The sequence below is a fragment of the Coffea arabica genome, chromosome 5e (genome assembly GCF_036785885.1).
Source record: "Coffea arabica cultivar ET-39 chromosome 5e, Coffea Arabica ET-39 HiFi, whole genome shotgun sequence".
Lineage (NCBI taxonomy): Eukaryota > Viridiplantae > Streptophyta > Magnoliopsida > Gentianales > Rubiaceae > Coffea > Coffea arabica.
In genome coordinates, this window is record NC_092318.1 from 27,689,717 (window position 1) to 27,833,895 (window position 144,179).

Here is a 144,179-nt window from a genome sequence, read left to right on the forward strand (position 1 = left end):
CCCTCAACTATTTCCCAAGTACTTTTGAAAATGTTTCTTGCATTATTTACTCGACTGCATATCATGCGTGCTTGCATGTGAGTTCATGACATGATTTGGCTTTAATGAATTCTTGGGGAGTCTTGTGCTGAACACCAACGTCTCCACCCTGTTTATTGTTCATGACATGATCTGGAGCACCAACGTTGCTCCCCTTTATTGTTTAACGTTAAGTGATCTATTTGAGCGTTGGGTGTTTCAGTGCAATGATTTCACTGGCTCACGAGAGCAAAAATAGGTACATTTGATCTTGGAATCATGACATCATCGAAATGCATTATTGTGAAATATATTTGATTACTGATTTTATTGGTTACTCACTGAGCTTCTATCTCACCCCAAAAATATTTTATTCCCTTCCACAGGGCTCGTGGCGAAGGAAGGCTTGTAGTACTTATTCACGTGACTGGATGGCATATATCTTGTACAGTTTGGATTTGGAATCATTTCATGTATAGTTTGGGGAATTGTTTTCGCTTCGCTTATGACATGTAATTATTGGAGAATTTGATGTATATTTGAGATTTATATTGTAATTTAGTTGAGGACTGCAGTAAGTGAGTGAGTCCCGGCGAGAGCTGGGCAGGCGGCCCCCCGAACCCTTTGGTTCGCCTTAGGGGTAGGTGGGGCCGTCACAGGTGGTATCAGAGCTTAAGTTTCAGATCTCTGTAGTGTATCCTAGGCATGAAGTTTAGGATGCCGGACTGTGGGTTTAATTTGAAATATCAGTGCTTCTTGTATGACTGAAAGGCGGACATGTAGGTGTTATTTGACTCTTAGTGTTTGCTTGGAATGCTTGAGTGATTCTTGCGGGATGTCTTGATTTGATTGGTACAAGATGGAATGTCGAGGATGACATTCTTTTAAGGAGGGGAGTTTGTGACGCCCCGAAAGAATGAGTGGGAGAATCCGAAAATTTTTATATATTTTCTAGACATTATTTTGTTTCCTTGTTTATAATTTTGTACCTTTCTTCTAGATATTAATTTTCTATACATTTTTATAAAGGAATGTAATTTTCAAATCATTTCCTTGGTACGAGTTAATTCACGTTAAGTTTGAAGTGTATTATGGACGTGGGACTCGCTAGTGCGGTAAATGCAATATATTTTTGACAACTTGTTGGAGGTTTGTATTAAGTGATATTATTTTACAAGGTGCTAAGAGATTTGTATTAGAGAGACAGAACGATAAGCTTTAAGCTAAAAGGTGACAAGTGTCACCATTCAATTCACCCTTGGACTTTTGACCAGGATATTTTTACCATCTTAAAGCTAATTTTGGCCATTTTATTTCTTCATTTGAAGCTCTCTTGGCCGAACTCCTTAGGGAGAGAAAAGAAAGAAACCTCCAACTTTTTTCTTCAATTTCTTGCCTTGATCTCACAAACCAACCGCTAAAACTTTGATTTGCTCCATAAAAACCTTTCTCTTGGTAGGATTAAGGTGAGTGGTGAAGTGGTTTGAGAAACAAAGGTGCTAAGTTGCTTGTTGTCTTGAGGTTACAAGGTGAGTTGTTAAGAATCTTTCCCTTTAGCTTTGCTAATGTTCAATTGGTGGCTTTAGTGATTTAATATGATGACATATGGTGGGATTATGGTTTGTTTATGGTTGGAAGTGAAGGTTTGATGAATTTTGATTTATTCTTGTTATTTTTCTGTTTTGTATGAGGATAATGGTTTGATATGGTATAAAATGAAGCTTGTATATGTTAGTTGAAGTTGGTTGTGGAAAATTTCTGGTTTGATACGAAATTCCAGGTTTAGGGTTTGAATTTTCCCTGTTCTGACCGGATTCATTTGGGCATGCTAGAGGCCGAATCAGTCTTAGTTTAAAACATGAAAGTTTTAGAAAATGGTGTAATCTAGCTGTCTACAAAATTTCAGCTCAATCGGAGCAACGTAGCCTATGAAAAGATGAAAATACCCTTGACTGCCCATGAACCCTATTTCGCGCCCAGATTTTTGTTTTCGTGGAGTTTTCCATTTTTGACCATGAAAATGTATGATTTGGCTTTTGAGGTCTTCATAAAAATGTAGGTTTATGTCTTGTCTTCGAAACACCGTAAGATTCGTTTCAATCCGATAAGGGTAGCTTCAGTTATGGATATTGTGCCGAAAGGTGTTAAACGAAACTTTTATACGTTAATTGTGATCGTTGCGGAAAATTTACGCTCGAGGGAATGAATTCCGGTTTCTAGGGTTTAATTGGGGGTTTTTCTAATGGTGGCTCTTAAGCTTCTAATTAGCTTTGATTGAGGGATATTGTGGCCTAATTGGATGCATTTTATTGCTTATTAAGCGTACGTGTGATTGGTGATATATTGTAGGTTGGAAATGAAGCATTTATGGGGAAATGCTGTCCGAACTTTGAGAATGTGTGATTGCTTTGAGTTTGTGATTTAGCGCTTGGACTCGGGCAAGGTAATGGTATATGATGGATGGTTTCTGAGCCGTGGAGGTGAGTGACCCTCAACTATTTCCCAAGTACTTTAGAAAATGTTTCTTGCATTATTTACTCGACTGCATATCATGCGTGCTTGCATGTGAGTTCATGACATGATTTGGCTTTAATGAATTCTTGGGGAGTCTTGTGCTGAACACCAACGTCTCCACCCTGTTTATTGTTCATGACATGATCTGGAGCACCAACGTTGCTCCCCTTTATTGTTTAACGTTAAGTGATCTATTTGAGCGTTGGGTGTTTCAGTGCAATGATTTCACTGGCTCACGAGAGCAAAAATAGGTACATTTGATCTTGGAATCATGACATCATCGAAATGCATTATTGTGAAATATATTTGATTACTGATTTTATTGGTTACTCACTGAGCTTCTATCTCACCCCAAAAATATTTTATTCCCCTCCACAGGGCTCGTGGCGAAGGAAGGCTTGTAGTACTTATTCACGTGACTGGATGGCATATATCTTGTACAGTTTGGATTTGGAATCATTTCATGTATAGTTTGGGGAATTGTTTTCGCTTCGCTTATGACATGTAATTATTGGAGAATTTGATGTATATTTGAGATTTATATTGTAATTTAGTTGAGGACTGCAGTAAGTGAGTGAGTCCCGGCGAGAGCTGGGCAGGCGGCCCTCCGAACCCTTTGGTTCGCCTTAGGGGTAGGTGGGGCCGTCACAGGTGGTATCAGAGCTTAAGTTTCAGATCTCTGTAGTGTATCCTAGGCTTGAAGTTTAGGATGCCGGACTGTGGGTTTAATTTGAAATATCAGTGCTTCTTGTATGACTGAAAGGCGGACATTTAGGTGTTATTTGACTCTTAGTGTTTGCTTGGAATGCTTGAGTGATTCTTGCGGGATGTCTTGATTTGATTGGTACAAGATGGAATGTCGAGGATGACATTCTTTTAAGGAGGGGAGTTTGTGATGCCCCGAAAGAATGAGTGTGAGAATCCGAAAATTTTTATATATTTTCTAGACATTATTTTGTTTCCTTGTTTATAATTTTGTACCTTTCTTCTAGATATTAATTTTCTATACATCTTTATAAAGGAATATAATTTTCAAATCATTTCCTTGATACGAGTTAATTCACGTTAAGTTTGAAGTGTATTATGGACGTGGGACTCGCTAGTGCGGTAAATGCAATATATTTTTGACAACTTGTTGGAGGTTTGTATTAAGTGATATTATTTTACACGGTGCTAAGAGATTTGTATTAGAGAGACAGAACGATAAGCTTTAAGCTAAAAGGTGACAAGTGTCACCATTCAATTCACCCTTGGACTTTTGACCAGGATATTTTTACCATCTTAAAGCTAATTTTGGCCATTTTATTTCTTCATTTGAAGCTCTCTTGGCCGAACTCCTTAGGGAGAGAAAAGAAAGAAACCTCCAACTTTTTTCTTCAATTTCTTGCCTTGATCTCACAAACCAACCGCTAAAACTTTGATTTGCTCCATAAAAACCTTTCTCTTGGTAGGATTAAGGTGAGTGGTGAAGTGGTTTGAGAAACAAAGGTGCTAAGTTGCTTGTTGTCTTGAGGTTACAAGGTGAGTTGTTAAGAATCTTTCCCTTTAGCTTTGCTAATGTTCAATTGGTGGCTTTAGTGGTTTAATATGATGACATATGGTGGGATTATGGTTTGTTTATGGTTGGAAGTGAAGGTTTGATGAATTTTGATTTATTCTTGTTATTTTTCTGTTTTGTATGAGGATAATGGTTTGATATGGTGTAAAATGAAGCTTGTATATGTTAGTTGAAGTTGGTTGCGGAAAATTTCTGGTTTGATACGAAATTCCAGGTTTAGGGTTTGAATTTTCCCTGTTCTGACCGTATTCATTTGGGCATGTTAGAGGCCGAATCAGGCTTTGGTTAAAACATGAAAGTTTTAGAAAATGGTGTAATCTAGCTGTCTACAAAATTTCAGCTCAATCGGAGCAACGTAGCCTGTGAAAAGATGAAAATACCCTTGACTGCCCATGAACCCTATTTCGCGCCCAGATTTTTGTTTTCGTGGAGTTTTCCATTTTTGACCATGAAAATGTATGATTTGGCTTTTGAGGTCTTCATAAAAATGTAGGTTTATGTCTTGGCTTCGAAACACCGTAAGATTCGTTTCAATCCGATAAGGGTAGCTTCAGTTATGGATATTGTGCCGAAAGGTGTTAAACGAAACTTTTATACGTTAATTGCGATCGTTGCGGAAAATTTACGCTCGAGGGAATGAATTCCGGTTTCTAGGGTTTAATTGGGGGTTTTTCTAATGGTGGCTCTTAAGCTTCTAATTAGCTTTGATTGAGGGATATTGTGGCCTAATTGGATGCATTTTATTGCTTATTAACCGTACGTGTGATTGGTGATATATTGTAGGATGGAAATGAAGCATTTATGGGGAAATGCTGTCCGAACTTTGAGAATGTGTGATTGCTTTGAGTTTGTGATTTAGCGCTTGGACTCGGGCAAGGTAATGGTATATGATGGATGGTTTCTGAGCCGTGGAGGTGAGTGACCCTCAACTATTTCCCAAGTACTTTTGAAAATATTTCTTGCATTATTTACTCGACTGCATATCATGCGTGCTTGCATGTGAGTTCATGACATGATTTGGCTTTAATGAATTCTTGGGGAGTCTTGTGCTGAACACCAACGTCTCCACCCTGTTTATTGTTCATGACATGATCTGGAGCACCAACGTTGCTCCCCTTTATTGTTTAACGTTAAGTGATCTATTTGAACGTTGGGTGTTTCAGTGCAATGATTTCACTGGCTCACGAGAGCAAAAATAGGTACATTTGATCTTGGAATCATGACATCATCGAAATGCATTATTGTGAAATATATTTGATTACTGATTTTATTGGTTACTCACTGAGCTTCTATCTCACCCCAAAAATATTTTATTCCCCTCCACAGGGCTCGTGGCGAAGGAAGGCTTGTAGTACTTATTCACGTGACTGGATGGCATATATCTTGTACAGTTTGGATTTGGAATCATTTCATGTATAGTTTGGGGAATTGTTTTCGCTTCGCTTATGACATGTAATTATTGGAGAATTTGATGTATATTTGAGATTTATATTGTAATTTAGTTGAGGACTGCAGTAAGTGAGTGAGTCCCGGCGAGAGCTGGGCAGGCGGCCCCCCGAACCCTTTGGTTCGCCTTAGGGGTAGGTGGGGCCGTCACAGGTGGTATCAGAGCTTAAGTTTCAGATCTCTGTAGTGTATCCTAGGCTTGAAGTTTAGGATGCCGGACTGTGGGTTTAATTTGAAATATCAGTGCTTCTTGTATGACTGAAAGGCGGACATGTAGGTGTTATTTGACTCTTAGTGTTTGCTTGGAATGCTTGAGTGAATCTTGCGGGATGTCTTGATTTGATTGGTACAAGATGGAATGTCGAGGATGACATTCTTTTAAGGAGAGGAGTTTGTGACGCCCCGAAAGAATTTTTTTTTTTTTTTTTTTTAAATTAAAGTGGAGAACCCCCCAAATTTTATTCAACAGCAACAAAATCATACGACGAAGGAAGCAAACCCTCCCTTCAATACATGCCAGAAAAATAAGAAAATACCTAACAACTAACGTTTCGAATATATGGATAGCCCATTGCATCCAAGTTAATCAACGACCGAGCCCTACTTGGAAGCAAATGATGAGATTGGAAAGTAACAAATGGACTCTCCAAAGATAAAGCCGCTAGGCTGTCTGCCACAGCATTCGCCTCACGATAGATATGCATAATGGTCCCCTGCACCTTACCTAACAACAACCGAATCTGGCTTAAAATGCTACACAACGGCCACTTACCAATCGATTGACTAGTAACCAGCCGGGCCAACACTAGAGAATCTACTTCTACTAAAATATCTGACAACCCTGTCCCAACACACCACTGTAGACCAGTTAACAACGCTAACCCTTCCGCATGTACCACCTCACATTCCCCAAACTCCTTATAAAAAGCACCAAGCATCTTCCCTTCAAAATCCCGTACCACTCCTCCGCCTTTCGCCAACCCATTTGACACACTTGCGTCGGTGTTCAGCTTGACTGCCCCTCGAGGAGGCTTCCTCCAAGATATAGCTTGCGGACAGAAAGATTTATGTGGTTTGAGCTGAAAATACCGTGCAAAGTAGGTATCCGTATCCCCCTCCAACTGAGACCTTTTCAACATACGCGCAGCCCCCAGAGCAACCAACCACCCATTGATGTCTGAAATAACTTTAAAGCAAGCCGAGGGAACATTACCAAACCGAGCGTCATTTCTACTATGCCACAGAAACCATAACACTACAACAGGTATAACACACCGAACATGATCCAAACGCCCACTCCCAGAAGATTGAAACCACACCACTAGCAACGAAGAAACGCATGAGAATGAAGTCCACGGGATACCGCAAGCGCGGAAGAAATGCTTCCAGACAGCACTTGCCAAGTTGCCCTGCACAAAAATATGATGCAAAGACTCCTGTGAATCACCACAACAATCACACTTGGAAGCCAATGAAAACCCTCTAGAACGGAGCTTGTCATCCAACGGCAGAAAACCAGCCAAAATCCTCCAAACAAGGTAAGACATCTTTAACGGCAGCAATGGACACCAAATTCCGCGCCACACCAAAGACAGGTTACGCCGCTGTCTAATTAAATCCCATGCAGACGACACAGTGAACCTACCATCCGTTGAAGGAGCCCAAACCAATTCATCCTTAAGAGCTGGATCAACACTTGTCTGCAAAATACTATTAACGACCGATCGAGGAAGAACCTGGAGCAAACGTTCAATATTCCACCCTGTAGAGCTATAGAACTCAGCTACCAAACAATGAGGAGGCTCCCCATCACACTGGCTACTAAGCGGTTCGTCAAAAAGCCAACGATCGTACCAGAAATCGACAAACCCCTCACCAACACGCCAACGAAAATTGGCTTCAGCAACAGTCCGAACTGAGCAGACCCGCTTCCATATTGCTGACCCAACACCAACCTCTGTCGAGGACGGATGTTGGTCACCAATGTACTTTCGATGCATGAACCTTGCCCACGTAGAATTCTTTTGACGTATTCTCCACCATAATTTCATTGCAAACGCCTTCTCTACATCCAGCAGTGATCTGAAACCCAAACCCCCTTCTGCGACTGGAAAACATAATTTCTCCCAGGAAGACCAAGCCCCGAAAGAATGAGTGTGAGAATCCGAAAATTTTTATATATAATTTTTCTACATTATTTTGTTTCCTTGTTTATAATTTTGTACCTTTCTTCTAGATATTAATTTTCTATACATTTTTATAAAGGAATATAATTTTCAAATCATTTCCTTGATACGAGTTAATTCACGTTAAGTTTGAAGTGTATTATGGACGTGGGACTCGCTAGTGCGGTAAATGCAATATATTTTTGACAACTTGTTGGAGGTTTGTATTAAGTGATATTATTTTACAAGGTGCTAAGAGATTTGTATTAGAGAGACAAAACGATAAGCTTTAAGCTAAAAGGTGACAAGTGTCACCATTCAATTCACCCTTGGACTTTTGACCAGGATATTTTTACCATCTTAAAGCTAATTTTGGCCATTTTATTTCTTCATTTGAAGCTCTCTTGGCCGAAATCCTTAGGGAGAGAAAAGAAAGAAACCTCCAACTTTTTTCTTCAATTTCTTGCCTTGATCTCACAAACCAACCTCAAAAACTTTGATTTGCTCCATAAAAACCTTTCTCTTGGTAGGATTAAGGTGAGTGGTGAAGTGGTTTGAGAAACAAAGGTGCTAAGTTGCTTGTTGTCTTGAGGTTACAAGGTGAGTTGTTAAGAATCTTTCCCTTTAGCTTTGCTAATGTTCAATTGGTGGCTTTAGTGATTTAATATGATGACATATGGTGGGATTATGGTTTGTTTATGGTTGGAAGTGAAGGTTTGATGAATTTTGATTTATTCTTGTTATTTTTCTGTTTTGTATGAGGATAATGGTTTGATATGGTGTAAAATGAAGCTTGTATATGTTAGTTGAAGTTGGTTGTGGAAAATTTCTGGTTTGATACGAAATTCCAGGTTTAGGGTTTGAATTTTCCCTGTTCTGACCGGATTCATTTGGGCATGCTAGAGGCCGAATCAGGCTTAGGTTAAAACATGAAAGTTTTAGAAAATGGTGTAATCTAGCTGTCTACAAAATTTCAACTCAATCGGAGCAACGTAGACTGTGAAAAGATGAAAATACCCTTGACTGCCCATGAACCCTATTTCGCGCCCAGATTTTTGTTTTCGTGGAGTTTTCCATTTTTGACCATGAAAATGTATGATTTGGCTTTTGAGGTCTTCATAAAAATGTAGGTTTATGTCTTGGCTTCGAAACACCGTAAGATTCGTTTCAATCCGATAAGGGTAGCTTCAGTTATGGATATTGTGCCGAAAGGTGTTAAACGAAACTTTTATACGTTAATTGCGATCGTTGCGGAAAATTTACGCTCGAGGGAATGAATTCCGGTTTCTTGGGTTTAATTGGGGGTTTTTCTAATGGTGGCTCTTAAGCTTCTAATTAGCTTTGATTGAGGGATATTGTGGCCTAATTGGATGCATTTTATTGCTTATTAACCGTACGTGTGATTGGTGATATATTGTAGGTTGGAAATGAAGCATTTATGGGGAAATGCTGTCCGAACTTTGAGAATGTGTGATTGCTTTGAGTTTGTGATTTAGCGCTTGGACTCGGGCAAGGTAATGGTATATGATGGATGGTTTCTGAGCCGTGGAGGTGAGTGACCCTCAACTATTTCCCAAGTACTTTTGAAAATGTTTCTTGCATTATTTACTCGACTGCATATCATGCGTGCTTGCATGTGAGTTCATGACATGATTTGGCTTTAATGAATTCTTGGGGAGTCTTGTGCTGAACACCAACGTCTCCACCCTGTTTATTGTTCATGACATGATCTGGAGCACCAACGTTGCTCCCCTTTATTGTTTAACGTTAAGTGATCTATTTGAGCGTTGGGTGTTTCAGTGCAATGATTTCACTGGCTCACGAGAGCAAAAATAGGTACATTTGATCTTGGAATCATGACATCATCGAAATGCATTATTGTGAAATATATTTGATTACTGATTTTATTGGTTACTCACTGAGCTTCTATCTCACCCCAAAAATATTTTATTCCCTTCCACAGGGCTCGTGGCGAAGGAAGGCTTGTAGTACTTATTCACGTGACTGGATGGCATATATCTTGTACAGTTTGGATTTGGAATCATTTCATGTATAGTTTGGGGAATTGTTTTCGCTTCGCTTATGACATGTAATTATTGGAGAATTTGATGTATATTTGAGATTTATATTGTAATTTAGTTGAGGACTGCAGTAAGTGAGTGAGTCCCGGCGAGAGCTGGGCAGGCGGCCCCCCGAACCCTTTGGTTCGCCTTAGGGGTAGGTGGGGCCGTCACAGGTGGTATCAGAGCTTAAGTTTCAGATCTCTGTAGTGTATCCTAGGCTTGAAGTTTAGGATGCCGGACTGTGGGTTTAATTTGAAATATCAGTGCTTCTTGTATGACTGAAAGGCGGACATGTAGGTGTTATTTGACTCTTAGTGTTTGCTTGGAATGCTTGAGTGATTCTTGCGGGATGTCTTGATTTGATTGGTACAAGATGGAATGTCGAGGATGACATTCTTTTAAGGAGGGGAGTTTGTGACGCCCCGAAAGAATGAGTGGGAGAATCCGAAAATTTTTATATATTTTCTAGACATTATTTTGTTTCCTTGTTTATAATTTTGTACCTTTCTTCTAGATATTAATTTTCTATACATTTTTATAAAGGAATGTAATTTTCAAATCATTTCCTTGATACGAGTTAATTCACGTTAAGTTTGAAGTGTATTATGGACGTGGGACTCGCTAGTGCGGTAAATGCAATATATTTTTGACAACTTGTTGGAGGTTTGTATTAAGTGATATTATTTTACAAGGTGCTAAGAGATTTGTATTAGAGAGACAGAACGATAAGCTTTAAGCTAAAAGGTGACAAGTGTCACCATTCAATTCACCCTTGGACTTTTGACCAGGATATTTTTACCATCTTAAAGCTAATTTTGGCCATTTTATTTCTTCATTTGAAGCTCTCTTGGCCGAACTCCTTAGGGAGAGAAAAGAAAGAAACCTCCAACTTTTTTCTTCAATTTCTTGCCTTGATCTCACAAACCAACCGCTAAAACTTTGATTTGCTCCATAAAAACCTTTCTCTTGGTAGGATTAAGGTGAGTGGTGAAGTGGTTTGAGAAACAAAGGTGCTAAGTTGCTTGTTGTCTTGAGGTTACAAGGTGAGTTGTTAAGAATCTTTCCCTTTAGCTTTGCTAATGTTCAATTGGTGGCTTTAGTGATTTAATATGATGACATATGGTGGGATTATGGTTTGTTTATGGTTGGAAGTGAAGGTTTGATGAATTTTGATTTATTCTTGTTATTTTTCTGTTTTGTATGAGGATAATGGTTTGATATGGTGTAAAATGAAGCTTGTATATGTTAGTTGAAGTTGGTTGTGGAAAATTTCTGGTTTGATACGAAATTCCAGGTTTAGGGTTTGAATTTTCCCTGTTCTGACCGGATTCATTTGGGCATGCTAGAGGCCGAATCAGTCTTAGTTTAAAACATGAAAGTTTTAGAAAATGGTGTAATCTAGCTGTCTACAAAATTTCAGCTCAATCGGAGCAACGTAGCCTATGAAAAGATGAAAATACCCTTGACTGCCCATGAACCCTATTTCGCGCCCAGATTTTTGTTTTCGTGGAGTTTTCCATTTTTGACCATGAAAATGTATGATTTGGCTTTTGAGGTCTTCATAAAAATGTAGGTTTATGTCTTGTCTTCGAAACACCGTAAGATTCGTTTCAATCCGATAAGGGTAGCTTCAGTTATGGATATTGTGCCGAAAGGTGTTAAACGAAACTTTTATACGTTAGTTGGGATCGTTGCGGAAAATTTACGCTCGAGGGAATGAATTCCGGTTTCTAGGGTTTAATTGGGGGTTTTTCTAATGGTGGCTCTTAAGCTTCTAATTAGCTTTGATTGAGGGATATTGTGGCCTAATTGGATGCATTTTATTGCTTATTAAGCGTACGTGTGATTGGTGATATATTGTAGGTTGGAAATGATTTTTTTGTGGGGAAATGCTGTCCGAACTTTGAGAATGTGTGATTGCTTTGAGTTTGTGATTTAGCGCTTGGACTCGGGCAAGGTAATGGTATATGATGGATGGTTTCTGAGCCGTGGAGGTGAGTGACCCTCAACTATTTCCCAAGTACTTTAGAAAATGTTTCTTGCATTATTTACTCGACTGCATATCATGCGTGCTTGCATGTGAGTTCATGACATGATTTGGCTTTAATGAATTCTTGGGGAGTCTTGTGCTGAACACCAACGTCTCCACCCTGTTTATTGTTCATGACATGATCTGGAGCACCAACGTTGCTCCCCTTTATTGTTTAACGTTAAGTGATCTATTTGAGCGTTGGGTGTTTCAGTGCAATGATTTCACTGGCTCACGAGAGCAAAAATAGGTACATTTGATCTTGGAATCATGACATCATCGAAATGCATTATTGTGAAATATATTTGATTACTGATTTTATTGGTTACTCACTGAGCTTCTATCTCACCCCAAAAATATTTTATTCCCCTCCACAGGGCTCGTGGCGAAGGAAGGCTTGTAGTACTTATTCACGTGACTGGATGGCATATATCTTGTACAGTTTGGATTTGGAATCATTTCATGTATAGTTTGGGGAATTGTTTTCGCTTCGCTTATGACATGTAATTATTGGAGAATTTGATGTATATTTGAGATTTATATTGTAATTTAGTTGAGGACTGCAGTAAGTGAGTGAGTCCCGGCGAGAGCTGGGCAGGCGGCCCTCCGAACCCTTTGGTTCGCCTTAGGGGTAGGTGGGGCCGTCACAGGTGGTATCAGAGCTTAAGTTTCAGATCTCTGTAGTGTATCCTAGGCTTGAAGTTTAGGATGCCGGACTGTGGGTTTAATTTGAAATATCAGTGCTTCTTGTATGACTGAAAGGCGGACATTTAGGTGTTATTTGACTCTTAGTGTTTGCTTGGAATGCTTGAGTGATTCTTGCGGGATGTCTTGATTTGATTGGTACAAGATGGAATGTCGAGGATGACATTCTTTTAAGGAGGGGAGTTTGTGATGCCCCGAAAGAATGAGTGTGAGAATCCGAAAATTTTTATATATTTTCTAGACATTATTTTGTTTCCTTGTTTATAATTTTGTACCTTTCTTCTAGATATTAATTTTCTATACATCTTTATAAAGGAATATAATTTTCAAATCATTTCCTTGATACGAGTTAATTCACGTTAAGTTTGAAGTGTATTATGGACGTGGGACTTGCTAGTGCGGTAAATGCAATATATTTTTGACAACTTGTTGGAGGTTTGTATTAAGTGATATTATTTTACACGGTGCTAAGAGATTTGTATTAGAGAGACAGAACGATAAGCTTTAAGCTAAAAGGTGACAAGTGTCACCATTCAATTCACCCTTGGACTTTTGACCAGGATATTTTTACCATCTTAAAGCTAATTTTGGCCATTTTATTTCTTCATTTGAAGCTCTCTTGGCCGAACTCCTTAGGGAGAGAAAAGAAAGAAACCTCCAACTTTTTTCTTCAATTTCTTGCCTTGATCTCACAAACCAACCGCTAAAACTTTGATTTGCTCCATAAAAACCTTTCTCTTGGTAGGATTAAGGTGAGTGGTGAAGTGGTTTGAGAAACAAATGTGCTAAGTTGCTTGTTGTCTTGAGGTTACAAGGTGAGTTGTTAAGAATCTTTCCCTTTAGCTTTGCTAATGTTCAATTGGTGGCTTTAGTGGTTTAATATGATGACATATGGTGGGATTATGGTTTGTTTATGGTTGGAAGTGAAGGTTTGATGAATTTTGATTTATTCTTGTTATTTTTCTGTTTTGTGTCAGGATAATGGTTTGATATGGTGTAAAATGAAGCTTGTACATGTTAGTTGAAGTTGGTTGCGGAAAATTTCTGGTTTGATACGAAATTCCAGGTTTGGGGTTTGAATTTTCCCTGTTCTGACCGGATTTATTTGGGCATGTTAGAGGCCGAATCAGGCTTAGGTTAAAACATGAAAGTTTTAGAAAATGGTTTAATCTAGCTGTCTACAAAATTTCAGCTCAATTGGAGCAACGTAGCCTGTGAAAAGGTGAAAATACCCTTGACTGCCCATGAACCCTATTTCGCGCCCAGATTTTTGTTTTCGTGGAGTTTTCCATTTTTGACCATGAAAATGTATGATTTGGATTTTGAGGTCTTCATAAAAATTTAGGTTTATGTCTTGGCTTCGAAACACCGTAAGATTCGTTTCAATCCGATAAGGGTAGCTTCAGTTATGGATATTGTGCCGAAAGGTGTTAAACGAAACTTTTATACGTTAATTGCGATCGTTGCGGAAAATTTACGCTCGAGGGAATGAATTCCGGTTTCTAGGGTTTAATTGGGGGTTTTTCTAATGGTGGCTCTTAAGCTTCTAATTAGCTTTGATTGAGGGATATTGTGGCCTAATTGGATGCATTTTATTGCTTATTAACCGTACGTGTGATTGGTGATATATTGTAGGTTGGAAACGAAGCATTTATGGGGAAATGCTGTCCGAACTTTGAGAATGTGTGATTGCTTTGAGTTTGTGATTTAGCGCTTGGACTCGGGCAAGGTAATGGTATATGATGGATGGTTTCTGAGCCGTGGAGGTGAGTGACCCTCAACTATTTCCCAAGTACTTTTGAAAATGTTTCTTGCATTATTTACTCGACTGCATATCATGCGTGCTTGCATGTGAGTTCATGACATGATTTGGCTTTAATGAATTCTTGGGGAGTCTTGTGCTGAACACCAACGTCTCCACCCTGTTTATTGTTCATGACATGATCTGGAGCACCAACGTTGCTCCCCTTTATTGTTTAACGTTAAGTGATCTATTTGAGCGTTGGGTGTTTCAGTGCAATGATTTCACTGGCTCACGAGAGCAAAAATAGGTACATTTGATCTTGGAATCATGACATCATCGAAATGCATTATTGTGAAATATATTTGATTACTGATTTTATTGGTTACTCACTGAGCTTCTATCTCACCCCAAAAATATTTTATTCCCCTCCACAGGGCTCGTGGCGAAGGAAGGCTTGTAGTACTTATTCACGTGACTGGATGGCACATATCTTGTACAGTTTGGATTTGGAATCATTTTATGTATAGTTTGGGGAATTGTTTGCGCTTCGCTTATGACATGTAATTATTGGAGAATTTGATGTATATTTGAGATTTATATTGTAATTTAGTTGAGGACTGCAGTAAGTGAGTGAGTCCCGGCGAGAGCTGGGCAGGCGGCCCCCCGAACCCTTTGGTTCGCCTTAGGGGTAGGTGGGGCCGTCACAGGTGGTATCAGAGCTTAAGTTTCAGATCTCTGTAGTGTATCCTAGGCTTGAAGTTTAGGATGCCGGACTGTGGGTTTAATTTGAAATATCAGTGCTTCTTGTATGACTGAAAGGCGGACATGTAGGTGTTATTTGACTCTTAGTGTTTGCTTGGAATGCTTGAGTGATTCTTGCGGGATGTCTTGATTTGATTGGTACAAGATGGAATGTCGAGGATGACATTCTTTTAAGGAGGGGAGTTTGTGACGCCCCGAAAGAATGAGTGTGAGAATCCGAAAATTTTTATATATTTTCTAGACATTATTTTGTTTCCTTGTTTATAATTTTGTACCTTTCTTCTAGATATTAATTTTCTATACATTTTTATAAAGGAATATAATTTTCAAATCATTTCCTTGATACGAGTTAATTCACGTTAAGTTTGAAGTGTATTATGGACGTGGGACTCGTTAGTGCGGTAAATGCAATATATTTTTGACAACTTGTTGGAGGTTTGTATTAAGTGATATTATTTTACAAGGTGCTAAGAGATTTGTATTAGAGAGACAAAACGATAAGCTTTAAGCTAAAAGGTGACAAGTGTCACCATTCAATTCACCCTTGGACTTTTGACCAGGATATTTTTACCATCTTAAAGCTAATTTTGGCCATTTTATTTCTTCATTTGAAGCTCTCTTGGCCGAAATCCTTAGGGAGAGAAAAGAAAGAAACCTCCAACTTTTTTCTTCAATTTCTTGCCTTGATCTCACAAACCAACCGCAAAAACTTTGATTTGCTCCATAAAAACCTTTCTCTTGGTAGGATTAAGGTGAGTGGTGAAGTGGTTTGAGAAACAAAGGTGCTAAGTTGCTTGTTGTCTTGAGGTTACAAGGTGAGTTGTTAAGAATCTTTCCCTTTAGCTTTGCTAATGTTCAATTGGTGGCTTTAGTGGTTTAATATGATGACATATGGTGGGATTATGGTTTGTTTATGGTTGGAAGTGAAGGTTTGATGAATTTTGATTTATTCTTGTTATTTTGCTGTTTTGTATGAGGATAATGGTTAGATATGGTGTAAAATGAAGCTTGTATATGTTAGTTGAAGTTGGTTGCGGAAAATTTCTGGTTTGATACGAAAGTCCAGGTTTAGGGTTTGAATTTTCCGTCTTCTGACCGGATTTATTTGGGCATGTTAGAGGCCGAATCAGGCTTAGGTTATAACATGAAAGTTTTAGAAAATGGTGTAATCTAGCTTTCTACCAAATTTCAGCTCAATCAGAGCAACGTAGCCTGTGAAAAGATGAAAATACCCTTGACTGCCCATGAACCCTATTTCGCGCCCAGATTTTTGTTTTCGTGGAGTTTTCCATTTTTGACCATGAAAATGTATGATTTGGCTTTTGAGGTCTTCATAAAAATGTAGGTTTATGTCTTGGCTTTGAAACACCGTAAGATTCGTTTCAATCCGATAAGGGTTGCTTCAGTTAAGGATATTGTGCCGAAAGGTGTTAAACGAAACTTTTATACGTTAATTGCGATCGTTGCGGAAAATTTACGCTTGAGGGAATGAATTCCGGTTTCTAGGGTTTAATTGGGGGTTTTTCTAATGGTGGCTCTTAAGCTTCTAATTAGCTTTGATTGAGGGATATTGTGGCCTAATTGGATGCATTTTATTGCTTATTAACCGTACGTGTGATTGGTGATATATTGTAGGTTGGAAATGAAGCATTTATGGGGAAATGCTGTCCGAACTTTGAGAATGTGTGATTGCTTTGAGTTTGTGATTTAGCGATTGTACTCGGGCAAGGTAATGGTATATGATGGATGGTTTCTGAGCCGTGGAGGTGAGTGACCCTCAACTATTTCCCAAGTACTTTTGAAAATGTTTCTTGCATTATTTACTCGACTGCATATCATGCGTGCTTGCATGTGAGTTCATGACATGATTTTGCTTTAATGAATTCTTGGGGAGTCTTGTGCTGAACACCAACGTCTCCACCCTGTTTATTGTTCATGACATGATCTGGAGCACCAACGTTGCTCCCCTTTATTGTTTAACGTTAAGTGATCTATTTGAGCGTTGGGTGTTTCAGTGCAATGATTTCACTGGCTCACGAGAGCAAAAATAGGTACATTTGATCTTGGAATCATGACATCATCGAAATGCATTATTGTGAAATATATTTGATTACTGATTTTATTGGTTACTCACTGAGCTTCTATCTCACCCCAAAAATATTTTATTCCCCTCCACAGGGCTCGTGGCGAAGGAAGGCTTGTAGTACTTATTCACGTGACTGGATGGCATATATCTTGTACAGTTTGGATTTGGAATCATTTCATGTATAGTTTGGGGAATTGTTTTCGCTTCGCTTATGACATGTAATTATTGGAGAATTTGATGTATATTTGAGATTTATATTGTAATTTAGTTGAGGACTGCAGTAAGTGAGTGAGTCCCGGCGAGAGCTGGGCAGGCGGCCCCCCGAACCCTTTGGTTCGCCTTAGGGGTAGGTGGGGCCGTCACAGGTGGTATCAGAGCTTAAGTTTCAGATCTCTGTAGTGTATCCTAGGCTTGAAGTTTAGGATGCCGGACTGTGGGTTTAATTTGAAATATCAGTGCTTCTTGTATGACTGAAAGGCGGACATGTAGGTGTTATTTGACTCTTAGTGTTTGCTTGGAATGCTTGAGTGATTCTTGCGGGATGTCTTGATTTGATTGGTACAAGATGGAATGTCGAGGATGACATTCTTTTAAGGAGGGGAGTTTGTGACGCCCCGAAAGAATGAGTGTGAGAATCCGAAAATTTTTATATATTTTCTAGACATTATTTTGTTTCCTTGTTTATAATTTTGTACCTTTCTTCTAGATATTAATTTTCTATACATTTTTATAAAGGAATGTAATTTTCAAATCATTTCCTTGATACGAGTTAATTCACGTTAAGTTTGAAGTGTATTATGGACGTGGGACTCGCTAGTGCGGTAAATGCAATATATTTTTGACAACTTGTTGGAGGTTTGTATTAAGTGATATTATTTTACAAGGTGCTAAGAGATTTGTATTAGAGAGACAGAACGATAAGCTTTAAGCTAAAAGGTGACAAGTGTCACCATTCAATTCACCCTTGGACTTTTGACCAGGATATTTTTACCATCTTAAAGCTAATTTTGGCCATTTTATTTCTTCATTTGAAGCTCTCTTGGCCGAACTCCTTAGGGAGAGAAAAGAAAGAAACCTCCAACTTTTTTCTTCAATTTCTTGCCTTGATCTCACAAACCAACCGCTAAAACTTTGATTTGCTCCATAAAAACCTTTCTCTTGGTAGGATTAAGGTGAGTGGTGAAGTGGTTTGAGAAACAAAGGTGCTAAGTTGCTTGTTGTCTTGAGGTTACAAGGTGAGTTGTTAAGAATCTTTCCCTTTAGCTTTGCTAATGTTCAATTGGTGGCTTTAGTGATTTAATATGATGACATATGGTGGGATTATGGTTTGTTTATGGTTGGAAGTGAAGGTTTGATGAATTTTGATTTATTCTTGTTATTTTTCTGTTTTGTATGAGGATAATGGTTTGATATGGTGTAAAATGAAGCTTGTATATGTTAGTTGAAGTTGGTTGTGGAAAATTTCTGGTTTGATACGAAATTCCAGGTTTAGGGTTTGAATTTTCCCTGTTCTGACCGGATTCATTTGGGCATGCTAGAGGCCGAATCAGTCTTAGTTTAAAACATGAAAGTTTTAGAAAATGGTGTAATCTAGCTGTCTACAAAATTTCAGCTCAATCGGAGCAACGTAGCCTATGAAAAGATGAAAATACCCTTGACTGCCCATGAACCCTATTTCGCGCCCAGATTTTTGTTTTCGTGGAGTTTTCCATTTTTGACCATGAAAATGTATGATTTGGCTTTTGAGGTCTTCATAAAAATGTAGGTTTATGTCTTGTCTTCGAAACACCGTAAGATTCGTTTCAATCCGATAAGGGTAGCTTCAGTTATGGATATTGTGCCGAAAGGTGTTAAACGAAACTTTTATACGTTAATTGTGATCGTTGCGGAAAATTTACGCTCGAGGGAATGAATTCCGGTTTCTAGGGTTTAATTGGGGGTTTTTCTAATGGTGGCTCTTAAGCTTCTAATTAGCTTTGATTGAGGGATATTGTGGCCTAATTGGATGCATTTTATTGCTTATTAAGCGTACGTGTGATTGGTGATATATTGTAGGTTGGAAATGAAGCATTTATGGGGAAATGCTGTCCGAACTTTGAGAATGTGTGATTGCTTTGAGTTTGTGATTTAGCGCTTGGACTCGGGCAAGGTAATGGTATATGATGGATGGTTTCTGAGCCGTGGAGGTGAGTGACCCTCAACTATTTCCCAAGTACTTTAGAAAATGTTTCTTGCATTATTTACTCGACTGCATATCATGCGTGCTTGCATGTGAGTTCATGACATGATTTGGCTTTAATGAATTCTTGGGGAGTCTTGTGCTGAACACCAACGTCTCCACCCTGTTTATTGTTCATGACATGATCTGGAGCACCAACGTTGCTCCCCTTTATTGTTTAACGTTAAGTGATCTATTTGAGCGTTGGGTGTTTCAGTGCAATGATTTCACTGGCTCACGAGAGCAAAAATAGGTACATTTGATCTTGGAATCATGACATCATCGAAATGCATTATTGTGAAATATATTTGATTACTGATTTTATTGGTTACTCACTGAGCTTCTATCTCACCCCAAAAATATTTTATTCCCCTCCACAGGGCTCGTGGCGAAGGAAGGCTTGTAGTACTTATTCACGTGACTGGATGGCATATATCTTGTACAGTTTGGATTTGGAATCATTTCATGTATAGTTTGGGGAATTGTTTTCGCTTCGCTTATGACATGTAATTATTGGAGAATTTGATGTATATTTGAGATTTATATTGTAATTTAGTTGAGGACTGCAGTAAGTGAGTGAGTCCCGGCGAGAGCTGGGCAGGCGGCCCTCCGAACCCTTTGGTTCGCCTTAGGGGTAGGTGGGGCCGTCACAGGTGGTATCAGAGCTTAAGTTTCAGATCTCTGTAGTGTATCCTAGGCTTGAAGTTTAGGATGCCGGACTGTGGGTTTAATTTGAAATATCAGTGCTTCTTGTATGACTGAAAGGCGGACATTTAGGTGTTATTTGACTCTTAGTGTTTGCTTGGAATGCTTGAGTGATTCTTGCGGGATGTCTTGATTTGATTGGTACAAGATGGAATGTCGAGGATGACATTCTTTTAAGGAGGGGAGTTTGTGATGCCCCGAAAGAATGAGTGTGAGAATCCGAAAATTTTTATATATTTTCTAGACATTATTTTGTTTCCTTGTTTATAATTTTGTACCTTTCTTCTAGATATTAATTTTCTATACATCTTTATAAAGGAATATAATTTTCAAATCATTTCCTTGATACGAGTTAATTCACGTTAAGTTTGAAGTGTATTATGGACGTGGGACTCGCTAGTGCGGTAAATGCAATATATTTTTGACAACTTGTTGGAGGTTTGTATTAAGTGATATTATTTTACACGGTGCTAAGAGATTTGTATTAGAGAGACAGAACGATAAGCTTTAAGCTAAAAGGTGACAAGTGTCACCATTCAATTCACCCTTGGACTTTTGACCAGGATATTTTTACCATCTTAAAGCTAATTTTGGCCATTTTATTTCTTCATTTGAAGCTCTCTTGGCCGAACTCCTTAGGGAGAGAAAAGAAAGAAACCTCCAACTTTTTTCTTCAATTTCTTGCCTTGATCTCACAAACCAACCGCTAAAACTTTGATTTGCTCCATAAAAACCTTTCTCTTGGTAGGATTAAGGTGAGTGGTGAAGTGGTTTGAGAAACAAAGGTGCTAAGTTGCTTGTTGTCTTGAGGTTACAAGGTGAGTTGTTAAGAATCTTTCCCTTTAGCTTTGCTAATGTTCAATTGGTGGCTTTAGTGGTTTAATATGATGACATATGGTGGGATTATGGTTTGTTTATGGTTGGAAGTGAAGGTTTGATGAATTTTGATTTATTCTTGTTATTTTTCTGTTTTGTATGAGGATAATGGTTTGATATGGTGTAAAATGAAGCTTGTATATGTTAGTTGAAGTTGGTTGCGGAAAATTTCTGGTTTGATACGAAATTCCAGGTTTAGGGTTTGAATTTTCCCTGTTCTGACCGTATTCATTTGGGCATGTTAGAGGCCGAATCAGGCTTTGGTTAAAACATGAAAGTTTTAGAAAATGGTGTAATCTAGCTGTCTACAAAATTTCAGCTCAATCGGAGCAACGTAGCCTGTGAAAAGATGAAAATACCCTTGACTGCCCATGAACCCTATTTCGCGCCCAGATTTTTGTTTTCGTGGAGTTTTCCATTTTTGACCATGAAAATGTATGATTTGGCTTTTGAGGTCTTCATAAAAATGTAGGTTTATGTCTTGGCTTCGAAACACCGTAAGATTCGTTTCAATCCGATAAGGGTAGCTTCAGTTATGGATATTGTGCCGAAAGGTGTTAAACGAAACTTTTATACGTTAATTGCGATCGTTGCGGAAAATTTACGCTCGAGGGAATGAATTCCGGTTTCTAGGGTTTAATTGGGGGTTTTTCTAATGGTGGCTCTTAAGCTTCTAATTAGCTTTGATTGAGGGATATTGTGGCCTAATTGGATGCATTTTATTGCTTATTAACCGTACGTGTGATTGGTGATATATTGTAGGATGGAAATGAAGCATTTATGGGGAAATGCTGTCCGAACTTTGAGAATGTGTGATTGCTTTGAGTTTGTGATTTAGCGCTTGGACTCGGGCAAGGTAATGGTATATGATGGATGGTTTCTGAGCCGTGGAGGTGAGTGACCCTCAACTATTTCCCAAGTACTTTTGAAAATATTTCTTGCATTATTTACTCGACTGCATATCATGCGTGCTTGCATGTGAGTTCATGACATGATTTGGCTTTAATGAATTCTTGGGGAGTCTTGTGCTGAACACCAACGTCTCCACCCTGTTTATTGTTCATGACATGATCTGGAGCACCAACGTTGCTCCCCTTTATTGTTTAACGTTAAGTGATCTATTTGAACGTTGGGTGTTTCAGTGCAATGATTTCACTGGCTCACGAGAGCAAAAATAGGTACATTTGATCTTGGAATCATGACATCATCGAAATGCATTATTGTGAAATATATTTGATTACTGATTTTATTGGTTACTCACTGAGCTTCTATCTCACCCCAAAAATATTTTATTCCCCTCCACAGGGCTCGTGGCGAAGGAAGGCTTGTAGTACTTATTCACGTGACTGGATGGCATATATCTTGTACAGTTTGGATTTGGAATCATTTCATGTATAGTTTGGGGAATTGTTTTCGCTTCGCTTATGACATGTAATTATTGGAGAATTTGATGTATATTTGAGATTTATATTGTAATTTAGTTGAGGACTGCAGTAAGTGAGTGAGTCCCGGCGAGAGCTGGGCAGGCGGCCCCCCGAACCCTTTGGTTCGCCTTAGGGGTAGGTGGGGCCGTCACAGGTGGTATCAGAGCTTAAGTTTCAGATCTCTGTAGTGTATCCTAGGCTTGAAGTTTAGGATGCCGGACTGTGGGTTTAATTTGAAATATCAGTGCTTCTTGTATGACTGAAAGGCGGACATGTAGGTGTTATTTGACTCTTAGTGTTTGCTTGGAATGCTTGAGTGAATCTTGCGGGATGTCTTGATTTGATTGGTACAAGATGGAATGTCGAGGATGACATTCTTTTAAGGAGAGGAGTTTGTGACGCCCCGAAAGAATTTTTTTTTTTTTTTTTTTTAAATTAAAGTGGAGAACCCCCCAAATTTTATTCAACAGCAACAAAATCATACGACGAAGGAAGCAAACCCTCCCTTCAATACATGCCAGAAAAATAAGAAAATACCTAACAACTAACGTTTCGAATATATGGATAGCCCATTGCATCCAAGTTAATCAACGACCGAGCCCTACTTGGAAGCAAATGATGAGATTGGAAAGTAACAAATGGACTCTCCAAAGATAAAGCCGCTAGGCTGTCTGCCACAGCATTCGCCTCACGATAGATATGCATAATGGTCCCCTGCACCTTACCTAACAACAACCGAATCTGGCTTAAAATGCTACACAACGGCCACTTACCAATCGATTGACTAGTAACCAGCCGGGCCAACACTAGAGAATCTACTTCTACTAAAATATCTGACAACCCTGTCCCAACACACCACTGTAGACCAGTTAACAACGCTAACCCTTCCGCATGTACCACCTCACATTCCCCAAACTCCTTATAAAAAGCACCAAGCATCTTCCCTTCAAAATCCCGTACCACTCCTCCGCCTTTCGCCAACCCATTTGACACACTTGCGTCGGTGTTCAGCTTGACTGCCCCTCGAGGAGGCTTCCTCCAAGATATAGCTTGCGGACAGAAAGATTTATGTGGTTTGAGCTGAAAATACCGTGCAAAGTAGGTATCCGTATCCCCCTCCAACTGAGACCTTTTCAACATACGCGCAGCCCCCAGAGCAACCAACCACCCATTGATGTCTGAAATAACTTTAAAGCAAGCCGAGGGAACATTACCAAACCGAGCGTCATTTCTACTATGCCACAGAAACCATAACACTACAACAGGTATAACACACCGAACATGATCCAAACGCCCACTCCCAGAAGATTGAAACCACACCACTAGCAACGAAGAAACGCATGAGAATGAAGTCCACGGGATACCGCAAGCGCGGAAGAAATGCTTCCAGACAGCACTTGCCAAGTTGCCCTGCACAAAAATATGATGCAAAGACTCCTGTGAATCACCACAACAATCACACTTGGAAGCCAATGAAAACCCTCTAGAACGGAGCTTGTCATCCAACGGCAGAAAACCAGCCAAAATCCTCCAAACAAGGTAAGACATCTTTAACGGCAGCAATGGACACCAAATTCCGCGCCACACCAAAGACAGGTTACGCCGCTGTCTAATTAAATCCCATGCAGACGACACAGTGAACCTACCATCCGTTGAAGGAGCCCAAACCAATTCATCCTTAAGAGCTGGATCAACACTTGTCTGCAAAATACTATTAACGACCGATCGAGGAAGAACCTGGAGCAAACGTTCAATATTCCACCCTGTAGAGCTATAGAACTCAGCTACCAAACAATGAGGAGGCTCCCCATCACACTGGCTACTAAGCGGTTCGTCAAAAAGCCAACGATCGTACCAGAAATCGACAAACCCCTCACCAACACGCCAACGAAAATTGGCTTCAGCAACAGTCCGAACTGAGCAGACCCGCTTCCATATTGCTGACCCAACACCAACCTCTGTCGAGGACGGATGTTGGTCACCAATGTACTTTCGATGCATGAACCTTGCCCACGTAGAATTCTTTTGACGTATTCTCCACCATAATTTCATTGCAAACGCCTTCTCTACATCCAGCAGTGATCTGAAACCCAAACCCCCTTCTGCGACTGGAAAACATAATTTCTCCCAGGAAGACCAAGCCCCGAAAGAATGAGTGTGAGAATCCGAAAATTTTTATATATAATTTTTCTACATTATTTTGTTTCCTTGTTTATAATTTTGTACCTTTCTTCTAGATATTAATTTTCTATACATTTTTATAAAGGAATATAATTTTCAAATCATTTCCTTGATACGAGTTAATTCACGTTAAGTTTGAAGTGTATTATGGACGTGGGACTCGCTAGTGCGGTAAATGCAATATATTTTTGACAACTTGTTGGAGGTTTGTATTAAGTGATATTATTTTACAAGGTGCTAAGAGATTTGTATTAGAGAGACAAAACGATAAGCTTTAAGCTAAAAGGTGACAAGTGTCACCATTCAATTCACCCTTGGACTTTTGACCAGGATATTTTTACCATCTTAAAGCTAATTTTGGCCATTTTATTTCTTCATTTGAAGCTCTCTTGGCCGAAATCCTTAGGGAGAGAAAAGAAAGAAACCTCCAACTTTTTTCTTCAATTTCTTGCCTTGATCTCACAAACCAACCTCAAAAACTTTGATTTGCTCCATAAAAACCTTTCTCTTGGTAGGATTAAGGTGAGTGGTGAAGTGGTTTGAGAAACAAAGGTGCTAAGTTGCTTGTTGTCTTGAGGTTACAAGGTGAGTTGTTAAGAATCTTTCCCTTTAGCTTTGCTAATGTTCAATTGGTGGCTTTAGTGATTTAATATGATGACATATGGTGGGATTATGGTTTGTTTATGGTTGGAAGTGAAGGTTTGATGAATTTTGATTTATTCTTGTTATTTTTCTGTTTTGTATGAGGATAATGGTTTGATATGGTGTAAAATGAAGCTTGTATATGTTAGTTGAAGTTGGTTGTGGAAAATTTCTGGTTTGATACGAAATTCCAGGTTTAGGGTTTGAATTTTCCCTGTTCTGACCGGATTCATTTGGGCATGCTAGAGGCCGAATCAGGCTTAGGTTAAAACATGAAAGTTTTAGAAAATGGTGTAATCTAGCTGTCTACAAAATTTCAACTCAATCGGAGCAACGTAGACTGTGAAAAGATGAAAATACCCTTGACTGCCCATGAACCCTATTTCGCGCCCAGATTTTTGTTTTCGTGGAGTTTTCCATTTTTGACCATGAAAATGTATGATTTGGCTTTTGAGGTCTTCATAAAAATGTAGGTTTATGTCTTGGCTTCGAAACACCGTAAGATTCGTTTCAATCCGATAAGGGTAGCTTCAGTTATGGATATTGTGCCGAAAGGTGTTAAACGAAACTTTTATACGTTAATTGCGATCGTTGCGGAAAATTTACGCTCGAGGGAATGAATTCCGGTTTCTTGGGTTTAATTGGGGGTTTTTCTAATGGTGGCTCTTAAGCTTCTAATTAGCTTTGATTGAGGGATATTGTGGCCTAATTGGATGCATTTTATTGCTTATTAACCGTACGTGTGATTGGTGATATATTGTAGGTTGGAAATGAAGCATTTATGGGGAAATGCTGTCCGAACTTTGAGAATGTGTGATTGCTTTGAGTTTGTGATTTAGCGCTTGGACTCGGGCAAGGTAATGGTATATGATGGATGGTTTCTGAGCCGTGGAGGTGAGTGACCCTCAACTATTTCCCAAGTACTTTTGAAAATGTTTCTTGCATTATTTACTCGACTGCATATCATGCGTGCTTGCATGTGAGTTCATGACATGATTTGGCTTTAATGAATTCTTGGGGAGTCTTGTGCTGAACACCAACGTCTCCACCCTGTTTATTGTTCATGACATGATCTGGAGCACCAACGTTGCTCCCCTTTATTGTTTAACGTTAAGTGATCTATTTGAGCGTTGGGTGTTTCAGTGCAATGATTTCACTGGCTCACGAGAGCAAAAATAGGTACATTTGATCTTGGAATCATGACATCATCGAAATGCATTATTGTGAAATATATTTGATTACTGATTTTATTGGTTACTCACTGAGCTTCTATCTCACCCCAAAAATATTTTATTCCCTTCCACAGGGCTCGTGGCGAAGGAAGGCTTGTAGTACTTATTCACGTGACTGGATGGCATATATCTTGTACAGTTTGGATTTGGAATCATTTCATGTATAGTTTGGGGAATTGTTTTCGCTTCGCTTATGACATGTAATTATTGGAGAATTTGATGTATATTTGAGATTTATATTGTAATTTAGTTGAGGACTGCAGTAAGTGAGTGAGTCCCGGCGAGAGCTGGGCAGGCGGCCCCCCGAACCCTTTGGTTCGCCTTAGGGGTAGGTGGGGCCGTCACAGGTGGTATCAGAGCTTAAGTTTCAGATCTCTGTAGTGTATCCTAGGCTTGAAGTTTAGGATGCCGGACTGTGGGTTTAATTTGAAATATCAGTGCTTCTTGTATGACTGAAAGGCGGACATGTAGGTGTTATTTGACTCTTAGTGTTTGCTTGGAATGCTTGAGTGATTCTTGCGGGATGTCTTGATTTGATTGGTACAAGATGGAATGTCGAGGATGACATTCTTTTAAGGAGGGGAGTTTGTGACGCCCCGAAAGAATGAGTGGGAGAATCCGAAAATTTTTATATATTTTCTAGACATTATTTTGTTTCCTTGTTTATAATTTTGTACCTTTCTTCTAGATATTAATTTTCTATACATTTTTATAAAGGAATGTAATTTTCAAATCATTTCCTTGATACGAGTTAATTCACGTTAAGTTTGAAGTGTATTATGGACGTGGGACTCGCTAGTGCGGTAAATGCAATATATTTTTGACAACTTGTTGGAGGTTTGTATTAAGTGATATTATTTTACAAGGTGCTAAGAGATTTGTATTAGAGAGACAGAACGATAAGCTTTAAGCTAAAAGGTGACAAGTGTCACCATTCAATTCACCCTTGGACTTTTGACCAGGATATTTTTACCATCTTAAAGCTAATTTTGGCCATTTTATTTCTTCATTTGAAGCTCTCTTGGCCGAACTCCTTAGGGAGAGAAAAGAAAGAAACCTCCAACTTTTTTCTTCAATTTCTTGCCTTGATCTCACAAACCAACCGCTAAAACTTTGATTTGCTCCATAAAAACCTTTCTCTTGGTAGGATTAAGGTGAGTGGTGAAGTGGTTTGAGAAACAAAGGTGCTAAGTTGCTTGTTGTCTTGAGGTTACAAGGTGAGTTGTTAAGAATCTTTCCCTTTAGCTTTGCTAATGTTCAATTGGTGGCTTTAGTGATTTAATATGATGACATATGGTGGGATTATGGTTTGTTTATGGTTGGAAGTGAAGGTTTGATGAATTTTGATTTATTCTTGTTATTTTTCTGTTTTGTATGAGGATAATGGTTTGATATGGTGTAAAATGAAGCTTGTATATGTTAGTTGAAGTTGGTTGTGGAAAATTTCTGGTTTGATACGAAATTCCAGGTTTAGGGTTTGAATTTTCCCTGTTCTGACCGGATTCATTTGGGCATGCTAGAGGCCGAATCAGTCTTAGTTTAAAACATGAAAGTTTTAGAAAATGGTGTAATCTAGCTGTCTACAAAATTTCAGCTCAATCGGAGCAACGTAGCCTATGAAAAGATGAAAATACCCTTGACTGCCCATGAACCCTATTTCGCGCCCAGATTTTTGTTTTCGTGGAGTTTTCCATTTTTGACCATGAAAATGTATGATTTGGCTTTTGAGGTCTTCATAAAAATGTAGGTTTATGTCTTGTCTTCGAAACACCGTAAGATTCGTTTCAATCCGATAAGGGTAGCTTCAGTTATGGATATTGTGCCGAAAGGTGTTAAACGAAACTTTTATACGTTAGTTGGGATCGTTGCGGAAAATTTACGCTCGAGGGAATGAATTCCGGTTTCTAGGGTTTAATTGGGGGTTTTTCTAATGGTGGCTCTTAAGCTTCTAATTAGCTTTGATTGAGGGATATTGTGGCCTAATTGGATGCATTTTATTGCTTATTAAGCGTACGTGTGATTGGTGATATATTGTAGGTTGGAAATGATTTTTTTGTGGGGAAATGCTGTCCGAACTTTGAGAATGTGTGATTGCTTTGAGTTTGTGATTTAGCGCTTGGACTCGGGCAAGGTAATGGTATATGATGGATGGTTTCTGAGCCGTGGAGGTGAGTGACCCTCAACTATTTCCCAAGTACTTTAGAAAATGTTTCTTGCATTATTTACTCGACTGCATATCATGCGTGCTTGCATGTGAGTTCATGACATGATTTGGCTTTAATGAATTCTTGGGGAGTCTTGTGCTGAACACCAACGTCTCCACCCTGTTTATTGTTCATGACATGATCTGGAGCACCAACGTTGCTCCCCTTTATTGTTTAACGTTAAGTGATCTATTTGAGCGTTGGGTGTTTCAGTGCAATGATTTCACTGGCTCACGAGAGCAAAAATAGGTACATTTGATCTTGGAATCATGACATCATCGAAATGCATTATTGTGAAATATATTTGATTACTGATTTTATTGGTTACTCACTGAGCTTCTATCTCACCCCAAAAATATTTTATTCCCCTCCACAGGGCTCGTGGCGAAGGAAGGCTTGTAGTACTTATTCACGTGACTGGATGGCATATATCTTGTACAGTTTGGATTTGGAATCATTTCATGTATAGTTTGGGGAATTGTTTTCGCTTCGCTTATGACATGTAATTATTGGAGAATTTGATGTATATTTGAGATTTATATTGTAATTTAGTTGAGGACTGCAGTAAGTGAGTGAGTCCCGGCGAGAGCTGGGCAGGCGGCCCTCCGAACCCTTTGGTTCGCCTTAGGGGTAGGTGGGGCCGTCACAGGTGGTATCAGAGCTTAAGTTTCAGATCTCTGTAGTGTATCCTAGGCTTGAAGTTTAGGATGCCGGACTGTGGGTTTAATTTGAAATATCAGTGCTTCTTGTATGACTGAAAGGCGGACATTTAGGTGTTATTTGACTCTTAGTGTTTGCTTGGAATGCTTGAGTGATTCTTGCGGGATGTCTTGATTTGATTGGTACAAGATGGAATGTCGAGGATGACATTCTTTTAAGGAGGGGAGTTTGTGATGCCCCGAAAGAATGAGTGTGAGAATCCGAAAATTTTTATATATTTTCTAGACATTATTTTGTTTCCTTGTTTATAATTTTGTACCTTTCTTCTAGATATTAATTTTCTATACATCTTTATAAAGGAATATAATTTTCAAATCATTTCCTTGATACGAGTTAATTCACGTTAAGTTTGAAGTGTATTATGGACGTGGGACTTGCTAGTGCGGTAAATGCAATATATTTTTGACAACTTGTTGGAGGTTTGTATTAAGTGATATTATTTTACACGGTGCTAAGAGATTTGTATTAGAGAGACAGAACGATAAGCTTTAAGCTAAAAGGTGACAAGTGTCACCATTCAATTCACCCTTGGACTTTTGACCAGGATATTTTTACCATCTTAAAGCTAATTTTGGCCATTTTATTTCTTCATTTGAAGCTCTCTTGGCCGAACTCCTTAGGGAGAGAAAAGAAAGAAACCTCCAACTTTTTTCTTCAATTTCTTGCCTTGATCTCACAAACCAACCGCTAAAACTTTGATTTGCTCCATAAAAACCTTTCTCTTGGTAGGATTAAGGTGAGTGGTGAAGTGGTTTGAGAAACAAATGTGCTAAGTTGCTTGTTGTCTTGAGGTTACAAGGTGAGTTGTTAAGAATCTTTCCCTTTAGCTTTGCTAATGTTCAATTGGTGGCTTTAGTGGTTTAATATGATGACATATGGTGGGATTATGGTTTGTTTATGGTTGGAAGTGAAGGTTTGATGAATTTTGATTTATTCTTGTTATTTTTCTGTTTTGTGTCAGGATAATGGTTTGATATGGTGTAAAATGAAGCTTGTACATGTTAGTTGAAGTTGGTTGCGGAAAATTTCTGGTTTGATACGAAATTCCAGGTTTGGGGTTTGAATTTTCCCTGTTCTGACCGGATTTATTTGGGCATGTTAGAGGCCGAATCAGGCTTAGGTTAAAACATGAAAGTTTTAGAAAATGGTTTAATCTAGCTGTCTACAAAATTTCAGCTCAATTGGAGCAACGTAGCCTGTGAAAAGGTGAAAATACCCTTGACTGCCCATGAACCCTATTTCGCGCCCAGATTTTTGTTTTCGTGGAGTTTTCCATTTTTGACCATGAAAATGTATGATTTGGATTTTGAGGTCTTCATAAAAATTTAGGTTTATGTCTTGGCTTCGAAACACCGTAAGATTCGTTTCAATCCGATAAGGGTAGCTTCAGTTATGGATATTGTGCCGAAAGGTGTTAAACGAAACTTTTATACGTTAATTGCGATCGTTGCGGAAAATTTACGCTCGAGGGAATGAATTCCGGTTTCTAGGGTTTAATTGGGGGTTTTTCTAATGGTGGCTCTTAAGCTTCTAATTAGCTTTGATTGAGGGATATTGTGGCCTAATTGGATGCATTTTATTGCTTATTAACCGTACGTGTGATTGGTGATATATTGTAGGTTGGAAACGAAGCATTTATGGGGAAATGCTGTCCGAACTTTGAGAATGTGTGATTGCTTTGAGTTTGTGATTTAGCGCTTGGACTCGGGCAAGGTAATGGTATATGATGGATGGTTTCTGAGCCGTGGAGGTGAGTGACCCTCAACTATTTCCCAAGTACTTTTGAAAATGTTTCTTGCATTATTTACTCGACTGCATATCATGCGTGCTTGCATGTGAGTTCATGACATGATTTGGCTTTAATGAATTCTTGGGGAGTCTTGTGCTGAACACCAACGTCTCCACCCTGTTTATTGTTCATGACATGATCTGGAGCACCAACGTTGCTCCCCTTTATTGTTTAACGTTAAGTGATCTATTTGAGCGTTGGGTGTTTCAGTGCAATGATTTCACTGGCTCACGAGAGCAAAAATAGGTACATTTGATCTTGGAATCATGACATCATCGAAATGCATTATTGTGAAATATATTTGATTACTGATTTTATTGGTTACTCACTGAGCTTCTATCTCACCCCAAAAATATTTTATTCCCCTCCACAGGGCTCGTGGCGAAGGAAGGCTTGTAGTACTTATTCACGTGACTGGATGGCACATATCTTGTACAGTTTGGATTTGGAATCATTTTATGTATAGTTTGGGGAATTGTTTGCGCTTCGCTTATGACATGTAATTATTGGAGAATTTGATGTATATTTGAGATTTATATTGTAATTTAGTTGAGGACTGCAGTAAGTGAGTGAGTCCCGGCGAGAGCTGGGCAGGCGGCCCCCCGAACCCTTTGGTTCGCCTTAGGGGTAGGTGGGGCCGTCACAGGTGGTATCAGAGCTTAAGTTTCAGATCTCTGTAGTGTATCCTAGGCTTGAAGTTTAGGATGCCGGACTGTGGGTTTAATTTGAAATATCAGTGCTTCTTGTATGACTGAAAGGCGGACATGTAGGTGTTATTTGACTCTTAGTGTTTGCTTGGAATGCTTGAGTGATTCTTGCGGGATGTCTTGATTTGATTGGTACAAGATGGAATGTCGAGGATGACATTCTTTTAAGGAGGGGAGTTTGTGACGCCCCGAAAGAATGAGTGTGAGAATCCGAAAATTTTTATATATTTTCTAGACATTATTTTGTTTCCTTGTTTATAATTTTGTACCTTTCTTCTAGATATTAATTTTCTATACATTTTTATAAAGGAATATAATTTTCAAATCATTTCCTTGATACGAGTTAATTCACGTTAAGTTTGAAGTGTATTATGGACGTGGGACTCGTTAGTGCGGTAAATGCAATATATTTTTGACAACTTGTTGGAGGTTTGTATTAAGTGATATTATTTTACAAGGTGCTAAGAGATTTGTATTAGAGAGACAAAACGATAAGCTTTAAGCTAAAAGGTGACAAGTGTCACCATTCAATTCACCCTTGGACTTTTGACCAGGATATTTTTACCATCTTAAAGCTAATTTTGGCCATTTTATTTCTTCATTTGAAGCTCTCTTGGCCGAAATCCTTAGGGAGAGAAAAGAAAGAAACCTCCAACTTTTTTCTTCAATTTCTTGCCTTGATCTCACAAACCAACCGCAAAAACTTTGATTTGCTCCATAAAAACCTTTCTCTTGGTAGGATTAAGGTGAGTGGTGAAGTGGTTTGAGAAACAAAGGTGCTAAGTTGCTTGTTGTCTTGAGGTTACAAGGTGAGTTGTTAAGAATCTTTCCCTTTAGCTTTGCTAATGTTCAATTGGTGGCTTTAGTGGTTTAATATGATGACATATGGTGGGATTATGGTTTGTTTATGGTTGGAAGTGAAGGTTTGATGAATTTTGATTTATTCTTGTTATTTTGCTGTTTTGTATGAGGATAATGGTTAGATATGGTGTAAAATGAAGCTTGTATATGTTAGTTGAAGTTGGTTGCGGAAAATTTCTGGTTTGATACGAAAGTCCAGGTTTAGGGTTTGAATTTTCCGTCTTCTGACCGGATTTATTTGGGCATGTTAGAGGCCGAATCAGGCTTAGGTTATAACATGAAAGTTTTAGAAAATGGTGTAATCTAGCTTTCTACCAAATTTCAGCTCAATCAGAGCAACGTAGCCTGTGAAAAGATGAAAATACCCTTGACTGCCCATGAACCCTATTTCGCGCCCAGATTTTTGTTTTCGTGGAGTTTTCCATTTTTGACCATGAAAATGTATGATTTGGCTTTTGAGGTCTTCATAAAAATGTAGGTTTATGTCTTGGCTTTGAAACACCGTAAGATTCGTTTCAATCCGATAAGGGTTGCTTCAGTTAAGGATATTGTGCCGAAAGGTGTTAAACGAAACTTTTATACGTTAATTGCGATCGTTGCGGAAAATTTACGCTTGAGGGAATGAATTCCGGTTTCTAGGGTTTAATTGGGGGTTTTTCTAATGGTGGCTCTTAAGCTTCTAATTAGCTTTGATTGAGGGATATTGTGGCCTAATTGGATGCATTTTATTGCTTATTAACCGTACGTGTGATTGGTGATATATTGTAGGTTGGAAATGAAGCATTTATGGGGAAATGCTGTCCGAACTTTGAGAATGTGTGATTGCTTTGAGTTTGTGATTTAGCGATTGTACTCGGGCAAGGTAATGGTATATGATGGATGGTTTCTGAGCCGTGGAGGTGAGTGACCCTCAACTATTTCCCAAGTACTTTTGAAAATGTTTCTTGCATTATTTACTCGACTGCATATCATGCGTGCTTGCATGTGAGTTCATGACATGATTTTGCTTTAATGAATTCTTGGGGAGTCTTGTGCTGAACACCAACGTCTCCACCCTGTTTATTGTTCATGACATGATCTGGAGCACCAACGTTGCTCCCCTTTATTGTTTAACGTTAAGTGATCTATTTGAGCGTTGGGTGTTTCAGTGCAATGATTTCACTGGCTCACGAGAGCAAAAATAGGTACATTTGATCTTGGAATCATGACATCATCGAAATGCATTATTGTGAAATATATTTGATTACTGATTTTATTGGTTACTCACTGAGCTTCTATCTCACCCCAAAAATATTTTATTCCCCTCCACAGGGCTCGTGGCGAAGGAAGGCTTGTAGTACTTATTCACGTGACTGGATGGCACATATCTTGTACAGTTTGGATTTGGAATCATTTTATGTATAGTTTGGGGAATTGTTTGCGCTTCGCTTATGACATGTAATTATTGGAGAATTTGATGTATATTTGAGATTTATATTGTAATTTAGTTGAGGACTGCAGTAAGTGAGTGAGTCCCGGCGAGAGCTGGGCAGGCGGCCCCCCGAACCCTTTGGTTCGCCTTAGGGGTAGGTGGGGCCGTCACAGGTGGTATCAGAGCTTAAGTTTCAGATCTCTGTAGTGTATCCTAGGCTTGAAGTTTAGGATGCCGGACTGTGGGTTTAATTTGAAATATCAGTGCTTCTTGTATGACTGAAAGGCGGACATGTAGGTGTTATTTGACTCTTAGTGTTTGCTTGGAATGCTTGAGTGATTCTTGCGGGATGTCTTGATTTGATTGGTACAAGATGGAATGTCGAGGATGACATTCTTTTAAGGAGGGGAGTTTGTGACGCCCCGAAAGAATGAGTGTGAGAATCCGAAAATTTTTATATATTTTCTAGACATTATTTTGTTTCCTTGTTTATAATTTTGTACCTTTCTTCTAGATATTAATTTTCTATACATTTTTATAAAGGAATATAATTTTCAAATCATTTCCTTGATACGAGTTAATTCACGTTAAGTTTGAAGTGTATTATGGACGTGGGACTCGTTAGTGCGGTAAATGCAATATATTTTTGACAACTTGTTGGAGGTTTGTATTAAGTGATATTATTTTACAAGGTGCTAAGAGATTTGTATTAGAGAGACAAAACGATAAGCTTTAAGCTAAAAGGTGACAAGTGTCACCATTCAATTCACCCTTGGACTTTTGACCAGGATATTTTTACCATCTTAAAGCTAATTTTGGCCATTTTATTTCTTCATTTGAAGCTCTCTTGGCCGAAATCCTTAGGGAGAGAAAAGAAAGAAACCTCCAACTTTTTTCTTCAATTTCTTGCCTTGATCTCACAAACCAACCGCAAAAACTTTGATTTGCTCCATAAAAACCTTTCTCTTGGTAGGATTAAGGTGAGTGGTGAAGTGGTTTGAGAAACAAAGGTGCTAAGTTGCTTGTTGTCTTGAGGTTACAAGGTGAGTTGTTAAGAATCTTTCCCTTTAGCTTTGCTAATGTTCAATTGGTGGCTTTAGTGGTTTAATATGATGACATATGGTGGGATTATGGTTTGTTTATGGTTGGAAGTGAAGGTTTGATGAATTTTGATTTATTCTTGTTATTTTGCTGTTTTGTATGAGGATAATGGTTAGATATGGTGTAAAATGAAGCTTGTATATGTTAGTTGAAGTTGGTTGCGGAAAATTTCTGGTTTGATACGAAAGTCCAGGTTTAGGGTTTGAATTTTCCGTCTTCTGACCGGATTTATTTGGGCATGTTAGAGGCCGAATCAGGCTTAGGTTATAACATGAAAGTTTTAGAAAATGGTGTAATCTAGCTTTCTACCAAATTTCAGCTCAATCAGAGCAACGTAGCCTGTGAAAAGATGAAAATACCCTTGACTGCCCATGAACCCTATTTCGCGCCCAGATTTTTGTTTTCGTGGAGTTTTCCATTTTTGACCATGAAAATGTATGATTTGGCTTTTGAGGTCTTCATAAAAATGTAGGTTTATGTCTTGGCTTTGAAACACCGTAAGATTCGTTTCAATCCGATAAGGGTTGCTTCAGTTAAGGATATTGTGCCGAAAGGTGTTAAACGAAACTTTTATACGTTAATTGCGATCGTTGCGGAAAATTTACGCTTGAGGGAATGAATTCCGGTTTCTAGGGTTTAATTGGGGGTTTTTCTAATGGTGGCTCTTAAGCTTCTAATTAGCTTTGATTGAGGGATATTGTGGCCTAATTGGATGCATTTTATTGCTTATTAACCGTACGTGTGATTGGTGATATATTGTAGGTTGGAAATGAAGCATTTATGGGGAAATGCTGTCCGAACTTTGAGAATGTGTGATTGCTTTGAGTTTGTGATTTAGCGATTGTACTCGGGCAAGGTAATGGTATATGATGGATGGTTTCTGAGCCGTGGAGGTGAGTGACCCTCAACTATTTCCCAAGTACTTTTGAAAATGTTTCTTGCATTATTTACTCGACTGCATATCATGCGTGCTTGCATGTGAGTTCATGACATGATTTTGCTTTAATGAATTCTTGGGGAGTCTTGTGCTGAACACCAACGTCTCCACCCTGTTTATTGTTCATGACATGATCTGGAGCACCAACGTTGCTCCCCTTTATTGTTTAACGTTAAGTGATCTATTTGAGCGTTGGGTGTTTCAGTGCAATGATTTCACTGGCTCACGAGAGCAAAAATAGGTACATTTGATCTTGGAATCATGACATCATCGAAATGCATTATTGTGAAATATATTTGATTACTGATTTTATTGGTTACTCACTGAGCTTCTATCTCACCCCAAAAATATTTTATTCCCCTCCACAGGGCTCGTGGCGAAGGAAGGCTTGTAGTACTTATTCACGTGACTGGATGGCACATATCTTGTACAGTTTGGATTTGGAATCATTTTATGTATAGTTTGGGGAATTGTTTGCGCTTCGCTTATGACATGTAATTATTGGAGAATTTGATGTATATTTGAGATTTATATTGTAATTTAGTTGAGGACTGCAGTAAGTGAGTGAGTCCCGGCGAGAGCTGGGCAGGCGGCCCCCCGAACCCTTTGGTTCGCCTTAGGGGTAGGTGGGGCCGTCACAGGTGGTATCAGAGCTTAAGTTTCAGATCTCTGTAGTGTATCCTAGGCTTGAAGTTTAGGATGCCGGACTGTGGGTTTAATTTGAAATATCAGTGCTTCTTGTATGACTGAAAGGCGGACATGTAGGTGTTATTTGACTCTTAGTGTTTGCTTGGAATGCTTGAGTGATTCTTGCGGGATGTCTTGATTTGATTGGTACAAGATGGAATGTCGAGGATGACATTCTTTTAAGGAGGGGAGTTTGTGACGCCCCGAAAGAATGAGTGTGAGAATCCGAAAATTTTTATATATTTTCTAGACATTATTTTGTTTCCTTGTTTATAATTTTGTACCTTTCTTCTAGATATTAATTTTCTATACATTTTTATAAAGGAATATAATTTTCAAATCATTTCCTTGATACGAGTTAATTCACGTTAAGTTTGAAGTGTATTATGGACGTGGGACTCGTTAGTGCGGTAAATGCAATATATTTTTGACAACTTGTTGGAGGTTTGTATTAAGTGATATTATTTTACAAGGTGCTAAGAGATTTGTATTAGAGAGACAAAACGATAAGCTTTAAGCTAAAAGGTGACAAGTGTCACCATTCAATTCACCCTTGGACTTTTGACCAGGATATTTTTACCATCTTAAAGCTAATTTTGGCCATTTTATTTCTTCATTTGAAGCTCTCTTGGCCGAAATCCTTAGGGAGAGAAAAGAAAGAAACCTCCAACTTTTTTCTTCAATTTCTTGCCTTGATCTCACAAACCAACCGCAAAAACTTTGATTTGCTCCATAAAAACCTTTCTCTTGGTAGGATTAAGGTGAGTGGTGAAGTGGTTTGAGAAACAAAGGTGCTAAGTTGCTTGTTGTCTTGAGGTTACAAGGTGAGTTGTTAAGAATCTTTCCCTTTAGCTTTGCTAATGTTCAATTGGTGGCTTTAGTGGTTTAATATGATGACATATGGTGGGATTATGGTTTGTTTATGGTTGGAAGTGAAGGTTTGATGAATTTTGATTTATTCTTGTTATTTTGCTGTTTTGTATGAGGATAATGGTTAGATATGGTGTAAAATGAAGCTTGTATATGTTAGTTGAAGTTGGTTGCGGAAAATTTCTGGTTTGATACGAAAGTCCAGGTTTAGGGTTTGAATTTTCCGTCTTCTGACCGGATTTATTTGGGCATGTTAGAGGCCGAATCAGGCTTAGGTTATAACATGAAAGTTTTAGAAAATGGTGTAATCTAGCTTTCTACCAAATTTCAGCTCAATCAGAGCAACGTAGCCTGTGAAAAGATGAAAATACCCTTGACTGCCCATGAACCCTATTTCGCGCCCAGATTTTTGTTTTCGTGGAGTTTTCCATTTTTGACCATGAAAATGTATGATTTGGCTTTTGAGGTCTTCATAAAAATGTAGGTTTATGTCTTGGCTTTGAAACACCGTAAGATTCGTTTCAATCCGATAAGGGTTGCTTCAGTTAAGGATATTGTGCCGAAAGGTGTTAAACGAAACTTTTATACGTTAATTGCGATCGTTGCGGAAAATTTACGCTTGAGGGAATGAATTCCGGTTTCTAGGGTTTAATTGGGGGTTTTTCTAATGGTGGCTCTTAAGCTTCTAATTAGCTTTGATTGAGGGATATTGTGGCCTAATTGGATGCATTTTATTGCTTATTAACCGTACGTGTGATTGGTGATATATTGTAGGTTGGAAATGAAGCATTTATGGGGAAATGCTGTCCGAACTTTGAGAATGTGTGATTGCTTTGAGTTTGTGATTTAGCGATTGTACTCGGGCAAGGTAATGATATATGATGGATGGTTTCTGAGCCGTGGAGGTGAGTGACCCTCAACTATTTCCCAAGTACTTTTGAAAATGTTTCTTGCATTATTTACTCGACTGCATATCATGCGTGCTTGCATGTGAGTTCATGACATGATTTTGCTTTAATGAATTCTTGGGGAGTCTTGTGCTGAACACCAATGTCTCCACCCTGTTTATTGTTCATGACATGATCTGGAGCACCAACGTTGCTCCCCTTTATTGTTTAACGTTAAGTGATCTATTTGAGCGTTGGGTGTTTCAATGCAATGATTTCACTGGCTCACGAGAGCAAAAATAGGTACATTTGATCTTGGAATCATGACATCATCGAAATGCATTATTGTGAAATATATTTGATTACTGATTTTATTGGTTACTCACTGAGCTTCTATCTCACCCCAAAAATATTTTATTCCCCTCCACAGGGCTCGTGGCGAAGGAAGGCTTGTAGTACTTATTCACGTGACTGGATGGCATATATCTTGTACAGTTTGGATTTGGAATCATTTCATGTATAGTTTGGGGAATTGTTTTCGCTTCGCTTATGACATGTAATTATTGGAGAATTTGATGTATATTTGAGATTTATATTGTAATTTAGTTGAGGACTGCAGTAAGTGAGTGAGTCCCGGCGAGAGCTGGGCAGGCGGCCCCCCGAACCCTTTGGTTCGCCTTAGGGGTAGGTGGGGCCGTCACAGGTGGTATCAGAGCTTAAGTTTCAGATCTCTGTAGTGTATCCTAGGCTTGAAGTTTAGGATGCCGGACTGTGGGTTTAATTTGAAATATCAGTGCTTCTTGTATGACTGAAAGGCGGACATGTAGGTGTTATTTGACTCTTAGTGTTTGCTTGGAATGCTTTAGTGATTCTTGCGGGATGTCTTGATTTGATTGGTACAAGATGGAATGTCGAGGATGACATTCTTTTAAGGAGGGGAGTTTGTGACGCCCCGAAAGAATGAGTGTGAGAATCCAAAAATTTTTATATATTTTCTAGACATTATTTTGTTTCCTTGTTTATAATTTTGTACCTTTCTTCTGGATATTAATTTTCTATACATTTTTATAAAGGAATATAATTTTCAAATCATTTCCTTGATACGAGTTAATCCACGTTAAGTTTGAAGTGTATTATGGACGTGGGACTCGCTAGTGCGGTAAATGCAATATATTTTTGACAACTTGTTGGAGGTTTGTATTAAGTGATATTATTTTACAAGGTGCTAAGAGATTTGTATTAGAGAGACAGAACGATAAGCTTTAAGCTAAAAGGTGACAAGTGTCACCATTCAATTCACCCTTGGACTTTTGACCAGGATATTTTTACCATCTTAAAGCTAATTTTGGCCATTTTATTTCTTCATTTGAAGCTCTCTTGGCCGAACTCCTTAGGGAGAGAAAAGAAAGAAACCTCCAACTTTTTTCTTCAATTTCTTGCCTTGATCTCACAAACCAACCGCTAAAACTTTGATTTGCTCCATAAAAACCTTTCTCTTGGTAGGATTAAGGTGAGTGGTGAAGTGGTTTGAGAAACAAAGGTGCTAAGTTGCTTGTTGTCTTGAGGTTACAAGGTGAGTTGTTAAGAATCTTTCCCTTTAGCTTTGCTAATGTTCAATTGGTGGCTTTAGTGGTTTAATATGATGACATATGGTGGGATTATGGTTTGTTTATGGTTGGAAGTGAAGGTTTGATGAATTTTGATTTATTCTTGTTATTTTTCTGTTTTGTATGAGGATAATGGTTTGATATGGTGTAAAATGAAGCTTGTACATGTTAGTTGAAGTTGGTTGCGGAAAATTTCTGGTTTGATACGAAATTCCAGGTTTGGGGTTTGAATTTTCCCTGTTCTGACCGGATTTATTTGGGCATGTTAGAGGCCGAATCAGGCTTAGGTTAAAACATAAAAGTTTTATAAAATGGTGGAATCTAGCTGTCTACAAAATTTCAACTAAATCGGAGCAACGTAGCCTGTGAAAAGATGAAAATACCCTTGACTGCCCATGAACCCTATTTCGCGCCCAGATTTTTGTTTTCGTGGAGTTTTCCATTTTTGACCATGAAAATGTATGATTTGGCTTTTGAGGTCTTCATAAAAATGTAGGTTTATGTCTTGGCTTCGAAACACCGTAAGATTCGTTTCAATCCGATATGGGTAGCTTCAGTTATGGATATTGTGCCGAAAGGTGTTAAACGAAACTTTTATACGTTAATTGCGATCGTTGCGGAAAATTTACGCTTGAGGGAATGAATTCCAGTTTCTAGGGTTTAATTGGGGGTTTTTCTAATGGTGGCTCTTAAGCTTCTAATTAGCTTTGATTGAGGGATATTGTGGCCTAATTGGATGCATTTTATTGCTTATTAACCGTACGTGTGATTGGTGATATATTGTAGGTTGGAAATGAAGCATTTATGGGGAAATTGTCACGACCCCACCTCCCCCTAAGGCGAACCAGAGGGTTCGGCGGGCCGCCTGCCCGGCTCTCGCCGGGACTCAGTCGTTCACTACAAACCTCAATTGAATTTCAAGATATATATATCAAATATACATCAAAGGTTCCCAAACTTTACATATCAAAAGCGAAGCGTCCACGCTTCCGCAGCGCCACTCTGATCCTTGATACCAACTATTCTACAGGAGGAAGTCCAAAACTAGACTATTACACATCCAATCAATTCTAAACGTTCAATACAATCCCAATATGAACCAGTACACAAAAGGAAATCCAAGTTCAATCCATACATGAGATAATCCACGAATAAACACTACAAGCCCTTCCTTCGCCTTGAGCCCTGTGGAGGGGAATAAAATAGTTTGGGGTGAGCTAGAAGCTCAGCGAGTAACCAGTAAAATCAGAAATCAAATATATTTCACAATAATGCATTTCGATCATTTCGATGATGTCATTTCAATATGGATTATCAATAATTCAAGAAACATTTACAATGGAAAGCGATAGTAACATTCATGAAAAGGATACGTTCGTTCTCCTGTCATTTCATTGCATTTGATTTCATTCGTTCATTCATTCACCCCGTCCCTGGCTTTTGGCCAGGCTCCACCAACCTACAAGGTAATACTCGAGTATACCGAAACGTTCACCCAAGTTCCTAGTCGCCCGACCGAGTCCGCTTCTGGCTCGAGACGACCGGTAACAAGGGGCAATGGCCAGTTCAGCCCAAAAGGCTTACATTCATGCGCAAGTAACATTTCAATCATTCAATCATTGAAAATGTCATATTTATTTAGGTCGAGTGCGATAAAGTACACACTCGCCTAAAAAACTCGTTTTAACAATCATTGAAAGCAAAATCAATAATAACAAGACACTGATATGCAAGCACGCATGATATGTAAGAAACAGTTCCAAAAGTAACTTTGAAAACGGTTCAAAAGTAGATAATGCAGTAAAGCGGTTCAAAAGTAAATTTGGAAACAGTTTGAGGTCACTCACCTCAATGGCTCAGCAATCATCCATCATACACTCAATGCAATCAAGTCCTTTCAAAGTTCGGACAGCACTTCCCTTGAATTTGCTTACTTTTCCAGCCATCATGGCTTCATTATTTCCTCATTCCATCCCAAAGGTACACACACAACAACAAGTTCATCCAACAGCCATGCAGCAAGCTCCAAGTAGTACCAGTCAAGCTAGGGAAAAGTCCGGAAATGAAAGTTAAACGCAAAACCAGAAAAACAGTTTTGACGTCATTTTGCGGTAATGGTGCCAAAAGCACTACGATGGTCGGATGAAGATACAAGACCCACCGTTTCGAAGCTAAGAGACAGGGCTACAACAATGTAGAAGGCCACTCAGTCCAAATCCCAGCACAACTAAGTCCAATATGCCAAAAAACAAACCAGAACCGTAATTGCAGGTTTACAAATTACACTATGCTGTAATCAGTCCAACTCAGTCTATACAGGTCCAAATGCATTGATTTCAAAGGAATATGATAGCTAAGACATCAAGCTACATTTCATCAGAAGACACCAACATCCAAATCCAAAACAATTCCAGTCAAAACAGACGATTACAAGCGCAGTTCGCACATTCTGATCACCCAGAACAGCAACAGTAAAATCGACATATCTCATTCTACACTACTCCAATTGCCCAGAAATTTTACAGGAATCTCAAACACATCAATACCTACAACTTTCATGTTTTAAGCAAAGGCCAATTCAGCCTCTAACCATATGATCCAAAACCGGACAGAAAAGGGGGTTATGAAACCCTAACTTTTCACATTTCAATCCAAACCCAAAATTGGTTGCAATTTCCTATCATACACACCTACTAGAGTCATAACCCCTCATTAACAACCATCATAAATAACCACAACACCATGATCACATTAAACCAGAAAATTCCTCAAAAAAATAAAAACTTCACCAAATCATTCCAAACCAAGAAATAAACCACAATTTCCAACACTATAGCCACCATTAGGCATCAATTAAACATCATTAGATGTAAGAGGATAGGCAATCACTACTTACCAAGTAAACAAGAGAGAGGAAGTTGTAGAACACCTTAGCTTCTCCAAAAAACTTCACCAAAACACTCACTAGCACCAAATGGAAGGCTTTTATGGAGTAGAAACTAGTTAATGCAATTGGTTTGGAAGATTGAGCTAAATGGAAGCTTGAAATTGAAGCAATTTTCTTCCTTCTTGAGCTCTCAAGAGTCGGCCAACATGGAGTGCAAAATGGTGATTTTTAGTCAATTTTTTGAGATATTTAACTTAAGGGGAAAAAAGTCAAAAGATGAATAGTGTCCACCCAAAGAGATAGTGACAATTGTCACTCTCTTAAATGCATTTCTATCCTTTAAGTCTCTCTCACATCAATCAAATCACCTCCTCTTCTTATCTCTTAACACTCGATAAATTTCACTCAGTATCCGGAACTTAATCTTATTGACCGAATTTTTCTGAACTTTTCGCACTAGTGGGTCCCACGTCCTTTCTATATCCTTAATTTTTCATAAACTACCCAATGCTAGAAAAATCATTTTAAAACTATTTTTTCTTATAAACTTTATCTGGGTAATTTTTCTAATCAAGAAAATGTAGAAAAGGCGGGCGTTAAAAAAATAAACCCTAGAAAATTAGAAAATTTTCCGGGTTCTCAAACTCATTTTTTTTCATGGCGTCACAGAAATGCTGTCCGAACTTTGAGAATGTGTGATTGCTTTGAGTTTGTGATTTAGCGCTTGGACTCGGGCAAGGTAATGGTATATGATGGATGGTTTCTGAGCCGTGGAGATGAGTGACCCTCAACTATTTCCCAAGTACTTTTGAAAATGTTTCTTGCATTATTTACTCGACTGCATATCATGCGTGCTTGCATGTGAGTTCATGACATGATTTGGCTTTAATGAATTCTTGGGGAGTCTTGTGCTGAACACCAACGTCTCCACCCTGTTTATTGTTCATGACATGATCTGGAGCACCAACGTTGCTCCCCTTTATTGTTTAACGTTAAGTGATCTATTTGAGCGTTGGGTGTTTCAGTGCAATGATTTCACTGGCTCACGAGAGCAAAAATAGGTACATTTGATCTTGGAATCATGACATCATCGAAATGCATTATTGTGAAATATATTTGATTACTGATTTTATTGGTTACTCACTGAGCTTCTATCTCACCCCAAAAATATTTTATTCCCCTCCACAGGGCTCGTGGCGAAGGAAGGCTTGTAGTACTTATTCACGTGACTGGATGGCATATATCTTGTACAGTTTGGATTTGGAATCATTTTATGTATAGTTTGCGGAATTGTTTTCGCTTCGCTTATGACATGTAATTATTGGAGAATTTGATGTATATTGGAGAATTTGATGTATATTTGAGATTTATATTGTAATTTAGTTGAGGACTGCAGTAAGTGAGTGAGTCCCGGCGAGAGCTGGGCAGGCGGCCCCCCGAACCCTTTGGTTCGCCTTAGGGGTAGGTGGGGCCGTCACAGGTGGTATCAGAGCTTAAGTTTCAGATCTCTGTAGTGTATCCTAGGCTTGAAGTTTAGGATGCCGGACTGTGGGTGTAATTTGAAATATCAGTGCTTCTTGTATGACTGAAAGGCGGACATGTAGGTGTTATTTGACTCTTAGTGTTTGCTTGGAATGCTTGAGTGATTCTTGCGGGATGTCTTGATTTGATTGGTACAAGATGGAATGTCGAGGATGACATTCTTTTAAGGAGGGGAGTTTGTGACGCCCCGAAAGAATGAGTGTGAGAATCCGAAAATTTTTATATATTTTCTAGACATTATTTTGTTTTCTTGTTTATAATTTTGTACCTTTCTTCTAGATATTAATTTTCTATACATTTTTATAAAGGAATATAATTTTCAAATCATTTCCTTGATACGAGTTAATCCACGTTAAGTTTGAAGTGTATTATGGACGTGGGACTCGCTAGTGCGGTAAATGCAATATATTTTTGACAACTTGTTGGAGGTTTGTATTAAGTGATATTATTTTACAAGGTGCTAAGAGATTTGTATTAGAGAGACAGAACGATAAGCTTTAAGCTAAAAGGTGACAAGTGTCACCATTCAATTCACCCTTGGACTTTTGACCAGGATATTTTTACCATCTTAAAGCTAATTTTGGCCATTTTATTTCTTCATTTGAAGCTCTCTTGGCCGAACTCCTTAGGGAGAGAAAAGAAAGAAACCTCCAACTTTTTTCTTCAATTTCTTGCCTTGATCTCACAAACCAACCGCTAAAACTTTGATTTGCTCCATAAAAACCTTTCTCTTGGTAGGATTAAGGTGAGTGGTGAAGTGGTTTGAGAAACAAAGGTGCTAAGTTGCTTGTTGTCTTGAGGTTACAAGGTGAGTTGTTAAGAATCTTTCCCTTTAGCTTTGCTAATGTTCAATTGGTGGCTTTAGTGGTTTAATATGATGACATATGGTGGGATTATGGTTTGTTTATGGTTGGAAGTGAAGGTTTGATGAATTTTGATTTATTCTTGTTATTTTTCTGTTTTGTATGAGGATAATGGTTTGATATGGTGTAAAATGAAGCTTGTACATGTTAGTTGAAGTTGGTTGCGGAAAATTTCTGGTTTGATACGAAATTCCAGGTTTGGGGTTTGAATTTTCCCTGTTCTGACCGGATTTATTTGGGCATGTTAGAAGCCGAATCAGGCTTAGGTTAAAACATGAAAGTTTTAGAAAATGGTGTAATCTAGCTGTCTACAAAATTTCAGCTCAATCGGAGCAACGTAGCCTGTGAAAAGATGAAAATACCCTTTACTGCCCATGAACCCTATTTCGCGCCCAGATTCTTGTTTTCGTGGAGTTTTCCATTTTTGACCATGAAAATGTATGATTTGGCTTTTGAGGTCATCATAAAAATGTAGGTTTATGTCTTGGCTTCGAAACACCGTAAGATTCGTTTCAATCCGATAAGGGTAGCTTCAGTTATGGATATTGTGTCGAAAGGTGTTAAACGAAACTTTTATACGTTAATTGCGATCGTTACGGAAAATTTACGCTCGAGGGAATGAATTCCGGTTTCTAGGGTTTAATTGGGGGTTTTTCTAATGGTGGCTCTTAAGCTTCTAATTAGCTTTGATTGAGGGATATTGTGGCCTAATTGGATGCATTTTATTGCTTATTAACCGTACGTGTGATTGGTGATATATTGTAGGTTGGAAATGAAGCATTTATGGGGAAATACTGTCCGAACTTTGAGAATGTGTGATTGCTTTGAGTTTGTGATTTAGCGCTTGGACTCGGGCAAGGTAATGGTATATGATGGATGGTTTCTGAGCCGTGGAGATGAGTGACCCTCAACTATTTCCCAAGTACTTTTGAAAATGTTTCTTGCATTATTTACGCGACTGCATATCATGCGTGCTTGCATGTGAGTTCATGACATGATTTGGCTTTAATGAATTCTTGGGGAGTCTTGTGCTGAACACCAACGTCTCCACCCTGTTTATTGTTCATGACATGATCTGGAGCACCAACGTTGCTCCCCTTTATTGTTTAACGTTAAGTGATCTATTTGAGCGTTGGGTGTTTCAGTGCAATGATTTCACTGGCTCACGAGAGCAAAAATAGGTACATTTGATCTTGGAATCATGACATCATCGAAATGCATTATTGTGAAATATATTTGATAACTGATTTTATTGGTTACTCACTGAGCTTCTATCTCACCCCAAAAATATTTTATTCCCCTCCACAGGGCTCGTGGCGAAGGAAGGCTTGTAGTACTTATTCACGTGACTGGATGGCATATATCTTGTACAGTTTGGATTTGGAATCATTTTATGTATAGTTTGTGGAATTGTTTTCGCTTCGCTTATGACATGTAATTATTGGAGAATTTGATGTATATTTGAGATTTATATTGTAATTTAGTTGAGGACTGCAGTAAGTGAGTGAGTCCCGGCGAGAGCTGGGCAGGCGGCCCCCCGAACCCTTTGGTTCGCCTTAGGGGTAGGTGGGGCCGTCACAGGTGGTATCAGAGCTTAAGTTTCAGATCTCTGTAGTGTATCCTAGGCTTGAAGTTTAGGATGCCGGACTGTGGGTTTAATTTGAAATATCAGTGCTTCTTGTATGACTGAAAGGCGGACATGTAGGTGTTATTTGACTCTTAGTGTTTGCTTGGAATGCTTGAGTGATTCTTGCGGGATGTCTTGATTTGATTGGTACAAGATGGAATGTCGAGGATGACATTCTTTTAAGGAGGGGAGTTTGTGACGCCCCGAAAGAATGAGTGTGAGAATCCGAAAATTTTTATATATTTTCTAGACATTATTTTGTTTTCTTGTTTATAATTTTGTACCTTTCTTCTAGATATTAATTTTCTATACATTTTTATAAAGGAATATAATTTTCAAATCATTTCCTTGATACGAGTTAATCCACGTTAAGTTTGAAGTGTATTATGGACGTGGGACTCGCTAGTGCGGTAAATGCAATATATTTTTGACAACTTGTTGGAGGTTTGTATTAAGTGATATTATTTTACAAGGTGCTAAGAGATTTGTATTAGAGAGACAGAACGATAAGCTTTAAGCTAAAAGGTGACAAGTGTCACCATTCAATTCACCCTTGGACTTTTGACCAGGATATTTTTACCATCTTAAAGCTAATTTTGGCCATTTTATTTCTTCATTTGAAGCTCTCTTGGCCGAACTCCTTAGGGAGAGAAAAGAAAGAAACCTCCAACTTTTTTCTTCAATTTCTTGCCTTGATCTCACAAACCAACCGCTAAAACTTTGATTTGCTCCATAAAAACCTTTCTCTTGGTAGGATTAAGGTGAGTGGTGAAGTGGTTTGAGAAACAAAGGTGCTAAGTTGCTTGTTGTCTTGAGGTTACAAGGTGAGTTGTTAAGAATCTTTCCCTTTAGCTTTGCTAATGTTCAATTGGTGGCTTTAGTGGTTTAATATGATGACATATGGTGGGATTATGGTTTGTTTATGGTTGGAAGTGAAGGTTTGATGAATTTTGATTTATTCTTGTTATTTTTCTGTTTTGTATGAGGATAATGGTTTGATATGGTGTAAAATGAAGTGTGACGACCCCACCTCCCCCTAAGGCGTACCAAAGGGTTCGGCGGACCGCCTGCCCAGCTCTCGCCAGGACTCACTCACTATCTCAATCGAGTCATGTACACACATCCATGAACCATAAATAACATTCACAATTCAAGCTTATAATTTACATTGATAGAAATCGAGGTACAAAGTCTCAATACACCAAACTAGTTCAAAACGTATACAATCCAAGTACAACATGTTCCATTCGAGGAATAGCGCGAGTACAAGACCAAAAGTCAAAAGTCAAAACAAAAGGCTACGCTAGTCTTTTACAAGTCTCACGCGTCACTCGTACCCCCTGTAAGGAAAACAAATAGCGTAGTATGAGCTAAAAGCCCAGTGAGGTTCCAAATAGCAAATTGACCATTATTTATAAGTACAAGTTTTCGATATAGGAAAGTAACGAGCATGAAGAATTCATAAAAGTGAGCAATCTCAAAATGAGCGAGTGTAAAAGTTTTCAGAAGACACTATAATCCAATAAACAATAATCATTCCAAAGCATAAGGATACGGATGGCTCTCAGGAGCCAACTTCCATTCATCATCAGGAGCTGGATCACATAGTAGTTGACACTCCGTCAACTTTCAAGTAAAGGAACCAATCCAGTAGAACACCACTTACACTACTCTCCGTCCACCATTCACACCCCCTACTGGGCCCAAAATCCTCAATAAACACGGGTGGTAATACTCAAGTATACCGATTAGTCGAGGAGATATCACTCCACTCGACAAAGCAAGAGACCCAGGGCTCGTTACCCAATCGACCAAGCCCCTGCCGGCCCGACTAGAGTAACTCGCCACAGGGTGTCTGGAATTCCAGGAAGTGCGCGCATCATAACAAGTATGTCAAGTCAATTGCAACAATAAACAAGTGTATATCATGTAAGGGCAAGTGCGATAAAGTACACTCTTGCCCTAACAATTCACGCATGTGACATGTAATCATATTGGCACGTATCAAGTACAAGTATCAAGTTCAATTCAGTATTTGAAAGCACTCACCAAAAGATATAGTGCTTTTACTGGTCACTTTCAGGTTATACTCCGAGTTCGGAGTCCAAATCTGCGATAAAACTCAATTTGAGAACTTTGAAACATGACTAGAGTTCGAAACTTAGACGTTTCGTTCAATAAGAATCAAGAAATTGAAATTCACTCGGACAGTAGTCATGAAACACTTGCTCGCTTTTTAAACGATAAAGCTTTGTAACATTTATACTTGAAATTGTCATGTGAGTCGAGAGTACAAGGAAAACGTAATTCGAGCAATCATTATTTCATTTCCCAAGGGTACAAGTTTAGTCAAGTCCTAACATTTAACACTCAAGAAACATAATAGCCAAAGTCCTCGCTAGTTCAAGTGTTAAGTACTTAACCTTCACCCAAGTCGAAAATATAGCATTCTAGCCCTCGAGTAAAAATTCGGGCAGCATGCCCTTTGTGTTTACCTAATTTCCAGCCATTTAGGCTTCATTATTTTTCTCAAACACAACCCAACATCATACATATCAGCAATTTATGTCAAGAGCCGTTCCATAGGCTCACAATATCATAATAACAAGAATTACAATGATAACAAATGCAGAAATTCAACTTAGCACAAGACAGATTTGACGTACGAATGCGGAAATAACTTATCCGAGGCTACGATTATCGGATTAAGACGTAACCTATGCCGTTTCGAAGCTAAGACTTAGGGCTACAATGTTCATGAAGGTCACTTATTCCAGTTTCTAATGTAACTTGGTCAAATTCTCGAATTACTAAACCAGAAACCAATTCGTCGGCTGCTTAAACGCAGAACACTGTAATGGTCATAACTCAGTGTACAAAAATCCAATTCAGGTGTTCTTAGAGGCATTTTAAAGATACTTCAGAACACTACAACTTTCATGTTTTGGCCCAGAGCTAAATCAGAATGGATCCTGGTCAAAAATCGTGATACACTGGACCTAACTGCTGAAACGGACTGCTGGGAAATACTTAAAACAGTAGGGGTATTTTGGACTTTTCACGTTCTGCGTTGCTCCGATTGAGCTGTAATTTTGTAGACACCTATAAAATACCATTCTCTACAACTTTCCTTCTTTGACCCAAGGCCAATTCGGCCTCTAACACACAGATACAAATTCGGACAGAATGTAAGCTAGAATTTCCAGAAATCTGAAATTTGTAGTTTCTAGTGCAACTTTCCCCAAATTCTCACTTCTCACACTACCAAAACATCTTATACAACATTAATTGTAACATACAAGCATCATACAACAAGTTGGGCAGAATTTCCCAAACCCTAGTTCATCATATAAAGAGGGAAAAAAACTTCCAATCATGCTAGCATCCACGATTCCACTACTACTCAAGTTACTAGACTTAATTTCACCAAGATTGAAAGAAAAATTTAGAGAGATATCATTCTCCTTACCTTGATTTGAGTTCTCCAAGTGTAGTCCAAGCTTTCTCTCTCCAAAATTTCACCACCAATCACTAGCTAATCACCCAAGGAGAAGTTTAATCGGTTTAGTTCTTTGGATTTCTCACTTTGTAGCTTGAATCAAGAAGAAATGAAGAAATTTCTCCCTTGTTCTTCTTCTCTCTCTCTCTCGGCTCCCTTGGCAGAAAATGAAGAGAAATGGAGCTAAGTTTGTCTTATGATAAAGCCAAAAGGATTAGAACTAATGGTGTCCACAAGTTGCCCAACACTTGGCCTAATCTTGGCCACTAATTTTTCTCTTTCTTTCCCTTGCTTTCTAGCCACTAATTTCGGTCCCCTTAGCTGTAATATAAGAAGATATTTTGCTCAATTGTCAATGAGCTTGTAGGGTAAGAAAGTGGTGGTCAAGTGGTGCGTTCAATCGGTAGTGCGCGGGACCCGCCGGTTCGCGCCGTTTTTCTTAAAAACTCACGTACTAGTGTTTTTACTTCCCATTCACTAACCGTATATCATTGCCACTAGTCACATATTATTTCGCACTTAAAAGTCACTTTTAATCCCCAAATTTAATCCTTACTCTGTACCGAAAATTCATCCGGCGAAAAATCGCGAAAACCCTAATTTTGCTCAAATCTTGAAACCGAAGTGTAAAACCCTATTTCCAGGTTCATCTGCACTTATTGTTGAACAATTGGGTAGTAGGGCCTTAATAAATAATAATTTTCAAATAAAAGGAAATTTTTAAGAAAACGTGAGGAATTTTCCAATTCCAGTAATTAAAATTAGGGTTTCAATTAAAATAGGAGAGATTTAGGAAAACCGGTTAGTCACAAGTAAACTAGGGTTTTGACTAAAATATTAGGGTTTCTAGTCTTTTAAAACAAAATAAGGTTTTAAATCAAACCCCAAAGAAATACACTTTAATATTTTCTTCACAAACAACCTCCTAATATTCGGGATGTTACATGAAGCTTGTACATGTTAGTTGAAGTTGGTTGCGGAAAATTTCTGGTTTGATACGAAATTCCAGGTTTGGGGTTTGAATTTTCCCTGTTCTGACCGGATTTATTTGGGCATGTTAGAAGCCGAATCAGGCTTAGGTTAAAACATGAAAGTTTTAGAAAATGGTGTAATCTAGCTGTCTACAAAATTTCAGCTCAATCGGAGCAACGTAGCCTGTGAAAAGATGAAAATACCCTTGACTGCCCATGAACCCTATTTCGCGCCCAGATTCTTGTTTTCGTGGAGTTTTCCATTTTTGACCATGAAAATGTATGATTTGGCTTTTGAGGTCTTCATAAAAATGTAGGTTTATGTCTTGGCTTCGAAACACCGTAAGATTCGTTTCAATCCGATAAGGGTAGCTTCAGTTATGGATATTGTGCCGAAAGGTGTTAAACGAAACTTTTATACGTTAATTGCGATCGTTGCGGAAAATTTACGCTCGAGGGAATGAATTCCGGTTTCTAGGGTTTAATTGGGGGTTTTTCTAATGGTGGCTCTTAAGCTTCTAATTAGCTTTGATTGAGGGATATTGTGGCCTAATTGGATGCATTTTATTGCTTATTAACCGTACGTGTGATTGGTGATATATTGTAGGTTGGAAATGAAGCATTTATGGGGAAATGCTGTCCGAACTTTGAGAATGTATGATTGCTTTGAGTTTGTGATTTAGCGCTTGGACTCGGGCAAGGTAATGGTATATGATGGATGGTTTCTGAGCCGTGGAGGTGAGTGACCCTCAACTATTTCACAAGTACTTTTGAAAATGTTTCTTGCATTATTTACTCGACTGCATATCATGCGTGCTTGCATGTGAGTTCATGACATGATTTGGCTTTAATGAATTCTTGGGGAGTCTTGTGCTGAACACCAACGTCTCCACCCTGTTTATTGTTCATGACATGATCTGGAGCACCAACATTGCTCCCCTTTATTGTTTAACGTTAAGTGATCTATTTGAGCGTTGGGTGTTTCAGTGCAATGATTTCACTGGCTCACGAGAGCAAAAATAGGTACATTTGATCTTGGAATCATGACATCATCGAAATGCATTATTGTGAAATATATTTGATAACTGATTTTATTGGTTACTCACTGAGCTTCTATCTCACCCCAAAAATATTTTATTCCCCTCCACAGGGCTCGTGGCGAAGGAAGGCTTGTAGTACTTATTCACGTGACTGGATGGCATATATCTTGTACAGTTTGGATTTGGAATCATTTTATGTATAGTTTGGGGATTGTTTTCGCTTCGCTTATGACATGTAATTATTGGAGAATTTGATGTATATTTGAGATTTATATTGTAATTTAGTTGAGGACTGCAGTAAGTGAGTGAGTCCCGGCGAGAGCTGGGCAGGCGGCCCCCCGAACCCTTTGGTTCGCCTTAGGGGTAGGTGGGGCCGTCACAGGTGGTATCAGAGCTTAAGTTTCAGATCTCTGTAGTGTATCCTAGGCTTGAAGTTTAGGATGCCGGACTGTGGGTGTAATTTGAAATATCAGTGCTTCTTGTATGACTGAAAGGCGGACATGTAGGTGTTATTTGACTCTTAGTGTTTGCTTGGAATGCTTGAGTGATTCTTGCGGGATGTCTTGATTTGATTGGTACAAGATGGAATGTCGAGGATGACATTCTTTTAAGGAGGGGAGTTTGTGACGCCCCGAAAGAATGAGTGTGAGAATCCGAAAATTTTTATATATTTTCTAGACATTATTTTGTTTCCTTGTTTATAATTTTGTACCTTTCTTCTAGATATTAATTTTCTATACATTTTTATAAAGGAATATAATTTTCAAATCATTTCCTTGATACGAGTTAATCCACGTTAAGTTTGAAGTGTATTATGGACGTGGGACTCGCTAGTGCGGTAAATGCAATATATTTTTGACAACTTGTTGGAGGTTTGTATTAAGTGATATTATTTTACAAGGTGCTAAGAGATTTGTATTAGAGAGACAGAACGATAAGCTTTAAGCTAAAAGGTGACAAGTGTCACCATTCAATTCACCCTTGGACTTTTGACCAGGATATTTTTACCATCTTAAAGCTAATTTTGGCCATTTTATTTCTTCATTTGAAGCTCTCTTGGCCGAACTCCTTAGGGAGAGAAAAGAAAGAAACCTCCAACTTTTTTCTTCAATTTCTTGCCTTGATCTCACAAACCAACCGCTAAAACTTTGATTTGCTCCATAAAAACCTTTCTCTTGGTAGGATTAAGGTGAGTGGTGAAGTGGTTTGAGAAACAAAGGTGCTAAGTTGCTTGTTGTCTTGAGGTTACAAGGTGAGTTGTTAAGAATCTTTCCCTTTAGCTTTGCTAATGTTCAATTGGTGGCTTTAGTGGTTTAATATGATGACATATGGTGGGATTATGGTTTGTTTATGGTTGGAAGTGAAGGTTTGATGAATTTTGATTTATTCTTGTTATTTTTCTGTTTTGTTTGAGGATAATGGTTTGATATGGTGCAAAATGAAGCTTGTACATGTTAGTTGAAGTTGGTTGCGGAAAATTTCTGGTTTGATACGAAATTCCAGGTTTGGGGTTTGAATTTTCCCTGTTCTGACCGGATTTATTTGGGCATGTTAGAGGCCGAATCAGGCTTAGGTTAAAACATGAAAGTTTTAGAAAATGGTGTAATCTAGCTGTCTACAAAATTTCAGCTCAATCGGAGCAACGTAGCCTGTGAAAAGATGAAAATACCCTTGACTGCCCATGAACCCTATTTCGCGCCCAGATTCTTGTTTTCGTGGAGTTTTCCATTTTTGACCATGAAAATGTATGATTTGGCTTTTGAGGTCTTCATAAAAATGTAGGTTTATGTCTTGGCTTCGAAACACCGTAAGATTCGTTTCAATCCGATAAGGGTAGCTTCAGTTATGGATATTGTGCCGAAAGGTGTTAAACGAAACTTTTATACGTTAATTGCGATCGTTGCGGAAAATTTACGCTCGAGGGAATGAATTCCGGTTTCTAGGGTTTAATTGGGGGTTTTTCTAATGGTGGCTCTTAAGCTTCTAATTAGCTTTGATTGAGGGATATTGTGGCCTAATTGGATGCATTTTATTGCTTATTAACCGTACGTGTGATTGGTGATATATTGTAGGTTGGAAATGAAGCATTTATGGGGAAATGCTGTCCGAACTTTGAGAATGTATGATTGCTTTGAGTTTGTGATTTAGCGCTTGGACTCGGGCAAGGTAATGGTATATGATGGATGGTTTCTGAGCCGTGGAGGTGAGTGACCCTCAACTATTTCACAAGTACTTTTGAAAATGTTTCTTGCATTATTTACTCGACTGCATATCATGCGTGCTTGCATGTGAGTTCATGACATGATTTGGCTTTAATGAATTCTTGGGGAGTCTTGTGCTGAACACCAACGTCTCCACCCTGTTTATTGTTCATGACATGATCTGGAGCACCAACATTGCTCCCCTTTATTGTTTAACGTTAAGTGATCTATTTGAGCGTTGGGTGTTTCAGTGCAATGATTTCACTGGCTCACGAGAGCAAAAATAGGTACATTTGATCTTGGAATCATGACATCATCGAAATGCATTATTGTGAAATATATTTGATAACTGATTTTATTGGTTACTCACTGAGCTTCTATCTCACCCCAAAAATATTTTATTCCCCTCCACAGGGCTCGTGGCGAAGGAAGGCTTGTAGTACTTATTCACGTGACTGGATGGCATATATCTTGTACAGTTTGGATTTGGAATCATTTTATGTATAGTTTGGGGATTGTTTTCGCTTCGCTTATGACATGTAATTATTGGAGAATTTGATGTATATTTGAGATTTATATTGTAATTTAGTTGAGGACTGCAGTAAGTGAGTGAGTCCCGGCGAGAGCTGGGCAGGCGGCCCCCCGAACCCTTTGGTTCGCCTTAGGGGTAGGTGGGGCCGTCACAGGTGGTATCAGAGCTTAAGTTTCAGATCTCTGTAGTGTATCCTAGGCTTGAAGTTTAGGATGCCGGACTGTGGGTGTAATTTGAAATATCAGTGCTTCTTGTATGACTGAAAGGCGGACATGTAGGTGTTATTTGACTCTTAGTGTTTGCTTGGAATGCTTGAGTGATTCTTGCGGGATGTCTTGATTTGATTGGTACAAGATGGAATGTCGAGGATGACATTCTTTTAAGGAGGGGAGTTTGTGACGCCCCGAAAGAATGAGTGTGAGAATCCGAAAATTTTTATATATTTTCTAGACATTATTTTGTTTCCTTGTTTATAATTTTGTACCTTTCTTCTAGATATTAATTTTCTATACATTTTTATAAAGGAATATAATTTTCAAATCATTTCCTTGATACGAGTTAATCCACGTTAAGTTTGAAGTGTATTATGGACGTGGGACTCGCTAGTGCGGTAAATGCAATATATTTTTGACAACTTGTTGGAGGTTTGTATTAAGTGATATTATTTTACAAGGTGCTAAGAGATTTGTATTAGAGAGACAGAACGATAAGCTTTAAGCTAAAAGGTGACAAGTGTCACCATTCAATTCACCCTTGGACTTTTGACCAGGATATTTTTACCATCTTAAAGCTAATTTTGGCCATTTTATTTCTTCATTTGAAGCTCTCTTGGCCGAACTCCTTAGGGAGAGAAAAGAAAGAAACCTCCAACTTTTTTCTTCAATTTCTTGCCTTGATCTCACAAACCAACCGCTAAAACTTTGATTTGCTCCATAAAAACCTTTCTCTTGGTAGGATTAAGGTGAGTGGTGAAGTGGTTTGAGAAACAAAGGTGCTAAGTTGCTTGTTGTCTTGAGGTTACAAGGTGAGTTGTTAAGAATCTTTCCCTTTAGCTTTGCTAATGTTCAATTGGTGGCTTTAGTGGTTTAATATCATGACATATGGTGGGATTATGGTTTGTTTATGGTTGGAAGTGAAGGTTTGATGAATTTTGATTTATTCTTGTTATTTTTCTGTTTTGTATGAGGATAATGGTTTGATATGGTGTAAAATGAAGCTTGTACATGTTAGTTGAAGTTGGTTGCGGAAAATTTCTGGTTTGATACGAAATTCCACGTTTGGGGTTTGAATTTTCCCTGTTATGACCGGATTTAGTTGGGCATGTTAGTGGCCGAATCAGGCTTAGGTTAAAACATGAAAGTTTTAGAAAATGGTGTAATATAGCTGTCTACAAAATTTCAGCTCAATCGGAGCAACGTAGCCTGTGAAAAGATGAAAATACCCTTGACTGCCCATGAACCATATTTCGCGCCCAGATTCTTGTTTTCGTGGAGTTTTCCATTTTTGACCATGAAAATGTATGATTTGGCTTTTGAGGTCTTCATAAAAATGTAGGTTTATGTCTTGGCTTCGAAACACCGTAAGATTCGTTTCAATCCGATAAGGGTAGCTTCAGTTATGGATATTGTGCCGAAAGGTGTTAAACGAAACTTTTATACGTTAATTGCGATCGTTGCGGAAAATTTACGCTCGAGGGAATGAATTCCGGTTTCTAGGGTTTAATTGGGGGTTTTTCTAATGGTGGCTCTTAAGCTTCTAATTAGCTTTGATTGAGGGATATTGTGGCCTAATTGGATGCATTTTATTGCTTATTAACCGTACGTGTGATTGGTGATATATTGTAGGTTGGAAATGAAGCATTTATGGGGAAATGCTGTCCGAACTTTGAGAATGTATGATTGCTTTGAGTTTGTGATTTAGCGCTTGGACTCGGGCAAGGTAATGGTATATGATGGATGGTTTCTGAGCCGTGGAGGTGAGTGACCCTCAACTATTTCACAAGTACTTTTGAAAATGTTTCTTGCATTATTTACTCGACTGCATATCATGCGTGCTTGCATGTGAGTTCATGACATGATTTGGCTTTAATGAATTCTTGGGGAGTCTTGTGCTGAACACCAACGTCTCCACCCTGTTTATTGTTCATGACATGATCTGGAGCACCAACATTGCTCCCCTTTATTGTTTAACGTTAAGTGATCTATTTGAGCGTTGGGTGTTTCAGTGCAATGATTTCACTGGCTCACGAGAGCAAAAATAGGTACATTTGATCTTGGAATCATGACATCATCGAAATGCATTATTGTGAAATATATTTGATAACTGATTTTATTGGTTACTCACTGAGCTTCTATCTCACCCCAAAAATATTTTATTCCCCTCCACAGGGCTCGTGGCGAAGGAAGGCTTGTAGTACTTATTCACGTGACTGGATGGCATATATCTTGTACAGTTTGGATTTGGAATCATTTTATGTATAGTTTGGGGATTGTTTTCGCTTCGCTTATGACATGTAATTATTGGAGAATTTGATGTATATTTGAGATTTATATTGTAATTTAGTTGAGGACTGCAGTAAGTGAGTGAGTCCCGGCGAGAGCTGGGCAGGCGGCCCCCCGAACCCTTTGGTTCGCCTTAGGGGTAGGTGGGGCCGTCACAGGTGGTATCAGAGCTTAAGTTTCAGATCTCTGTAGTGTATCCTAGGCTTGAAGTTTAGGATGCCGGACTGTGGGTGTAATTTGAAATATCAGTGCTTCTTGTATGACTGAAAGGCGGACATGTAGGTGTTATTTGACTCTTAGTGTTTGCTTGGAATGCTTGAGTGATTCTTGCGGGATGTCTTGATTTGATTGGTACAAGATGGAATGTCGAGGATGACATTCTTTTAAGGAGGGGAGTTTGTGACGCCCCGAAAGAATGAGTGTGAGAATCCGAAAATTTTTATATATTTTCTAGACATTATTTTGTTTCCTTGTTTATAATTTTGTACCTTTCTTCTAGATATTAATTTTCTATACATTTTTATAAAGGAATATAATTTTCAAATCATTTCCTTGATACGAGTTAATCCACGTTAAGTTTGAAGTGTATTATGGACGTGGGACTCGCTAGTGCGGTAAATGCAATATATTTTTGACAACTTGTTGGAGGTTTGTATTAAGTGATATTATTTTACAAGGTGCTAAGAGATTTGTATTAGAGAGACAGAACGATAAGCTTTAAGCTAAAAGGTGACAAGTGTCACCATTCAATTCACCCTTGGACTTTTGACCAGGATATTTTTACCATCTTAAAGCTAATTTTGGCCATTTTATTTCTTCATTTGAAGCTCTCTTGGCCGAACTCCTTAGGGAGAGAAAAGAAAGAAACCTCCAACTTTTTTCTTCAATTTCTTGCCTTGATCTCACAAACCAACCGCTAAAACTTTGATTTGCTCCATAAAAACCTTTCTCTTGGTAGGATTAAGGTGAGTGGTGAAGTGGTTTGAGAAACAAAGGTGCTAAGTTGCTTGTTGTCTTGAGGTTACAAGGTGAGTTGTTAAGAATCTTTCCCTTTAGCTTTGCTAATGTTCAATTGGTGGCTTTAGTGGTTTAATATCATGACATATGGTGGGATTATGGTTTGTTTATGGTTGGAAGTGAAGGTTTGATGAATTTTGATTTATTCTTGTTATTTTTCTGTTTTGTATGAGGATAATGGTTTGATATGGTGTAAAATGAAGCTTGTACATGTTAGTTGAAGTTGGTTGCGGAAAATTTCTGGTTTGATACGAAATTCCACGTTTGGGGTTTGAATTTTCCCTGTTATGACCGGATTTAGTTGGGCATGTTAGTGGCCGAATCAGGCTTAGGTTAAAACATGAAAGTTTTAGAAAATGGTGTAATATAGCTGTCTACAAAATTTCAGCTCAATCGGAGCAACGTAGCCTGTGAAAAGATGAAAATACCCTTGACTGCCCATGAACCATATTTCGCGCCCAGATTCTTGTTTTCGTGGAGTTTTCCATTTTTGACCATGAAAATGTATGATTTGGCTTTTGAGGTCTTCATAAAAATGTAGGTTTATGTCTTGGCTTCGAAACACCGTAAGATTCGTTTCAATCCGATAAGGGTAGCTTCAGTTATGGATATTGTGCCGAAAGGTGTTAAACGAAACTTTTATACGTTAATTGCGATCGTTGCGGAAAATTTACGCTCGAGGGAATGAATTCCGGTTTCTAGGGTTTAATTGGGGGTTTTTCTAATGGTGGCTCTTAAGCTTCTAATTAGCTTTGATTGAGGGATATTGTGGCCTAATTGGATGCATTTTATTGCTTATTAACCGTACGTGTGATTGGTGATATATTGTAGGTTGGAAATGAAGCATTTATGGGGAAATGCTGTCCGAACTTTGAGAATGTATGATTGCTTTGAGTTTGTGATTTAGCGCTTGGACTCGGGCAAGGTAATGGTATATGATGGATGGTTTCTGAGCCGTGGAGGTGAGTGACCCTCAACTATTTCACAAGTACTTTTGAAAATGTTTCTTGCATTATTTACTCGACTGCATATCATGCGTGCTTGCATGTGAGTTCATGACATGATTTGGCTTTAATGAATTCTTGGGGAGTCTTGTGCTGAACACCAACGTCTCCACCCTGTTTATTGTTCATGACATGATCTGGAGCACCAACATTGCTCCCCTTTATTGTTTAACGTTAAGTGATCTATTTGAGCGTTGGGTGTTTCAGTGCAATGATTTCACTGGCTCACGAGAGCAAAAATAGGTACATTTGATCTTGGAATCATGACATCATCGAAATGCATTATTGTGAAATATATTTGATAACTGATTTTATTGGTTACTCACTGAGCTTCTATCTCACCCCAAAAATATTTTATTCCCCTCCACAGGGCTCGTGGCGAAGGAAGGCTTGTAGTACTTATTCACGTGACTGGATGGCATATATCTTGTACAGTTTGGATTTGGAATCATTTTATGTATAGTTTGGGGATTGTTTTCGCTTCGCTTATGACATGTAATTATTGGAGAATTTGATGTATATTTGAGATTTATATTGTAATTTAGTTGAGGACTGCAGTAAGTGAGTGAGTCCCGGCGAGAGCTGGGCAGGCGGCCCCCCGAACCCTTTGGTTCGCCTTAGGGGTAGGTGGGGCCGTCACAGGTGGTATCAGAGCTTAAGTTTCAGATCTCTGTAGTGTATCCTAGGCTTGAAGTTTAGGATGCCGGACTGTGGGTGTAATTTGAAATATCAGTGCTTCTTGTATGACTGAAAGGCGGACATGTAGGTGTTATTTGACTCTTAGTGTTTGCTTGGAATGCTTGAGTGATTCTTGCGGGATGTCTTGATTTGATTGGTACAAGATGGAATGTCGAGGATGACATTCTTTTAAGGAGGGGAGTTTGTGACGCCCCGAAAGAATGAGTGTGAGAATCCGAAAATTTTTATATATTTTCTAGACATTATTTTGTTTCCTTGTTTATAATTTTGTACCTTTCTTCTAGATATTAATTTTCTATACATTTTTATAAAGGAATATAATTTTCAAATCATTTCCTTGATACGAGTTAATCCACGTTAAGTTTGAAGTGTATTATGGACGTGGGACTCGCTAGTGCGGTAAATGCAATATATTTTTGACAACTTGTTGGAGGTTTGTATTAAGTGATATTATTTTACAAGGTGCTAAGAGATTTGTATTAGAGAGACAGAACGATAAGCTTTAAGCTAAAAGGTGACAAGTGTCACCATTCAATTCACCCTTGGACTTTTGACCAGGATATTTTTACCATCTTAAAGCTAATTTTGGCCATTTTATTTCTTCATTTGAAGCTCTCTTGGCCGAACTCCTTAGGGAGAGAAAAGAAAGAAACCTCCAACTTTTTTCTTCAATTTCTTGCCTTGATCTCACAAACCAACCGCTAAAACTTTGATTTGCTCCATAAAAACCTTTCTCTTGGTAGGATTAAGGTGAGTGGTGAAGTGGTTTGAGAAACAAAGGTGCTAAGTTGCTTGTTGTCTTGAGGTTACAAGGTGAGTTGTTAAGAATCTTTCCCTTTAGCTTTGCTAATGTTCAATTGGTGGCTTTAGTGGTTTAATATGATGACATATGGTGGGATTATGGTTTGTTTATGGTTGGAAGTGAAGGTTTGATGAATTTTGATTTATTCTTGTTATTTTTCTGTTTTGTTTGAGGATAATGGTTTGATATGGTGCAAAATGAAGCTTGTACATGTTAGTTGAAGTTGGTTGCGGAAAATTTCTGGTTTGATACGAAATTCCAGGTTTGGGGTTTGAATTTTCCCTGTTCTGACCGGATTTATTTGGGCATGTTAGAGGCCGAATCAGGCTTAGGTTAAAACATGAAAGTTTTAGAAAATGGTGTAATCTAGCTGTCTACAAAATTTCATCTCAATCGGAGCAACGTAGCCTGTGAAAAGATGAAAATACCCTTGACTGCCCATGAACCCTATTTCGCGCCCAGATTCTTGTTTTCGTGGAGTTTTCCATTTTTGACCATGAAAATGTATGATTTAGCTTTCGAGGTCTTCATAAAAATTTAGGTTTATGTCTTGGCTTCGAAACACCGTAAGATTAGTTTCAATCCGATAAGGGTAGCTTCAGTTATGGATATTGTGCCGAAAGGTGTTAAACGAAACTTTTATACGTTAATTGCGATCGTTGCGGAAAATTTACGCTTGAGGGAATGAATTCCGGTTTCTAGGGTTTAATTGGGGGTTTTTCTAATGGTGGCTCTTAAGCTTCTAATTAGCTTTGATTGAGGGATATTGTGGCCTAATTGGATGCATTTTATTGCTTATTAACCGTACGTGTGATTGGTGATATATTGTAGGTTGGAAATGAAGCATTTATGGGGAAATGCTGTCCGAACTTTGAGAATGTGTGATTGCTTTGAGTTTGTGATTTAGCGCTTGGACTCGGGCAAGGTAATGGTATATGATGGATGGTTTCTGAGCCGTGGAGATGAGTGACCCTCAACTATTTCCCAAGTACTTTTGAAAATGTTTCTTGCATTATTTACTCGACTGCATATCATGCGTGCTTGCATGTGAGTTCATGACATGATTTGGCTTTAATGAATTCTTGGGGAGTCTTGTGCTGAACACCAACGTCTCCACCCTGTTTATTGTTCATGACATGATCTGGAGCACCAACGTTGCTCCCCTTTATTGTTTAACGTTAAGTGATCTATTTGAGCGTTGGGTGTTTCAGTGCAATGATTTCACTGGCTCACGAGAGCAAAAATAGGTACATTTGATCTTGGAATCATGACATCATCGAAATGCATTATTGTGAAATATATTTGATTACTGATTTTATTGGTTACTCACTGAGCTTCTATCTCACCCCAAAAATATTTTATTCCCCTCCACAGGGCTTCGTGGCGAAGGAAGGCTTGTAGTATTTATTCACGTGACTGGATGGCATATATCTTGTACAGTTTGGATATGGAATCATTTTATGTATAGTTTGGGGAATTGTTTTCGCTTCTCTTATGACATGTAATTATTGGAGAATTTGATGTATATTTGAGATTTATATTGTAATTTAGTTGAGGACTGCAGTAAGTGAGTGAGTCCCGGCGAGAGCTGGGCAGGCGGCCCCCCGAACCCTTTGGTTCGCCTTAGGGGTAGGTGGGGCCGTCACAGGTGGTATCAGAGCTTAAGTTTCAGATCTCTGTAGTGTATCCTAGGCTTGAAGTTTAGGATGCCGGACTGTGGGTTTAATTTGAAATATCAGTGCTTCTTGTATGACTGAAAGGCGGACATGTAGGTGTTATTTGACTCTTAGTGTTTGCTTGGAATGCTTGAGTGATTCTTGCGGGATGTCTTGATTTGATTGGTACAAGATGGAATGTCGAGGATGACATTCTTTTAAGGAGGGGAGTTTGTGACGCCCCGAAAGAATGAGTGTGAGAATCCGAAAATTTTTATATATTTTCGAGACATTATTTTGTTTCCTTGTTTATAATTTTGTACCTTTCTTCTAGATATTAATTTTCTATACATTTTTATAAAGGAATATAATTTTCAAATCATTTCCTTGATACGAGTTAATGCACGTTAAGTTTGAAGTGTATTATGGACGTGGGACTCGCTAGTGCGGTAAATGCAATATATTTTTGACAACTTGTTGGAGGTTTGTATTAAGTGATATTATTTTACAAGGTGCTAAGAGATTTGTATTAGAGAGACAGAACGATAAGCTTTAAGCTAAAAGGTGACAAGTGTCACCATTCAATTCACCCTTGGACTTTTGACCAGGATATTTTTACCATCTTAAAGCTAATTTTGGCCATTTTATTTCTTCATTTGAAGCTCTCTTGGCCGAACTCCTTAGGGAGAGAAAAGAAAGAAACCTCCAACTTTTTTCTTCAATTTCTTGCCTTGATCTCACAAACCAACCGCTAAAACTTTGATTTGCTCCATAAAAACCTTTCTCTTGGTAGGATTAAGGTGAGTGGTGAAGTGGTTTGAGAAACAAAGGTGCTAAGTTGCTTGTTGTCTTGAGGTTACAAGGTGAGTTGTTAAGAATCTTTCCCTTTAGCTTTGCTAATGTTCAATTGGTGGCTTTAGTGGTTTAATATGATGACATATGGTGGGATTATGGTTTGTTTATGGTTGGAAGTGAAGGTTTGATGAATTTTGATTTATTCTTGTTATTTTTCTGTTTTGTATGAGGATAATGGTTTGATATGGTGTAAAATGAAGCTTGTACATGTTAGTTGAAGTTGGTTGCGGAAAATTTCTGGTTTGATACGAAATTCCACGTTTGGGGTTTGAATTTTCCCTGTTCTGACCGGATTCATTTGGGCATGTTAGATGCCGAATCAGGCTTAGGTTAAAACATGAAAGTTTTAGAAAATGGTGTAATCTAGCTGTCTACAAAATTTCAACTCAATCGGAGCAACGTAGCCTGTGAAAAGATGAAAATACCCTTGACTGCCCATGAACCCTATTTCGCGCCCAGATTTTTGTTTTCGTGGAGTTTTCCATTTTTGACCATGAAAATGTATGATTTGGCTTTTGAGGTCTTCATAAAAATGTAGGTTTATGTCTTGGCTTCGAAACACCGTAAGATTCGTTTCAATCCGATAAGGGTAGCTTCAGTTATGGATATTGTGCCGAAAGGTGTTAAACGAAACTTTTATACGTTAATTGCGATCGTTGCGGAAAATTTACGCTTGAGGGAATGAATTCCGGTTTCTAGGGTTTAATTGGGGGTTTTTCTAATGGTGGCTCTTAAGCTTCTAATTAGCTTTGATTGAGGGATATTGTGGCCTAATTGGATGCATTTTATTGCTTATTAACCGTACGTGTGATTGGTGATATATTGTAGGTTGGAAATGAAGCATTTATGGGGAAATGCTGTCCTAACTTTGAGAATGTGTGATTGCTTTGAGTTTGTGATTGAGCGCTTGGACTCGGGCAAGGTAATGGTATATGATGGATGGTTTCTGAGCCGTGGAGGTGAGTGACCCTCAACTATTTCCCAAGTACTTTTGAAAATGTTTCTTGCATTATTTACTCGACTGCATATCATGCGTGCTTGCATGTGAGTTCATGACATGATTTGGCTTTAATGAATTCTTGGGGAGTCTTGTGCTGAACACCAACGTCTCCACCCTGTTTATTGTTCATGACATGATCTGGAGCACCAACGTTGCTCCCCTTTATTGTTTAACGTTAAGTGATCTATTTGAGCGTTGGGTGTTTCAGTGCAATGATTTCACTGGCTCACGAGAGCAAAAATAGGTACATTTGATCTTGGAATCATGACATCATCGAAATGCATTATTGTGAAATATATTTGATTACTGATTTTATTGGTTACTCACTGAGCTTCTATCTCACCCCAAAAATATTTTATTCCCCTCCACAGGGCTCGTGGCGAAGGAAGGCTTATAGTACTTATTCACGTGACTGGATGGCATATATCTTGTACAGTTTGGATTTGGAATCATTTTATGTATAGTTTGGGGAATTGTTTTCGCTTCGCTTATGACATGTAATTATTGGAGAATTTGATGTATATTTGAGATTTATATTGTAATTTAGTTGAGGACTGCAGTAAGTGAGTGAGTCCCGGCGAGAGCTGGGCAGGCGGCCCCCCGAACCCTTTGGTTCGCCTTAGGGGTAGATGGGGCCGTCACAGGTGGTATCAGAGCTTAAGTTTCAGATCTCTGTAGTGTATCCCAGGCTTGAAGTTTAGGATGCCGGACTGTGGGTTTAATTTGAAATATCAGTGCTTCTTGTATGACTGAAAGGCGGACATGTAGGTGTTATTTGACTCTTAGTGTTTGCTTGGAATGCTTGAGTGATTCTTGCGGGATGTCTTGATTTGATTGGTACAAGATGGAATGTCGAGGATGACATTCTTTTAAGGAGGGGAGTTTGTGACGCCCCGAAAGAATGAGTGTGAGAATCCGAAAATTTTTATATATTTTCTAGACATTATTTTGTTTCCTTGTTTATAATTTTGTACCTTTCTTCTAGATATTAATTTTCTATACATTTTTATAAAGGAATATAATTTTCAAATCATTTCCTTGAAACGAGTTAATGCACGTTAAGTTTGAAGTGTATTATGGACGTGGGACTCGCTAGTGCGGTAAATGCAATATATTTTTGACAACTTGTTGGAGGTTTGTATTAAGTGATATTATTTTACAAGGTGCTAAGAGATTTGTATTAGAGAGACAGAACGATAAGCTTTAAGCTAAAAGGTGACAAGTGTCACCATTCAATTCACCCTTGGACTTTTGACCAGGATATTTTTACCATCTTAAAGCTAATTTTGGCCATTTTATTTCTTCATTTGAAGCTCTCTTGGCCGAACTCCTTAGGGAGAGAAAAGAAAGAAACCTCCAACTTTTTTCTTCAATTTCTTGCCTTGATCTCACAAACCAACCGCTAAAAATCCATCGGACGTCTGATAAAGAGTGACCAAAGAGAGACTTAGAGAATTTTTCTGAAACGCCCAGTTTTGTTCTCAGATACACAAATTGATCCAGTGGAAGGGCTTTGGTGAGGATATCAGCAATTTGATCTTTAGAACAAACATATTGAACACAAATTTCACCCTTGTGGACAAGATCGCGAATGAAGTGATGCTCAATGTCTATGTGCTTGGTCCGAGAATGTTGAATAGGATTTTTTATCAAATTGATGGCACTAGTGTTGTCACAAAACATAGGCACACAATTATACACTAAACCAAAATCATTCAATGTGTTTTTCATCCATAGCAATTGAGCGCAGCAAGCACCAGCAGCAACATATTCTGCTTCGGTTGTAGATAATGAAATAGCATTTTGTTTCTTGCTGAACCAGGATACTAAGCAATTTCCAAGAAAGTTACATATACCAGTTGTACTTTTTCTATCCACTCTACAGCCACCAAAATCAGTATCAGAGAATCCACACAAGGGAAGTTCATGACACTTAGGATACCAAAGACCAAAATTCAAAGTTTCTTTTAAATATCTAAAGATTCTTTTTACCGCATTTAAATGTGATTCCTTTGGACAAGACTGAAAATGGGCACACAAGCACACAGCAAACATGATATCATGCCTACTAGCTGTTAAGTAAAGTAAACTGCCAATCATACCTCTATATTTCTTTTCATCAACTCTTATACCTTCTTCATCTTTGTCAAGCTTGGTAGATGTGCACATGGGTGTTCCAACTTGCTTTGAGTCCTCCATTCCAAATCTTTTTAGTAGTTCCTTGGTGTATTTGGTTTGATTGATGAATGTTCCATCTTGGGTTTGTGTCACTTGGAGTCCAAGGAAGAAATTTAATTCTCCCATTATGCTCATTTCAAACTCTTTTTGCATGATTTTGGAAAATTCCTTGCACAATCTCTCATTAATAGCACCAAATATAATATCATCTACATATATTTGTACTGTGAGAACCCGTAAAACCCTAATTATTATCCTAGGGTTTATTTCCCCTGAATTGCATGTTTTCTGCATTTTCTGGTTTAGAAATATTTTCTTAGTGGATTTTATGAGCAATTATAGTTTTAAGATGATTTTTCTAGCATTGGAGAATTTTTAGAAAATTAAGAGTAAATAGTGGACGTGGGACCCACTAGTGCGAAAAGTTCGGAAAAATTCGGCCAATAAGGTTAAGTTTCGGATACTGTTTAAAATTTATCGGGTGTTAAGTGATAAGTAGAATGTGTGAAGTGATTGATGTGAGAGAGGAAAGAAAGATAAGAATGCATTTATGGAGGTGACACTTGTCACCTCCTCATTGGAAGTTTTTTAAGAATTACTATTCCCAATTTTGACTTTTTTGACCAAAGGATTATATATCAAAAAAATGCACAAAAATCACCATTTTTCTTCTCTTGTTGGCCGGCCACCTTGAGCAAGGAAGGAAGAAACTTTCTTCACCATTCAAGCTTCTACTTGTTGCAAATCAACCAAAAACATTGGTTACATCCAATTCCATTCCATACAATCTTACCTTCTAGTGCTAGTAAGTTGTTTATTGAAGCTTGGTTGAAGGTTTAAGGTGTTCAACAACCTCTTCTCTCTTGTTTCTTGGTAAGTGAAGCTTGAACACCCTCTTACACCCTATGAAGCTTAAATTATGCTTAGTAGTGCTTGAAGTGCTGAAATTTCTGGTTTTATCTTGGTTGGAATTGATTTGGTGAAGTTTTCCATTTTATGATGATTTTTCTGGTTTAATTGGATTATGATGGTGTGGTTGTTTGTGATGATTGGCAATGGACTATAATGGCTCTAGTGGATGTGAAATGTGGATAAATGCAACCAATTTTGGATTTGGTGTGAAAATTGAAAAGTTAGGGTTCTTAATTCCCCAATTCTGTCCGGTTTTTGATCATAGGGTTAGAGGCCGAATTTGACTTTTCTCAAAACATGAAAGTTGTAGGTATTGGTGAGTTTGATGTGCCTACAAAATTTCAGGTTATTTGGATTAGTGTGGAGTGAGATATGACGAAATTACTGTAGCTGTTCTGCTTTGGACAGAATGCGAAAACTGCGATAGTAATTGGCTATTTTGACTGGAATTGGTTTGGATTTTGGAGTTTGTGTCTTCTGATGAAATGTAGCTGAATGTCTTAGTTAACTTATGCCTTTGGAATTTCGGCAATTGGACTTGTATGGACAGAGATATACTGATTACAGTTTTTGGTGATTTGCAAACCTGTTTTGGTAATTCTGGTATAGTATTTGGCACTTTCGACCTAGTTAAGCTAGGAACTGGATTGAGTGACCTTCTACATTGTTGTAGCCCTGTTTCATAGCTTCGAAATGGTGGGTCTTACACCCCCAACCGATAATTGTAGTGAGAGTTGTGCCATTACCGCATTATAAGATCAAACACGGTTTTTCTATTAAGGCTTAAGTTAAGGTCATATATTAATTGCTGGTTTGCTATCATGCCTACTTATGCATATGAAACCCTATTGGGGTTATGAATTAGTGTTGTTTATGGCTCGGTATCGAGTCTCATTGCATTTGTTATGTGATTCTAGGGCGTGACGGTAGCTCACGACGTCTTGGTGATCACGGTGTATGAAACACCATTTTCTCACTTGGTGAGTATACCACTCACTAAATTGTTACTATGTGGCTTTGTTAAATGTTATGTGATGCCTTGATGGCTTACTTGGATATTGAAATTGATTAAGGTGAGGGTGTACTTGACCGCCCTCACCTCTTTTGATATTGTCACTGATTGGCTACCGTTTTACTGCATTACTGAACTTGATATATTGGTTGGTGAATTCCATTTTATGGAAACTGATTTGGTGTTGTTTGGACGATGTCCAACGACCTTATTGTATTACTGAGCTCAACCCCGTATGGTAGTCAATTGGATCGAGCCGGCGAGGGCTTGGTCGTGAAGATTGAATTGCCACGGGGACTGTACTGGGGAACCTTGTGGTAATGAGACCCTTGGTTCCGGTAAACTCGAGTATTACCAAAAACTACTGAATTGGAGTGCGGGCCCGGCTGGGGTATGTTGGGTGGAAGGAATGGGAGTATAGTGAAGTCTACGGTTTGGTACTCTTAACATTGACGGAGGGTCAATGAGATTGGATCAAGATGGCAAGCGTGGAATTGGGCTCTTGAGAGCCGACCGTATCCTTTTACCGTTTTGCTTCATTGCTTATTTACGCACTTTAAATGAAGGTTCATTCTTATATGACTTTGATTGCTTATTGGGTGGTATACCACTGGGCTTTGGCTCATTCCGTGTTATTTGTTTTCCTTACAGGAATATAATTGCTTTTGAAAATGGACTGGATAGTCAATTGCCATACTGAGCTTGTAAATGTCTTTTGTATAGCTCTTGAAGTGAAACCCTAATGTATCACGGGATTCATTTCCTTTTGATAGGCAAATCGAATGTGTACTTCCTTAGTGAATGGTTTTGGCTTGCCGTTGTGGCTTGTAAATGGCTAATGTTATGTTGTATATGTTTTTCGATGCTTGGTTGGGTTTCGGACGGGTCGGTTACTATTCATGGCCGACTCTGGAGTTCGTTTCTTTTATTTTGGGATATTTTGCCCTTTTGCCTTGTTGCGCGCGTTATAAGTTTCAAACGTGATAGATCGCTTTATACTGCACCGTTAGTCCTGGCGAGAGCTGGGCAGGCAGTCCGCTAACCTCTTTGGTTCGCCTTAGGGGAAGGTGGGGCTGTCACAGGTGGTATCAGAGCCTAGGTTTGAATTAGCCTGGGTGTTATAGGACTGTTTGACTTGAGGATTGGTGTTTTTGGCCTTTAAGCTTATATTTATGATTACATGTTCTTGTAATGTAGGATGGCCGGACAGGGTGACCCTAGTGCTAGTCCTTCGGGGGCTAGACCTCGCAAAGTACTCCCCGTGATTCCCTATCAGATACGGTCGGGAGGGGCCGTCATTCGTTGGAGCCCGTCTAACAGTCTTCGACGGTGCCCGTGTAAGGAGAGATATGCTTACCCGAACACTCTAGTGTTTGCGCTGGATAAAGAGCGCAAGGTATTGGCTAGAGAGAATGCTCGCCTTGAGGTCGATGCGATTCAGGATAGGGCGACGAAAGATAAGCAAGCTGCGCGTATAAAGGAGCTAGAATACGATGTCCTTGAGGCTGAAGATAGGGTTGACGACCTTTGCGCCCAACTGAGGGAGGCACGAGAGCGAGAGCTTAAGCGAGCGCGCAAGGTCAGGGGTCGCGCTGAGGCGATCCTTAATCTGTGTGACGATGGCCTTGAGGAATGTAGCGACGAGGCGTCGTGTGCGGAGGCCGACCCTGGGGAGGAGTCTACCCCATCGCCTGGATCCCAGACCCCGGCGACTGACTAGGCCTTGATCTTTAGGCATCTTTTGGATAGTGGTGGTTTTTGTATGTACATAGGGATAGGGATAGAGCCTTAGCTAATCGTTTAGGGTCGTGAGATTAGCTACGTGTAAATCTCTTTTGATAGGCCTATCCTCCGGTGGATCGTTTGTGTACGTACGTGCTTTGGCCGTACTTGACTGACTGATTGTATATATGTGTTTGGCTTGTATATATGTGTGGTTGTGCTTATGCTTGGATTGTATAAATGTGTTATTGTGCAAGTTTACGTGTTACTTATATGGCTTGTTATTACTGTGGTTTAGTATTTTTGCCTAGACCGAGTGAACTCATGGAAGGTACTCGGAGTGGTCGGGGGCGTGGGCGCGGTATTAGACAACCCACACCGGTTAGAGAAACTGGGGAAGCTTCTACTGGCCCAATTCCTGAACCCCAAATAGACCCCAATGCTCAAATAGCTGCTGCTATACAGCAAATGACCAACCTACTTGCACAAGTAGTGCAACAACAGGGCCAGAACCCAAACCCTAACCCTGGAAACCCCGGAAACCCTGGCCATCATAATGAGAGCGAAGATAGAGCTCTAGAACGTTTCCAAAAGTTTTCCCCGCCAAAGTTTATTGGGGGACCCGACCCTGACGTCGCCGAGAAGTGGCTTGAGAAAATGGTTGATATCTTCGTGGCCCTACACTACCCAGAGGAACGGCAGGTGACATTTGCCGTGTTTCAACTTGAGGGAGCTGCCCGTTCCTGGTGGAACGTCATTAGGCAGAAATGGGAGCGGGAACAGACACAGAGGACTTGGGTGAACTTCATCCGAGAATTTAATGCTAAGTTTTTCCCTCCTCTAGTCCAGGAGAGGAAGGAGGACGAGTTTATCCGGCTCCGGCAAGGGGCTCAGACTGTGGCGGAGTACGAGAGTCAGTTTACCCGCCTGTCCAAATTCGCGCCTGAATTAATTATGACCGAGCAACGACGCGTGAGGCGCTTCATTCAGGGTTTGAACGTTGAGATCCAGAAAGACCTCGCGGCGGCTCAAATCACTACTTTTAGCGAGGCAATGGAAAAAACCCAGCGAGTGGAGAGTGCACGGCTTCAGGTCCGAAACTTCCAGGCTAAGAAGCGTGGTTTTCCTGGGAGTACATCTGGACAAGGTGAGAAGAGTACTCCCTCGAAGTTTGGACGAGGATCGGGTGGTGGTCGACAATCTGGATCAGGCAGAGGGACTCCGTTCAGGGGTGGCCAAGCTGGGCGAGGACAGAGGGGAAATGCTCAGAGTAGCGCGGCTTTGGCACCTCGCGGTCCCTGTGGGCACTGTGGGAAGACAAACCACACCGAGGATAATTGCTGGAGGAAACTGGGGAAATGCCTGCGGTGTGGAAGTGCGGACCATCAGCTGGCTACATGTCCGGTTCTGAAACAAGACGGAAAGGGGAGCCAACTACCGTCGAGGACCAATACTGGATTGGCCAAGGGAGACGGATCCAAACCAAAAGTTCCGGCTAGGGTATATTCCTTAGAGCCCCACCAGATCCCAGAGTCTTCCGAGGTGGTGGAAGGTACGATCCCTATTTTCCACCGCTTTGCTAAAGTGTTAATTGATCCTGGTGCCACTCATTCGTTTGTTAACCCTGATTTCATGTGTGGCATCGATATAAAACCTGCTAGCTTACCATATGACTTAGAGGTGAGTACACCTACGGGGAATCAACGTTTGGTGACTAGTATGGTCTATAGGGATTGCGACGTATGGGTAGGTGAAAGGAGGTTTTTAGGGGACTTGATTAGCTTATCCATTACGGGGTACGATGTGATTTTAGGTATGGACTGGCTAGCCAAATATAACGCCCAACTGGATTGTAAAACGAAGATAGTGGAATTTCGCATTCCTGGTGAGGCAACCTTAAGGTTGGATATAAGGGGTAGGTTAGCCTCATCTGCTCTCATTTCGGGCATTCGAGCTAGGAAACTGATAAGTAAAGGGGCGCAAGGATTTTTGGCCTTCTTAATTAACACCCCTACGGATAAGTTAAAAGTAGAAGACGTGGCCATAGTGAGGGAATTTCCGGATGTATTTCCTGATGAGTTAGTAGCCTTACCTCCGGAAAGAGAGATAGAATTCCGCATAGACTTGTTGCCTGGAACTGCACCTATCTCAAAAACCCCTTACCGAATGGCGCCTGCAGAACTTAAGGAGCTTAAGTTGCAGTTGCAAGATCTGTTGGAGCGGGGATTCATTCACGAGAGTGAGTCTCCTTGGGGAGCTCCGATCCTATTTGTGAAGAAAAAGGACGGAACGTTGAGGATGTGTATTGATTATAGGGGATTGAACAACGTTACGATCAAGAACAAGTATCCACTGCCCCACATCGACGAGTTGTTTGACCAGCTGCAAGGAGCAGTGGTCTTCTCCAAGTTGGACCTCCGGCAGGGATACTATCAATTGTTGATTAAGAAGGAGGATATTCCGAAAACTGCCTTTAATTCGAGATACGGGCATTACGAGTTTGCCGTTATGCCCTTTGGACTGACCAATGCTCCCGCCGCCTTCATGGACTTAATGCATAGGGTTTTTAAACCCTACCTGGACCGATTTGTTGTGGTGTTTATTGACGATATTTTGGTCTACTCTAAGTCACGCGAGGAGCATGAGGAGCATCTGAGAGTGGTGTTGCAGACGTTGAGGGAGCATCAGCTGTATGCCAAGTTTAGTAAATGCGAGTTCTGGTTGGAGAGAGTAGCGTTTCTAGGGCACGTGATCTCCCGCGAAGGTATTTCGGTGGACCCGGCGAAGGTTGAGGCCGTGACGAATTGGAAGAGGCCAGAAACCCCCACAGAAATTCGTAGCTTTCTAGGGCTAGCTGGGTACTACCGACGGTTTATTAAAGATTTTTCCAAACTGGCAGGACCTTTAACTGACTTGACAAAGAAGCATGGCCAGTTTATCTGGAACGGCCGATGCGAAACAAGTTTTCAAGAATTAAAAAAAAGATTGACCATGGCTCCAGTACTGGTCTTGCCAAATGGAGTGGACGGGTTTGTAGTATATGCGGATGCGTCGCGAGAAGGACTGGGGTGCGTTTTGATGCAGAATCGGAATGTGATTGCTTTCGCCTCTAGAAAATTGAAGCTGCACGAGCAGAATTACCCGACTCATGATCTAAAATTAGCCGCAGTGGTGTTTGCTCTGAAAAAGTGGAGGCATTACCTATACGGAGTGACCTTCGAAGTGTTTTCGGATCACAAGAGTCTTAGGTACCTCTTCTCCCAGAAGGAACTGAATATGAGACAACGACAATGGATGGAATTCTTGGAAGATTACGACTGTACGATCAATTACCATCCGGGAAAGGCAAATGTGGTAGCAGATGCCTTGAGTCGTAAGGTGCAAATAGCAGGGCTAATGATTAAAGAGTGGGGTTTGCTAGAATCCATGTGCGAGTGGAAACCCTGTCTAGGGAGCCATAAGGTGATCTTTGGTAATGTTAGGGTTACCTCCACTCTACTGGAACGTATTAAAGAGGCACAAAAAGAAGATTTGATGGTACAGAAATGGAAAGAGAAAGTGGATAAGGGAGAAACAACGGACTTCAATTTGAGTCCTGAGGGTATTGTAAAATATCGGAACCGAATAGTGGTACCAAAGGATGAGGCATTGAAAGCAGAAATTCTGGAGGAAGCTCATAGATCTAAGTACACAATCCATCCGGGTAGCAGCAAGATGTATCAAGACCTAAAAGGAACCTATTGGTGGGACAATATGAAGAAGGAAATTGCTCAATACGTACAGAAATGTCTCATTTGCCAGCAAGTGAAGGCAGAGCATCAAAAACCGTCAGGTCTGTTACAACCCTTGGAGATACCCGAGTGGAAGTGGGAAAACATCACCATGGACTTCGTTTCAGGTTTACCGAGGACGCAAAGAGGACACGATGCCGTTTGGGTGATCGTTGATCGATTAACCAAGTCGGCCCATTTCTTGCCGGTGAACATGAAGTACTCAATGGACAAATTGACTCGACTGTACATGGATGAGGTTGTAAGACTACACGGTGTTCCTGTGAGCATCGTTTCCGATCGGGATCCACGGTTTGTATCACGATTTTGGCAGAAGTTCCAAGAAACCCTGGGGACGAAACTCAATTTAAGCACTACCTATCACCCTCAGACGGATGGCCAGTCAGAACGGACGATTCAGACTCTCGAGGACATGCTACGAACGTGCATTCTGGACTTTGGAGGCAATTGGGGTCAGCACATGACCTTGGTAGAATTTGCGTACAACAATAGCTTCCATTCGTCAATTCAAATGGCTCCGTACGAAGCTCTCTACGGACGCAAGTGCCGCTCACCGATCTACTGGGACGAGGTTGGCGAAAAGAAAGCACTGGACCCGACAACTATTCCATGGATGGAAGAGGCACACGAGAAGGTCAAGTTGATACGGCAACGAATCCAAACTGCCCAAAGTCGCCAAAAGAGCTACGCGGATAACCGAAGAAAAGACTTGGAGTTTGAAGTTGGGGACTACGTATTTCTCAAGATCACACCCTTACGAAGTCTTACAACGGGTAAAGGAAAGAAGCTTCAACCACGGTACGTCAGACCCTACAAGATCCTTCAGAGGGTTGGAGTGGTCGCGTATCGATTGGAGCTACCGTCCAGTCTTTCTCGAATCCATGATGTATTCCACGTCTCGATGCTAAAGAAGTACCATCCTGACCCATCTCATGTTTTACAACCGGAGGATATCGAAGTAGATGAATCACTGGCCTATGAAGAGAAACCAGTCCAAGTACTCGATCAAAAAGTCAAAGAGCTCCGAAACAAGCGGATTCCTCTAGTGAAGGTGCTATGGAGAAACCACGGAGTTGAGGAAGCTACCTGGGAAATGGAAGGGGAAATGCGAAAGAAATACCCAAACCTTTTCGAGAATTAAGGTGAGAAATTTCGAGGACGAAATTCTTTTAAGGGGGGGAGAGTGTGAGAACCCGTAAAACCCTAATTATTATCCTAGGGTTTATTTCCCCTGAATTGCATGTTTTCTGCATTTTCTGGTTTAGAAATATTTTCTTAGTGGATTTTATGAGCAATTATAGTTTTAAGATGATTTTTCTAGCATTGGAGAATTTTTAGAAAATTAAGAGTAAATAGTGGACGTGGGACCCACTAGTGCGAAAAGTTCGGAAAAATTCGGCCAATAAGGTTAAGTTTCGGATACTGTTTAAAATTTATCGGGTGTTAAGTGATAAGTAGAATGTGTGAAGTGATTGATGTGAGAGAGGAAAGAAAGATAAGAATGCATTTATGGAGGTGACACTTGTCACCTCCTCATTGGAAGTTTTTTAAGAATTACTATTCCCAATTTTGACTTTTTTGACCAAAGGATTATATATCAAAAAAATGCACAAAAATCACCATTTTTCTTCTCTTGTTGGCCGGCCACCTTGAGCAAGGAAGGAAGAAACTTTCTTCACCATTCAAGCTTCTACTTGTTGCAAATCAACCAAAAACATTGGTTACATCCAATTCCATTCCATACAATCTTACCTTCTAGTGCTAGTAAGTTGTTTATTGAAGCTTGGTTGAAGGTTTAAGGTGTTCAACAACCTCTTCTCTCTTGTTTCTTGGTAAGTGAAGCTTGAACACCCTCTTACACCCTATGAAGCTTAAATTATGCTTAGTAGTGCTTGAAGTGCTGAAATTTCTGGTTTTATCTTGGTTGGAATTGATTTGGTGAAGTTTTCCATTTTATGATGATTTTTCTGGTTTAATTGGATTATGATGGTGTGGTTGTTTGTGATGATTGGAAATGGACTATAATGGCTCTAGTGGATGTGAAATGTGGATAAATGCAACCAATTTTGGATTTGGTGTGAAAATTGAAAAGTTAGGGTTCTTAATTCCCCAATTCTGTCCGGTTTTTGATCATAGGGTTAGAGGCCGAATTTGACTTTTCTCAAAACATGAAAGTTGTAGGTATTGGTGAGTTTGATGTGCCTGCAAAATTTCAGGTTATTTGGATTAGTGTGGAGTGAGATATGACGAAATTACTGTAGCTGTTCTGCTTTGGACAGAATGCGAAAACTGCGATAGTAATTGGCTATTTTGACTGGAATTGGTTTGGATTTTGGAGTTTGTGTCTTCTGATGAAATGTAGCTGAATGTCTTAGTTAACTTATGCCTTTGTAATTTCGGCAATTGGACTTGTATGGACAGAGATATACTGATTACAGTTTTTGGTGATTTGCAAACCTGTTTTGGTAATTCTGGTATAGTATTTGGCACTTTCGACCTAGTTAAGCTAGGAACTGGATTGAGTGACCTTCTACATTGTTGTAGCCCTGTTTCATAGCTTCGAAATGGTGGGTCTTACACCCCCAACCGATAATTGTAGTGAGAGTTGTGCCATTACCGCATTATAAGATCAAACACGGTTTTTCTATTAAGGCTTAAGTTAAGGTCATATATTAATTGCTGGTTTGCTATCATGCCTACTTATGCATATGAAACCCTATTGGGGTTATGAATTAGTGTTGTTTATGGCTCGGTATCGAGTCTCATTGCATTTGTTATGTGATTCTAGGGCGTGACGGTAGCTCACGACGTCTTGGTGATCACGGTGTATGAAACACCATTTTCTCACTTGGTGAGTATACCACTCACTAAATTGTTACTATGTGGCTTTGTTAAATGTTATGTGATGCCTTGATGGCTTACTTGGATATTGAAATTGATTAACGTGAGGGTGTACTTGACCGCCCTCACCTCTTTTGATATTGTCACTGATTGGCTACCGTTTTACTGCATTACTGAACTTGATATATTGGTTGGTTAATTCCATTTTATGAAAACTGATTTGGTGTTGTTTGGACGATGTCCAACGACCTTATTGTATTACTGAGCTCAACCCCGTATGGTAGTCAATTGGATCGAGCCGGCGAGGGCTTGGTCGTGAAGATTGAATTGCCACGGGGACTGTACTGGGGAACCTTGTGGTAATGAGACCCTTGGTTCCGGTAAACTCGAGTATTACCAAAAACTATTGAATTGGAGTGCGGGCCCGGCTGGGGTATGTTGGGTGGAAGGAATGGGAGTATAGTGAAGTCTACGGTTTGGTACTCTTAACATTGACGGAGGGTCAATGAGATTGGATCAAGATGGCAAGCGTGGAATTGGGCTCTTGAGAGCCGACCGTATCCTTTTACCGTTTTGCTTCATTGCTTATTTACGCACTTTAAATGAAGGTTCATTCTTATATGACTTTGATTGCTTATTGGGTGGTATACCACTGGGCTTTGGCTCATTCCGTGTTATTTGTTTTCCTTACAGGAATATAATTGCTTTTGAAAATGGACTGGATAGTCAATTGCCATACTGAGCTTGTAAATGTCTTTTGTATAGCTCTTGAAGTGAAACCCTAATGTATCACGGGATTCATTTCCTTTTGATAGGCAAATCGAATGTGTACTTCCTTAGTGAATGGTTTTGGCTTGCCGTTGTGGCTTGTAAATGGCTAATGTTATGTTGTATATGTTTTTCGATGCTTGGTTGGGTTTCGGACGGGTCGGTTACTATTCATGGCCGACTCTGGAGTTCGTTTCTTTTATTTTGGGATATTTTGCCCTTTTGCCTTGTTGCGCGCGTTATAAGTTTCAAACGTGATAGATCGCTTTATACTGCACCGTTAGTCCTGGCGAGAGCTGGGCAGGCAGTCCGCTAACCTCTTTGGTTCGCCTTAGGGGAAGGTGGGGCTGTCACATGTACAATTAGAAGATCACGTGAACTTTGTTTAGTGAACCTCTTTTAAAGCCATTTTCAATCAAAAAACCACTCAAACGTTCATACCATGCTCTTGGAGCTTGTTTTAATCCATATAAAGCTTTTGAGAGTTTAAAAATATGATTTGGATAAATTTCATTTTCAAAACCAGGAGGTTGATCAACATAAACTTCTTGGTCTATCAAACCATTTAAGAAAGTACTTTTGACATCCATTTGAAATAACTTAAAATTCTTGAAACATGCAAAAGCCAAAAATATTCTAATGGATTCTAACCTAGCTACGGGTGCAAATGATTCATCAAAATCTATTTCTTCTTCTTGAGTATATCCCTTAACTACCAATCTGGCCTTATTTCTAACTATCTCACCTTTGTCATTCATTTTGTTTCTAAATACCCACTTAGTGCCAATTATAGGATGATCTTGTGGTCTAACTACTAATGTCCAAATCTTGTTTCCTTCAAATTGATTTAACTCCTCTTCCATGGCTAAAATCCAGTTCTCATCTTTCAATGCATCAACAACATTTTTGGGCTCAATATGTGAGACCAATGCAAAATTATCTATTAGTTGTCTAGAAGAGGAACGTGTTCTGACCTTTTCGGATGGATCACCAATGATAAGTTCCTTAGGATGGTTTTGGAGAAATTTCCAGACTCTTGGAAGATCATTAGGAATGGTAGTGTCTCTGTCATTGTCTTCCCTAGCTGGACTGTCTTGATTTTCACCTTCCTTTGAATCATTTTCTGATGAAGCTGTGCCTTGGTTACTGATTGTCAGCTTCTTTAGTTCTTCTTGAACACATACATCATCATCTTCACCACAACTTATGGAAATGTCACTATTAGATTCATCGAAAGTGATATATATAGCTTCCTCTATAACCAGAGTTCTACGATTATAAACTCTAAAACCTCTCTTATTTTCACAGTATCCCAAAAAGATCCCCTCATCAGATTTTTTATCAAACTTACCAAGATGCTCCTTGATGTTTAGAATGAAGCATTTGCAACCAAAGATTTTAAAATAACCAACAACAAGCTTTTTATCAAACAATAGCTCATACGAAGTTTTGTTCAAGATTGGTCTTAAAAGAACTCTGTTCATGGTATAGCAAGCAGTGTTTATAGTTTCAGCCCAAAAGTACTTTGGTAAATTGCATTCACTAAGCATGGTTCTAGCAGCCTCTTGAAGAGTTCTATTTTTCCTTTTAACCACTCCATTTTGCTGGGGAACTAGCAATAGAAAACTCATGTGTAATGCCATTTGTGTCATAAAATTCTGGAAAGCCACAAAAATGAAATTCTGTACCGTTGTCACTTCAAATTTTTATGATTTTCAAACCAATCAGATTCTGAACCTTAGCAAACAGTGAAACAAAGTTTTTGAAAGCATCATCTTTATGTGCAAGAAACATCACCCAAGTGTATCTAGAATAGTCATCAACAACAACAAAGCAAAATCTTTTGCCACCTAGGCTTGTGGTTTGAGTAGGACCAAAAAGATCAAGATGTAAGAGTTCTAAGGGTTTTGTAGTAGAAACACATTTTTTGGGTTTGAAAGATACCTTGACTTGTTTTCCAAATTGGCACGCATCACAGATACGGTCTTTACTAAAGTTGAGTTTTGGAAGCCCTCTAACCAGATCCTTTTTGAAAATCTCTTTTAGCAAATCCATATTAAAATGAGAAAGCTTTCTGTGCCACAACCAGGGATCCTCATTTGCTACTTTGAGATAACTAAGGCTTGAAGAATAAACTTTTCCAAGAATAACTACATAATGTCATTAACTCTTTTTCCTTTGAAAATAATGTTGAATTTTGAGTCAAGAACAAGGCATTCATGTTTTTTAAATAACACAAACAGGTTCCTATCACATAATTGGCTAACACTTAGCAAGTTATAGCTCAGGTTGTCAATTAAAAGGACATTATGAACAAAAGTTTAACCATTCTTACCAACATCACCAATTCCAATAGTTTTGGCTTTATTATCATCTCCAAAAGTTACCTTTCCATTTGCTTTTGGCTTAAGCTTGATGAACTGTGATGCATCACCGGTCATATGTCTTGAGCATTCACTATCTATAAACCATTTTGATTCTTTAACAATGTTTACCAAGTTCACCTACACAAAAATCCACAAGATAATATTTGGTACCCATTACTTTTTGAGTCCTTGAGAGTTAGCATTATGTCTAACCATCCACATGCATCTCATACCATTTTTCATGTTTTTCTTAACATGACAGTTGCTATTCATGTGACCAAACTGACAACAAAAACTGCACATAGTTGATGGATCATTCAAATGAACTGGTTTAACAAAACTGACTTCACATCTCCTATAGATGGTAAAATCATTTGCATGATAATTTAACTTATTCTGATGAGTGCTAGAGTAAGATTTTTTAACATTCTTTTGAAAGTAATTCTGTTTCTAATATTGCAGCCACTGGCCAAGCTCATTCATTCTTCTTTTCAAACAATTTTGTTCATTTTTGAGTATGTCACAGACATTTGTTTTTCTGTCGAGTTTAGCATGCAAGTGTCTAATTCAATCCTTTTCAGATTATCATTTTCATTTTTCAAGTGTTTGTTTTGTCGATATAGATTTGCATTGTCTTGGATTAAAAAGTTGATCTTTTGTTTTAGTTCCTTGTTTCTAACATTGGATTCTTTCAAACTGTTATGCATTTTTTTTAAAAATGAATTAACATCATCATTAGATTCACTAGCACTATCCGTTAGAGAGTTACACGTAGTTACCTCTTCATTACCAATGGCTATGAAGGCCACTTGGGCAGATTCCTCTTCTTCTTCGACTTCACCTTCTGAATTGCAGTCATTCCAGGTGATCTGAAAATTGTTGAACCTTGGTTTTCGTTCAACCTTGCTCTCCTTCTTCCTTTTTATTGGACACTCATTTACATAGTGTTCAGGTTGCCCGCATTCAAAGCATTTATCTGTTTGCTTTTTGTTAAACTCTAGTTTCCCCTTATTTCTCAAGTTGTTGGACTGATTTGGGAAGGAATTGCTCGGACCACATTTTCTGAATCTCCTCTTGTTGAGTATTCTTTTGAATCCTCTTGTGATGAGTGCAATGTCACTGTCATCACCGTCAATGTCTTCTCCATCCAGGTAGGCTGTATCATCTTCATCTTGTGAAGCTTTAAAGCAATACTCCTCCTCACCTTTGTGTCTTCTTCTTCCTGCACCTTGGATTTGAGTTTTAACTCATAAGAGGTTAGAAAGTTAATAAGAGATTCAATAGATAGGGTATTTAGATCTTTAGCTTCCTCTATGGCAGTCACTTTACTCTCCCAATCCTTTGATAAGGCATTCAGAATTTTTCTATTTTTCTCATCTAGAGAGTAGTTCTTCTCAAGCACTTCTAAATCCTTGATAAGATCATTGAATCTGCAGTACATCTTGTCAATATTTTCATGAGATTCCATCATAAAGGATTCATACTTAGTGATCAGGATGGATTTCTTTTGTTCTCTCACATTCTCGCTTCCTTCATAGATTTCTCTGAGTTTATCCCAAATTTCTTTTGCAGATCTGCAACCTTTGACTCTAATGGACTCATTTGAATCTAGAGCACTATATAATACATTCATAGCCTTGGCATTTAGAGTAAGATGAGTTCTATCTTCAGCAGTCAACTCACTTCTTGTTTTTGGTCTCGGCCTATGAGTATTATCATCAATAATAGAAGCATCATATGGACCCTCATTAACAATAAACCATAACTCAATATCAATAGATTGTAAGAAAATGGTCATCCTCTCCTTCCAACTCATATAGTTTGACCCATTGAACATTGGAGGTCTAGTGACAGATTGTCCCTCAAAGAACATGGCATTGTTGGTTGTCATTTTTACTCCCAAGCCGATTGAACTTAATCTCTAGGAGATCAAGCTCTATACCAATTGTAAGGATCGAAGACAACCTAAGAGGGGGGTGAATTAGGTTCTTTAAAAACTAGCCGAGATATGAGACACTTTTTCTAGAGCTTGCTTTCTTTTTCTGAAGGTCCTCACAAAGAAACAATTAATGGACTAGCACAAGTGATTGTGAGTAGAAGAAATAAGCAATATATATTGCAAAACAGTAAGTAAAGGGATAGAAAGGCAAACCAAGTTTCAAACTTGACTTAAGTTTGATTATCACTTTATATACCAAGCTTCTTCAAGTTGATCAACTTACAACCAATCTCTTGTGTACAAAGGAAGGATCACTTCCTCCTTGCCTCAAGTCTCATTTGATCAAGCAAGGAAGTTTTACAATCACTCGGATAACCCTCACAAGGCTACACTATTGAAGAAACTGAATCACACTTGAAAAACTAAATGAAGATTACACAACTAAGAGTACAAATCTTCTTTTTGGAGTATTCTAGCACTAGAATCACTCAAGATCTGATGTAAACTTAAAGTGTAAACGTTAATCTTGAAGTAGTTGACTATTCTCTATTTATAGGAGACAGAGAATTCTTCAATTAATGCTGTCAACGGATAGAGGGCAGCTGAAGAGTCAACTAGCCATTGGGTGGTGTCGGACATCCGGTACTCTGATTTTCTGCGTCCGAACGAAGACAGTGAGTTCAAGAAATTTTCTTGAGATTCTTAGGACGTCCGGTCCTTCCATAATACACGTCCGAAGGTAAGATGTATATTTGCAAATCCTTATTCATTTCTTTCGGACGTCCGGTGCTCTCAGTGTATTGCGTCCGAAGCACCGCAACGTTTGTCGGACGTCCGGTACAGAGGTATTGTGTGCCCGATCGAGGTCAGTGATCATAGAAGACTTGGCTTATTATCTTCGGACGTCCGAGTGTGAGTTCTTCATGCGTCCGAAGTGACTCAATGGATGTCGGCCATTCGATATGGTTCTTTTGTGCGTCCGATAGCTATTTCAACAATTTATCAATCTTTGATCCTGTTTTGGCTTCAAGTTTTTGACCTTGTTTTTGTTCCAATTCCTGAAACAATTTTTTCAAAGAATATTAGTAACATCCAATTGTTTTGTAATCATCAAAAGTTACGGACTGAGATATACAGAAACCCTAAAGACTAAACTAGGAGCAGGGGTCGGCCATCCTTGGGTTTCAAGTGGGCCGAGATTACATCTTCAACTAACACCAATAACGATACTTAACGCTAAAGACTAAGGCCTAGTCGGCCATCCCCTCATGTGTGGCCACTTGACTCTTCATGGGCTTGGATCATCGTGTAGACAACTTGGTTATCACTTTTCAAGTCTTCAATGTTCCTATGGACTCCTTGTTGGTCTTGAACATTTCGCACAAGAGCTTGAAGAGACTCCTTGAAGCGCTTGGCCCGGTTACGCGCAATGGAACTTGTACTGGATCATTACTTGGGCTAAGGTCCGTGCACACATCATATGTCTTGCATACATGGGTACAACATCACATAGAATCTCATCTTCATAGCGACCTATCTTGAAGAATACCAATACTTGCTTAGCTACACGAAGCTCCCCACTGTTGTTAAGCCATTGAAGCTTATAGGGTCGGGGGTGCTCCGTAGTTGGCAAGTCCAACTTCTCCACCATAGTAGCACTGGCAACATTCGTACAACTACCGCCATCGATAATAAGGCTGTATAACTTCTCCTTGACTAGGCAGCGTGTATAGAAGATGTTCTCACGTTGTATATCATCCTCTTGAGGTCGTGCGGTTAAGGCTCGACGTGCAATAAGATCGAACCCAACTTCATCCTCAATTGCACATTCTTCTCCCTCATCCGATTCATCTGTATCTTCAACTAATGGTGGCATGTCTATGTACTCGGCTTCATCATCTGTAACAATCTCTCCATTAGGCAAAACTAGCATGACCCGTTGGTTAGGGCAGTGCTTTGCAATATGACCACGCCCTTGACATTTGAAGCATCGGTCATCTTTTCCTCCCGTTTTGGCTTGGTTGGTCACCATTTTTCCCTTGTTATCACCCTTAGGTGGCTCGATTTTTGCCTTAGTGGAAAAATCAGGTTTGGTTCGATTGAAGCTTTCTCAATCATCGCTCCTTCTTTCACTCCTTGAAGTGAATTGTCTGGAGTTTAGGGTAGAGTAGGAATAGCTAGTCCGTGTGTTATCCCTCCTCTTGAGACGGTGTGCCACCTTTTCAGCCTTTGCTACCAACTCATGAAGCTCTAAATAATGCTCCAATTCAACCTTCTCGGTGATTTCGGGTCGTAGTCCATTTAAGAATCTCGCCATGGTCGCTTCTGATGTGTGCACGGACCTTAGCCCAAGTAATGATCCAATTCGAGTTCCATTGGGCCCAGTCACACGAGCACGGACCAAGCGCTTCAAAGAGTCCCTTCAAGCTCTCGTGCAAAAATGTTCAAGACCAACAAGGAATCCATCGGGATATTGAAGGCTTGGAAGGTGATAATCAAATTGTCTACACAATGATTCAAGCCCACAAAGAGAGCCCGTGAAGAGTCGAGTGGACCCCCATATGGGGATGGTCGACTAGACCCCAGGCCTTAGTGTTAGGTTCAATTGTTTAGAGTTGGATTAGATTATTTTATTTGAGTCATGGGCCGGCCCACCTTGTCCAAGGAGTGGCCGACCCTCCTTAGATAGTTTCTTAGGGTTTCATTAGCCCCTTTGATACGAAATATGGCCCGCTTATGGGCCATGTCTTGGGCTGCAAGAGATTGAATCTTTTAGTAATAGTTAGTAGTTTATTTTCCAGATTTCTATTTTATTTGCTAGGAATAAATTCGGTCCAAGACTTCATGTTGAGTTGGATCCGATTTATAGAGTCTAGGCTCACTATTACTTAAGTTGGTTAATTAGCTTTTATTGGGTTATGTTGGGCCAGTTTAAAGTCTTCATTGGATCGATTATAAGCTGACCATTAGATAGTGGATTTGAGTAGTGGAATCGGGCCAAAGGCCTAACCTAGCCGAGTTAGGGTTTTCAAGTCACTTTAGGTTTTCAAGTTGTATGGCTATATAGCCAAGGCAAGAGACCTTCACAGTCAGTTTTTGATGATTATAAAATTATATTGAGAGTTCTCTCAAAGCTTCATTGAAGCACCTTGAATATCTTAGATTTATATCTCAGGTGTTCAATTGACTTATCAATCTAGGACCGCGCTAGATTATGGCGTCTTCTACAAATACCGAGGTTCGCTGACCACATGATCAACGGGTTTAGGTGATCCGTTGCTTTCGTCATCTTCAACGTGAGTCTCTACCTTCGAGATCCAAGCCTTTCTGTACGAGTTGCATCACAAGGTTGGTGCCGTTCGTATCAGCTGGCATCAGAACTAGTTGAAGGTATCACACGTATATCCCTTATATCTCTTACTTGTGTCATTTGTTTTCCTTTTCTTTTGGTGTCGTTTGTTCTTTCTTGTGTTGTGTCAAATTCTATCCGTGGTTGTCTCCAATCTGTCCGCATAAGTCTGAATTGGTTTTGTCGTGTTTGCGATTCAAAATTTCTATCCAAAGCATCTACAATCTGTCCAAGTCAGTTCGCCTTTGTTCCTCATATTCTTGCATTGAAAAATTCTGTTTTGGTCCTTGTTGCATCAGCCATTGTGCGTGTGCAATAACCTGTCCATTTTTGTTTCCGTTGTGTGTTGTGGTTCGTGTTTCTTCATCATGTTTCTTGCTAGTTGTGTCGTGTCCTTGGGGCTGCTGCACCTTGTTGCTAAGCCGTGAGGGTCATTAGGGTTTCCCTAGGGTCTTGAGTCAAAAAAAAAAGAAGCAAAAAAAAAAGGAAGAGCAAAAATGAAGGAAGAGAGGCGGCTGCCGTACCTTGTTTAGCCTTAGTTGTCCGAAATTGGGGTTGGTGTGGGGATGTCCGAAATTATCTACTCGTAATTTGTGAGCTTTGTGGACTGTTGGGAGTTGTAAACCGTGAGTTGGGAAGTTAAAATCACAGGTCTTGTGTTTTGGAAACAACCCAAGTGTGTTGAGAAAAGTTGGCAAGTGCGTGAACCTGTTTTGATTTCCCTTGGCCAAATCTAATTGGGTTTGCTTTTTTTCTTTGCGGCCATACACAAATTGAGTGCGGCCAGCCAAGTCCAAAACCCTAGCCATCCATTATTCTTTTGCTTTGTCGTTAAAAAAAAAATAGCAAAATAATTATTTCGGCCAAGCCAAATTTCAGAATTTTATTGCCAACCAGTCGAAGTGTTACATAGTGGACCGAACTACAAGCCAAAGAAAAAAAAATCAAAAGTTTTGGTCTACTATTTCTTGGAATTCTTGAACACTTTGGGTCTTTGGAATTTGTCTCACTCGTTTTTTTGAAAAGTTTCTTGTACTCCCGAGCCGTGGTGAAGGGTTTCTTTGGTTTTGGAGTAAACTTCTTGGGAACATCTTGGGTAACCCATTGGGAGGGGAGCCTGAGAAGGGTTAGTCAAATCACCTTGATTTTCCATCGCTAGTTGTTCTAGTTTGAGGGAGCCGAATTGTCAAGTGCTTGAGATCAGTTTTTGCCGCACTTGATTGTTGTCTTGTCGGGGATAAAAGTCACGGCCTTAGGGTATTAATAACCTAGGGCAGCTGTGACCTTTGATTGGTTTTCCAAAACCAAATTGGTTTCCTAACCTTGCGGTTTCCTAATCGTGAAAGCTTCCAAAAAATCAATTACCTAAATTTTCTCCTAAATTTTCTTCCCTCTTCCTACCTTGTAGCCGCCCCTCTCACTTAGTTTTTTTAAGGGTTTCCTTAGCCATCCTTCTTACACTCCCAAACCGCCACTCTTACCCTACTTTTTAGGGATTTCTTTCTCCTACATTTTAGCCACTACTTATTCCTACTTTTTAGGGGTTGCCTTAAACTTTTTCTTACCCTTTTCCAATTCGGCCACTCTTCCTATATTATAGGGAGTTAATCGCCACCATTTCTTTCCCTTAGTTGCACAATCGGACCTACTAAACAAGCAAGACAGCTTGTGTTTCAAAAAAAAAAAAAAGAGTATTTTTCCTTTTTTTTGGTTGTGTCGTTCCTTCATTTCTATCCGAGCCTTGGTCTTCTTTGTTTCCTTTCATTTGAGTTGTGCCATTTCATTGTCCCTCGATTCAATCATTCCATTATTCTCCATTATTGAGGATTGCCACACTCTCATGACCAACATTGGTAAGTTGATTGTTTACTTGAAGGAGTTCTAATTTCTTCAAAGTAAACTATCAAGAGGCTTTGAGAGCATTGGTGAGAACATTAGAATGTTTTAAACACTTGAGTGATACACGAGAGTGAGCGAAACACGTAAGGGAGCGAGTGAGGACTGTTCTACTAATGTTTGTTGAGTTTTTCAGGTAATAAAAGTATGAGGCAAATGAATGCTCAACTGGAGCTTCACCATCTTGTGCCTAAAGGAGTAAATACTGTGGCATTGTGTGAGATAACTGAGCAATTGGAAATCATCGAAGCTTAAAAAAATGATTGGTTTTATACACGTTGCCACATCAAGGATAAAGTTTGCAGCTTAGCCATTGATATGGGTTGTGAAGTTAACCTCGCAAGTACTGTCTTGGTTGAGAAATTGAATCTTCCAACCATTGATCATCTTTGACCTTACAAGTTGCAAAGTGATAGTGGTGATATTTGGATTACTAAGCACACACTTGTTCCTTTTCGTATTGACCAATACGTGGATGAGGTGTTGTGTGATGTAGTTCCCATTCAAGTGATGCATGTGCTGTTGGGACAATGGTGGATGTTTAATCGAGAAGTCAAATATGATGGATATACTAATAAGTATTCCTTCACATTTAATTGCCGTCGTACCAGGCTTGGGTCGCTTAATTCTAAGCAACTTTGTATTGATCTAGAATACATGAAGAGTGAGCATGAGCGTTATAGTATGAAGAAAGAGCTAGATGAGGGAATTGTGACTGAAGAGGTAAAATTCGAGAGAGTTGAAAAGGAGAAAGAGGTTGAGAATAATGAGGGGAAAAAGTCAGCTACTGAGCATCAGAAAGAGATTAAAAATTCTAAGAGTAAGCTGATTGTGAGAAAGGATGTGAGATCATATATTTTTTCTAATGATCTTAACTCTACTTTGTTTAGTGTTTCTACTTTTATGCAGGTTAAGCAAGGAAAAATTGAGTTGATCTTGGCATGTTCTATGCCTAAATCCATTGGTGAATATCAAACTTTTCATGGAGTTTGCATCTTAAGTGTTGTATCTCTTTGTCATCCATTAATGTTCAACTTCAACCATGAGCTTGATTTGCTTGTTGGGAGGAATAATGAAGTTTCAAAGGGAGTTTCTATACTTGAAACTTGTTATAAACTTCCTTCTTATTTCGTTGGTGATAATTCTTTCCTCATTGGTCCAAATTCTGATTCCTTGCAACCTGGTTTTATTCTTCAATATGAAGGTTCAAAAGCTGCCTATCTCGATCTTGCTCCATTTGTGCAAGATAGGCCATACCAAAAACAACTTGCAATGAATTTTGTAACTTTGCACAATCATGTCCGAGACTTTTCTAACCTGATTGAGCATCACTATGAAGATCCTTATCTTGTGAATGTGAATGGTAAGCTGTCAAGTGATTTTATACCTACAAATGCTAATCGTGTGATTTATTGTGTAGGTCCAAATTCGACCATTCATGACATAAGGCTGATTAGAGAGCTTTGGAGTGGTTAGAGTAAAGCCTTGAGTTTCCCATGGCGGATTGTGAGCATTTTCAAGCTGACCAAGAGACATGTGCACCGAATTACAATAATCATGACGTATGCAAGTATCATTCATTCTAAGAGAGCCAATATGTGGAGATTTGAGGTTTCATACTGCCAACTCTTGTAGTACCATTCATTTCCAAACACGATTTGAGGACAAATCTTTTTCAAGAGGAGGGGAATGATACGAAATATGGACCGCTGATGGGCCATGTCTTGGGCTGCAAGAGATTGAATCTTTTAGTAATAGTTAGTAGTTTATTTTCCAGATTTCTATTTTATTTGCTAGGAATAAATTCTGTCCAAGACCTCATGTTGAGTTGGATCCAATTTATAGAGTCTAGGCTCACTATTACTTAAGTTGGTTAATTAGCTTTTATTGGGTTATGTTGGGCCAGCTTAAAGCCTTCATTGGATCAATTATAAGCTAACCATTAGATAGTGGATTTGAGTAGTGGAATCGGGCCAAAGGCCTAGCCTAGCCGAGTTAGGGTTTTCAAGTCACTTTAGGTTTTGAAGCACCTTGAATATCTTAGATTTATATCTTAGGTGTTCAATTGACTTATCAATCTAGGACCGCGCTAGATTGTGGCGTCTTCTACAAATACCGAGGTTCGTTGACCATGTGATCAATGGGTTTAGGTGATCCGCTGCGTTCGTCGTCTTCAACGTGAGTCTCTACCTTCTAGATCCAAGCCTTTCTGTACGGGTTGCATCACAAGGTTGGTGCCGTTCGTATTACCCTTAGCCTATATAAAGGCTCACTTTGTACGGTTAACGGGTACATAAGTTTTATAATAAAATTTTGATTTGTATCTCTTCAAATTATTGAGAGCAATCAAACCTTAACTTGCTTGGCAAGGGTTCTTGAGCAATCTCGCGAATGACCTTGATTGTTCTACCGACCTATCCACTAGAGTATTCACCTCAATTGGAGTCGTCGTTCTACCACTTTCAATCAATTCGTGTCATCCGTTTTGGTTTTAGGTCCCACAACCCAAGCGTTGGACAACCTCGCTAGATCCTTGGGCAAACGTGCTTCGTGTCTCGAAACATGTCGATCGAGGAGTGTATCAGTTGGCTTCAGAGCTTAGGTGGAGGTATCTTTCGTTATATCCTTGTTTTTCGTAGTTGTGTCATTAGGGTTTGTGTTATTTTCGCTACATGATTCCAAAAAAAATTCTGCCCGTGTCATTTTTGGTTCTTGTTGTTGAGTCTTGTTTCTAATCTGTCCGTCTTTGTTGTGCCTTGTTACAAAAAAACAAAAACAATTCTGTCCGTATAGTTCTTGTCCATTGTCCGCGACTTACTTGTGTGTGGAGTCGCTAGTTGCTTGTAAATTCGTCTGTCATCTTGTTCATTGTTTCTTGTCCAAAGCTGGCCGTAGTTGTGTGCGTTTGTGGAGTGAAAAATTCTGTTTTGTGAGTGAACCCAAACCTGCCTTGTTAGTTAGTCGTTGCTTGAGCCACAAGAGAGCAAGTGTGGGCGACGGCTAGGGTTTTCGTTTGCGCTAGGGTTTTTCGTTTTCAAATCTGTCCAAGTTCCTTTGAGTCGCTCAAGTTGTTTGTTCTTAATTTTCTAAACTGATTTTGGTAAAACTAGTTGATGTTTGTGAATTTTGAGAGAATCTACAAGATTTAAGGGTTTCTTGAATTTCTTGATTGCTATCTTGAAGTTCTTGAAGTTCTTGAGAAGTATCTTGGAAGTTCTTGAGGGAGGACGATTATTGTTGCATGTTTTAGCCGAAACCAAATCTGGAGACTTACATCCATTCGGCCAAGTGAAGTTTGTGATTATTCGTTGAGTCAGAAAAAAAAAAACCAGAAACGAAAAGAAAAGAAAGAAAGCCATTCGGGTGGCAAGAGAGAAAAACAAAAACAAGAGAGGGAAGTTGAATTTTAATGCCAAATCAGTTTCTTGCATCGTGCTTTATACCCCAAACAGAAAATTCAAACAAAAAGGAAAGGAATTCAAAAGTTTTGACCCACCTCTTCTTGAAGTTCTTGTTTCTTGGGAACTTGTTTCACCTTTCTCTTGAACATCTTCTTGTATCCTCTAGCGGTGGTGAAAGATTTCCTTGGTTTTGGAGTAAATTTCTTGGGAAAATCTTGAGTAACCCGTTGGGGGGAGCTTGAGTAGGGTTGTTTGCAACTTCTTGTTGAGAATCCATTGCTTGACACCAAAAACCAAAATTGCCTTGTCCTTGAAAAGAAAAGGAAGAAACCGAATTGCCTTGCTTCTTGAAACTAAAAGGCCGAATTGATTTGTGTGTAGTGTGTGACAGCCCCACCTCACCCTAAGGCGAACCACAGGGTTCAGCGGACCGCCTGCCCAGCTCTCGCCAGGACTACGGAGTCGAACCACTCAAACCCTAGATAGGACGCGCGAGAACTCAACGAAAACGTACAATTGGAGACCACCCAGGGGTAAACAGAGCTTACCAAACTATACGGAAGTACGAGACGTCAATTAAATACTTATACATAGATTTACATCGGAGTCTTGAACCAATGAACCAACATACAAGCCAGAGTATTCACGCTATACAAAATACAATTAGGGTTTCAGTTACAGAAGAGCATAAACAAAAGAAGTCCTACAACTGGCTCAACTCTTTTCTTCCAAAAATCTTGGCTTCAAAACATGGAACCCTGTAAGGAAAAACAAAGGTAACAGAAAGGGGTGAGCTTGCGCTCAATGAGGTACCAGACATAAAGCAGTAAAATCATGGCATTTCACATTTAACAAATCAGGTACACATGCTAGAACCAATGATTCAAATAGGAAGGATACAGGTGGCTCTCAGGAGCCAAATTCCCATTTGTTTCACCGATGCTTGATCGAAATAATAGTTGACACTCCGTCAACGCTAAAGGAGTAACCAATACCGTAGATTCCACTTTCTCCGATTCCTTCCACCTCACATACCCCTACCGGGCCCGAACTCCAATCAGTTCAGAAATGGTAATACTCGAGTATACCGGAATCAAGGGTCTCAATACCCAAAGATCCCAAAACAGACTACCGTGGTTCGTTATTTAATCGACCAGGCCCTTGCCGGCCCGACTCGAGTAACTAGCCACAGGTGTTGAGCTCAGAGGTCACAGAAAGGTCGTTGGATACAAGCTTCCAAACGACGTCAGAACAGATACAGATGCAGATACAGATACAGATAACAGATTCAGATTCACACCAAAAATTGGCATATGAACAGACAAGAGAACGAGTGTGATAAAGTACACCCTCGTCTCCAACAAAATAAATAGATAATTCAGTCGTTCATATCACAGATTGCATGTACAGAAATCGAGTTAAACAACAAGTGAGGGGAGTGGTACACTCACCGGTTTCAGTACAGATACTTCAAAAGTTTTCACTTCAGATTGGCTTTAATCGCCAAGAAACCCTAAAATAATCAAAGTAAACCAATTGAAGGTTTCACATCCAAAATCGAGTAAACGGAATGCACAAGTGAGGCTCGACTACGCGTCGTACGCCTTTCCATGGTAAGTACTAGTACAAAAGAATAAAATATGACTTTCAAAAGGCAACTCAAACCTAAAGAGACTAAACGGCCTAGAAAATTGGACAGCATTTCCCCTAAATTTGCTTACTTTTCCAGCCGTCATGGCTTCATTATTTTCCTCAGCCAGTCCCAAAGTCATACGAAATATAAATTCGTCACAACAGCCATTCAATAGACTTAAAGTCATTCAAGTACAAAATTTAGCTAGGAAAATGACCGGAAATGAAAGTCCAGCCCTAAAATACTCAAATAAGCACAATAAGACTCGATTACCGGTCATAAACCAAGTCCAAATACCACCAAAATAGGGCTCCATAAGAATACATAAGCACTAGAGTAAACCAGGAAAATCCGGAAATGGAATTAAGCTTTACCCCAAAAAAATAGTTTTGACATCATTTTACGGTTTTGGCACCATTGGCACTACGATTATCGGATGGAGGTGAAAGATACACCGTTTCGAAGCTAAGAGATAGGGATACAATGTTGAAGAAGGCTACTTTGCCCAGTTCCGAGCATAACCAGGTCAAAATTTCAATATACTACACCAGAACCGCAACAACAGGTTCACAAACCGCATTCTGGTTCAAACATCATAAGTCAGGCTACCTAAGTCCAAATCAAGTGATTCCAAAGCCATCCGAAAGCTAACATACAAGGCTACAATTCATCAGAAGACCTAAACAACCAATTCCGAAGTATTCCCAACAAAAATAACCAATTACAGACGCAATTATCACATTCGGGTAGAAACATGGCAGTATGGGTAATTCAGTCTTTTCACAAGCTACGTTGCTCCGATTGACCTGAAATTTTGTAGGCATCTCTAAAATATCATTCTCTGCCAATTCGGCCTCTAACTATGAGGTACTGTGCCGGGCAGAATGTAAATAATGAAACCCTAACTTTCCAAATTTCTTTCCAAAGCAGAAATTTCTTGCAATTAACCACCATATACACCTTCTAGCTTCATTCTAGATCATTTCCAATCATCATACATAGCCACACTATAACAATCATATGAAAACAGAAAAATCACAAATAAATATAAAACTTCACAAATGTCATCCAAAAATCACAAATAACCACTAAAATCATCACTTAAGCTCACATTAACCACTAATTAAGCATTATTGAAGAGAGAAAAGGAGTTCTTCCACCACTCACCTTGTCAAGTCAAGAAAGAAGCAACTTAACACCTTAAGCTTCCAAACCACTTCACAACCAAGCTTAACTCCACCAAACTAAGAGGTTTTATGGAGTAATTGGAAGATTAATCGGTTTAATTGAAAGATTGGCCAAGATTGAAGACAAGATTGTGGAGAGTTTTCTTTTTCTTTTGTTGCTTGAAGAGGCCGGCCAAGAGAGGGAGAGAAATGGTGAATTTTTGGTGAATTTTGATATTAATTTGGTAAAGGCATGAATAGTGGTCAAAATGGCAAGATTTAATCACATGGTGACACTTGTCACCCCATTAAATGCATGAATATCCTTTTGTTCCCTCTCACTCTAATCCATAAGGTATCCTCTAATTATCTCCTAACACCCGATAATTTAAGCCCAGTATCCAAAGCTTAACCTAGTTGGCCGAATTTTTTCGAACTTTTCGTACTAGCGGGTCCCACGTCCGGTATACGTTCTTAATTTCTCAAAAACTAGCCGATACTAGAAAAATCATTTTAAAACTATATTGACAAACAAAATTTATTTTTAAAATTTTCGAATAAAGAAAATATGGAAAAACGTGCAGTTAAAAGAAATTAAAACCTAGAAATTAAGACAATTACGGGTCCTCACACTCTCTCCCCCTTAAAGAAATTTCGTCCTCGAAATTTTCTTATCAACGGAATCTATCAAAATCTAAGGTACCCAACGGACCATTCCTTCTACGTCCTTAGACGAGTCAGGACCCTGATGGTGTTCTAAAGAGTACACCTGAGCCGGTACCTTGGATCCAGTCCCTTCCTTTTCCGACTGTCCAGGGTTAGTCTTAATGGGTTGCGGGGTCCCTTTTCCTTTTCGTAATCGAACTGGGCAGTCAGCAATCCGATGATCGGCACTTCCGCAGCGCAAACATTTTCCCTCTTTCTTCCAACAATTTGCCTCCGTATGATTTGGCCCTCCGCAATATCCGCAAGGACCACGAGTAGCAGAGACCGGTCCCCCCTGAGAGACATCACGTGACACCCCTGGTTGTCGTACTCCCCAGTTTCCCTTTCCAATCTTAGGGGGCGTACTTATACCTTCTTGCTCAGAGCTATTCCCAGGAAAACCCATTTTCTTGGCTTGAAAGTTTTTCACCTGCAGCCTAGCATTCTCTACTCGTTGCGCCTTTTCTACGGCATCGCTGAAGGCGTTAATTTGGGCTAGATCTTTCTGGATCTCCACGTTCAAGCCCCAGATAAAACGCCTGATCCGCCGTTGCTCGGTCATAATCAACTCAGGAGCAAATTTGGATAGGCGGGTGAACTGGCTTTCATATTCCGCTACAGATTGGGTCGCTTGGCGAAGTCGGATAAATTTATCTTCCTTCCGCTCCTGAACGAGAGGAGGAAAAAATTTCGCGTTGAACTCCCGCATAAAATTCGCCCAAGTCCTGGGCGTTTGTTCCCGTTCCCATTTTTGCCGAATAACGTTCCACCAGGAACGGGCCGCCCCTTCTAGTTGGAAGACGGTAAAAGTCACCTGCCTTTCTTCGGTGTAATGCTGGGCCGCAAAGATATCCACCATCTTCTCGAGCCACCTTTCGGCGACATCCGGGTCGGGCGCCCCAAGAAACTTGGGTGGAGCAAACTTTTGAAATCTTTCGAGAGCTCTGTCCTCGCTTTCGGTATGGTTGCCAGGGTTTCCAGGATTAGGGTTCGGGTTTTGGCCTTGTTGCTGCACCACTTGTGCCAGCAAGTTGGTCGTTTGCTGCATAGCGGCAGCTATTTGCACGTTCGGGTCAACCCTCGGTTCAGGATTAAGTCCAGATGAGGTTTCCCCAGCACCCCTGTCCGGCGTGGGTTGCCTACGCCGGCGCCCACGTCCCCAGCCACTACGTGTGCCCTCCATTAATCTAAGTCAATCTAGGGTCGAGGTGCAAAGATAATATTTAAGATAATTATAAGCATAAGCAAATAACAAGAGGTACACACAGATCAAAAGCGTATATACACATAACTGGACCGAACCAGTCACACAGTAGCAGTCAATTAGATACAAATATGATAGATCCATGAAAGTAACGGGATCATCCGAAAGTACTATAGACAGACTAGGTCACGAGTACAAAAATATCTCACGAAGAGCTTTTCCCCCCTCTAGGGCTCCGTCCATAATCTACGACAACAACACCATCCATATCTTAATCAAGGTTGATCACGCTTAACCATACCCGAACAGACCACACGAAGTTCCATAGAATCACCTTTCTAGTTCGCCTAAGTCCTTTCTAACCTAGGCTCTTATTGATGTAGTAGCCGGGCACAAGAATCCCAAATAAGATAATTCACAACTCGAGCCGGCCGGTCCCAAGAGTAAATCATCCATATTATAGATTCCTACCCGACATACAGATCTATCTTCCTCAAGTTTCATGATAAAGATTTTTACACTTATAACATGCTCGGTTCATAACTTATACTCGAAAGAGCACTTAACCCTTTTAGACACCTTCACCAAAAGCAGGACCATAACACCACTTGGCCCCAAGCTCACTTCGTGCAGAGACCACGCGTAACGGCTCTGATACCACCTGTGACAGCCCCACCTCACCCTAAGGCGAACCAAAGGGTTCAGCAGACCGCCTGCCCAGCTCTCGCCAGGACTACGGAGTCGAACCACTCAAACCCTAGATAGGACGCGCGAGAACTCAACGAAAACGTACAATTGGAGACCACCCAGGGGTAAACAGAGCTTACCAAACTATACGGAAGTACGGGATGCCAATTAATATACTTATACATAGATTTACATCGGAGTCTTGAACCAATGAAGCAACATACAAGCCAGATTATTCACGCTATACATAATACAATTAGGGTTTCAGTTACAGAAGAGCATAAACAAAAGAAGTCCTACAACTGGCTCAACTCTTTTCTTCCAAAAATCTTGGCTTCAAAACATGGAACCCTGTAAGGAAAAACAAAGGTAACAGAAAGGGGTGAGCTTGCGCTCAATGAGGTACCAGACATAAAGCAGTAAAATCATGGCATTTCACATTTAACAAATCAGGTACACATGCTAGAACCAATGATTCAAATAGGAAGGATACAGGTGGCTCTCAGGAGCCAAATTCCCATTTGTTTCACCGATGCTTGATCGAAATAATAGTTGACACTCCGTCAACGCTAAAGGAGTAACCAATACCGTAGATTCCACTTTCTCCGATTCCTTCCACCTCACATACCCCTACCGGGCCCGAACTCCAATCAGTTCAGAAATGGTAATACTCGAGTATACCGGAATCAAGGGTCTCAATACCCAAAGATCCCAAAACAGACTACCGTGGTTCGTTATTTAATCGACCAGGCCCTTGCCGGCCCGACTCGAGTAACTAGCCACAGGTGTTGAGCTCAGAGGTCACAGAAAGGTCGTTGGATACAAGCTTCCAAACGACGTCAGAACAGATACAGATACAGATAACAGATTCAGATTCACACCAAAAATTGGCATATGAACAGACAAGAGAACGAGTGTGATAAAGTACACCCTCGTCTGCAACAAAATAAATAGATAATTCAGTCGTTCATATCACAGATTGCATGTACAGAAATCGAGTTAAACAACAAGTGAGGGGAGTGGTACACTCACCGGTTTCAGTACAGATACTTCAAAAGTTTTCACTTCAGATTGGCTTTAATCGCCAAGAAACCCTAAAATAATCAAAGTAAACCAATTGAAGGTTTCACATCCAAAATCGAGTAAACGGAATGCACAAGTGAGGCTCGACTACGCGTCGTACGCCTTTCCATGGTAAGTACTAGTACAAAAGAATAAAATATGACTTTCAAAAGGCAACTCAAACCTAAAGAGACTAAACGGCCTAGAAAATTGGACAGCATTTCCCCTAAATTTGCTTACTTTTCCAGCCGTCATGGCTTCATTATTTTCCTCAGCCAGTCCCAAAGTCATACGAAATATAAATTCGTCACAACAGCCATTCAATAGACTTAAAGTCATTCAAGTACAAAATTTAGCTAGGAAAATGACCGGAAATGAAAGTCCAGCCCTAAAATACTCAAATAAGCACAATAAGACTCGATTACCGGTCATAAACGAAGTCCAAATACCACCAAAATAGGGCTCCATAAGAATACATAAGCACTAGAGTAAACCAGGAAAATCCGGAAATGGAATTAAGCTTTACCCCAAAAAAATAGTTTTGACATCATTTTACGGTTTTGGCACCATTGGCACTACGATTATCGGATGGAGGTGAAAGATACACCGTTTCGAAGCTAAGAGATAGGGATACAATGTTGAAGAAGGCTACTTTGCCCAGTTCCGAGCATAACCAGGTCAAAATTTCAATATACTACACCAGAACCGCAACAACAGGTTCACAAACCGCATTCTGGTTCAAACATCATAAGTCAGGCTACCTAAGTCCAAATCAAGTGATTCCAAAGCCATCCGAAAGCTAAGATACAAGGCTACAATTCATCAGAAGACCTAAACAACCAATTCCGAAGTATTGCCAACAAAAATAACCAATTACAGACGCAATTATCACATTCGGGTAGAAACATGGCAGTATGGGTAATTCAGTCTTTTCACAAGCTACGTTGCTCCGATTGACCTGAAATTTTGTAGGCATCTCTAAAATATCATTCTCTGCCAATTCGGCCTCTAACTATGAGGTACTGTGCCGGGCAGAATGTAAATAATGAAACCCTAACTTTCCAAATTTCTTTCCAAAGTAGAAATTTCTTGCAATTAACCACCATATACACCTTCTAGCTTCATTCTAGATCATTTCCAATCATCATACATAGCCACACTATAACAATAATATGAAAACAGAAAAATCACAAATAAATATAAAACTTCACAAATGTCATCCAAAAATCACAAATAACCACTAAAATCATCACTTAAGCTCACATTAACCACTAATTAAGCATTATTGAAGAGAGAAAAGGAGGTCTTCCACCACTCACCTTGCCAAGTCAAGAAAGAAGCAACTTAACACCTTAAGCTTCCAAACCACTTCACAACCAAGCTTAACTCCACCAAACTAAGAGGTTTTATGGAGTAATTGGAAGATTAATCGGTTTAATTGAAAGATTGGCCAAGATTGAAGACAAGATTGTGGAGAGTTTTCTTTTCTTTTGTTGCTAGAAGAGGCCGGCCAAGAGAGGGAGAAAAATGGTGAATTTTTGGTGAATTTTGATATTAATTTGGTAAAGGCATGAATAGTGGTCAAAATGGCAAGATTTAATCACATGGTGACACTTGTCACCCCATTAAATGCATGAATATCCTTTTGTTCCCTCTCACTCTAATCCATAAGGTATCCTCTAATTATCTCCTAACACCCGATAATTTAAGCCCAGTATCCAAAGCTTAACCTAGTTGGCCGAATTTTTTCGAACTTTTCGTACTAGCGGGTCCCACGTCCGGTATACGTTCTTAATTTCTCAAAAACTAGCCGATACTAGAAAAATCATTTTAAAACTATATTGACTCACAAAATTTATTTTTAAAATTTTCGAATAAAGAAAATATGGAAAAACGTGCAGTTAAAAGAAATTAAAACCTAGAAATTAAGACAATTACGGGTCCTCACACTCTCTCCCCCTTAAAGAAATTTCGTCCTCGAAATTTTCTTATCAACGGAATCTATCAAAATCTAAGGTACCCAACGGACCATACCTTCTACGTCCTTAGACGAGTCAGGACCCTGATGGTGTTCTAAAGAGTACACCTGAGCCGGTACCTTGGATCCAGTCCCTTCCTTTTCCGACTGTCCAGGGTTAGTCTTAATGGGTTGCGGGGTCCCTTTTCCTTTGCGTAATCGAACTGGGCAGTCAGCAATCCGATGATCGGCACTTCCGCAGCGCAAACATTTTCCCTCTTTCTTCCAACAATTTGCCTCCGTATGATTTGGCCCTCCGCAATATCCGCAAGGACCACGAGTAGCAGAGACCGGTCCCCCCTGAGAGACATCACGTGACACCCCTGGTTGTCATACTCCCCCGTTTCCCTTTCCAATCTTAGGGGGCGTACTTATACCTTCTTGCTCAGAGCTATTCCCAGGAAAGCCCCTTTTCTTGGCTTGAAAGTTTTTCACCTGCAGCCTAGCATTCTCTACTCGTTGCGCCTTTTCTACGGCATCGCTGAAGGCGTTAATTTGGGCTAGATCTTTCTGGATCTCCACGTTCAAGCCCCGGATAAAACGCCTGATCCGCCGTTGCTCGGTCATAATCAACTCAGGAGCAAATTTGGATAGGCGGGTGAACTGGCTTTCATATTCCGCTACAGATTGGGTCGCTTGGCGAAGTCGGATAAATTTATCTTCCTTCCGCTCCTGAACGAGAGGAGGAAAAAATTTCGCGTTGAACTCCCGCATAAAATTCACCCAAGTCCTGGGCGTTTGTTCCCGTTCCCATTTTTGCCAAATAACGTTCCACCAGGAACGGGCCGCCCCTTCTAGTTGGAAGACGGCAAAAGTCACCTGCATTTCTTCGGTGTAATGCTGGGCCGCAAAGATATCCACCATCTTCTCGAGCCACCTTTCGGCGACATCCGGGTCGGGCGCCCCAAGAAACTTGGGTGGAGCAAACTTTTGAAATCTTTCGAGAGCTCTGTCCTCGCTTTCGGTATGGTTGCCAGGGTTTCCAGGATTAGGGTTCGGGTTTTGGCCTTGTTGCTGCACCACTTGTGCCAGCAAGTTGGTCGTTTGCTGCATAGCGGCAGCTATTTGCACGTTCGGGTCAACCCTCGGTTCAGGATTAAGTCCAGATGAGGTTTCCCCAGCACCCCTGTCCGGCGTGGGTTGCCTACGCCGGCGCCCACGTCCCCAGCCACTACGTGTGCCCTCCATTAATCTAAGTCAATCTAGGGTCGAGGTGCAAAGATAATATTAAAGATAATTATAAGCATAAGCAAATAACAAGAGGTACACACAGATCAAAAGCGTATATACACATAACTGGACCGAACCAGTCACACAGTAGCAGTCAATTAGATACAAATATGAGAGATCCATGAAAGTAGCGGGATCATCCGAAAGTACTATAGACAGACTAGGTCACGAGTACAAAAATAACTCACGAAGAGCTTTTCCCCCCTCTAGGGCTCCGTCCATAATCTACGACAACAACACCATCCATATCTTAATCAAGGTTGATCACGCTTAACCACACCCGAACAGACCACATGAAGTTCCATAGAATCACCTTTCTAGTTCGCCTAAGTCCTTTCTAACCTAGGCTCTTATTGATGTAGTAGCCGGGCACAAGAATCCCAAATAAGATAATTCACAACTCGAGCCGGCCGGTCCCAAAAGTAAATCATCCATATTATAGATTCCTACCCGACATACAGATCTATCTTCCTCAAGTTTCATGATAAAGATTTTTACACTTATAACATGCTCGGTTCATAACTTATACTCGAAAGAGCACTTAACCCTTTTAGACACCTTCACCAAAAGCAGGACCATAACACCACTTGGCCCCAAGCTCACTTCGTGCAGAGTGTGAGGCCCCAGTTCGTACTACGTTGATATATTCATTAATTTGGCGGTAACGTTTGGTTTTGGGAGTATTTCGAAAACCCTAAGTAGGAATTAAGATTTAAACCCTAAGTTCCGGTTAAGATTGAAAACCCGTTTTTTTTCTACATTTTCTTGATTAAAAAATTTCCCAGACAAAGTTTATGAGCAAATATCGTTTTCAAATGATTTTTCTAGTATTGTAGAGTTTTTGAGAAATTACGGATATATAACGGACGTGGGACCCACTAGTGCGCAAAGTTCGGAAACATTCGGCCAATTAGGTTAACTTCCGGATACTGTGTAAAATTTATCGGGTGTTAAGAGATAAGTAGAGTGTGTGAAATGATTGATGTGAGAGAGAAAAGAAAGGATAGAAATGCATTTAATGGAGTGACAAGTGTCACATTTCCATTGGTTGAAACCTAAGACAACTATTCACCTTTTTGACCTTTCTTACCCATGAAATAAATATCTCACAAATTGACCAAAATTCACCATTTCTTCTCCTTCTTGTGGCCGACCAACATCAAGCAAAAGGAAAGGAAAAGCTCTCCAAATTTCATGCTCCAATCTTGCACAAATCAACAAACCAACCGATTAAACTTGAAACCTCTCCATAAAATCCCTTAAGTGAGTGATAGTGAGTTGTGTGGTGAAGTTGGTTGGAAGCTTAAGGTGCTAAGTGGTCTCTCTTCTTTGGTTCTAAGGTAAGTGACTATGGAACCCCTCTCTTCTATCTAAAGATGCTTAATAAATGATTTGTGGTTATTATAAGTGTGATTTTGTCGACTATTTCTTGATTTTAGTCAAGATTGATGAAGTTTTCTATTTATTTGGGATTTTTGCTGGTTGCATATGATGACTATGCAACCAATTTTGGCTATGATGTGGCTATGTATGATGAGTGGAAATGTTATGTAATGAAGCGAGAAGGTGGAAAAAGTGGACAATTGCAACCAATTTTGGGTTTGGAAGAAAATCTGGAAAATTAGGGTTCTTGGTTCTTCATTCTGTCCGAAATTTTTGGTCCTAGATAGAGGCCGAATTGGCCTTGGGTCAAAACATGAAAGTTGTAGGTATTGATGAGGTTGAAGTGCCTGCAAAATTTCAGGGCATTTGGAGTAGTATAGAGTGAGTTATGCCGTTTTTACTGTTGCTGTTTTTGGTGAACAGAATGTCCGAACTGCAATAGTAACCGTTTGTTTTCACTGGAATTGGTTTGGATTTTGTTGTTGGTGTCTTCTGATGAAATGTAGCTGGACGTTTTAGCTAACTTATGCCTTTGGAATTTCGGCATTTGGACCTGTGTAGGCTGAGATTGACGTATTCCAGTTTTGTGTGTTTTGCAAACCTGTTTTGGTAATTCTGGTTTCGTATTTTGCATATTTGACCTAGTTGTGCTAGGATTTGGACTGAGTGGCCTTCTACATTGTTTTAGCCCTGTTTCATAGCTTCGAAACGGTGGGTCTTACACCCCCATCCGATAACCGTAGTGAATTTGGTGCCATTACCGCATATTGAGGTCAAATACGGTTTGTGATTCTGGTACGTTTTTGGAAAGTTTATGGCTGGAACTTTGGCTTCACATTTGACTGAGTTACAAGCTGTTTGGACTTCCGGCCAAAACACCAAACTTATAGCCCTATATCAGAGCTTTCTAACGCCCTTGGAATTTCATGAATCGGATTTATAAAACCTGAGATATAGCCGAGCAAACAAGGCTTGCCCGTGAAAATGACCAGAAATCTGTTTTGGTCCTGATGACCAATTTCCGTTCCGAATTTGGGTTGCCGACCTTCATGAAAGTTGTTCCATTTGGAATGAACTATCTAACTGCCAATTTTCAGCTCTTTTGACCATGTGTAGCATAGAAAACAGTTTGCACTCAAAACTGACCATTTGTGCATTTGCCAGATTTCGTAAGTGATTGTGTTTGGTTCATTTGGGACTAAAGCCTCCAGTTTCAGTTCTGGATGTCTTCATAACAGTTGTTTTTCATCCTTTAAGCTTCGATGTGGCGTCTCATATGCCTTAATCCGATATTCGTAGCTCAACTTATGAGTAAACTAGAAACGAGTGTCAAATCTGCCGTTTCCGCTAACGGCCGTCTCCGTTTCCGTTCGTCATATTTATGTGCGCGCGTGCCGTTTTTGCCGTTTTGCTTGTTTTAGGCACGATAGTAGCCGTTTGCGATATTATGTGACACAATCTTCTATTTCAGACGGTGGTGAGCTGGGCGGAACTGGTGGGGCGCACTACTAGCTGTTCATTTCGATCCGACTTCGTACTTTTGCTATTTCAGTTTCTGAGTAAGTATTCAGGCCGGTTTGGTGTGTTTTCTTTGCTATGTGTTTGAGATATGTGAAAAGGGCACTTAGGCGAGGGTGTACTTTATCGCACTCGACCTAAACCCTAATTTGAATGTATAATTGTACTTGGCATCTGTATATGAACCTTTTGGAACCAAAACCCTTGAGCTTGTGGCTCGGGGCGACTTTCGAATAAAGTTTGTGAAGTTTGCAAAGTTTGTGATTTTGAATAATTTTGTGAAGTTTGTGAGTTTGGGGCGAACTCTTGACCTGGTTGGACTATTCGAGCCGGTTAGGGCTTGGTCGAAGGCAGTCCAACTTAGTCTGAGGTCACCAAGTTTGTGGGTTCATGTTATGAACCAATTTTGTGAATCCGGTTCACCGAGAAGGTGACCAAGTTTGTGGGTTCATGTTATGAACCAATTTTGTGAATCCGGTTCACCGAGAAGGTGACCAAGTTTGTGGGTTCATGTTATGAACCAATTTTGTGAATCCGGTTCACCGAGAAGGTGACCAAGTTTGTGACCCGAGCTTGTGACTCAAGCTCAAGTTTGTGATTTCGTTCGCCCGGGCAAGTTTGTGAGGTGACTGGCCAGTGAGGGTGATAAGGTGTCGGTGGGTGTACAAGTGAAGTTCTACGGACTATTATTTGCAGTCGATGGAGTGTCGGCAGGAGATCACGCATGGCATATGAGTTGGCTTTGGAGCCACCTGTATCCTTATTATGTGATGTTACTTTTCTGCTTTTGCTTTACTCTTATTGTGTAACTGTTATGTGAAATTTATGCTTTCGCCCCTGTTTACTTACTAAGCATATAGCTTACCCCATTCCTTTTGTTTTCCTTAGCAGGGGCCGACGCGGGGACTTTTGGCTCGTATACTAGTATAGTTAGATTGGCTTGTAATAGTTGAATAGTTAGAATGTTTGTTTTTGTTTTGGTGGTTTGTATAAGGACCTTTCTTAGGGTCTATCTTCTGCTGGTTGTGATTGTAGTATATTAGAGTGGTTTGACTCGAGACTTTTGAAGATGTGAGTATAACTTTTGGGATTGTATATATTGTATTTAGTGCTCTTTCGAACTTTAAGTTTTGAGTCCTGGCGCGAGCTAAGCAGGCGGCCCGCCGATACCCTTGGGTTCGCCCTTGGGAGAAGTGGGGTCGTCACACAGAGACCACGCGAAACGGCTCTGATACCACCTGTGACAGCCCCACCTCACCCTAAGGCGAACCAAAGGGTTCAGCAGACCGCCTGCCCAGCTCTCGCCAGGACTACGGAGTCGAACCACTCAAACCCTAGATAGGACGCGCGAGAACTCAAAGAAAACGTACAATTGGAGACCACCCAGGGGTAAACAGAGCTTACCAAACTATACGGAAGTACGGGATGCCAATTAATATACTTATACATAGATTTACATCGGAGTCTTGAACCAATGAAGCAACATACAAGCCAGATTATTCACGCTATACATAATACAATTAGGGTTTCAGTTACAGAAGAGCATAAACAAAAGAAGTCCTACAACTGGCTCAACTCTTTGCTTCCAAAAATCTTGGCTTCAAAACATGGAACCCTGTAAGGAAAAACAAAGGTAACAGAAAGGGGTGAGCTTGCGCTCAATGAGGTACCAGACATAAAGCAGTAAAATCATGGCATTTCACATTTAACAAATCAGGTACACATGCTAGAACCAATGATTCAAATAGGAAGGATACAGGTGGCTCTCAGGAGCCAAATTCCCATTTGTTTCACCGATACTTGATCGAAATAATAGTTGACACTCCGTCAACGCTAAAGGAGTAACCAATACCGTAGATTCCACTTTCTCCGATTCCTTCCACCTCACATACCCCTACCGGGCCCGAACTCCAATCCGTTCAGAAATGGTAATACTCGAGTATACCGGAATCAAGGGTCTCAATACCCAAAGATCCCAAAACAGACTACCGTGGTTCGTTATTTAATCGACCAGGCCCTTGCCGGCCCGACTCGAGTAACTAGCCACAGGTGTTGAGCTCAGAGGTCACAGAAAGGTCGTTGGATACAAGCTTCCAAACGACGTCAGAACAGATACAGATACAGATAACAGATTCAGATTCACACCAAAAATTGGCATATGAACAGACAAGAGAACGAGTGTGATAAAGTACACCCTCGTCTCCAACAAAATAAATAGATAATTCAGTCGTTCATATCACAGATTGCATGTACAGAAATCGAGTTAAACAACAAGTGAGGGGAGTGGTACACTCACCGGTTTCAGTACAGATACTTCAAAAGTTTTCACTTCAGATTGGCTTTAATCGCCAAGAAACCCTAAAATAATCAAAGTAAACCAATTGAAGGTTTCACATCCAAAATCGAGTAAACGGAATGCACAAGTGAGGCTCGACTACGCGTCGTACGCCTTTCCATGGTAAGTACTAGTACACAAGAATAAAATATGACTTTCAAAAGGCAACTCAAACCTAAAGAGACTAAACGGCCTAGAAAATTGGACAGCATTTCCCCTAAATTTGCTTACTTTTCCAGCCGTCATGGCTTCATTATTTTCCTCAGCCAGTCCCAAAGTCATACGAAATATAAATTCATCACAACAGCCATTCAATAGACTTAAAGTCATTCAAGTACAAAATTTAGCTAGGAAAATGACCGGAAATGAAAGTCCAGCCCTAAAATACTCAAATAAGCACAATAAGACTCGATTACCGGTCATAAACCAAGTCCAAATACCACCAAAATAGGGCTCCATAAGAATACATAAGCACTAGAGTAAACCAGGAAAATCCGAAAATGGAATTAAGCTTTACCCCAAAAAAATAGTTTTGACATCAATTTACGGTTTTGGCACCATTGGCACTACGATTATCGGATGGAGGTGAAAGATACACCGTTTCGAAGCTAAGATATAGGGATACAATGTTGAAGAAGGCTACTTTGCCCAGTTCCGAGCATAACCAGGTCAAAATTTCAATATACTACACCAGAACCGCAACAACAGGTTCACAAACCGCATTCTGGTTCAAACATAATAAGTCAGGCTACCTAAGTCCAAATCAAGTGATTCCAAAGCCATCCGAAAGCTAAGATACAAGGCTACAATTCATCAGAAGACCTAAACAACCAATTCCGAAGTATTCCCAACAAAAATAACCAATTACAGACGCAATTATCACATTCGGGTAGAAACATGGCAGTATGGGTAATTCAGTCTTTTCACAAGCTACGTTGCTCCGATTGACCTGAAATTTTGTAGGCATCTCTAAAATATCATTCTCTACCAATTCGGCCTCTAACTATGAGGTACTGTGCCGGGCAGAATGTAAATAATGAAACCCTAACTTTCCAAATTTCTTTCCAAAGCAGAAATTTCTTGCAATTAACCACCATATACATCTTCTAGCTTCATTCTAGATCATTTCCAATCATCATACATAGCCACACTATAACAATCATATGAAAACAGAAAAATCACAAATAAATATAAAACTTCACAAATGTCATCCAAAAATCACAAATAACCACTAAAATCATCACTTAAGCTCACATTAACCACTAATTAAGCATTATTGAAGAGAGAAAAGGAGGTCTTCCACCACTCACCTTGCCAAGTCAAGAAAGAAGCAACTTAACACCTTAAGCTTCCAAACCACTTCACAACCAAGCTTAACTCCACCAAACTAAGAGGTTTTATGGAGTAATTGGAAGATTAATCGGTTTAATTGAAAGATTGGCCAAGATTGAAGACAAGATTGTGGAGAGTTTTCTTTTCTTTTGTTGCTTGAAGAGGCCGGCCAAGAGAGGGAGAAAAATGGTGAATTTTTGGTGAATTTTGATATTAATTTGGTAAAGGCATGAATAGTGGTCAAAATGGCAAGATTTAATCACATGGTGACACTTGTCACCCCATTAAATGCATGAATATCCTTTTGTTCCCTCTCACTCTAATCCATAAGGTATCCTCTAATTATCTCCTAACACCCGATAATTTAAGCCCAGTATCCAAAGCTTAACCTAGTTGGCCGAATTTTTTCGAACTTTTCGTACTAGCGGGTCCCACGTCCGGTATACGTTCTTAATTTCTCAAAAACTAGCCGATACTAGAAAAATCATTTTAAAACTATATTGACTCACAAAATTTATTTTTAAAATTTTCGAATAAAGAAAATATGGAAAAACGTGCAGTTAAAAGAAATTAAAACCTAGAAATTAAGACAATTACGGGTCCTCACACTCTCTCCCCCTTAAAGAAATTTCGTCCTCGAAATTTTCTTATCAACGGAATCTATCAAAATCTAAGGTACCCAACGGACCATACCTTCTACGTCCTTAGACGAGTCAGGACCCTGATGGTGTTCTAAAGAGTACACCTGAGCCGGTACCTTGGATCCAGTCCCTTCCTTTTCCGACTGTCCAGGGTTAGTCTTAATGGGTTGCGGGGTCCCTTTTCCTTTGCGTAATCGAACTGGGCAGTCAGCAATCCGATGATCGGCACTTCCGCAGCGCAAACATTTTCCCTCTTTCTTCCAACAATTTGCCTCCGTATGATTTGGCCCTCCGCAATATCCGCAAGGACCACGAGTAGCAGAGACCGGTCCCCCCTGAGAGACATCACGTGACACCCCTGGTTGTCATACTCCCCCGTTTCCCTTTCCAATCTTAGGGGGCGTACTTATACCTTCTTGCTCAGAGCTATTCCCAGGAAAGCCCCTTTTCTTGGCTTGAAAGTTTTTCACCTGCAGCCTAGCATTCTCTACTCGTTGCGCCTTTTCTACGGCATCGCTGAAGGCGTTAATTTGGGCTAGATCTTTCTGGATCTCCACGTTCAAGCCCCGAATAAAACGCCTGATCCGCCGTTGCTCGGTCATAATCAACTCAGGAGCAAATTTGGATAGGCGGGTGAACTGGCTTTCATATTCCGCTACAGATTGGGTCGCTTGGCGAAGTCGGATAAATTTATCTTCCTTCCGCTCCTGAATGAGAGGAGGAAAAAATTTCGTGTTGAACTCCCGCATAAAATTCACCCAAGTCCTGGGCGTTTGTTCCCGTTCCCATTTTTGCCAAATAACGTTCCACCAGGAACGGGCCGCCCCTTCTAGTTGGAAGACGGCAAAAGTCACCTGCCTTTCTTCGGTGTAATGCTGGGCCGCAAAGATATCCACCATCTTCTCGAGCCACCTTTCGGCGACATCCGGGTCGGGCCCCCCAAGAAACTTGGGTGGAGCAAACTTTTGAATTCTTTCGAGAGCTCTGTCCTCGCTTTCGGTATGGTTGCCAGGGTTTCCAGGATTAGGGTTCGGGTTTTGGCCTTGTTGCTGCACCACTTGTGCCAGCAAGTTGGTCGTTTGCTGCATAGCGGCAGCTATTTGCACGTTCGGGTCAACCCTCGGTTCAGGATTAAGTCCAGATGAGGTTTCCCCAGCACCCCTGTCCGGCGTGGGTTGCCTACGCCGGCGCCCACGTCCCCAGCCACTACGTGTGCCCTCCATTAATCTAAGTCAATCTAGGGTCGAGGTGCAAAGATAATATTAAAGATAATTATAAGCATAAGCAAATAACAAGAGGTACACACAGATCAAAAGCGTATATACACATAACTGGACCGAACCAGTCACACAGTAGCAGTCAATTAGATACAAATATGAGAGATCCATGAAAGTAGCGGGATCATCCGAAAGTACTATAGACAGACTAGGTCACGAGTACAAAAATAACTCACGAAGAGCTTTTCCCCCCTCTAGGGCTCCGTCCATAATCTACGACAACAACACCATCCATATCTTAATCAAGGTTGATCACGCTTAACCACACCCGAACAGACCACACGAAGTTCCATAGAATCACCTTTCTAGTTCGCCTAAGTCCTTTCTAACCTAGGCTCTTATTGATGTAGTAACCGGGCACAAGAATCCCAAATAAGATAATTCACAACTCGAGCCGGCCGGTCCCAAGAGTAAATCATCCATATTATAGATTCCTACCCGACATACAGATCTATCTTCCTCAAGTTTCATGATAAAGATTTTTACACTTATAACATGCTCGGTTCATAACTTATACTCGAAAGAGCACTTAACCCTTTTAGACACCTTCACCAAAAGCAGGACCATAACACCACTTGGCCCCAAGCTCACTTCGTGCAGAGACCACGCGAAACGGCTCTGATACCACCTGTGACAGCCCCACCTCACCCTAAGGCGAACCAAAGGGTTCAGCAGACCGCCTGCCCAGCTCTCGCCAGGACTACGGAGTCGAACCACTCAAACCCTAGATAGGACGCGCGAGAACTCAACGAAAACGTACAATTGGAGACCACCCAGGGGTAAACAGAGCTTACCAAACTATACGGAAGTACGGGATGCCAATTAATATACTTATACATAGATTTACATCGGAGTCTTGAACCAATGAAGCAACATACAAGCCAGATTATTCACGCTATACATAATACAATTAGGGTTTCAGTTACAGAAGAGCATAAACAAAAGAAGTCCTACAACTGGCTCAACTCTTTTCTTCCAAAAATCTTGGCTTCAAAACATGGAACCCTGTAAGGAAAAACAAAGGTAACAGAAAGGGGTGAGCTTGCGCTCAATGAGGTACCAGACATAAAGCAGTAAAATCATGGCATTTCACATTTAACAAATCAGGTACACATGCTAGAACCAATGATTCAAATAGGAAGGATACAGGTGGCTCTCAGGAGCCAAATTCCCATTTGTTTCACCGATGCTTGATCGAAATAATAGTTGACACTCCGTCAACGCTAAAGGAGTAACCAATACCGTAGATTCCACTTTCTCCGATTCCTTCCACCTCACATACCCCTACCGGGCCCGAACTCCAATCAGTTCAGAAATGGTAATACTCGAGTATACCGGAATCAAGGGTCTCAATACCCAAAGATCCCAAAACAGACTACCGTGGTTCGTTATTTAATCGACCAGGCCCTTGCCGGCCCGACTCGAGTAACTAGCCACAGGTGTTGAGCTCAGAGGTCACAGAAAGGTCGTTGGATACAAGCTTCCAAACGACGTCAGAACAGATACAGATACAGATAACAGATTCAGATTCACACCAAAAATTGGCATATGAACAGACAAGAGAACGAGTGTGATAAAGTACACCCTCGTCTGCAACAAAATAAATAGATAATTCAGTCGTTCATATCACAGATTGCATGTACAGAAATCGAGTTAAACAACAAGTGAGGGGAGTGGTACACTCACCGGTTTCAGTACAGATACTTCAAAAGTTTTCACTTCAGATTGGCTTTAATCGCCAAGAAACCCTAAAATAATCAAAGTAAACCAATTGAAGGTTTCACATCCAAAATCGAGTAAACGGAATGCACAAGTGAGGCTCGACTACGCGTCGTACGCCTTTCCATGGTAAGTACTAGTACAAAAGAATAAAATATGACTTTCAAAAGGCAACTCAAACCTAAAGAGACTAAACGGCCTAGAAAATTGGACAGCATTTCCCCTAAATTTGCTTACTTTTCCAGCCGTCATGGCTTCATTATTTTCCTCAGCCAGTCCCAAAGTCATACGAAATATAAATTCATCACAACAGCCATTCAATAGACTTAAAGTCATTCAAGTACAAAATTTAGCTAGGAAAATGACCGGAAATGAAAGTCCAGCCCTAAAATACTCAAATAAGCACAATAAGACTCGATTACCGGTCATAAACCAAGTCCAAATACCACCAAAATAGGGCTCCATAAGAATACATAAGCACTAGAGTAAACCAGGAAAATCCGGAAATGGAATTAAGCTTTACCCCAAAAAAATAGTTTTGACATCATTTTACGGTTTTGGCACCATTGGCACTACGATTATCAGATGGAGGTGAAAGATACACCGTTTCGAAGCTAAGAGATAGGGATATAATGTTGAAGAAGGCTACTTTGCCCAGTTCCGAGCATAACCAGGTCAAAATTTCAATATACTACACCAGAACCGCAACAACAGGTTCACAAACCGCATTCTGGTTCAAACATCATAAGTCAGGCTACCTAAGTCCAAATCAAGTGATTCCAAAGCCATCCGAAAGCTAAGATACAAGGCTACAATTCATCAGAAGACCTAAACAACCAATTCTGAAGTATTCCCAACAAAAATAACCAATTACAGACGCAATTATCACATTCGGGTAGAAACAGGGCAGTATGGGTAATTCAGTCTTTTCACAAGCTACGTTGCTCCGATTGACCTGAAATTTTGTAGGCATCTCTAAAATATCATTCTCTGCCAATTCGGCCTCTAACTATGAGGTACTGTGCCGGGCAGAATGTAAATAATGAAACCCTAACTTTCCAAATTTCTTTCCAAAGCAGAAATTTCTTGCAATTAACCACCATATACACCTTCTAGCTTCATTCTAGATCATTTCCAATCATCATACATAGCCACACTATAACAATCATATGAAAACAGAAAAATCACAAATAAATATAAAACTTCACAAATTTCATCCAAAAATCACAAATAACCACTAAAATCATCACTTAAGCTCACATTAACCACTAATTAAGCATTATTGAAGAGAGAAAAGGAGTTCCTCCACCACTCACCTTGCCAAGTCAAGAAAGAAGCAACTTAACACCTTAAGCTTCCAAACCACTTCACAACCAAGCTTAATTCCACCAAACTAAGAGGTTTTATGGAGTAATTGGAAGATTAATCGGTTTAATTGAAAGATTGGCCAAGATTGAAGACAAGATTGTGGAGAGTTTTCTTTTCTTTTGTTGCTAGAAGAGGCCGGCCAAGAGAGGGAGAAAAATGGTGAATTTTGATATTAATTTGGTAAAGGCATGAATAGTGGTCAAAATGGCAAGATTTAATCACATGGTGACACTTGTCACCCCATTAAATGCATGAATATCCTTTTGTTCCCTCTCACTCTAATCCATAAGGTATCCTCTAATTATCTCCTAACACCCGATAATTTAAGCCCAGTATCCAAAGCTTAACCTAGTTGGCCGAATTTTTTCAAACTTTTCGTACTAGCGGGTCCCACGTCCGGTATACGTTCTTAATTTCTCAAAAACTAGCCGATACTAGAAAAATCATTTTAAAACTATATTGACTCATAAAATTTATTTTTAAAATTTTTGAATAAAGAAAATATGGAAAAACGTGCAGTTAAAAGAAATTAAAACCTAGAAATTAAGACAATTACGGGTCCTCACACTCTCTCTCCCTTAAAGAAATTTCGTCCTCGAAATTTTCTTATCAACGGAATCTATCAAAATCTAAGGTACCCAACGGACCATATCTTCTACGTCCTTAGACGAGTCAGGACCCTGATGGTGTTCTAAAGAGTACACCTGAGCCGGTACCTTGGATCCAGTCCCTTCCTTTTCCGACTGTCCTGGGTTAGTCTTAATTGGTTGCGGGGTCCCTTTTCCTTTTCGTAATCGAACTGGGCAGTCAGCAATCCGATGATCGGCACTTCCGCAGCGTAAGCATTTTCCCTCTTTCTTCCAACAATTTGCCTCCGTATGATTTGGCCCTCCGCAATATCCGCAAGGACCACGAGTAGCAGAGACCGGTCCCCCCTGAGAGACATCACGTGACACCCCTGGTTGTCGTACTCCCCCGTTTCCCTTTCCAATCTTAGGGGGCGTACTTATACCTTCTTGCTCAGATCTATTCCCAGGAAAGCCCCTTTTCACAACCAAGCTTAACTCCACCAAACTAAGAGGTTTTATGGAGTAATTGGAAGATTAATCGATTTAATTGAAAGATTGGCCAATATTGAAGACAAGATTGTGGAGAGTTTTCTTTTCTTTTGTTGCTTGAGGAGGCCGGCCAAGAGAGGGAGAAAAATGGTGAATTTTTGGTGAATTTTGATATTAATTTGGTAAAGGCATGAATAGTGGTCAAAATGGCAAGATTTAATCACATGGTGACACTTGTCACCCCATTAAATGCATGAATATCCTTTTGTTCCCTCTCACTCTAATCCACAAGGTATCCTCTAATTATCTCCTAGCACCCGATAATTTAAGCCCAGTATCCAAAGCTTAACCTAGTTGGCCGAATTTTTTCGAACTTTTCGTACTAGCGGGTCCCACGTCCGGTATACGCTCTTAATTTCTCAAAAACTAGCCGATACTAGAGAAATCATTTTAAAACTATATTGACTCATAAAATTTATTTTTTAAATTTTCGAATAAAGAAAATGTGAAAAAACGTGCAGTTAAAAGAAATTAAAACCTAGAAATTAAGACAATTACGGGTCCTCACATAGTGCGGTTGTGGGGGCTAAGTTTTATAAGCAATCAGCCGACTTTGGGAAAGGCGTTGAGGGCAAGGAGATCGAATCTGATTTGAACCCATCTTGGAGTAGGATTTCGAGGATTCCAAAAATTGTTTCCAAGAGGAAAAGGATTTTCTAAAGATACTTGTTTTCCAAAGTCAATTAGGAAACTAAGTGGACAGCTTGGGTACTTTTTCTAATTCCACTTGGACAAGCTCCTATATTTTAGGAACTAGTGTGAGACCCCGTAAATTTTCTTATTTTCTAGGTTTTATTCTATTTAATTGCATGATTTTCTGCATTTTCTTTATTAGGAAAATTTTCTAGATAATTTTTATGAGTAAATATAGTTTTTAAATGATTTTTCTAGTATCGGTTAGTTTTTGAGAAATTAAGAGCGTATACCGGACGTGGGACCCGTTAGTACGGAAAGTTCGGTAAAATTCGGCCAGTTAGGTTAAGTGTTGGATATCGGGTTTATTTTAGCAGGTGTTAAGAGATAATTAGAGGATATCCAATGGATGAGAGTTGGAGAGACAAAAGGATAGCTATGCATTAATGGTAGTGACAAGTGTCACTTGGTGGTTAATTCTTGACTTTGACCACTATTCACTACTTTACCAATTAAATCAAAAATTACCCAAAAATCATCCTCATTTGCAAGCTTCTTGGCCGGCTATCTTCAAGGGGAAAAGAAGAGAAAACTCCCAACTTTCTTGCTTCTAATCTTGCTCAATCCTCAAGTTCAACCGATTAAACTTGGATTTCCTCCATAAAACCTCTTAGTTTAGTGGTATTAAGGTTGGTTGTGAAGTGGTGTGGGAGACCAAGGTGCTAAGTGCTTCCTTTCTTGAGTTGGTAAGGAGAGTAGCTAAGGAACCTCTCTTTTCTTCTCAATAATATGTAATTAGTGGCTTATGTGAGTTAAAGAGATGGTTTGAGGAGCTATTTCTTGACTTTTGGTAGAAATTGGTGAATTTTATATTTATCCATGATTTTTTCTGTTTTTATATGTTTAGTATTGGTTGGCCATGGATGATGGTTGGGAATGGTTTAGAATGAAGCTATAGTGCGTAAATTGTGGCTATTTGCGGAAAATTTCCGCTTTGAAAGGAAATTTCGAAATTAGGGTTTCAATTAACCCCATTCTTCCTGGTACTGTTTATCCTAGTTAGAGGCCGAATTAGTCTTGGATTAAAACATGAAAGTTGTATATAATGATGTTTTATAGTTGCTTGCAAAATTTCAGCTCAATCGGAGTATCGTAGCCTGTGAAAAGATCAAAATACCCCTGCTGACCTGTTTCTGTCAGAAACTGATAACCCGCTTCTGAAATTGGTTAGTTTGACCGGGAATACTACTGATTTGGTTGTCGATGTATTCTTAAGAAATATAGCCTGGTATCTTATCTTTCGGATGGCTTTGAAATCACTTGAATTGGACTTTGGTAGCCTGAATTATGGTTATTTAACCAAAATGCGGTTCGCTAACCTGTTTATGCGGTTCTGGTTTGGTACATTGAAATTTTGACCTAGTTGCACTACAAACTGGACTGAGTGGCCTTCTTCAACATTGTATCCCTCTGTCTTAGCTTAAAAACAGTATAAATTTCACATCCATCCGATAATCGTAGCGCTGGTTGTGTCCAATACGCTAAACGACGTCAAAACTATTTTTGGGCTTTAGGGCTTAACTTTCATTTCCGGACTTTCCCTGGCTTACTTTGGTATTTGTATGTTCTAATGGAGCCTTATTTTTGGTAGTATGTGGATTCGGTTTATGACTCGAATTTGAGTCTCATTGTGTTTGTTTGAATGTTTTAGGGCGTGACGGTGATTCAAGACGCTCTTTGGGCGGAAGTTTATGAAATTTCATTTGCTTGCTTGGTGAGTGTACCACTCACTTGCTTGTTACTATGTGGCTTTGTTACACTTGAAATTGATGCCTTGAATGCTTATTTGCAACGTTGAAATTGGTTCAAGCGAGGGTATACTTGATCACTCTCACCCTTTATGTCTTACATATGACTGTTTACTGTGTTAGTTGAATGGTATATGAAATATTGGAATTGGTGTCGTTTGGACGAGTTTCCAACGGCCATTACTGTTCTCACTGAGCTCAACCCCATTGGTGGTCAATTGAATCGAGCCAGCAAGGGTTTGGTCATGAAAATTGACGAGTCATGGGAACTGTTATATGGAATCTTGTAGTATGAGACTCTCGATTCCGGTATACTCGAGTATTGCCAATTTTCTACTGTTTGGAGTTCGGGCCCGGTAGGGGTATGTGAGGTGGATGGAAAGTGGAGAAAGTTGGGTCTACGGTATTGGTTATTCCTTTAAGCGTTGACGGAGGGTCAACGGGGCCAGATCAAGTACGGCAAGCGAGGATAAGGGCTCTTGAGAGCCGTCCGTATCCTTTTATTGAATTTAAATGTAATGTTAGTTCGGATTACTTGTTGAACGTTTCGACTGAGCAACTATGTGCTTATGTGAATTTTACTGATCTGCATGAGTGTACCTCACTGGGCGTAAGCTCACTTCATTAAATTTTGTTTTCCTTACAGGGAACCACTTTTGGGGACTATGATGTTTTGAAGCACGAGTTGAGCTAGTTTTAATATATTTTGTAAAGCTCCTCGATAGTTGGAAAAACCCTAAATGTATTTTGATCTAATTATCTTTCTTTTGTTTTGTAAATTACAAATGTATGTGTATAACATTGTTTAACCCTGTTTATGTGTCCTATTTGGTTTGGAAATGTTTTTCCGAGTTATATGACATGGCACCCGTTATGCATCGACGGTTTTGATTTTCGTTCGGCTATTTTGCGATTTTGACTTGTTTGAGCGCGCTTTTATTTTTCGGAACGTTTTAGATCGTGTTTAACTGCACCGTTAGTCCTAGCGAGAGCTGGGCAGGCAGTCCGCTAACCTCTTTTGTTCGCCTTAGGGGAAGGTGGGGCTGTTTCGTTGGCTTCCTTTTCACACTAGCGCTAGTTTCCATTTCTGTCCACCATTATAAAGCTTCCAAACCGTGCATCCTTGTTCCATTTTGCATCCCATTTGTGTCTTGTTTTCTTGGTTACTCTTGTGGAAAGTTTGGGGAACAATTTTTGGATTTTTGCACGGCATTTCTCAACTACTCAAACCGGCCAAGGTAAGGAATTTTGGTAAGTTTATTTGAGTGTTTTGAGTGATACACGAGTGATGAGCACATACAAGTGAGCTTGTGTGTCGTAAGGAATCTCTTTTTCTTTGTTAACTATTTTGGCAGGTCACGTAATCATGCCTAGGGGAGTTGCCTCTTACTCATACAACCAAGAATTCTTGGAGAATGAGCCTCTCAATAGGAGGGGTTCCAAGCGGCCTACTCCCAAGCACTCTAGTTCCATGGAATCTAGTTCACAACATGAGTTTCATTCACTCCGAGAGGAGATGGAACGTTACCGTGCTTCATGTGTATATGAAAGGTATAAACGAGATTGTGATGAGTATGAGAAGGAGCAAAGAAGTTTGCGCAGAGTATCTAAATCGAGGTCAACCTCAAGCAAACGAGATTCATCTAAGAAGTGTCTTGACAATCAGGACAAGGAGTTTGAGAATTCTCGAATTGAGTCAAAGCTTCGTGAATCAAAGGATGAATTCCGAAGTCGAACAAAAGCATTGGTTGATTCTATGATGGACAGACTTAGCCAAGTGCTAGATTCCCACTTAGAGCAACTTAATCATATGTCAACAGGTGGTAATAAAGGGAAAATTCATTGTAGTCCCTCGTTGATTGAAGAGCCATATATGAATGAGTTGCAGCCGAGCCATGAACATGAGCTAGACAATGAAAATCCAAACTCAAGTGCAATGAATGAACAATGGTCTGAGAAGAATGGAATGGGACAAGGCAAGAATAATTTGGCCTTATTGACGAGTAAAGAGGAGGAGTTGGCCATGCTCGTAAAAGTTGAAAGTGTGGACGTTTTGTTTGCTAACAAGCTAACATGTGTTTTGTTTAGTACCTCTTCTTTTGTGCAGATTAAACAAAGTCAAGTAGAGTTGGGCATGACATGTTCCATTCCCAAGTCACTTGGAGACTTTGCGAGTTTCCATGGAGTTTGTCTTCTAGGAGCTAACTCTCTGTGACGCCCCCACTTCTCCCAAGGGCGAACCCGAGGGTATCGACAGGACGCCGGCCTAACTCGCACCAGGACTCAAAAACACAAAGCAATGAAAAGTAGATAAACCAAAAGAGTACTACAACCCCAAAAGAGTTCTATTTACATCCTCAAAAGGAGTTATCCAGACTACTACATTATCCTATGCTAGTAATCAAATGTAGAAAGTAGACCCAAAGAGGGGTCCTTATACAGATCACCAAACAAGAAGAAACATCTTAGTTGTCTGGCTATTACAAACCAAGCCTAACTATTCTAGTGATAGTGCCAAAAGTTCCCCGCGTCGGCCCCTGTTAAGAAAAACAAAGGGAAAGGGGTAAGCTATATACTTAGTAAGTAAACAGGGGAAAGGGGTAAGCTATATACTTAGTAAGTAAACAGGGGTAAAACGTAAATTTCACATTAAGACGAACAATTACGTCACAAAGATGTCAAATCGAAAATATAAAAGTAACAACACAAGCTAAGGATACAGGTTGGCTCCAAAGCCACGTCATGTGCCATGTGTGACCTCCTATCGACACTCCGTCGACCACCGATAAGGGTCCGTAGAACTCCACTTGTACTTCCACCTAACACCTTATCACCCTCACTGGCCAGTCACCTCACGAAATGGCTCGAGCAAACGAAACAAAATTGAACTTGATTCACAAGCTCGGTTCACAAACTTGGTTCACATAACCACAAACTTGGTGATCTTAAGACTAGGTTGGACTGGCTTCGACCAAGCCCCCGCCCTGCTTGAATAGTCCGTCTAGGTCTTGAGATCAGGCCCCACAAAAGTCACCCCGAACTGCAACCTCAAGGGGTTCAACACCAAAATAATTTATATATACACATCTCATAAAGAAGCACATGTGCAAATTAGGGTTTAGGTCGAGTGTGATCAAGTACACCCTCGCCTAAGTACCTTCTCATCCACACCAAAGTACATAAGCAAGTTATACACAAAAATGGCCTGAATACTTACACAAAACACAAAGATAGCACAAGGGCGAAAATCACTTCGCGTGTGATAGCTAGTAGGCCCCACCGGCTCCGTCTAGCTCGCCACCGTCTGTAATAGAAGGTTGCACCACATTATTACACAAACCACTACTAAAGTGCATAAATCAAGCAAAACGGCAAACCGGGCACATGCACACGCGGAAACAGCAAACGAAAACGAAAACGGCCAGCAAACGGAAACGGGCAGATTTGGCACCTAGAACTGTTTTGATCAAATTTCAGGCTACGGTTATTGGATCGAAGTGCATGATGTACCATTACGAAGCTAAGAAGAAGGGTTACAACTTTCATGAAGACACCTCAATCCAGATCTCAATGGGATTAGGATAAAAATACACAAGACAGTCCCAGCCGTTTCAATTCAGGTTACCGAGCAGGCCCTGTTTGAACGACTATAACTCATGACTCAGAGATCAGAATCAAGAAATTATAGAGGTGTTGGAAAGCTCATTTATAAGGCTATAACTTCTGTGTTTTGACCAAAAGCTGAATCAGTATAGAGCATAGGGAAAAATGGGTCCAAATTTCCTGTCAGAACTGTCCAACTTCAAAGGCAGTTCTGACACCTGATCTTGTTTTGGGTATAACTAGAGCTACGGAACTCGGATTTGGACACACTTTATACTATTTTGAAGCTGAAACAAAGATCTCTAAGTCTTATGAAGGTCTCAACACCCAGTTCCTTTGTTATCAATGTGAACTGAGCACGGTCAGAAGCAAAAATCACAAACGTCACCAAATCCAGAAGTTTGTGCAGCTATTTGGGTTTTGGTCATAACTCAGGCTACACTGATCGGATTGGGTTGAAATTTTGTAGGCACAACAAGAACTTAAGAAGCTACAACTTTCATGTTTTGGGAAAACCCTGTATCAATACGTAGCACAAAAAAAAATGAAGCCAAAGTTCAGATTCTGGTCTGCCTTGTTTTCCAGATTGAATGGTTTTCGCGTGCCGCAAACGCATGGTCCGTTCTATGGTTCTCATGCAAGTTTTCTAACCAACTTCATACCAAACAAACACACATAAACCACCTCCTATTTTCCCTACAAGAAAACCGAAATTTCTTTCCCAAATTAATCCCAAACACTAACCATAATATAGATTCTAATCTCACTAACTCTAACTACTTCAAAACTTAACCAAATCAACTAAGGAAAGCATAAAGTAAGAAGCCCTAATTCTTTCTAACCTTGACCGAAATTTCAGCAATATTACCATCAAAATAAACCATGAAATTACTCTATAATCATCATATATTCACCATAAAAGTTCCAACCACAACAAAAGCATCACTTCACATGGTTTCAAGACTTAATCACCAAGAGTTAACTTTCAAGTAAGATGATTTACCTTCAATCAAGCCTTGTTGATGATCAAACCTCAACAATCATGTGCTCAAGTTGCTACCATAGGCTCCAAAACCAAGATGGATGGCTAGAGGTTGATAAACTTTGAAGGAATTTTCTTTTCTCCCGTGCTCTCAATCTCGGCTCTCTCTCTCTCTTTTTCCTTTGATGTTTAGTTGGTTAATAACTTAGATTTCTCTTGTATGTTCTAGACCATGATATAAGTCAAGACCACTAAAGATATTTTCCACCTAACCAATCATATAAAAGATGGTATTTTACTTCCTAGCCCTTACCACTTTATTTTAGCTTTCTCACACTCTTGCCCACAAACATTCAAAAATCTTTCAATTAACTCCATAGGTTACAAACTTAATCTAATCTAAAACACTTAACCACACTTAGTTACTTCACTAATCACCCTCCTATATTAATCACCTATACTTAATCATGTCTTAACATACACAAATGCAATTAAACACCAAACTTTTTGTCATGGGAACTATTGAGGGTTTAAACCCAACTTAGGATTCTAATAACTCTTAACACTAGAGATTTTTTTCTAGTTTAGGGTTTTCTAAGTTTTAAAACTTACTTAACCTATATAAAATGGATCAGATCCTATACTTACCTGTACGAAAACACACACTAGCATAACTACAACTCGAACTTATGATTAATACAAAAACTAGGGTTTTATAAATAATCCAAATTAGGGTTTTCTAATTAGCCCTAAAACCCAATTTTATCGCACAAATAATTCACCTACTATCAAACTTAAGGACTAACCAGGGTCTCACACTCTCTTTGGTCTCAATTCATGGAACCATGTCAACTCAAACATGTCCATCTTAAAGGGGGAATTCCAGATTTCACTTCTTGTTCTTTACCGATGGGTCATTCATCATTTTTGGCTTATTTTAGCATGTTACTCGTCCTAAATCTTGTCGTTCCTATGTAGATTTTGATGAAAAGCGTAGAGAACCCGCACTAGATTCTCAAGTTAAATCAATGGTGGAAGGCACGTTGAAGTGTCAAAGGGTGTTTTCATCAAATATTGTAATATTGTTCTACACCTTCTTACCATTTAGGTAATGATGTCCCATTGCTTCTTTATCCAATTTCGTCGTTTGTTGAATTTGAGTTTGTTGAATTTCTTGACCACAATCTTGAAGTTCTTGATAATCTCCTTGAAAGTTCTTGAAGGATCTTGAAGTTCTTGAAGGTGTCTTGTGCGATTGAATTGGCCGAACACAAATCTGGAAAAACAATAATCCATTCGGTCAAAGCTTTGTGTTATATTTGTTTGTTACAAGTCAAAAAAAAGGGAACAAAACAGAAACGAAAAAAAAAAGAGAAGGAAGGATCGGTTGGCAAAACAAACAAGAGAGAAAAAAAAGGAAGGCAATCGAATTGTGGGAAGGAAATTTCTGATTTGCGCAATACTACTTGGAGTAGAATTTGGAACCTTCTAAAAGTTGTTACAAGAAGGAAAGGGGGTTTTCCAAAAAGGTTTCCTAAACTAATCAGATTTGCGCAATCCTTCTTGGATAGAATTTGGAAGTTCCTAAAAGTCGTTACAAGAAGAAAAGGTTTTCCAAATGGTTTCCACAACTAACTTGTTTCCAAATTCAATTAGGTAACTAAGTGGACAGCTTGGATAACTCTCCTTTTTCCAATTTACCAAGCCCAATCGAATTAGGAAACTAGGGTTTCTTATTTCCTTTTTCCATTCTCGCGTATTCCAAATATATCCGCCTTAGGAAATTGCCAAAATCATTGTGTCCAAATTGTGTCTTCATTCTTGGTTACTCTTGTGCGAAAGTTTGGTAAACAATTTTTGGATTTTGTACGGCATTTCTCAACTGCTCAAACAGGCAAAGTAAGGAATTTTGGTAAGATTATTTGAGTGCATTTGGAGTGATACATGAGAGTAGAGTGTACATACGTGAGCTTGTGTGTGGGAGGAAAATTTTTTCTCTGCTAACCGTCAATCATGCCTAATGGAGTTGCATCTTGCTCATACAATCAAGAATTCTTGGAGACTGAGCCTCTTAAAAGGAGCCTCTCATGACTTTTGTTCACTCCGGGAGGAGATGGTACGTTACCGTGCCTCGTGTGCATATGAAAGGTATAAACGTGATTGTGATGAGTATGAGAAGGAGCAAAGAAGTTTGCCCCGAGCATCTAAATCGAGGTCAACCTCAAGCAAACGAGATTCATCTAAGAAGTGCCTTGACAATCAAGACAAGGAGTTTGAGAATTCTCGAATTGAGTCCAAGCCTCGTGAATCAAAGGATGATTTCCGAAGTTGGACTAAAGCATTGGTTGATTCTATGATGGAAAAAATTAGCCAAGTGTTGGATTCACACTTGGAGCAACTTAATCATGTGTCAACCAGTGCTAATAAAGGAAAATTTCATTCTAGTCCCTCGTTGATTGAAGAGCCACATATGAATGAGTTGTAGCCGAGCCATGAACATGAGCTAGACAATGAAAATCAAACCTCAAGTACAATGAGTGAACAATGGTCCGAGAAGAATGGAGTGGGAAAAGGCAAGGATAATTTGGCCTTAGTGAAGAGTAAAGAGGAGGAGTTGACCATGTTTGCCAAAGTTGAAAGTGTGAACATTTGGTTTGCTAACAGGCTAACTTGTGTTTTGTTTAGTATTTCTTCTTTTGTGCATATTAAACAAGGTCAAGTAGAGATGGTCATGGCATGTTCCATTCCGAAGTCACTTGGACACTTTGTGAGTTTCCATGGAGTTTGTCTTCTAGGAGCTAAATTTCTTTGGTATCAATTCATGGAACAATGTCAATGCAAACCTGTCCACACCATTGGTGGAAGGAATATCGAAGTGTCAAAGGGAGTTTTCGCATTTAAATCTTGTTCCACACCTTCTTACCATTTAGCTAATGATGTCCCATTGCTTCTTTATCCAATTTCCGGTTCGACACAAGCTGAAACTTATTTCATTTTTGTAGGTAGTATAGCTGTCCGAAAATTTTCAGCCTTGACCAAAGAATTGCAACCTGATTTCATGCTTGTTCCAGCTGCATGTTGCGAAGAAGGGCCGAACTATACCACCTTGTACAACCCGATTCAGGATTTCTCTAACTTCAATGAGCATCATTATGAAGATCCTTTTCTTGTGCACGTGACTAGTAAGCCATTGCATAGTTTTATACCTATGACTACTCACTATGTGATTTATTGTGTAGGTAACATCATGACAATCCATGCTCGAAGGCTAATTAGAGAGTTTTGGGTTGCAACCTGGAATTCTCGCAAGCCTTGTACACGTTCTTTCCTACCTTGGCGAATGTCCTTGTTTGAGAGCTCCTTGAGGCTGGCCAAACGGCATTTAACTTGGCTCGTGACCCTTCATTTCTTTCCAACGTGGTTGTCCTCTAAGCGTACCGTCAATTTGAGGCCAAATCGCTTTCAAGAGGAGGGGAATGATGCAAACATGAAGATCATCCTCCAAACTATTGAGTCAAATGAAGAGTGGCTGCAATTTGTTTCCCGTTTCGAGTGCTCCAACGAGTCAATGACAACGCCTACAAATTGGAGTTACCTGGGGAGTACAATGTTAGCGCGACTTTTAATGTCGCAGACTTGAGCTCATTTCTTGGCGAGGAGAATCTAGATTTGAGGACAAATCCTTCTCAAGTGGAGGGGACTGATGTGTGCACGGACCTTAGCCCAAGTAATGATCCAGTTCGAGTTCCATTGGGCCCAGTCGCACGTGCACAGACCAAGCGCTTCAAAGAGTCCCTTCAAGCTCTTGTGCGAAATGTTCAAGACCAACAAGGAGTCCATCGGGACATTGAAGGCTTGGAAGGTGATAATCAAGTTGTCTACACAATGATCCAAGCCCACGAAGAGAACCCGTGAAGAGTTGAGTGGACCCCCATGTGGGGATGGTCGACTAGGCCCTAGGCTTTAGTGTTAGGTTCAATTGTTTAGAGTTGGATTAGATTATTTTATTTGAGTCATGGGCCGGCCCACCTTGTCCAAGGAGTGGCTGACCCTCCTTAGCTAGTTTCTTAGGGTTTCATCAGCCCCTTAGCCTATATAAAGGCTCACTTTGTACGGTTAACGGGTACACAAGTTTTTATAATAAAATTCTGATTTGTTTCTCTTCAAATTATTGAGAGCAATCGAACCTTAACTTGCTTGGCAAGGGTTCTTGAGCAATCTCGCGAATGTCCATGATTGTTCTACCGACCTATCCACTAGAGTATTCACCTCAATTGAAATCGTCGTTCTACCACCTTCAATCAATTCGTGTTGTCCGTTTTGGTTTTAGGTCCCGCAACCCAAGCGTTGGACAACCTCGCTAGATCCTTGGGCAAACGTGCTACGTGTCTCAAAACGTGTTGATCGAGGAGCGTATCAGCTTCTTTGTCTTCTTGTACATCGGCCCTAAGCATAAGGATCTCCATCTCTTTGTGATACTCATTAACATTCGTAGTGCCTTGTGTAAGAGTTTGTAACCGTTGCTACAAATCTCTATAATAGTGGCTCGGCACAAATTGGGTTCTCATCATGCCCTTCAACTCGGTCCAAGACATGATTTCTGGTAGCCTACTCCTTCGTCGTGATTTAGTAAGCTGGTCCCACCACACAACGGCATATTCACTAAACTCAATCACTGCCAACTTCACCTTTTGCTCATCCATGTAGTCTTGACAAGCAAAAATCATCTCAACCTTTGATTCTCATTCCAAATATGCCTCCGGATCCGACCTTCCTTTAAATTTTGGAATTTTCATTTTGATGCTTTTGAAAGGATCGGAAGAACGTCCTCGAGTCCTTTGTTGAGACATAGGACGCCTAATGAGTTCCTCCTCATCATTTGAACTTTCGGACTCCATAATTTTGGACTTCCCGCTGAGATGTACTTGGAGAGCTTTTGTTGCGATAAATCTCACTATGAATTGGTTCCAAGGCGTCATCCAACATCTTCTTGAACTTTGCCTCCAACGCCTCTGTCAACAATTTCACGTCAAATAGAGGGGTACTTGGTGGTGGATTACTCCGTCCTCCTTCTTGTGACATGATTGAATAGCCTGCAATTCAAGCAAAGACAACAAAAAAACAAATTGTTTGTCCTCACTTGCTCTCTCACGTGTATGCACTCGCGCTCATGTATTCACTCTAATTTTTTTTTGTCTTCAAATAATTCTTGCAATTATGTTCTCAAGGTACTGCTTGCTTCCCTTGAAGAAAGTAGAAAATTTCCCTGAAAAGTTCAACTGGCTTCGCACAAGAATCTACTCAAATGTGGCTCGTTATAAGCTGGAAATTTGAGGAGGTATAAGACGAAAATGACTCAAAAGAACTGAAAAAAATCTGCTGGAATTTGCTGGAAAAATGTGCATAGATGCACGACAAAAGGACTACTAGTTACGCAACACAAAAACTTGGCAAATGACTCTACACAAGAGCTGGAAATTTGGACACTACTCTGGCTGGAAATTACTGGAAAAATAAGCTAAACAACTGATTCAAGAAAGCTATAAAGATTTGACTCAAAAACAAATGCCTAAAGAGTGCACCAACACTTGTTCTTGTTGCAGCAATTTAGGAAATAATGGATAGTGGAAATTCTTGGATTATTCTGGAACTAATCCCCTTTTCCTATCCCAATAAGGATTTAACAAGCTATAAAAATGAAATTGAAGTAAATCTGGACAACCTTATTCATGTTGGACTAAACTAGTCAAATCCAACTTGGAATTGGAGTAGGGTTGGTGGTTGTTTTGGTGCTCCTTTTTTTTTGATGGTCAGCTTTTAGGAAGGCATTTATCACAATCAATGGTCAAATCTGAAAGCTTTCAAGAGTCAAATTTTGTGGCTTAGGAAGGCTGGCTTTCAAGAGTCAAATTTCATGGCTGAATGTTTTTCTTCTTATCAATGGTCAATTCTGGAGGCTTTCAAGAGTCAAATTTTGTGGCTGAATGTTCTTCTTCTTCCTTTGTTTTTATTTTTTTTTTAATCAGCCAAGAAGAGTCAAATTTCGTGGCTAAAATGTTCTTGATCAAGAAAGAAGATTGTTGTGGTGAAGACAAGGATTTTGGCAGTTGGAATTTTGCAGCCTTGTTGTTTACCAAGATTTGGTTCCCAAAACCTAGAAACTTCAAGATTTTTTCAAGAATTCAAGATGTTAATTTCCAGAATTCAAGAAACATGAAATTAAAGTTGATTTCCTCCCCAAACAATCCAAGATTTCAGGATTTGATCAAGATAGGTTTTGGTTGGCTTCAAAAATCCCAACTAAAGTTCCAAGAACTTCAAGATTGTGGTTTTAAACAATCAAGAACTTCAATGATATGTGCACGGATGGTGATGACCCCACGGATGGTGATGACCAAGTGAGAGTTCGAAGTGTCCAAGGTCAACAAGGGGTCTATAGGAACATTGAAGGCTTGGACGTGGCTAATCAAGTTGTCTACACATTGATCCAAACCCATGAGGCAATGATTGAGGGCCACACGTGTCCTTAAAAGGCTGGGCCGAATGTTAGCATTATTAGTCGTATGAGTTGTTAGTCGATTTTGATCATCATCGAGTCATTAGTTGTTAGCTGGCTTGTTAGTCATGTTTTAATTAATAGTTTATTAGTTATTGGAGTCAAATAATCGGCCCATTCATGTTCAAGAGTGGATCGAGTTCCTTTTCTAGTTTAGGTAGATGGGCCACCAATCCTTGACCAAAACGGATTAGGCTCATAGGTTTCTAACCTATAAAAAGGCTCCTCTTGTACGAGCAAAGGATTAGACATCATTGATAATAAAATTTTACTTTGTTTCTCTTCCAAAACCGAGAGTTACATTCTTACTTGCATGGCAAGGGTTCTCGAGCAATCTCGTGTGACGTTCTTGGTTGTTCATCCAGCCTATCTACTTGAGTAACCATCACAATTAGAGTCACTGTTCTACCACTTTTTACCAAGTTGAGTCGTCCATCTTGGTTCTAGGTTCCGCAATCCAAACGATTGATCATCCGTCTAGATCCTTGGGCAATCGTGCTACGTGTCTCGGAACAAGTTAACCGCACTTTTGTTGGCTTCAGAACTGGTTGAGGTATCCATTTCTCTTGTCCATCTAGTCATTCTAGGGTTTGTTATTTCCGCTGCATTGTTAAAAAAAAATATATGCTGTCCGCACTTTTGTTCGTTTGCACGTCTTGCCCGTAGTGTCAAATCTGGCCGTCGTGTGCTTGCTCGTTGCTTTACCATTTTAGTCGTGTGTTTGGTCAAAATTTCTGGCAATAGTTGCTTACTTGTTGTGTCTCATAACCTGTCCGAAGTTTTGTGTTTCTCGTGTCACAAATCTGTCCGAAGTTTGGTCCTTCATTGGCATCAATTTCTGTCCATGTTTGCATTTTATCGTGAGCACTAAAATTCTGACCGTACGTGTGTTTTGTTGCGTTGAATTTTGTCCGTGCTTGTGTCTTGTCGTACGTCTTCAATTTTGCCATAGTTGCCTTTGCACCTGTCCGAATTTCAGTCACTAGGGTTTCATCGTGTTTTGGTGTCCTTGCTATCCGAAGTTTCTTTGTTGTCGTGGCTTGCTGTCCAAGTCTGTCCAACCTTGTTCGTGAGTTATCCAACTTGTTTACTTGGTTTTCAAATCTGAATTTTTGTGAAACTTGTTGGCAATTTGTGAATCTTGAGAGAACCTACAATAATCTTGAGTTTGTTGAATTTCTTGACCACAATCTTGAAGTTCTTGATAATCTCCTTGAAAGTTCTTGAAGGATCTTGAAGTTCTTGAAGGTGTCTTGTGCGATTGAATTGGCCGAACACAAATCTGGAAAAACAATAATCCATTCGGTCAAAGCTTTGTGTTGTATTTGTTTGTTACAAGTCAAAAAAAAAGGGAACAAAACAGAAACGAAAAAAAAAGAGAAGGAAGGATCGGTTGGCAAAACAAAACAAGAGAGAAAAAAAAGGAAGGCAATCGAATTGTGGGAAGGAAATTTCTGATTTGCGCAATACTACTTGGAGTAGAATTTGGAACCTTCTAAAAGTTGTTACAAGAAGGAAAGGGGGTTTTCCAAAAAGGTTTCCTAAACTAATCAGATTTGCGCAATCCTTCTTGGATAGAATTTGGAAGTTCCTAAAAGTCGTTACAAGAAGAAAAGGTTTTCCAAATGGTTTCCACAACTAACTTGTTTCCAAATTCAATTAGGTAACTAAGTGGACAGCTTGGATAACTCTCCTTTTTCCAATTTACCAAGCCCAATCGAATTAGGAAACTAGGGTTTCTTATTTCCTTTTTCCATTCTCGCGTATTCCAAATATATCCGCCTTAGGAAATTGCCAAAATCATTGTGTCCAAATTGTGTCTTCATTCTTGGTTACTCTTGTGCGAAAGTTTGGTAAACAATTTTTGGATTTTGTACGGCATTTCTCAACTGCTCAAACAGGCAAAGTAAGGAATTTTGGTAAGATTATTTGAGTGCATTTGGAGTGATACATGAGAGTAGAGTGTACATACGTGAGCTTGTGTGTGGGAGGAAAATTTTTTCTCTGCTAACCGTCAATCATGCCTAATGGAGTTGCATCTTGCTCATACAATCAAGAATTCTTGGAGACTGAGCCTCTCAAAAGGAGCCTCTCATGACTTTTGTTCACTCCGGGAGGAGATGGTACGTTACCGTGCCTCGTGTGCATATGAAAGGTATAAACGTGATTGTGATGAGTATGAGAAGGAGCAAAGAAGTTTGCCCCGAGCATCTAAATCGAGGTCAACCTCAAGCAAACGAGATTCATCTAAGAAGTGCCTTGACAATCAAGACAAGGAGTTTGAGAATTCTCGAATTGAGTCCAAGCCTCGTGAATCAAAGGATGATTTCCGAAGTTGGACTAAAGCATTGGTTGATTCTATGATGGAAAAAATTAGCCAAGTGTTGGATTCACACTTGGAGCAACTTAATCATGTGTCAACCAGTGCTAATAAAGGAAAATTTCATTCTAGTCCCTCGTTGATTGAAGAGCCACATATGAATGAGTTGTAGCCGAGCCATGAACATGAGCTAGACAATGAAAATCAAACCTCAAGTACAATGAGTGAACAATGGTCCGAGAAGAATGGAGTGGGAAAAGGCAAGGATAATTTGGCCTTAGTGAAGAGTAAAGAGGAGGAGTTGACCATGTTTGCCAAAGTTGAAAGTGTGAACATTTGGTTTGCTAACAGGCTAACTTGTGTTTTGTTTAGTATTTCTTCTTTTGTGCATATTAAACAAGGTCAAGTAGAGATGGTCATGGCATGTTCCATTCCGAAGTCACTTGGACACTTTGTGAGTTTCCATGGAGTTTGTCTTCTAGGAGCTAAATTTCTTTGGTATCAATTCATGGAACAATGTCAATGCAAACCTGTCCACACCATTGGTGGAAGGAATATCGAAGTGTCAAAGGGAGTTTTCGCATTTAAATCTTGTTCCACACCTTCTTACCATTTAGCTAATGATGTCCCATTGCTTCTTTATCCAATTTCCGGTTCGACACAAGCTGAAACTTATTTCATTTTTGTAGGTAGTATAGCTGTCCGAAAATTTTCAGCCTTGACCAAAGAATTGCAACCTGATTTCATGCTTGTTCCAGCTGCATGTTGCGAAGAAGGGCCGAACTATACCACCTTGTACAACCCGATTCAGGATTTCTCTAACTTCAATGAGCATCATTATGAAGATCCTTTTCTTGTGCACGTGACTAGTAAGCCATTGCATAGTTTTATACCTATGACTACTCACTATGTGATTTATTGTGTAGGTAACATCATGACAATCCATGCTCGAAGGCTAATTAGAGAGTTTTGGGTTGCAACCTGGAATTCTCGCAAGCCTTGTACACGTTCTTTCCTACCTTGGCGAATGTCCTTGTTTGAGAGCTCCTTGAGGCTGGCCAAACGGCATTTAACTTGGCTCGTGACCCTTCATTTCTTTCCAACGTGGTTGTCCTCTAAGCGTACCGTCAATTTGAGGCCAAATCGCTTTCAAGAGGAGGGGAATGATGCAAACATGAAGATCATCCTCCAAACTATTGAGTCAAATGAAGAGTGGCTGCAATTTGTTTCCCGTTTCGAGTGCTCCAACGAGTCAATGACAACGCCTACAAATTGGAGTTACCTGGGGAGTACAATGTTAGCGCGACTTTTAATGTCGCAGACTTGAGCCCATTTCTTGGCGAGGAGAATCTAGATTTGAGGACAAATCCTTCTCAAGTGGAGGGGACTGATGTGTGCACGGACCTTAGCCCAAGTAATGATCCAGTTCGAGTTCCATTGGGCCCAGTCGCACGTGCACAGACCAAGCGCTTCAAAGAGTCCCTTCAAGCTCTTGTGCGAAATGTTCAAGACCAACAAGGAGTCCATCGGGACATTGAAGGCTTGGAAGGTGATAATCAAGTTGTCTACACAATGATCCAAGCCCACGAAGAGAACCCGTGAAGAGTTGAGTGGACCCCCATGTGGGGATGGTCGACTAGGCCCTAGGCTTTAGTGTTAGGTTCAATTGTTTAGAGTTGGATTAGATTATTTTATTTGAGTCATGGGCCGGCCCACCTTGTCCAAGGAGTGGCTGACCCTCCTTAGCTAGTTTCTTAGGGTTTCATCAGCCCCTTAGCCTATATAAAGGCTCACTTTGTACGGTTAACGGGTACACAAGTTTTTATAATAAAATTCTGATTTGTTTCTCTTCAAATTATTGAGAGCAATCGAACCTTAACTTGCTTGGCAAGGGTTCTTGAGCAATCTCGCGAATGTCCATGATTGTTCTACCGACCTATCCACTAGAGTATTCACCTCAATTGAAATCGTCGTTCTACCACCTTCAATCAATTCGTGTCGTCCGTTTTGGTTTTAGGTCCCGCAACCCAAGCGTTGGACAACCTCGCTAGATCCTTGGGCAAACGTGCTACGTGTCTCAAAACGTGTTGATCGAGGAGCGTATCAGCTTCTTTGTCTTCTTGTACATCGGCCCTAAGCATAAGGATCTCCATCTCTTTGTGATACTCATTAACATTCCTAGTGCCTTGTGTAAGAGTTTGTAACCGTTGCTACAAATCTCTATAATAGTGGCTCGGCACAAATTGGGTTCTCATCATGCCCTTCAACTCGGTCCAAGACATGATTTCTGGTAGCCTACTCCTTCGTCGTGATTTAGTAAGCTGGTCCCACCACACAACGGCATATTCACTAAACTCAATCACTGCCAACTTCACCTTTTGCTCATCCATGTAGTCTTGACAAGCAAAAATCATCTCAACCTTTGATTCTCATTCCAAATATGCCTCCGGATCCGACCTTCCTTTAAATTTTGGAATTTTCATTTTGATGCTTTTGAAAGGATCGGAAGAACGTCCTCGAGTCCTTTGTTGAGACATAGGACGCCTAATGAGTTCCTCCTCATCATTTGAACTTTCGGACTCCATAATTTTGGACTTCCCGCTGAGATGTACTTGGAGAGCTTTTGTTGCGATAAATCTCACTATGAATTGGTTCCAAGGCGTCATCCAACATCTTCTTGAACTTTGCCTCCAACGCCTCTGTCAACAATTTCACGTCAAATAGAGGGGTACTTGGTGGTGGATTACTCCGTCCTCCTTCTTGTGACATGATTGAATAGCCTGCAATTCAAGCAAAGACAACAAAAAAACAAATTGTTTGTCCTCACTTGCTCTCTCACGTGTATGCACTCGCGCTCATGTATTCACTCTAATTTTTTTTTGTCTTCAAATAATTCTTGCAATTATGTTCTCAAGGTACTGCTTGCTTCCCTTGAAGAAAGTAGAAAATTTCCCTGAAAAGTTCAACTGGCTTCGCACAAGAATCTACTCAAATGTGGCTCGTTATAAGCTGGAAATTTGAGGAGGTATAAGACGAAAATGACTCAAAAGAACTGAAAAAAATCTGCTGGAATTTGCTGGAAAAATGTGCATAGATGCACGACAAAAGGACTACTAGTTACGCAACACAAAAACTTGGCAAATGACTCTACACAAGAGCTGGAAATTTGGACACTACTCTGGCTGGAAATTACTGGAAAAATAAGCTAAACAACTGATTCAAGAAAGCTATAAAGATTTGACTCAAAAACAAATGCCTAAAGAGTGCACCAACACTTGTTCTTGTTGCAGCAATTTAGGAAATAATGGATAGTGGAAATTCTTGGATTATTCTGGAACTAATCCCCTTTTCCTATCCCAATAAGGATTTAACAAGCTATAAAAATGAAATTGAAGTAAATCTGGACAGCCTTATTCATGTTGGACTAAACTAGTCAAATCCAACTTGGAATTGGAGTAGGGTTGGTGGTTGTTTTGGTGCTCCTTTTTTTTTGATGGTCAGCTTTTAGGAAGGCATTTATCACAATCAATGGTCAAATCTGAAAGCTTTCAAGAGTCAAATTTTGTGGCTTAGGAAGGCTGGCTTTCAAGAGTCAAATTTCATGGCTGAATGTTTTTCTTCTTATCAATGGTCAATTCTGGAGGCTTTCAAGAGTCAAATTTTGTGGCTGAATGTTCTTCTTCTTCCTTTGTTTTTATTTTTTTTTAATCAGCCAAGAAGAGTCAAATTTCGTGGCTAAAATGTTCTTGATCAAGAAAGAAGATTGTTGTGGTGAAGACAAGGATTTTGGCAGTTGGAATTTTGCAGCCTTGTTGTTTACCAAGATTTGGTTCCCAAAACCTAGAAACTTCAAGATTCTTTCAAGAATTCAAGATGTTAATTTCCAGAATTCAAGAAACATGAAATTAAAGTTGATTTCCTCCCCAAACAATCCAAGATTTCAGGATTTGATCAAGATAGGTTTTGGTTGGCTTCAAAAATCCCAACTAAAGTTCCAAGAACTTCAAGATTGTGGTTTTAAACAATCAAGAACTTCAATGATATGTGCACGGATGGTGATGACCCCACGGATGGTGATGACCAAGTGAGAGTTCGAAGTGTCCAAGGTCAACAAGGGGTCTATAGGAACATTGAAGGCTTGGACGTGGCTAATCAAGTTGTCTACACATTGATCCAAACCCATGAGGCAATGATTGAGGGCCACACGTGTCCTTAAAAGGCTGGGCCGAATGTTAGCATTATTAGTCGTATGAGTTGTTAGTCGATTTTGATCATCATCGAGTCATTAGTTGTTAGCTGGCTTGTTAGTCATGTTTTAATTAATAGTTTATTAGTTATTGGAGTCAAATAATCGGCCCATTCATGTTCAAGAGTGGATCGAGTTCCTTTTCTAGTTTAGGTAGATGGGCCACCAATCCTTGACCAAAACGGATTAGGCTCATAGGTTTCTAACCTATAAAAAGGCTCCTCTTGTACGAGCAAAGGATTAGACATCATTGATAATAAAATTTTACTTTGTTTCTCTTCCAAAACCGAGAGTTACATTCTTACTTGCATGGCAAGGGTTCTCGAGCAATCTCGTGTGACGTTCTTGGTTGTTCATCCAGCCTATCTACTTGAGTAACCATCACAATTAGAGTCGCTGTTCTACCACCTTTTACCAAGTTGAGTCGTCCATCTTGGTTCTAGGTTCCGCAATCCAAACGATTGATCATCCGTCTAGATCCTTGGGCAATCGTGCTACGTGTCTCGGAACAAGTTAACCGCACTTTTGTTGGCTTCAGAACTGGTTGAGGTATCCATTTCTCTTGTCCATCTAGTCATTCTAGGGTTTGTTATTTCCGCTGCATTGTTAAAAAAAAATATATGCTGTCCGCACTTTTGTTCGTTTGCACGTCTTGCCCGTAGTGTCAAATCTGGCCGTCGTGTGCTTGCTCGTTGCTTTACCATTTTAGTCGTGTGTTTGGTCAAAATTTCTGGCAATAGTTGCTTACTTGTTGTGTCTCATAACCTGTCCGAAGTTTTGTGTTTCTCGTGTCACAAATCTGTCCGAAGTTTGGTCCTTCATTGGCATCAATTTCTGTCCATGTTTGCATTTTATCGTGAGCACTAAAATTCTGACCGTACGTGTGTTTTGTTGCGTTGAATTTTGTCCGTGCTTGTGTCTTGTCGTACGTCTTCAATTTTGCCATAGTTGCCTTTGCAAACCTGTCCGAATTTCAGTCACTAGGGTTTCATCGTGTTTTGGTGTCCTTGCTATCCGAAGTTTCTTTGTTGTCGTGGCTTGCTGTCCAAGTCTGTCCAACCTTGTTCGTGAGTTATCCAACTTGTTTACTTGGTTTTCAAATCTGAATTTTGGTGAAACTTGTTGGCAATTTGTGAATCTTGAGAGAACCTACAATAATCTTGAGTTTGTTGAATTTCTTGACCACAATCTTGAAGTTCTTGATAATCTCCTTGAAAGTTCTTGAAGGATCTTGAAGTTCTTGAAGGTGTCTTGTGCGATTGAATTGGCCGAACACAAATCTGGAAAAACAATAATCCATTCGGTCAAAGCTTTGTGTTATATTTGTTTGTTACAAGTCAAAAAAAAGGGAACAAAACAGAAACGAAAAAAAAAAAGAGAAGGAAGGATCGGTTGGCAAAACAAAACAAGAGAGAAAAAAAAGGAAGGCAATCGAATTGTGGGAAGGAAATTTCTGATTTGCGCAATACTACTTGGAGTAGAATTTGGAACCTTCTAAAAGTTGTTACAAGAAGGAAAGGGGGTTTTCCAAAAAGGTTTCCTAAACTAATCAGATTTGCGCAATCCTTCTTGGATAGAATTTGGAAGTTCCTAAAAGTCGTTACAAGAAGAAAAGGTTTTCCAAATGGTTTCCACAACTAACTTGTTTCCAAATTCAATTAGGTAACTAAGTGGACAGCTTGGATAACTCTCCTTTTTCCAATTTACCAAGCCCAATCGAATTAGGAAACTAGGGTTTCTTATTTCCTTTTTCCATTCTCGCGTATTCCAAATATATCCGCCTTAGGAAATTGCCAAAATCATTGTGTCCAAATTGTGTCTTCATTCTTGGTTACTCTTGTGCGAAAGTTTGGTAAACAATTTTTGGATTTTGTACGGCATTTCTCAACTGCTCAAACAGGCAAAGTAAGGAATTTTGGTAAGATTATTTGAGTGCATTTGGAGTGATACATGAGAGTAGAGTGTACATACGTGAGCTTGTGTGTGGGAGGAAAATTTTTTCTCTGCTAACCGTCAATCATGCCTAATGGAGTTGCATCTTGCTCATACAATCAAGAATTCTTGGAGACTGAGCCTCTCAAAAGGAGCCTCTCATGAGTTTTGTTCACTCCGGGAGGAGATGGTACGTTACCGTGCCTCGTGTGCATATGAAAGGTATAAACGTGATTGTGATGAGTATGAGAAGGAGCAAAGAAGTTTGCCCCGAGCATCTAAATCGAGGTCAACCTCAAGCAAACGAGATTCATCTAAGAAGTGCCTTGACAATCAAGACAAGGAGTTTGAGAATTCTCGAATTGAGTCCAAGCCTCGTGAATCAAAGGATGATTTCCGAAGTTGGACTAAAGCATTGGTTGATTCTATGATGGAAAAAATTAGCCAAGTGTTGGATTCACACTTGGAGCAACTTAATCATGTGTCAACCAGTGCTAATAAAGGAAAATTTCATTCTAGTCCCTCGTTGATTGAAGAGCCACATATGAATGAGTTGTAGCCGAGCCATGAACATGAGCTAGACAATGAAAATCAAACCTCAAGTACAATGAGTGAACAATGGTCCGAGAAGAATGGAGTGGGAAAAGGCAAGGATAATTTGGCCTTAGTGAAGAGTAAAGAGGAGGAGTTGACCATGTTTGCCAAAGTTGAAAGTGTGAACATTTGGTTTGCTAACAGGCTAACTTGTGTTTTGTTTAGTATTTCTTCTTTTGTGCATATTAAACAAGGTCAAGTAGAGATGGTCATGGCATGTTCCATTCCGAAGTCACTTGGACACTTTGTGAGTTTCCATGGAGTTTGTCTTCTAGGAGCTAAATTTCTTTGGTATCAATTCATGGAACAATGTCAATGCAAACCTGTCCACACCATTGGTGGAAGGAATATCGAAGTGTCAAAGGGAGTTTTCGCATTTAAATCTTGTTCCACACCTTCTTACCATTTAGCTAATGATGTCCCATTGCTTCTTTATCCAATTTCCGGTTCGACACAAGCTGAAACTTATTTCATTTTTGTAGGTAGTATAGCTGTCCGAAAATTTTCAGCCTTGACCAAAGAATTGCAACCTGATTTCATGCTTGTTCCAGCTGCATGTTGCGAAGAAGGGCCGAACTATACCACCTTGTACAACCCGATTCAGGATTTCTCTAACTTCAATGAGCATCATTATGAAGATCCTTTTCTTGTGCACGTGACTAGTAAGCCATTGCATAGTTTTATACCTATGACTACTCACTATGTGATTTATTGTGTAGGTAACATCATGACAATCCATGCTCGAAGGCTAATTAGAGAGTTTTGGGTTGCAACCTGGAATTCTCGCAAGCCTTGTACACGTTCTTTCCTACCTTGGCGAATGTCCTTGTTTGAGAGCTCCTTGAGGCTGGCCAAACGGCATTTAACTTGGCTCGTGACCCTTCATTTCTTTCCAACGTGGTTGTCCTCTAAGCGTACCGTCAATTTGAGGCCAAATCGCTTTCAAGAGGAGGGGAATGATGCAAACATGAAGATCATCCTCCAAACTATTGAGTCAAATGAAGAGTGGCTGCAATTTGTTTCCCGTTTCGAGTGCTCCAACGAGTCAATGACAACGCCTACAAATTGGAGTTACCTGGGGAGTACAATGTTAGCGCGACTTTTAATGTCGCAGACTTGAGCCCATTTCTTGGCGAGGAGAATCTAGATTTGAGGACAAATCCTTCTCAAGTGGAGGGGACTGATGTGTGCACGGACCTTAGCCCAAGTAATGATCCAGTTCGAGTTCCATTGGGCCCAGTCGCACGTGCACAGACCAAGCGCTTCAAAGAGTCCCTTCAAGCTCTTGTGCGAAATGTTCAAGACCAACAAGGAGTCCATCGGGACATTGAAGGCTTGGAAGGTGATAATCAAGTTGTCTACACAATGATCCAAGCCCACGAAGAGAACCCGTGAAGAGTTGAGTGGACCCCCATGTGGGGATGGTCGACTAGGCCCTAGGCTTTAGTGTTAGGTTCAATTGTTTAGAGTTGGATTAGATTATTTTATTTGAGTCATGGGCCGGCCCACCTTGTCCAAGGAGTGGCTGACCCTCCTTAGCTAGTTTCTTAGGGTTTCATCAGCCCCTTAGCCTATATAAAGGCTCACTTTGTACGGTTAACGGGTACACAAGTTTTTATAATAAAATTCTGATTTGTTTCTCTTCAAATTATTGAGAGCAATCGAACCTTAACTTGCTTGGCAAGGGTTCTTGAGCAATCTCGCGAATGTCCACTAGAGTATTCACCTCAATTGAAATCGTCGTTCTACCACCTTCAATCAATTCGTGTCGTCCGTTTTGGTTTTAGGTCCCGCAACCCAAGCGTTGGACAACCTCGCTAGATCCTTGGGCAAACGTGCTACGTGTCTCAAAACGTGTTGATCGAGGAGCGTATCAGCTTCTTTGTCTTCTTGTACATCGGCCCTAAGCATAAGGATCTCCATCTCTTTGTGATACTCATTAACATTCCTAGTGCCTTGTGTAAGGGTTTGTAACCGTTGCTACAAATCTCTATAATAGTGGCTCGGCACAAATTGGGTTCTCATCATGCCCTTCAACTCGGTCCAAGACATGATTTCTGGTAGCCTACTCCTTCGTCGTGATTTAGTAAGCTGGTCCCACCACACAACGGCATATTCACTAAACTCAATCACTGCCAACTTCACCTTTTGCTCATCCATGTAGTCTTGACAAGCAAAAATCATCTCAACCTTTGATTCTCATTCCAAATATGCCTCCGGATCCGACCTTCCTTTAAATTTTGGAATTTTCATTTTGATGCTTTTGAAAGGATCGGAAGAACGTCCTCGAGTCCTTTGTTGAGACATAGGACGCCTAATGAGTTCCTCCTCATCATTTGAACTTTCGGACTCCATAATTTTGGACTTCCCGCTGAGATGTACTTGGAGAGCTTTTGTTGCGATAAATCTCACTATGAATTGGTTCCAAGGCGTCATCCAACATCTTCTTGAACTTTGCCTCCAACGCCTCTGTCAACAATTTCACGTCAAATAGAGGGGTACTTGGTGGTGGATTACTCCGTCCTCCTTCTTGTGACATGATTGAATAGCCTGCAATTCAAGCAAAGACAACAAAAAAACAAATTGTTTGTCCTCACTTGCTCTCTCACGTGTATGCACTCGCGCTCATGTATTCACTCTAATTTTTTTTTGTCTTCAAATAATTCTTGCAATTATGTTCTCAAGGTCCTGCTTGCTTCCCTTGAAGAAAGTAGAAAATTTCCCTGAAAAGTTCAACTGGCTTCGCACAAGAATCTACTCAAATGTGGCTCGTTATAAGCTGGAAATTTGAGGAGGTATAAGACGAAAATGACTCAAAAGAACTGAAAAAAATCTGCTGGAATTTGCTGGAAAAATGTGCATAGATGCACGACAAAAGGACTACTAGTTACGCAACACAAAAACTTGGCAAATGACTCTACACAAGAGCTGGAAATTTGGACACTACTCTGGCTGGAAATTACTGGAAAAATAAGCTAAACAACTGATTCAAGAAAGCTGTAAAGATTTGACTCAAAAACAAATGCCTAAAGAGTGCACCAACACTTGTTCTTGTTGCAGCAATTTAGGAAATAATGGATAGTGGAAATTCTTGGATTATTCTGGAACTAATCCCCTTTTCCTATCCCAATAAGGATTTAACAAGCTATAAAAATGAAATTGAAGTAAATTTGGACAGCCTTATTCATGTTGGACTAAACTAGTCAAATCCAACTTGGAATTGGAGTAGGGTTGGTGGTTGTTTTGGTGCTCCTTTTTTTTTTATGGTCAGCTTTTAGGAAGGCATTTATCACAATCAATGGTCAAATCTGAAAGCTTTCAAGAGTCAAATTTTGTGGCTTAGGAAGGCTGGCTTTCAAGAGTCAAATTTCATGGCTGAATGTTTTTCTTCTTATCAATGGTCAATTCTGGAGGCTTTCAAGAGTCAAATTTTGTGGCTGAATGTTCTTCTTCTTCCTTTGTTTTTATTTTTTTTTAATCAGCCAAGAAGAGTCAAATTTCGTGGCTAAAATGTTCTTGATCAAGAAAGAAGATTGTTGTGGTGAAGACAAGGATTTTGGCAGTTGGAATTTTGCAGCCTTGTTGTTTACCAAGATTTGGTTCCCAAAACCTAGAAACTTCAAGATTCTTTCAAGAATTCAAGATGTTAATTTCCAGAATTCAAGAAACATGAAATTGAAGATGATTTCCTCCCCAAACAATCCAAGATTTCAGGATTTGATCAAGATAGGTTTTGGTTGGCTTCAAAAATCCCAACTAAAGTTCCAAGAACTTCAAGATTGTGGTTTTAAACAATCAAGAACTTCAATGATATGTGCACGGATGGTGATGACCCCACGGATGGTGATGACCAAGTGAGAGTTCGAAGTGTCCAAGGTCAACAAGGGGTCTATAGGAACATTGAAGGCTTGGACGTGGCTAATCAAGTTGTCTACACATTGATCCAAACCCATGAGGCAATGATTGAGGGCCACACGTGTCCTTAAAAGGCTGGGCCGAATGTTAGCATTATTAGTCGTATGAGTTGTTAGTCGATTTTGATCATCATCGAGTCATTAGTTGTTAGCTGGCTTGTTAGTCATGTTTTAATTAATAGTTTATTAGTTATTGGAGTCAAATAATCGGCCCATTCATGTTCAAGAGTGGATCGAGTTCCTTTTCTAGTTTAGGTAGATGGGCCACCAATCCTTGACCAAAACGGATTAGGCTCATAGGTTTCTAACCTATAAAAAGGCTCCTCTTGTACGAGCAAAGGATTAGACATCATTGATAATAAAATTTTACTTTGTTTCTCTTCCAAAACCGAGAGTTACATTCTTACTTGCATGGCAAGGGTTCTCAAGCAATCTCGTGTGACGTTCTTGGTTGTTCATCCAGCCTATCTACTTGAGTAACCATCACAATTAGAGTCGCTGTTCTACCACCTTCTACCAAGTTGAGTCGTCCATCTTGGTTCTAGGTTCCGCAATCCAAACGATTGATCATCCGTCTAGATCCTTGGGCAATCGTGCTACGTGTCTCGGAACAAGTTAACCGCACTTTTGTTGGCTTCAGAACTGGTTTTGGTATCCATTTCTCTTGTCCATCTAGTCATTCTAGGGTTTGTTATTTCCTCTGCATTGTTAAAAAAAAATATATGCTGTCCGCACTTTTGTTCGTTTGCACGTCTTGCCCGTAGTGTCAAATCTGGCCGTCGTGTGCTTGCTCGTTGCTTTACCATTTTAGTCGTGTGTTTGGTCAAAATTTCTGGCCGTAGTTGCTTACTTGTTGTGTCTCATAACCTGTCCGAAGTTTTGTGTTTCTCGTGTCACAAATCTGTCCGAAGTTTGGTCCTTCATTGGCATCAATTTCTGTCCATGTTTGCATTTTATCGTGAGCACTAAAATTCTGACCGTACGTGTGTTTTGTTGCGTTGAATTTTGTCCGTGCTTGTGTCTTGTCGTACGTCTTCAATTTTGCCATAGTTGCCTTTGCAAACCTGTCCGAATTTCAGTCACTAGGGTTTCATCGTGTTTTGGTGTCCTTGCTATCCGAAGTTTCTTTGTTGTCGTGGCTTGCTGTCCAAGTCTGTCCAACCTTGTTCGTGAGTTATCCAACTTGTTTACTTGGTTTTCAAATCTGAATTTTGGTGAAACTTGTTGGCAATTTGTGAATCTTGAGAGAACCTACAATAATCTTGAGTTTGTTGAATTTCTTGACCACAATCTTGAAGTTCTTGATAATCTCCTTGAAAGTTCTTGAAGGATCTTGAAGTTCTTGAAGGTGTCTTGTGCGATTGAATTGGCCGAACACAAATCTGGAAAAACAATAATCCATTCGGTCAAAGCTTTGTGTTATATTTGTTTGTTACAAGTCAAAAAAAAGGGAACAAAACAGAAACGAAAAAAAAAGAGAAGGAAGGATCGGTTGGCAAAACAAAACAAGAGAGAAAAAAAAGGAAGGCAATCAAATTGTGGGAAGGAAATTTCTGATTTGCGCAATACTACTTGGAGTAGAATTTGGAACCTTCTAAAAGTTGTTACAAGAAGGAAATGGGGTTTTCCAAAAAGGTTTCCTAAACTAATCAGATTTGCGCAATCCTTCTTGGATAGAATTTGGAAGTTCCTAAAAGTCGTTACAAGAAGAAAAGGTTTTCCAAATGGTTTCCACAACTAACTTGTTTCCAAATTCAATTAGGTAACTAAGTGGACAGCTTGGATAACTCTCCTTTTTCCAATTTACCAAGCCCAATCGAATTAGGAAACTAGGGTTTCTTATTTCCTTTTTCCATTCTCGCGTATTCCAAATATATCCGCCTTAGGAAATTGCCAAAATCATTGTGTCTTCATTCTTGGTTACTCTTGTGCGAAAGTTTGGTAAACAATTTTTGGATTTTGTACGGCATTTCTCAACTGCTCAAACAGGCAAAGTAAGGAATTTTGGTAAGATTATTTGAGTGCATTTGGAGTGATACATGAGAGTAGAGTGTACATACGTGAGCTTGTGTGTGGGAGGAAATTTTTTTCTCTGCTAACCGTCAATCATGCCTAATGGAGTTGCATCTTGCTCATACAATCAAGAATTCTTGGAGACTGAGCCTCTCAAAAGGAGCCTCTCATGAGTTTTGTTCACTCCGGGAGGAGATGGTACGTTACCGTGCCTCGTGTGCATATGAAAGGTATAAACGTGATTGTGATGAGTATGAGAAGGAGCAAAGAAGTTTGCCCCGAGCATCTAAATCGAGGTCAACCTCAAGCAAACGAGATTCATCTAAGAAGTGCCTTGACAATCAAGACAAGGAGTTTGAGAATTCTCGAATTGAGTCCAAGCCTCGTGAATCAAAGGATGATTTCCGAAGTTGGACTAAAGCATTGGTTGATTCTATGATGGAAAAAATTAGCCAAGTGTTGGATTCACACTTGGAGCAACTTAATCATGTGTCAACCAGTGCTAATAAAGGAAAATTTCATTCTAGTCCCTCGTTGATTGAAGAGCCACATATGAATGAGTTGTAGCCGAGCCATGAACATGAGCTAGACAATGAAAATCAAACCTCAAGTACAATGAGTGAACAATGGTCCGAGAAGAATGGAGTGGGAAAAGGCAAGGATAATTTGGCCTTAGTGAAGAGTAAAGAGGAGGAGTTGACCATGTTTGCCAAAGTTGAAAGTGTGAACATTTGGTTTGCTAACAGGCTAACTTGTGTTTTGTTTAGTATTTCTTCTTTTGTGCATATTAAACAAGGTCAAGTAGAGATGGTCATGGCATGTTCCATTCCGAAGTCACTTGGACACTTTGTGAGTTTCCATGGAGTTTGTCTTCTAGGAGCTAAATTTCTTTGGTATCAATTCATGGAACAATGTCAATGCAAACCTGTCCACACCATTGGTGGAAGGAATATCGAAGTGTCAAAGGGAGTTTTCGCATTTAAATCTTGTTCCACACCTTCTTACCATTTAGCTAATGATGTCCCATTGCTTCTTTATCCAATTTCCGGTTCGACACAAGCTGAAACTTATTTCATTTTTGTAGGTAGTATAGCTGTCCGAAAATTTTCAGCCTTGACCAAAGAATTGCAACCTGATTTCATGCTTGTTCCAGCTGCATGTTGCGAAGAAGGGCCGAACTATACCACCTTGTACAACCCGATTCAGGATTTCTCTAACTTCAATGAGCATCATTATGAAGATCCTTTTCTTGTGCACGTGACTAGTAAGCCATTGCATAGTTTTATACCTATGACTACTCACTATGTGATTTATTGTGTAGGTAACATGTTATTGATGAATTTTCTGGTTTCATATGATCTTGATGGTGTGATTGTTTTTGATGGTTGGTAATAAGGGGCTGTGGCTCTAGTAGGTGCATATGATAGAAAATTGCAATCAATTTTGGATTTGGAAGGAAATCTGGAAAATTAGGGTTCTTGGTTCTTCATTCTGTCCGAAATTTTTGGTCCTATATAGAGGCCGAATTGGCCTTGGCTCAAAACATGAAAGTTGTAGGTATTGATGAGGTTGAAGTGTCTGCAAAATTTCAGGGCATTTGGAGTAGTATAGAGTGAGTTATGCCGTTTTTACTATTGCTGTTTTTGGTGAACAGAATGTCCGAACTGCAATAGTAATCGTTTGTTTTCACTGGAATTGGTTTGGATTTTGTTGTTGGTGTCTTCTGATGAAATGTAGCTGGACGTTTTAGCTAACTTATGCCATTGGAATTTCGGCATTTGGACTTGTATGGACTGAGATATACCGATTACAGTTTTATGTGATTTGCAAACCTGTTTTGGTAATTCTGGATTTGTATTTTGCATATTTGACCTAGTTGTGCTAGGATTTGGACTGAGTGGCCTTCTACATTGTTGTACTCCTGTTTCTTAGCTTCGAAACGGTGGGTCTTACACCCCATCCGATAACCGTAGTGAATTTGGTGCCATTACCGCATATTGAGGTCACATACGGTTTGTGATTCTGGTACGTTTTTGGAAAGTTTATGGCTGGAACTTTGGCTTCACATTTGACTGAGTTACAAGCTGTTTGGACTTCCGACCAAAACACCAAACTTATAGCCCTATATCAGAGCTTTCTAACGCCCTTGGAATTTAAAACCTGA